Here is a 144,179-nt window from a genome sequence, read left to right as displayed (position 1 = left end):
ACAATTCACTCCCAAACAATCTGATTACAGAAAATATTTCTTAACAACTAAATGTATTGATTTGTGATAAATTTTACTTAAATATTAAAGGAAATGAGAGCATTTTAAAGTGTTTTTAAATATACTTGCTTCAAAATTGAAAAAATAAGAGCCTTTACATATATGCCAATAATTTTGTTTACCAATACCCAGACTCATGTAATTCAGAATGGCTCTGGGTCCACACACTGGGCCATGTCAGACTCTGCCTATTTAGTACTAGAAAAGACCTGAAGCTTCATACCAAGTACTGCTCAGGAGTCTCTGGGAGAAGAAGAATTGGAAAACAGAAGAGCTGGAAGGAAACTTATAGACAGTTTAATCTCACCTCATTGTATAAAGTGAGGGTGCTGAAGCTCAGAGACATTACATGACATTACCAGGTTATACACTACTAACCAGTAGCAGAGTTAGGATTCGAGCCCAGGCTTTCTGTCTGCATTCTTTCAGTTACAATAAGCAGCCTTCAAATCCTCATGAGAGAGAATTTTCCACTCCCCTTTCCAGTGTTTTAGGAAATATCAAAAGCTAATATTCATGTATTTAAATAAATTTATCTAAATTTATTTTTGCCTCAATTAGAAACACTGGTAAATGAAAATGTGTTTGGATTTCCCAAGAGTACTTGAATTTCATGAGTTTTACATTTCCTACAAAGGGGCCAGGTTCAGCAATTTAATTTTCGTGGGCTAAGAGCTCTGATCAAAGCCTTTATCTTGACAAATAATTGGTTTTGAGAATAGGGGCTAGAGATAATTTGGAGACATGATGAGCATTCATTCATGTACTCAGACTTGTACTGCATGCCTGTTTGTTTTAGGCACTGTTCTAGATACAAGTCAAACAAATATAATATACGTGACATACTTCTTCCCCTTTAGGAATCATTTTCCCCCTTTCTTTCCTATTAGCAAAGGATCTGATATAATTTTGCTGCACTTAAATTAGATTGATGCTTCCCAAGGTGTATTAAAGGTACCACTTCTGGTATGCTACATGATTTTAAATGGTAACAGACAAGCATTTAAAAAGGCAGCTATAAGGCCATCTCAGTATATTTTAGAAAAATGAAAACAGCTTACAAACCTATATTTAATGGATATGATGTCTTAGAACATGGCTAATTATGTTGGTGATCCACTTTTTGCAGACCATATGCACCACAGCATGATACTCAGGCTTACTCTGTAAGCCTTCTGTCAGAATATTTAGAAAGTTATGACGATATGGGTTTTTGAGAGTATAGATGGTATGGGTTAATAGCATGGATTTTGCAGGTAATGAATTTCTGTGTCCTTCACTGTGTTCTTTTAAAAGATATATCAAAACATCAACTCTGAAGGTTGACAGTCATTTAGTATGTGAAGTATAATATATAATTTTATTATGCTAATCACTCAGAGTGGCCATTCTCTTTAAAGAACTAATTTTTAGGTACCCATGTTAGAAATTGATTAGAGTTATTACATTTTTTGCTTTAAAATGTTGTACTTGCACAATATAATATTACTTTTTATTATAATTTTATAGTTACCTTCTAATTATGACAAGTAGTTATTCCTTTTAAAATCTTAATCCAAAGATATGCAACTGTGTATTACAGAGAATAGTTCTTAACAGCCAAATGTACAGACTTGTGAAAAAATTTACTTAAAATTTTAAAGGAAATGAGCATTTTAAAATTGCTTTCTAAATATACTTCCTGTAAAATTGAAAAACCAAAAGCCTTTGCTTATATGCCAATGATTTTGTTTGCCAGTACCTGGGCTCTTGTAATTCAACATGGCTCTGGGTCCACACACTGGACCATGCCAGACTTTGCCTACTCAGTACTGGAAAAGACCTGAAGCTTCATACCAAGCACTGCTCAGGAGCACTGCAATAGGCTTTCTCCTGTGTTAAAATCACCTCACACACCAACCTCACTGCCAAGTACTGGGCTGTGAAGTACGGGGCAATGTGCAAAGGTTATCACAGTCCAGGGGAACCTAGTATCTCAGTTAGCTGATACTACATATGATTTTTTAAAAAGAGAGTGAGAGAGAGGAGGAGGGAAACAATAGCAGACTTTCAGGCCCGGTCTCTAGAGAGTTTGATTTTAGAAGATCTGGACTGACAAATCTGCATTAAGAAGAAAAAAAAAAAAGAAAACTATTTATCATTAAAACATTCAAACTAAAAAAAATAGAAAAACTCTCTATATTCCATTACTTAGACTGAACAGTTATTAATATTTTACCATATTTGCTTCCTCTATTTTTTTATTTTTATTTTTTGGCCATGCCTTATGGCTTGTAGGATCTTCATTCCTGACTAGGGATTGAAACTGCACCCTTGGCAGTGAAACCATGGAGTCTTAACCACTGGACTGCCAGGGAATTCCCTGGGTTATTTTAAAGTAAATCCTAAATATCATGATATTCCACACTAAACTACTAAGCATATGTCTTTAGAGCACCAGATACCATTATCATGCTTAACACGATAATTGTAATTCCTTAGCCTTCAAACTTTGTACCCATCTCCCAAATATTTTCTTATCCTTGGTTTGTTAGAATCCAGATCCAGACAAGTCCCATGCACTGCATGTAGGTATTACATAAATTAGTTTTTGTTTGTTTGCTTTTTAGTTTTGTTTTTTAATGAAGAATTTCCTTTTCACATGAAACCACCATTAACCACTGCCTCAATCAAGCTGGCTCTTGGGTTTCAGAAGATAATTCAGATTTGGAAAGGATCATAGATACCATTCCTCTTTCAGTATCTTCCTATGCTCTATATGTTTACCAGTCTGGGTCCTTCCTGGAGATATTAGGCAGAAGGTAGGTGAAATGAAGAGTGGTCTGGATATGTGAACTTTGGATAAGACAAGGAAATATACCCCTGAAGCAATAGCAAATTTTCCATGTTATCTTTACCCCAAATGTTTTACATCTTGTTCCTGTGATTAAATGTTTGTCTTTTCAAGCAGCTCAGAAAATCCCATATGGTATCCCCCTTTTGAAGGCTGATAAAGCACATTTAATACATTAAAGTCTCTTTAGTGTTGCACAAATTCTACTCGGTGTTTCCCAAATATCTTTGATTATGGAGCTGGGTTTTCCCACCACCCCAGATCACCTATTAATATGTTTTGGAACGGAGATTGGGAAGTGGCATTGATCTGTGCTACTATTATTAGTGTTTTTATTGGGTACATCAATAAACATTTGTTCTGGCAAAGCACCTTGCTTTTGCTAGTTTTTTCTCTCACTCTGAGATCCTGTGGCGTACACTGGTATTTTTATTACCATTCAAAGATAAGAGCTATTAAGTACATATCGATAATAGGAGCTAAGTAACAAGTTGATGTCAGTGAGGATTTAATTTAAAGCCCTAAGATTTGAAGACTTTAACTGGCAAAAATCTAAATAATCCCCAAATACTAGACTGTATTGGCTGTTAGAGAAAAGGTAATTTCACAGAATATTGCTCATATTCACATCTCTCATCCTCCCTCTACATATCCCCAACCTAAGCATGATTGACCCCTAACCTGATGCTCTAAGGAACAGAAGGACTAAAGGAGGCAGTGCCATTTCCCTTGAAACTAGGCATCCTAAAGATGAGTTACCACTTTTCCTTTCATGATGATCATATAAATGTTTATGGAAAAAGATGGTATATGAGACACATACATCAACTATTCCTAAAGACAGAGATTAAGGAGGCCTCTCTGTAGAATCTGTAAATGTGATTCTTTGAGACATCTCCTCCAAGTAATCTCTTCTAAATGCTCCACCCATTTCTCCACTGCTCTGACCACCACCATGCAGGGATGCCAGGTGGTGGTGGGTGGTGATGACATCAGCAAAGATTCTGCTTATCCAAGGGAAGCAGAACTGTTACTCAAAAAAATGTACTAGTTTAATTCTGGAACCTCTCAGTTTCTCACCCTGGGTGATAAAAATGTCTCTGGATTTTCTCTGCACTATCTGGGCAAGTGCTCAGAATGAACAATCTTTCCTTAGCTGGGAGAAAATCAAATAAGGAGGGATACCATACCTCCCCATCCTTCCTAAAGCTTGATTCCTAGTCCCCAGGGTTTGAACTCTGTATATGTCATAGGCATCAAAGCATGGAAATAACAGAACCCCTGCACCACAAACCAATTGTTGGTTGTATAATTTAAACTGTTATAAATCTTGTTACATTCTCTCAGTAGTTAACATTTATATGAACTTTTTGCTTCCTATTCCTTAAAATTTTCCTTTCCTGTTTATTTATTGACAGTTGGCGTAATGAAATAAAATCAGCTCAGAACTAATGACCTGGGCTTAAAACCTAACTTCACTCACTGTGCAATCTTATGCAATTGACCTAATCTCTCTGTGCTTTCACTTCTTGACCATGAAATGGTGATTAATAAAATTATATCAAAGATTATGAGAATTTCATGATGTGAAAAATATGAAAAGGCTTATCTCATATTCAGTACATGGGCAACTGACAAATGTTTGGTTCTCTATTTTCTTCTCTTTGCTTCTGCTTGCATTATTTATCACCTAATTCCATCCTTATGGGAAGAAAATCAATAAATGACTTCCCTGAATTTTTTTGATTGTTTTCTTTGAAATAATACCATGGGGTATGAGAGGCTCAGCCTAAAGGGATCTGTTTCAATTTTATGAAGCAGAGGAGGAGTTGTATAGGAGAAGAAGCTGGCCTCTTGGGCGAGTGGAGAAGACAGTCAGCGCTGAGCCTCTACCTTTGTTCACATCAAGGGCTAGAGGGGTGTGTGTGTGTGTGTGCACACGCACACGCACACACACTTTTTCTAATTGTTTGACTAAAACAAGAAATAGCAAATAAGCATTCCATTTCTTCTTAAATGGACACCAAAGGACCTGTTTCAAGTTGATAAGTGATGTCTGGTCATTTTATGATGCTTACGATCCTACTGAATGGGTATAACTTAAAAGACAGACAATAGTAAGTGTTGCCAAGGATGTGGAGAAACTGGAACCCTCTTTCATTGCTAGTGGAAATGCAAAATTTGTTTTTTGCTTTGAAAAATCATTTGGCAGTTTCTTAGGAAGTTAAACCTACCATCTCAATCAGCAATTTTGCTGTTAGGAATCTACCCAAGAGAAATGAAAACATATATTTATACAAATACATATATGTAAATGTCCACAGCAGCATTATTTGTAGTATCAAAAGACTGGAAACAATTCACATGTCTGTCAGGTGTGCCTGGACAATGGAATACTCTTTAGCAAAAAAAAAACAAAAAAAAACTACTACTAGTGATGCATGATAAAAACAAGGATGAAACTCAAAGACATTATGCTAGATGAAAGATGCAAAAGACATATTTGATGACTTCATGTATATGTCTAGAAAAGGCAAATCTATAGAGACAGAAGGCATATTGGTGAACACCTGGTGTTAGGGGTAGGAATGAGGAATAACTGAAAACAAGCATAAGAGATATTTTGGGGAGTTGGAAATGTTCTCAAACTGGATTGTGGTAATGATTATACAACCCTATGACTTTATTTTAAAAAGTCGTTAAATTGTACATTTAAAATAGATTTTATGATATGTCAATTAAACTTCAATAAAGCTGTTTAAAAATAAGCAGCTTATTATTATATGCAATTCATGAGGTGATCTCCTTATCAAAAGTAGCATCCAGAGGTTGTGGAGAATATGATAATCAGGGTGTTTTCCTGGAATAGGCATGCATCTGCCTTTCAGCTCAAATATTCACTATGCTCTGACTCTAATGGTAAACAACTCCAATGCTCCAACTTTCCGGCTGGGTAAGGCATGGAGCTATGAGGGGAGGAGGGAAGCAGGATTGGGTGATGTCAGCCACAGAAGAGAGGACACAGAGGGCGGAGGAGCAGACTGGAGCTACTTCTGCTCATTGGCATCAGAAACAGAGGCGGCAGCACACATCTGCATGGACTGATCTTTTTCAAACCGATATGCCCATCCAGCCACTTCCTGTCTTGGCCAGCAGTCTCTCTTTGCGCCACCCTCTCCCAATCCTGCTTTTTCTCATTTCCAACTTCCTCTGGGCTATGCTTCTCCACCTGTTTGTCCCTCAGTCATCTGTGTACCAGCATGTACCATCTGCCTAGACTTTCTGAAGTGTCTTAACACCTGTAGGAAACAGTTCAAACCAAGGAAAACTGTATCTTTCAATCATCACTTTTCAGTTACTTATAAAGGTTCTTTCTAGGTCTCATTCACAAACATATACCTAAGAAGCTAAGATCATTAATTTGAAATTACGTTATTGAGAATGAATGTGGGTGAGAATCTCCAAAGAACAGTCAAGTTTGACTAGTTCAGGGCTTGATAATTTAATAATTTTCCCTTTTACTTCATCTAGGCCTAGTGGTTCACAGGGAAATCTTCACGAGGAGGGAGCAATGTTGTGCAGATGAATGTGACGCATAATCACATAATCCTGATGGTTGTAATTCTACAAGCATATAAAAAATAACCAGAAAATGTGTGAATTTCACATAGAAAATTGAGGTAATTTGGCATATAGTGCTCGTTGAAAGTGGAAGCCTATTTAAATCTACTGAAAACTGAAAATGCCTTCCCAAATCTATCTGCCAATTGAATACTTTGGGTTTTGAATTATATGGATTTTTTCTATAAGAAGCACAGAGTACTCTATAAATAATAGCTAATAATTATTGAGTTATTGTGATATTCCAGGCATATTATTTAATCTTCATAATGACCCTATGAGATAGGAACAATAACTACCCCAATTTTACAAACAACAAAAGTAAGGTATAAAGAGGTTTTCTGCTCAAAGTGACCACTGATAAGTAATAAATCAAGGATTTAAGTTCAGGTCTTTCCGACTCCAAGCCAGTGTCCTCAGTCACTATGCCACACATCTAAATAGACCTCATGATAATATCTCATAAAAACATCACCCTCATTCTTACAAATGGAGGAGCCACAAGGGGACAAGGGCATATGACTCACCCAAGAATAGGCATCAAATCAGTTCTTCATAGATTTCTGTCTTTGAGGCTTGCGGGCCTCCTCTTCAGTGTTTTATAAATTGTTCATCAGGTTATAAGACTCTCTTGAATAGGACTCTCTTCTTTCAGATGGTACTCACCTGACTTTCAGTTATAGGTTCTCTAGACAGCCAGAATGTTTCAGGCTCTTCATTTGCTGGAAATCACTGGAGTGGCTGAAAATAAAAGGACCATTTCTGTTCAGGCTACCAGGTCACTAGAGCTAATCAAATAGCAACTTCATTTGGTTTACAGTCAATGCACAGATTTTGGCATCTGTTCCACTGAGGAAAAGACAGGAGATTATGGATCAAGAACATTCTCACATGGTAATCTATGCACATATTTTAAGTAATTAAAACTATTCATTTGGCTAAAGAGAAATCATTATATACAAAACTCCTTTAAAATATTCCTTTGATATGTTTTAAAATTGTTTATCTTCTTAATCTGACATCAGGCAAGAGTAGCAGAGAAGCCTGACAAATCCTGAGAAGAGAGGGAAATGATTTGCAGAGGAATATGTTTTAAAACTTTTCATTCTGAAGATGTGACTGCTGGTATGTTCAGTGCAGAAAACCCCAGTTCTGAGCCTGATGTTGATAAGTGAAAAAACATTCACACAGCCCAAAATCTTTCCCATTTTCCTTCCACACTTCTCTAATCATGAGTTCAAATAATATTGCCAAATAATTTTTATTTTCCTTTGATGAGAGTAATCTCAAAACTCATCTGTTTGGGAAATGAATGCAAAATAAAATCATTTTTTTCCAGGTCTTATTATATAACCAATAAAAGCTTCCATTTATTAACAGCCTACTATACAGAGGACACTGTAATTGACATTTCACATTATTTCTAATCTGGACAACTTGGCAAGTTAGGTCTTCTTATTCCTATTTACAGCAAAAAAAAAAAAAAAAGAGAAAAAACTAGGACCAAAAGAGATTAAAAAATTCTGTCTGACTCAAAATTCATGTGCTTCCCATCATGCTCTCTCACTCTTCGTCAAGCTTTGGAGTACCACTAAGGATAAGATGATTCTGGGGGCTGTTTGAACAACCATTTGTAAGTTGTCTATTTAATGCCTAATGAATAGAGGGAAGGACAGTACTCCAAGTAAGGCATGGACCTTGTTCTCCAGGGGTTCACAGTTTAGTGAAGATAAAAAGAGAAGAGAATGAAGTTCTAAGAAGAATGATTTAGAGAGTAAGTGCTAGAGGAATTCAGAGAGGGGCCCAGTTATGAGCTGATGAGAAGGGGAGTACCCTTCCTAAATGAAGTGAGGCCTTGGTGAATCTGATAGAAGATACAGTTTAGATGAGCAGAGAAGAGAGGGAAGACCATTCCTGGAACAAGGAATGAGCAGGCCGAGTCCCAGAAGAGCAAGGACACCAGCCTGGTTGGTGTGATGGAATTTGTGCTAGGGAGCAAAAGGATTCTAACACTATAGTAATTTATCCTGTGGCAGCTTGTTATAAAACTGAAGTTACATTCTAGTCTGGGTCAAGGGAATAGTTATCCAAGGTACAGCTTTCTGCCATAAGTAGAAATATGTCTATTTTTTGCCCCCATTCAGGAAAAAAAAAAAAAAAAAAGTAAGGGGAATCCCAGAAGGGTTGTAGGACAAATATAGGTTTAGAAGTCAGAATTTCTGGGTTCTGTTTTCATTTTCAGTCATTTCTTCTCTGAAATGCAACAGTAGAAATTACTGAACCTCTTCTGAATCAGTTTCTGCTAAATGGGAAAAAAGTGTATCACCACTTCTCTCAACACACAAGCAAACTTACCCCATTCTAAGTATGTAGATTGTTGGAGATGAGATTTTCCTGTTACTGATTTTAGTAATGAAAGTGCCCCTAGACTGCCCTGCTTCACTGCTGCATTCCTATACCTATTTTACAGCTCATGTTATGCTGGACTTAGGGTGGGCAGTAAATAATGTAGTTTTAAAATTATGGCAATGTTGACATCTTTTAGTGTAACAGGAAGACATAGCATTAACTGTCTTTATAGTCTTCAAGCACAGTTTCTAGATACAATATAATTATTGCCATTATGATTTTCCTGCTACCTGGACAACTTGAAAACTTTCTAATGTGTTTAATTACACAGTTTTTAATTTGTGCAAGATTAGGGTGAACAATTCTGTAAGTGAGCTTTGACAAAGCAAGTTAGCCTTCCAGACAAATTTTCCCAAGCCCCCTGGGCTCTAAGCTGGACTTAAAAAATTCATTTTACTAACTTGTTGAGGATAAAATATTTGGTGCTAATGTTTAGCTATCTCAGTGCTACAGTTTAGAAGGGCAAGTAAAAAACATCCCTCTGGGCTCTTAGGGCTAGATGGAAGAGGCCTCGGACTCTGCTTGCACTCACTGGCTAAGCAGTGCCGAGCAGAGACTGTTTTAAAAACACAGAGCTCTTTATCTTTTTGCCATTTATTTTTCTAAATGTCTTATGGACACCCACTAACAACATATGAGATACAAAATTTTAAGTATATTTGTGTAGGATATGAGAATAATATAAATCAATGTAAATAGAAATCTACTATATTTAACTTATTAATGACATTATCCAAGATGCTCCTATTCTTATTTTTTCTGTACTTGATAAAATATTCTCAGAGAAATGTTAATATGTCTCACTATGATTATATATATATTTATTTTCCCTATGTTTCTTCTTTTTGCTTTATGTAATTTTGTTACTTTGTTGTTGGGTGTCTAATGGCTTATGATGTCTATCTTCTTTGTGAATTGTGCTTTTTATTATTAAAAAATCATTTTTGTTTTATTTAAAAACCAAAAAATTATCAACAAACAAAAGAATAAAAATGAATTATTTTGAAATTTTTGAAATTTTGAAATTTTTGAGAAATTAATCTCAAAAAGTAAAATAAATTAAAAGAGCATTGGGGGAGGGGAGAGAGAGAGAGAGAGAGAGAGAGAAAGAGACCATCAAGGGATAACATACCCATCCAAACTCACCCTACAGTTCCATCTTGCTTTTAGGAGGACAATACTATTAAAAACCAGAAATGAGAGTCCAATTTACTTGTTTATATATCATTCAGAGTCTCCCAGACCATTGAGATTTTATTTGAATCTGTGAATAGTTTGTCCTTATGTTGTTCCCAATAAGGGCTACATTCTCTAAAAGGGGAAAAAATCAAAGTAAGTTTCAAAGGAAATTCGTTGAATCTATTTCTGGAGCCACTAAGCCAGAGTTCATGTCTTATTGATGAGCTACAATACTTTCTTGCTTTCATTCACTGGTTCATTTCTTCAACATTTTTTCCTATTCAATACTATAGTGAACACAGTCCCATACTCTGATTGTTTCTAGTCCAGCGGAGGAGACAGATAACAGACAGTGCAGTCTGGTGATGTGATCAGGAACTAGGTGCTAATGGTGATGGGTGGAGAGCAGCAGTGCTCAGGAAAACTTTCTGGAAACTATGATAGCTGGGAAAACTATGAAGGATAACGAGGAGCGGTCCAAGTGGAGAAGATATAAAGAAGCATTCTAACTGGAGAAACAACATGTCCAGAGGCATGAGAAAACATGCATGATCTTCGCAAAAATATGAAAGACAGCAGAACTGGGAGAGATGTGAGGGATTTGCAGAATCATAGCTTTCAGGGTCACCAGCCAGTTTTCACAATCTAATCAATTTGAGTGTTTGGATCTATGGCATTCCCCAGACTGATTAAAAGGACATTTCCTTGACTGGCAGTCAGGAAACATGCTGGCAGCATGGCTAAAAATGCATAACTCCCTGAGGCAAAGATACTGCAAAGCATCCAGCTGGTGACAAAACAAGAGTATCTTACCTCATTTCTTGAAGTATGATCAGGAAGTCTGGCAAGACAATCACATATCCTTTTCTCATATTCCATGTACCTAAGGTGTTGCTTTAATGCATGAAGATCAGCTGATTTTAAATTTTGATCAATTTTTTTTTTCAAGGAGCTGCTGGCATTATTTATTTTCATTGCACATTCAAGAAAACTGAGGATTGTATGACAAATGACAAAGCCACAAAATGAGTCACTGCAGAGAAAGGATTAGATTGAAGGGTTCTCAAAACTTGGTTGGGGATGAATCTTAGGATAGAGTGTGTGTGTGCTTAGTCACTCAGTCATGTCCAACTCTGCGACCCCATGGGCTGCAGCCCAGGCTCTTCTGTGCATGGAATTCTCCAGGCAAGAATACTGGAGTGAGTTGCCATTTCCTTCTCCAGGGGCTTTTTCTGACCTAGGGATCGAACCTGGGTCTCCTGCATTAAGGTAGATTCTTTACTGGATGAACCACTAGAATACTATGAATATGAGCCAATACCCTGACAGGAACAGAGCTTGTTAGAGCGGAGGTTTGGGCAGCAGCAGCAGCTGGATCAGGGACTGATTCTGAGTGAAGCACTAACGCAGAAAGTAGCTCTATCAGAGGGACTACAGAAGGACTTGAAGCTCACAACCATACCATAAACCATTTTCTTCTGTATTTCTTCCTACAACTAAGGATTAGGAGTCAGGACTGCTACCCCTTTTCTGTCGTCTATGACCCTCAGCTCCAGCTGGGGGATTTGCTTCTCTTGAGCAGTCCTTAGTGGTCATTTTATCCTAATTTCATTGGTATAAACATGGTGAGAGTAAGAAACAGCCTGGGAATACATCTATAAGTAACAAAAACACTAATTCAAAAATATATCTACACCACCACGTTCATAGTAGCATGATTATAGCAGCTAAGACATGGAAACAAACCTAAGTATCCATTGATAGATGAACAGATAAAGAGGTTGTGGTGTGTGTATATATATATATATATATATATATATACACACACACAATGGAATATTATTCAGGGGATTGTACCCTGTGGGATGCTGTTGATCCCTACTTCTCTCTCAAGACTGCACCACCTTAGCAGGTTCCCTTGGCACTAAATATGAAACCTGAGGCTTAGATAACTTGGGTAGAGGTGATGGGTGGAAAGGAGGATACTCAGGAAGAAAAAAAATTATGCATGAAAGTCATTCAGTCGTGTCCAGCTCTTTGAGACCCCATGGACTATACAGTTCATGGAATTCTCCAGGCCAGAATACTGGAGTGAGTAGCTTTTCCCTTCTCCAGGGGATCTTCCCAACCCAGAGATCGAACCCAGGTTTCCTGCATTGCTGGCAGATTCTTTACCAGCTGATCCACATGGGAAGCCCAAGAATACTGGAGTGGGTAGCCTATCACTTCTCCTGTGGATCTTCCCAACCCAGGAATTGAACTGGCGTCCTGCATTGCAGGCAGATTCTTTACCAACTAAGCTATCAGGGAAGCCAAATATTAAATACAGAAATACATAATTATTTAGGAAAGAAAGCCTAATAGGTACCTGAAGCCTTGGGGATCTGGGACTTTTCCTAAAATATCTGAAGGAGAGTTACCAACATTGCTTCCACACAGATGCTTCCTGCTTGTGTTTGGCTTTCCCTTCAGCCTATAACACTGCAAGCCTGCTTTCCTCCAGAGCAAGCGAACAGCCTGAAACTTGGGCTTCATTGGATTCATGGTTCACCCAGATGCAGTACCACTGACAGAAGATGCCGGAGGATGATTTGGATGTATGTCCCGGTTTGCCAGAAAGTCCCAGGTTATGCCTGTTATTCTTGTTTAAGTATTTTTCCCAGTTTCATTGAGAAATAATTGACATACATTTCTGTATAAGGCTTACATGATAGTTTGATTTACATAAGTTGTGAAATGATTACCACAATAGGTTCAGCTAACATCCACCTTCTCCTCTAGCTACAATAAAAAGCAGTAAGAAAAGAATAAAGGAAAAAAAAAAACCTTCTTGTGATGAGAACTCTTAGGATCTTCTTATAACAACTGTCTTAAACATCGGGCAGCGGCGTTACTGATAGTCATGTTGTACATTACATCCTAAGTATTAAACTCTCTCATCTTATAAGTGGACCTTTGTATCTTTTGACCACCTTCCTCCAATTCCCCCTCTCCCGATCCCCCTCTTACCTTTAGTAACCACAAGTCTGATCTGTCTATGAGTCTGATTTGTTGTCATTGTTGCCATTTTCAGATTCGACATACAAGTGAGATCATACAGTGTTTGTCCTTCTCTGTATGACTTATTTCACTTAGCATAAGGCCTTCAAGGTCCTTCCATGTTGTCACAAGTGTTAGGTTTTCTTCAATTTTTATAGCTGAATAATATACCATTGTATATATATACATCACAACTTCTTTAGCTATTTATCTGTCAATGGACACTTGGGTTGCTTTCGTGTCTTGGCTACTATAAGCAATGCTGCTGTGAACATGGTGGTGCAGATACATTTTTGAGTTAGTGTTTTTGATACATTTAGATATATTCCCAGAAGGGAAACCAGGGACTCCTATATGGAAGCGGTGTTTCTCGTTTTTTCAGGACCCTCCATGCTGTTTTCCCTAGTGGCTATCCCAGTTCACACAGTGCACATCAGTGCACAAGGGTTTCCTTTTCTCCACATCCACACCAGCACTTGTTATGTCTTGTCTTGTTGATTATGATCATTCTAACAGATGTGAGGTGATGTTTCTGTGGTTTTAATTTGCATTTCCCTGATGACCACTGATGTTGAGCATCTTTTCATGCACCTGTTGACCTTTCATATATCTTCTTTGGAGAAAAGTTTAATCAGGTCCTTTCCCTGTTGTTTAATTGAGGTATTCAGGGTTTTGAGTTCTTTATATGCATTGGATATTAACCTTTTATCAGATATATGGTCTTCAAATATTTTCCCCATTTTTTAGGTTGTGTTTTCATTTTATTGATGGCTGTGCAGAAACTGTTTAGTTTGATGTGGTCCCATTTGTTTATTTTATATTTTATTGCTTATGTTTCAGGTGTCAAATCCAAAACATCATTATCAAGATACATGTCAAGGAGTTTTGCTCCTATGTTTCCTTCTAGGGAGTTTCCTGGTTTTAGATCTTACATTTAAGTTTTTAACCCATTTCAAGTTAATTTCTGTGAGTGGTATAAGACATGGGTCCATGTTTAAATTTTGATAACTTCCTTTTCATTCTGAAAAAAACAGTCCTGGTTTGCCTGATAAAGTGTATGGTCACCTGATTTATGTTGGGCACCTCTGTGGCCACATAAACTGGTCCCAGGTGGGGGCTTTCAATTCTAACTTTAGCATCTTCATCGCCTTTCTACCCCAAGTGGGTCTAGTAGAATCTGTTTCCCAATCTCAAAGTGGGGGTAATCACATTGACCTGGGCTTCCCAGGGCTCAGAGGTAAAGAACCTCCTGCAATGCAGCAGACGTTGGTTGGATCCCTGAATCAGGAAGATCCCCTGGAGAAGGAAATGACAACCCATTCCAGTATTCTTGCCTGGGAAATCCCATGGATATGGGATCCTGGTGGGCTACAGTCCATGGGGTTGCAAAAGGGTCAGACACAATTGCAAAATGGTCAGACACGACTTAGCAACTAAGCAACGACAATCACATTGACCTACTTATTGTGAGTTATAAGGAAGGTTCCTATTGTGTATTTTCTATCTTCTTAAAAGCCATTGCTTTGGTATTATATAAATTAAGACTTAAATTTGTCAAAGATGTGTAAGCCCTCTTTCATTTTGATATCCAACAATCTGTAAGTAATACTATCTAATCCAGTAGCTTTAGTTCTCTGTTATGCTTTCATGAAGATCCACCCGTGTTCAACAACCTACAGGGTGGAGCAGTAAGACAGTCAGGCCTAGCTAAGAAGACCAGCTGGGTGTCTGGCCTTTGGGTGAAACACTGCATCTGAATGTACTGGTGGAGTTGAGGAAGTGTTATCCGGAAATAGCTTGGCCTTGGTGGGTCGCGCTGTGTCAGTTTGTCGCTATTAGAGAAAGACAAGCAGGAAAGCCAGGCAGGAAAGCTCCACCCCCACATGGAGCTGGTTTGCAGGCTGAACTAGTGAGGACGACAGCACAGCTCTGTGGTGGGCAGGCTACTGGACCCAACACACCACTTCAGAGCCTCTGAATCAGATGCCAAGCACAAAAAGCCAGGCTTATTTTCCCTGCCAAAGTCACATGCAATGTCGAGGTAACAGCAAAAAGTGTCCTCTGAGTGCTGATTTGGGCACGTAAACAGTGGCGTGGTTAGATGCCACTCTGTGTTTAAAGTAATTATACTATAGCGCTGGAATGTGGCGATGTGAAAGCCCCATGGCAGCAAAGTTGATTCTATCAGCAAACTGGCAAGTCAGTTGGCCCAGATCCTGCTTCTCCCTGAATTTACTGCCTCTTACTTGGGAACTGTCTCTGGAAAAGTAAAAACCAACAACAATATGTCAGAGACACGGCTTGTGGACGTTGGCCGATAGCAGCTGTGGTCACTCATGTTCAGTGGGAGCCTTTGGAAAATAGCTGAGGCTGATGGGAGTGGAAGTGGCCTGAGTCTGTGTCTTACCTTGTCTTGTTGGATTCTGCTGAGGCTGCACAGTCACTGCTCAGCACATTGGAGAAATTCAGCCTGAGAAAGGCTGGTGATGTGGGCAACGCTTCCTGGGAAGGGTGACATCCCTGGAAGTAAAGATGACGGCTCTTTGCCGCTGGCTGCGGAAGCCCTGCCTTTAGGGGTCCAGGCAAATATCCGACTGCTGAAGTTTAACTGCATCCTAAATACAAGGACACAGGGCCTCTTTTATCCCTATCCTCTTTGGAATCGTGCCTTTCTCAGGGAAAAATGACCTAGTAATCACCCCTCTGCCCCACATACTGGCACCTGATCCCTACCCTTGTGCCAGATCAGTGGAACTTTCCTTGTGTCTGGGGAGAATCATTTCCCTTTATCCTCACAGAACTTCCTTCATAAGTTAGTGCTGGCAATGATATTCATTCTAATTAGCCGCCCTTGATGGATTTATTTCATCCAGTTGTAAATTTTAGAGGAGAAATTCCCAGGCCAACTTAAAACTAGAAGTCACAGGACAAGCTAAGTGGAAATAAGGTTTGGATGACCTCCACAGAGAAGTCAAGCCAATTCCCATGAGATTTAAACACAGTGCTCCCAGGAAGGCTAGTCAAAGTTGAAGGACAGACCTGGAAGAGATCTCATGGAGCCCATTTCATTCAGTCACTTTGTTTTACAACGATGGACCTGAGGCTCGTAAAGGTGAATTAATCTGCCTGATCACCAGTCACCCCTGAAAGTGAAAAGGGCATAGGCAACACTGTTGACTACAGGGAAAATACCTGCTTATCTTCTCGGGCAAATTAAGTACAGCTGTCATAAGCAGAAGCTTGGTCTATTTTTCTCAGCTTCATCTTTCTTTTCACCTTTTAACTTGTTTTCATGGAGTAATGTTACATCCCTGAAGAGAACATGTGGAATCCAGCTGATGAGATATTTCAGATATTCCGAAAAGTATACAAAGTCGATGGTGTAATGTTGGTAGGTAAGGGGACCAGCTGTTGGAAACTATAAACTCCCCAAACATCTGGACTGATCTGTGTCCTAAGTTCCAGTTATAAATTGTCCTTTAGCTGTAAACCTTTACGCTCTGAGTCTGGAATATTCTCTGACTCCCCATCTGTCATTGGTGCTTTAAGAGTAGTTACTGAAGGTGGTGGATGGTAGGGAGGTTTGTTTTATGGAGTATTGGGGAAGAAATCTTTCTTGTCATATTTATGACAACTCTTCCAAGTGGTATTTTTTTCCTTTATGTATTGGCCTTAGAGTCATTAGAAGTAAAAGTCGGGATTTCTCTTCTTTTTTTCATTCATTCCTTTCCCCCCTTCATTTTCTTTCCTTCCTTCATTCCTTCTTCCTCCTTCTCTCTCTCCTTACTTACTACCACCCTTCGTTTCTCCCTCTCCCTTCCCTCCTGCTTATCTTCCTTATTTTTCTCTTTCTTTTCTCTTCCTCCTCCTCCTTTTCCTCCTGGTACCTCAAAGCTCAACTGTGATTTAATAAACAGTCACCTACAGCCACAGCTTATGGAAGAGATACTGTTATCTGCTGTTCACTTGTTGAGCCTTGGACTCATGTGCATAGATGAAATTTAAGGGCTCCTTCATTTTGTCCAGCTTTCATATTGATATTATGAATATTCATCTTTTAATATAAATATAGGAAGACTCTTCATTTTCTAAATTATCAAGGTTAGGAGGTTTTAGTACAGAACTCCTGTCATGAGAAATTTTGGTTTTATTTGCAGAGCTATAATCGTTAAGTTTAAATGATACCAAAACAATAGTCAAGGGATACTAAGTCACCAGATGATTGATTCTGTTCTTCACCTCACAACTAATTGCTTGAAGTTCTTCATACAAATGGAGTCTCAGAATCATCCAGATTTCCTTAATATTACAACTTTATATACTAAAAGTTATAACATTTATATGACAACTTCTAAAACATAATAATTGTACTATAATAATTCTTTACTGATTGCAATGGATTAAAATAGTTTGCATTTCAATGAAATGATTTTGAAAACAAATGACATGTACTAATCGTATTCCTCACCAAACCTGTTCCTCCAGGAGACTTCCTCATTTCCGTTGCTGGCTGTACCATCTTCTCAACATCTCAGGGTAGAAATCTGATAGCCATTCTTAGCACGTCTCAGCCCTCACCCTTCATACTCAGTCTATCACCAAGTCCTGCCAATTTCACCTCCACAATATGTTTTGACTCTGCCTATGCTTACTCCTTGGAAGAAAAGTTATGACCAACCTAGATAGTATATTCGAATGCAGAGACATTGCTTTGCCGACTAAGGTCCGTCTAGTCAAGGCTATGGTTTTTCCAGTAGTCATGTATGGATGTGAGAGTTGGACTGTGAAGAAGGCTGAGCACCGAAGAATTGATGTTTTTGAACTGTGGTGTTGGAGAAGACTCTTGAGAGTCCCTTGGACTGCAAGGAGATCCAACCAGTCCATTCTGAAGGAGATCAGCCCTTTGGAAGGAATGATGCTAAAGCTGAAACTCCAGTACTTTGGCCACCTCATGCGAAGAGCTGACTCATTGGAAAAGACTGATGCTGGGAGGGATTGGGGGCAGGAGGAGAAGGGGACGACCGAGGATGAGATGGCTGGATGGCATCACGGACTCGATGGACGTGAGTCTGAGTGAACTCCGGGAGTTGGTGATGGACAGGGAGGCGTGGCGTGCTGCGATTCATGGGGTCGCAAAGAGTCGGACACGCCTGAGCGACTGAACTGAACTGAACTGGTGCTCCTCCTCATTTCCATCTACTCCAGCTTTCCCAGACCACCATCATTTCTTTTCCCCAACCTGGTTTCTCTCCTCCACCCTCTTCTCTCTCCAATCTATTCTCCTCAAAACAACCAGGGTGACCTTCGGAGAAAAGAAAAAACAGGAGCAAGTTGTACTCTTGTTTCAAATTCCTTAATGTAAGCCTAGATCTCTTGCTACTTGGCTCCTTAAACCCTAGCTGCCTTTGGTCCTTTTTTGGTGTGTAAACTGATTGGGACATTTCCTCCTCCTCCTCTCCATCCCCACCTCTATCTACTTTCTTTATCAAGCATGTCTTAACTAAATATCATACTAAGAAAAGTTTTATACCCAAACTAATGCAGTTCCTGTTATAATGCTCAAACAAAACAACTGGTTTTTCTTTCAAAACCTTATCACAATTATAAACTTTTACATTTATAATATAATATAATATAATACACATTTTATTATTCTATTGTATGTAAACTCTAGCTTCTCCTGCTGACTATAAGCCCTATGTGGGCAGACACCATGCATGTCTTGGGTCAGTGCAGGCATATAATAAATGTTTAATAACTACTTGTGGATAAATGGATTGTCATTGTAATGAATTTGTACATTGCATGTTTTATTTTAGTTTTAGGGGGATACATGTTCTAATCCCCTTAAGTTTATGTACCTGTTAACCAGATGATTTTCTCCCCCTTTTACAGATAGTAAAATAGATTTAAAGAAAAAAATAACTTACGAAGGGTAACAATGCCCTCAAGTTCAGAGCTGCCTAATACATAGAAAATCATAATAACAACAGCAATGATTGCGATTTTTTGCTCTTACAATGTTCCAGGACTGTTCCAATAATATTAACTAATTTAATCCCTATAACAACTGTGTTAGGTAGGTAACATTCTTTTTTTGAGAAACTAGATGTTAGGTAACTTGCCCAGGATCTTAAATATATACGTAAATGCTGTCTACATACATAATCATGTTGGTTATCTTGCTGACATTGAGTTTTACCCAGTCAGTGCGTTCCTATGGTGAGAAACACTGCAGGGAGCATGATTTCTGGTTTCTCTTGAAATTTCTTTCTTTCTATACCTCTTTCCCTGGCTCTCTCTACCCACCTCTTCCCTGTTCCTGGCTTCCTCTCTGGCTGTTTAGTAGGAAAACCTCTGACAGAGCCACTTTTCTGCCAGGCTATTATATACATGGTCAGTGTTCCCACATTCCAAAGGTGGGTAAAAATGTGTGTGGAGAGCGGGGAATTCTGCCAGAACAATGACTCACTGTGTACATGCAAAACGGTTCAATAATAGGTCACTGCCCTCGTGAGAGCAACGCTGCTCATCCCCAGGGGAAGTAAGGGGACTGGCACACAGCTCTCCTGTGACCTGGGATAAGCTTTCTATGACAAATGGGAGAGCCTTATCCACCAGCACCCACATCCTGACTTTTTATCTCATGGGCATGAAAGGTGATTTTCAAAGAATGATGGGCATGAAATGAGTTCCTGACATGCAATTGCATACATATTTATAGTCAGTGTGTACACTCACCTCTAGGTTATTCAGCAATTAGTTATATATGTGCTGGAGTGTCTGGTCCCCTGGCTTCTTCCAGTGGAGTTGTTTACTTGGTTTTTAATTTTTTGGTCCAAATTCCTGCTCATAAGAATGTCAACTAGTAGAAATAGAGGAGTATGGTGGAATTGGGCTGGGCTGTTCCCTGCCTCACTTTTCCCCAAGCCCATCCTAAACCACAGAAAATGACCTGATCCCTTTCTCTGTTGCCCGGAGCCTGTGTAAAGCCCACCTCAGGACCAGCCCCACAACCAGCCTAATTGGCTAGCATAACTCTGCCACTGGGGGAAGAAATCAGCCGGTGAAGAGTGGGACTCTCACAAGGTAAGGTATTAAGTTTCACCTGGCTTTAAGGTTGCCTCACAATTATTTTGCTTCTCCTCAACTCCCTTTTCCAGACATTAACACCTGTTCTAGAACTCTTCACTACATTCCTTGCGCCTTACTCTAATCTAAGCCAGGAGTTCTCAATTTTGGCAACCCATTAAAATCACCCCAGGACCTTTTAAATATCCTGGTGCCTATGCTGCATCTCAGGCCAATTATATTAGATTCTCTGGCAGGGGATTCAAGCATCAGTTTTGCTTGGTTTTGCTTTTAAAGCTCCCCAGATGATTCCAGCGTACAACCAAGGATTAGAACCATTGCTTTAAAGTAGAGAACTTTCCAATTTCATCAGAAAATTGAGGCAGTAAAGCACCAACATCTCAAATTCCTTATCTGCTCACAAGCTTTCCTACATGCATCTCCACCCTGCTGTCCTTCTCTCTGGTCTTAGTAGTTGAGCCACCCCTCTATTTCAGGACAACTTTGTCCTTTATACCCGTATCTTCCAAGAGCTTCCAAGACCTGCTTGTATCTCTAATCTCGTCCTCTCCACTGGATCTTCCCCTTTGGATTATAAGCAAGATTAAGTCCACCACATCTTTGAAAAGGTATCCATGGAGCTTGTCATCTCTGTTTTCAGCCTCACATCTATCTACTCTCCACTAAGTTCTTTGTAGTCTTTAATTAATTACTTTTTACTTGGAGGATGATTGCTTTATAATATTTTGTTGACTTCTGCCATATACGAACATGAATCAGCCATAGGTATACATATGTCTCCTCCCTCCTGAACCTCCCTCCCACCTCCCACCCCATCCTCTAGGTTATCACAGAGCACCAGATTTGAGCTCCCTGTGTCATACAGTGAATTTTCATTGGATACCTAATTTTGCATATGGCAATGTATATGTTTCAATGCTATTCTCTCAATTTGCCCCACCTTCTCCTCCCCTCCCTGCAAGTGTCAACAAGTCTGTTCCCTATGTGTGAGTCTCCATTGCTGCCCTGCAAATAGGTTCATCAGCACCATCTTTAGAGATTTCATATATATATATGTTAATGTATGATAGTTGTGTTTCTCTTTCTTATTTACTTCACTCCGTGTAATAATAGGCTCTAGGTTCATCCACCTTACTAGAACTGAGTCAAATTCATTTCTTTTTATGACTGAATAGTATTTCATTGTGTATATGTACCGCAACTTCTTTATCCATTCATTTGTGAATGGCCATCTAGGTTGCTTCCATGCCCTAGCTATTGTAAATAGTGCTACAGTGAACAGTGGGGACATGTCTCTTTCAATTATGGTTTCCTTAGGGTATATGCTCAGTGGTGGGATTATTAGATCATATGGTAGTTTTTTTTTTTTTTTTTGAAAAAATTTTATTTTATTTATTTTTTTTTTGTTTTTTTTTTTTTTTTTTTTTTTTTTTTTTTTAAATTTTAAAATCTTTTATTCTTACATGCATTCCCAAACATGAACCCCCCTCCCACCTCCCTCCCCATAACATCTTTCTGGGTCATCCCCATGCACCAGCCCCAAGCATGCTGCATCCTGCGTCAGACATAGACTGGCGATTCAATTCACATGATAGTATACATGTTAGAATGTCATTCTCCCAAATCATCCCACCCTCTCCCTCTCCCTCTGAGTCCAAAAGTCCGTTATACACATCTGTGTCTCTTTCCCTGTCTTGCATACAGGGTCGTCATTGCCATCTTCCTAAATTCCATTTAGATCATATGGTAGTTTTAATCCTCATTTTTTAAGGAATCTCCCTTCTGTTCTCCATAGTGGCTGTATTAATTTGCATTCCTACCAACAGTGCAAGAGGGTCTCCACACCCTCTCCAACATTTTTTGTTTGTAGATTTTTTGATGATGGCCACTCGGACCATTCTGGTATGAGGTGCGTTCTTTGTTTTATTGTAATATTCTCCCTGAATACCAAACTTTCTCAGCTGTACTCTTAATAATCTTTCATAATTGGACACAGTTGCTACACCCTCCCCAAAAGGGTCCCAGATTCGCTTGCTGGGTAAAGATTCTTCCATAGTATGTAATACATTCAATTTACCCTCTGAAACATTTTTCTCTCCTTTCCCCTCGAATGTAACTGCCTTGAGGACAGAAACCATGTCCTTTTCATCTTTGTTAACATCAGTATCTGGCTTTCCTAGCTTTTTTGTAGGAATTCACCTATGATTGTTGAAGTGAATTGCAAAACTACTTTCTATCTAGTTTCTTTGGCAGAATGATGAGTGGTCTGGCTGGCTGGAGACGAATTTCCTCTAATCAGGACCCCACACTTTTTTCCCATGAATGACTGTCATAGAAAGGACTTATAAAAATCACTGAGACATTCTTTTGGATTTCACATTATGCCACAGAATACTGTCATATTTACTTGTTCAGGATGAATTTCTAAACAAATACGATATAGGAATGCTCTGCTCAGAGTTTCCACACATTTCAAGGCCATTGCCCAAGCAATGGATCTTGGGTAACCAGAAGAAAGAAGAGTCAACACAGTGGCTTGTACTTTAGATACAGTTTTGAAAGTTAAAATTCACACCCTGACACAGTTGCTTTATTTTAGAAGCCAGCACCATTTCTTTGCAGAGGCAGAGCTGACCCTGCTGTGCAAAACTGCCAGAGCAGGGTGCGTTACCATGCTGAGCTCCTGCCGGGAGCCGCTTACTGAAGTTTTCCTATTTCCTTTTGTCTTCCTCTTAAACTCTCCTTCAAAAGTACAGGTTGCTCCTCAGTCGGACTCTGAACGCTTAGCTCCCTCAACAGAATAGCCAAATCCCTACCCTGCCTGATTAATTAGCTGAGTAAATCTAAGAAACTCCTTGGCTGCATGGCCCTTCCTTCGGCCAAGTTTTGTAAAATTCATAGACTGTGTGTATTCATAAGCACAGGAAAACACCTGTGAGCAATTAACCAAATACCCTCGATTTAGAGGCCTTGGAAATATGCTGATGGCCCTCAGACCGTTGGCACGGGTCTGTAATTATGTGAGACCACAACCAAATCATCCCAACAGGCCAATTACAGGAAGGGTCATTCTTTCAAATACAATGTGATGATTTCTCTAAAAATACTTCTGCCTGAGAAGAGACTCAGAAAGAAGTCTTCTTTATAAGAGTGCTGCTTAAAGCAATGGTACATAGGAGTTTAGAAAAGGAGCGATGCCTCAGGCCATTTCTCTGAGATATGTCTATAACCATGACGAGTGGAGAGGAAACCACCTAAACCAATTTTTTAAATTCACTGAATTAAAAAGTGCATTTAAAATGATCCACCTAGAAAATGTTGCATTTAACCTTTTGTTTCTGTCCAGCCTAGAAACAGTATCCACGGAGTTAATTAGTGAAGACTGTAACCAACAGTGTGTCCAGTGAAAATGAAAAGCCTACCTCTTAGAGTAGATAGTCCACTATAGAACTATAAAACAAAAAGCTTTGTCTAATCCTTTCTAATGTGCAAGAATGAATTCTTATCACTCTGTACTGGCTTCCCCTGTGGCTCAGTTGGTAAAGAATCTGCCTGCAATGCGGGAGACCTGGGTTCAGTCTTTGGGATGGGAAGATCCCCTGGAGAAGGGAAAGGCTACCCATTCCAGTATTCTGGCCTGGAGACTTCTATGGACTATATAGTCCATGAGGTCACAAAGAGTCAGACACTACTGAGTGACTTTCACTTTCACTTTTCACTGTACCTTTCTTTATATTCTATATGACTAGAATATTTAAAATCAACCCCACAATATTGAAGAAAACCATCTATTTTCAAAATCAGTCTCAAAAAGCCCAAAGACCTGGAAAACATGAGTTCTTAATCAAATATAAATATGCTTCAGGAGATATAAGCATCCTTAGAAATTCTGGAAAAATTTTGGGTGTATGTATTTTTTTCAGAGCAAAGGAGTGGGAGGTATTTTTAATTACAGTCTAATGTAGTAGCCACTACTGCATAGCTTTTGAGTCCCTGATATATTACAGCTTCAACTGAAATATGCTGTGTTCAGATCCCTACTGGAGGGCCTCCCTAGTGGCTCATTGGTAAAGAATCCACCTATCAATGCAGGAGACATAGGGTTGATCCCTGGGGGGGGAAGACCCCACACACCACAGAGCAACTAAGCCCATGCATCATAACTATCAAGCCTGTGCTCTAGAGCCTGGGAGCTAAACTACCGAGCCCACGTGCCACAACTACTGAAGCCGTTGTGCCCTAGAGCCCATGCTCAGCAACAAGAGAAGTCATCGCAATGAACAGCTTGCACACCACAACTACAGAGCAGCCCCTGCTCTGGCTGCAACTAGAGAAAAGTCTATGCAGCAGTGAAGACCCAGCACAGGCATAAAGAAAGAAATAAAGTAAATAACTCAAGAAAAATCTTTACTGGGTTTTGAAGAGGTAGAGTTATAAAAAGAATGTAAAATATTTCACCAATAACTATTTTATTGGTTAATGCTGAAATTATAATATTTGTATGTATCCCATTAAATAAAAATAATTAATCTTACCTGCTTATTTTTATAATTTTTAAGATAGTCACTAGAAAGACCAAGACTACCTACTAGCTCACTTTATATTTCTATTGGATGGTCCTGTGCTTATAGATTTCATCAGTTTTTAAAGAGCTCTTTTTCTTAGAGCAAAGAGAGACTTGTTGAGATATAAATGCTCATCTCTCATCCTGCAGATTCTGTCTCAGCAAACAGCCCAGCACTGGGTGCTCTGATGCTTGTGAGGGTGTCCTTGGCTCACACTGGAGACAGGCTGCTGTGGAAACCTCTAACACTGATGATGTTTCCAGAAACAAACATTGATGCACCCATCACATCACCATCGGCACACAGATTCTGTAATCTCTCTTCCTCCAGTCTTAGAGGGACACATATCCACAAATCTGCATTGTCTTCCTGGATTCTCCAACTAAAAATGTCTGTTGTAGCACTTTTTCACACCAACCTTGCCCTCTTGATTTTCTACCTGGGTCACAGGTATCTTTGAATTCTTCTCAACACGACTGAAGCGACTTAGCAGCAGCAGCCTGCCCACACCAGCACTGCAAGCAACTATTAAGGCCTGTCGATCTTTCTAAAACACCTTTCTGTGTTTTTTTTTGTCACCTTTGCCTGGATTATTGTCATAATCTCCCATCTGCCTCCATTTTTCAAGATCATCTTCCTCAATGCAGAGTTCATTTTAAAATCAGAAATCTGACTATATTACTTCCTGGTTCAAAGAGTAAGTCACAAAGTCATCACTGTAGCTAAAAGTGTGCTCTATAAACTGTCTTAATCCAGGTTTCATCTTTATATCCCAACCCCCACCCCACCCATATACACTCCAGCCACGCCAGACATACAATCTTCTGTCATGCCTCCAAGTCTTTGAACATGTGCTTCTCTCTGCTTGAATGCTTTTTCCTCCCTTGGCCTTTCAAGACCTACATTATCATCATCTTTTCTACATCCACTTTGAGATGCTCAAAGCACTTTGTACATGCCTCTGTTAGGGCATACATCATATTGTATTGAATCGTTTCACTGTGAGCTCCTCCAAGTTATTCACTTTTTGTCTGTGCTGCCTAGTACAGTGCTAAAAACTATAAGAACTTATTGGATATCCAGAGCAGTTCCAAGTAATCTTGTTTCTATAAATCTTCCAAAAGTAAAGTTCTCTACTCTCACAAGTCAGAGTTTGAGGAATCTTAGAGATTTTCTAGTCTACTCTCTCATCCCCTGATGAGCAAATCAAGACGCCTAGACAGGAGTCATCACTTACTGAGTGCCTGCTATCTCATTTCATCTTCATGATACTCCATGAAGTAGGTTTTTCTATTAATACCCATTTTACAAAAGAGAAAATGAAGCCTCACTGCATTTAAGCAATGTGCCCAGGGTCACATAGATAGCTAGTCACCTGGTGAGATTACACATAAATTTGTCCTTGTACTTTCCTGAGTCATTGTTCTCCTATCTCACATGACTACTTATAATTTGAGATGCTCTCTGAGTTATTCAACAGACATGAAGATGATATTTTCACTGAGAAACAGAATGTTTTAGTGGGAAGGACCACATTATGACAATGATGCAATTTTTATTTGTTTGACATATTTGCAAGCATATAAAATTTTAACCTGCCATAATTTTTTCATTTCCACTATGACAGAAACATTCCTTCATTATTACTATATAATCATAACTTTTCAAGGCTGCATAACAGTCCATCAACTAATTATACCATAATAATCAGAGTTGTTTGAGTCCTAACTGAGTGATATTTAAAAGCATGAAATCCGGCAACTTGGTAGAATAATAAGCTCAATAGGACCTCAGAGATCTCTAGTCCATCTTTCTCAAAGTATTGTCTTCAGACCAGCAACATCTATATCACCTGGGAGCTTGTTAGCAAAACAGACTCTTAAACCCTACCCCAGACCTAGTGAATTCAAATCTTCATTTAAACTAGAAACCCAGGTGATCTGTGTTTACATAATATGTATTAGATAGTAAGTGAAAACAGGAGTTCTCAACCTTGGCTGCACTTTATTATTTTTTTTTTTTTTAATTTTTAGTTTTTTATTTTTTAAATTTTAAAATCTTTAATTGTTACATGAATTCCCAAACATGAACCCCCCTCCCAACACCCTCCCCATAACATCTTTCTGGGTCATCCCCATGCACCAGCCCCAAGCATGCTGCATCCTGCGTCAGACATAGACTGGCGATTCAATTCACATGATAGTATACATGTTAGAATGTCATTCTCCCAAATCATCCCACCCTCTCCCTCTCCCTCTGAGTCCAAAAGTCCGTTATACACATCTGTGTCTCTTTCCCTGTCTTGCATACAGGGTCGTCATTGCCATCTTCCTAAATTCCATATATATGTGTTAGTATACTGTATTGGTGTTTGGCTGCACTTTAGATCATGCGGAAAGATCTTCAAGATACTGATGTCCTGGTCACACTCAAGCCTAAATCAGACTCTCTGGCAGGGGAACCAAAGCATCTGTCTTTTTTAATGCTACCCTGGTGATTTCAACCTGCTCAAAAGCCACAGAAGAAGGCACTGAGACCCCACCATAAATTGATGAGATGTTTCAGCAGCTCCCTCTCCCTAGTGCTGGAGTTCCTTTCACAGGGTCATCCTATACATTTGTATGGGAAATTCTGGTAAAACTAGACAAAGCAAAAAAGAGAGAGAGAAAGAACAACAATGGAAACAAAGACCTCACAATGCTTTTAAGAAAATTTAAATTTTAAAAGTTCTTTAAATTTCCCATTTAGGTTTTCTTTTCGGCCCTCCCTAGCCTCCTTCTTCCTCTTGGTCCTCTCCCAAGAGATTCCTGTCTATGACAGACTCTGGAGATCCTGCTCAGAGACCACAAAAAGCAAGTTTCCTATATCACAGAGCCAAGAAGCAGCAGAAAGAATACTCAAATTCTTCTCCTTAAGTTGATTTGTTCCGGTACCTTCTCCAACCTTCAATCCCCAAGTCCAATTTCTCCTATATGTCTGTATTTAGGCAAGCCAGAGGATTTGGGAACTTCTTCCTACACAATGGCACAAACTTCTTTTAGGTTAACAGGAAAGTCAAGGTCACAGCCATGAGCTGTTTTCCTCAGTTTTCTTTTCAATGACTTGACCACTAGAAAAACAAACACCTGAGCTAACTTGGAAGCCATTGGCCCTCTAGTCCTGCAGAGTGTTGAACCATCCTGAATACTGGGACCAGGAGGAGGAGGATACACTTTTTCAAAACTAGGACTCAGCACTTTTCCCCTTTTTACATAAACTAGAATCATAGCACATACTCTGAATATTTCGCCTTTAGTAGAGAATGTTATAATGGAACACTGGACACATGGCATTATTATTTGGTCAATGAAAAGTGATTTTTAAATGTTTTCATCTTTAATTCCAGTTTTATTGATTTTAGCCATTTTGGTTCTAATTAATTTCAATTTGTTGTTGTTAGCTGCTGGGTCATGTCCAACTCTTTTTCAGCCCCATGGGTCTATAGCATGCCAGGCTCCTCTGTCCATGGGATTTTCCAGGCAAGAATACTGAACTGGGTTGCCGTTTCCTTCTCCAGAATTTATTTCAATGTTTAACTTCAATTTGATATTTATTTTAAATTTAAACATTTATTTTAAAAGCTTATATTTTAAACTTTCTACTCTAAGTAGTACAAAATATTTTAAACAGATGTCTCATCAGTCGTTGCCAACTGAGTACAAGCACTTACTTCTTTTCCCTCTTGATAACCACAACACATTAAAGTATTTTTTTGAGGTATAAAGAGAATGGGATGGATGTATTAAATTAGCTTATGAAATACTCTGGAATTTTCTGGAAGACAGAAAGTGGTTGGAAGGATGGTGACCTGGACAAAGGGAAGCTGGGGCATTTATGCAAGGATACCCCTCTCCCCTAGGTCCCTAGGTCAAGATCTGCCTTGTATAGGTCACTGGGGGCACCACTGCCTCTGTGAGGATATGTCTGAGCTTGTACAGAACCATCCATCTCAACTGCTGCTGCAATTCGAGGTGGGCTGCAGGGATGGGCAGCTGGCACCAGAGATGACACAATAGCCACGGACACAGCTGGAAATGGAAGAGTCAGAACCCAAGCATGCATCTGAATAGGATATTCCTGCTTAAAATTGTCTGGGACTTCCCCACAGCCAAAGTTGAGGGATAGGAATGATTTTCAGATCCTTTAAGCTTGTGTGTGTGTGTGTGTGTGTGTGTGTGTGCGTGCGTGGGCGTGCACGTGCGTGTGCATTTTTCAGGGGTGAAAGTCTATAATTTTCATCATGTTTTCAAAAGGGTCCATGATAAGTGCTTAAGAACCACAAACAACAAGTTCCTTAACATGACAGGTGAGGGTCTGCATGTCCAGACCCAGCGACCTCTCCAGAGCCTCATCTCCTCCCAGTGTCCTCTCCCATCCATCCTCCTGCACTCACTGAACCCTGGGTTCCAGTCAGAGACCTTCTCACCAGTCTCAAGAGCCATAAGCTCTTAACTACAACTTTGATTTAATACACGCCTTTCTCTCTGCCAAGAATGCTATTCCCCCTTTGCCACTTCCTCAGGCCCTGCTCTAAATGGTGCATACTTCTTATCCTTTAAGACTCGCAATAAAATCATCTTTTCTGCTGTGCCCACTGCCCCCTTCGCTGGCCCAGTCTCCTCCATGTTTTCCTGATCAGTTCCATTCACCTGTGGACACAGCACTTAAGCTTTCGTGTTGCAACTCTTCCTGTGCTCTTCCATTCATCAGTGAACTCTTAAAGCACAGACCATGCCCTCACCACCCAAACCATAACCGGAACAGAAGACTATGATGACACTGGAGCGGTGAATTGACTGGGTGGAATGCATGGGAGGGAATGGCTGCATTTATCAACTTGGCCATTTGTCTCCTTGGATCTTACAGAGAACCTGACCTTGAGAGACTGGATCTTCATAAACAGGCTCCTTGCTCAGGTTATTAGAATCTGACCTGGTCCAACTGCACATTTCTGGCTGATTCCTACTCATTTTTAAAGAACAACTGTGAAAAAAAGAATAATCAGAACAAGGAAGGAGACTTGGAAATTAAAAATGTAATTGATAACAAAAAAAATTCAGTAGGAGATCTGGAAGGGAGAGTTAGAGGAACTCTTAGAAAGTGGAGAAGGCACCCAAGGCTGGTATGCATATCTTTCCCTGATGCATCCTGGACATGCCTTCCCACCAGAGCATGTATCTGTCACCCTGCATTGTAATGGCCAGTTGATGGATCTTTAACCCCCAGTAGGCTGGGCTTCCGTCAGAGCTGGGACTGTGTCTCTTTCCGCCCCATCACCTCTCACAGTGCTTGGCACAGAGTAGGTGCTAACACACACATATATTTAAAGAAAGAACAATGAACGCATGAGGGAGTGAAGACAAGCTTCAGCTGGGCTCGGGCTTGAGCGAGGTTCTGCAGTAACTAGATCTGGGGTTTGTAGAGAAGTGGAGTCACTGCAGATCCCGGGGGTACTCCTCTAGGGAAAGGGCCAGACTGGAGCAGCAGGCAGCTTCCCAGCTATTGTGAGCTTGCCTGAACAGGGAAAGGGTGATAAACAGGGCAGACACAAGTGGGTGGATCCACTGAGAAGAACCGGAAGAGAAGAAAGGGGAGGGGAGAGCTCAGCCAGCAGTTAATATTTTGTCAGGAATTACTATGTGCCAGGCCCTGCATTAAGGACTTGTCATGCATTCCCTCACTTACCCTTCGTAAGCCCCCCACAAAAATAGCTACACTTTTTACTGCATCCATTTTCTAAATGAAAAGATGAGGTGTCCACATAAGTATCTAACCCACAGTTCTAGAGCTAGTAAAATGGATTTGGGATCTGTGTGGCTCTAATCACTGGGTTAGTGTTCCTGGAAAAAAGTCCCATCTGCCAGAGGTTGGCTCTTGCTGGGTATCACAGCTAGGGGACCCCGCTGAAGATGCTGAGGCTTTCCCAAATGGCTGCAGTCTCCCTTTCCCAGAAAACGCTGTGTGGGAGAGTAAATAGCTGGGTTTGGGGCATAATGGTTTTCTTCTGTTTTGTGTTACTGGATTTGATGCACAGAAAACTGCCCAGAACCTCAAATAATTACAGTAAGACGACTCTGCTTCCTTCACGCGGCCACAGCAGACAGGCAGGAGCCCAGAGACGCTGCAAAGTGAGTGTTGTAACCATCTGATGGGAAAAAGCAGGAGCCCAGAATCGGGAATTTCAGACAGAACCGCAAGCACAGCGTGGCATTTGGCAGAGATGAGGATAGCCCCCACCCCTAGGAGTTCACTGACTTGTTTCATATAAAAATATCACTTAATAAAACACTTAATAAAAAGACCTTTAAGACATGTAATTAAGGGGGAGGAAGGCAAGTTGTAAGACAGTTTGTGCATTAGGTACCATTTGTGTCAGGAAAAAATGCCACCAGACAGTCTACAGTCTAGACAACCATACACTGTCTGCGAACTGTCTCAGAGGAGGGGGCCAGATACTGGAGAGATGTTGGCTTAACCCTTATTTTTTGGAAGTTTTCACAATACTATGATAATCATGTATTATTAGGTAATGAAAAATAAGCAAAACCAAGTCGGTTTAAAAAAGAGAAAAAGAAAGTGAGAGATGACCCCTGTTGTCTCTTTGTCAGTCAGAATTTGTGCTTCAGTGATACTGCCAATTCCTTCTTTGATTGTCATGACAAACATTCCAGCTGTCCCCTCAACTTTAAACAGGATGCATAGTACACCTCCCGTGCCTGCCGAACATTGACACTAAAGAGATCATTGGAGCCAACATTTCTATAGATAAATGAAGGGAAGACAGTGCCTTCCTCTGCCCTTGTGGTTTTTCTGACTTCCACCTTTTTGCTCTTCAGCTCTGGTTTCAGAGACTTAACCCTAGAGCTACAGAGTGAACCCAGGAGAGCCAGATCACTCGGATACTCGCTCAAGGGCAGTATATCATTAGAGCAGAGGTGGTGGGTGAAGGCTGGGAGTTAGAAATAGTTCTATGAAGAGGGTCTGCTCTGTACCCAGCTGGTGTCTGGATATGTGTGCATAAGCATGTATGCGTTTGAATGTTTGTGTGTGTGTTTATGTGGATAACTATGTATATGTGTGAGGGTGTGTGTATGTGTGTGTTTCTGAATGTTTATATATCTATTACTGAATATGTGAGTCCGTGTGTATATGTGTGAGTGTGTTTGTGAATGTTTATGTCTATTACTGAATACGTGAGTCTATGTGTATATGTGTGTGTGTTTGTGAATGTTTATATGGCCATTACTGAATGTATGAATCTATGTGTGTATGTGTAAGTGTGTGTGTGGAATGGAGGATCTCTCTCTGAGCCAGAAGCCTAAAGAGATGTGACAAGGTGCTTGAAGACCTCAACACATTCCTGACTCCTCTGCATAGGTCTCCCAGGTACCCAGCTGTGACTCAGCGATATGACTGACAATAGTCTTTACACTTGCCTCTGGTAACTGACCCATCATACTTCAGTATGACATACTTCATACTGTCAATATTTCATGAAGACACCACTTTCTCTGACCCTCTGGAGACAAAAGCACGAAAACGGTAATTTATAGTCACCCTGGAGGGGCTCAGATTATCCAGCTTCAGCAGCGGGAAGGACGCAAGTTCTGGGGCCAGATGGTCTAGCTCCTCCTGACACACCCACCTTCATCCCCTTTACAGATGGATTAACAGTTGTGACTCTAGGTACCTTTCTTTTCAACAGGTTTCTGAGTATCTAATACAATCTCTGTCTCATTACCAATTCTTGTAAGGTCTACATACCATCTCCAATCATAGAGGGGCCTGGCTATAGAAAGAGCCTTCTCCTGGATCCTGTAGAAAATAAGTAAAGCCTACAGTCTTGGTCTACTGGGTACCTTTCCTGCAGATGGGGGTATGGCACCTCACTGGGGTGCCTTTTGCAACATGATATATATTCTCTCTCTGCATCCTCAAGAGATACAGAGAGAGAATAAATATTTAAGAAGACCAAGCATCTTTTGGAGTAAGACATGAGCAACAGAGACTCTACTTCAGACATGAATGCATCAAGAGAAGATAATTTATTTCTCTTCTTTGATATAGCAAAGGCCTGCCTGACCCATCCTAAAATTAGAAAAATATCTATAAAGAAACACATTATTTACAAATATATGTAAAGAAACCTCCAGAGAAGTATATAGCATAGAAAAAAATGACTGAGTAATATATTATATGAGTGGCCATGCAGGGCAAGGAGAGGGAAAGTGAAGTTTATGAAAAATGGTTGTGTTTTTGCCTAGTTTTCTTTTGTTTCACCCCTCAGGTATCTCAAGATCACCACTCATACAGGCCAGTCATGTCAAGGATAGAATCTCAAGGACTGGGCCATATTCACATGTCAGTGATAAGAGTAAGCACCAGTCTAGGAGGTTGGGAACAAATGGATATGGAGAGGGCCCAGGAGAGAGGAAAGGTGGAAAGTGAGCTTTTCCCTGTGAAAGAAGACAGGGAAAATAAGAACATGGCACACCATAGTTTCCACTTGGCATTATCCCACCCAAGGGTTGCTCCTTGATGTTTTATCTTCTCTTCACCTTTTCCCATTCTCTTAAGCTCTTGACATCTAGCAGCCTAATTTATCTTTAGATTTTTTAGTGACTCTTTAATCCCTGACTCAATCACTTCCTCAAAACAAGGTTATTTTAAGAATATTGTATGACTCCCCTAGTGGTCTAGTGGCATGGTTGAGACTCTGAACTTCCACTGCAGGTGTCATGGGTCCAATCCCCAGTCAGGGGATGCCACATGTCACGTGGTGCAGCCATGTCATATATCTGTGTCTGTATCCATCTAATCTGTCTATTGTTGCAACAATCTTTGTTTTTGCTAAGCCTGAGTGTGAAAGCCCTCCTTGGAATGCCATTTACTTGAACTAGAAAATGTGGTGAATGCACAAGTGATCAATTGCCCAAAATCTCTCCCCAGAGTCCCTCTCTCAGTCCACCATGAGGGGCTGTAACTTGCTCTGAAGTCCAGGATGCCTGGCACTTTCCTTCTAATGGACATTCAAAACACTCAGGCTCCACGGTGAACTGTTGGAACAATTTTCCTCCAAGATCTGATCCATCACACACATGCCTACATTTTGCCCACATCCACCCTCTCTCCCCTCAGTGAGCTAGCTGTCCCCAACTCCTATAGGTGTAAATGGAAGCCTCCTGACCAAAGTACAAAACCCAGGGCTTTTCTGAACCACTCCATTTCCTTCATCCTCTGGAGAGTTGGCCTCCTCATACCCTTGCTGTCCTCCTGCCCATGCCTCCCTTTCCCCAGCCCCTTGATCTACATGCCTCACTTTAGGGACTTGCCACAAAGATGCTGCTGCAGAAGGAAGGACGTCTTTAGAGAAAATATTCTCCATAAAATATGCTGGAGACTGGCAGTTTTTTTTTTTAATGCTAATGTGCCTGTCACTGTATGAGTTGTTAGTTGTTTTGAAAGCATTGTCTTATTTAATGCTTGAAAAAGCTCCAAGAGGATTTCTACTTTTTTTTTTTTTTTTTTTTTACTGGAGGAAAACTAAGTTGCAGGGAGAGTTAGCAGTTCACTCCAGATTATAGAACTAGTGACCCACAAACTTGGTTTCTGAATCCCAGTGGGGATTTGATGCCAAGGCCCTTTCTTCAATGTCTCCCAGGGAAACTCAAAATTTTTCTCTTAGAGAAGGATGAAAAATACCTAATATATTATAATTTTGTTCTATTTGTCTATCCATCAGTGGACAAAGAGTTTTTCATTTATCGATATTTTTTCCTTTTTATAAAAGTAATATTTATTCACTGAAAATTGCATAGGAAATACAGAGACACAAAAGGAAGAAAAGAGTCAATTGTAATGCCACCACTCAGATATAGCAAGTCTACATTTTGGTATGGATCTTTGAACATAGTTTTGATTGGAACCATTTTTATGAGTTCATGCAGAGTTAATGTTGGACAAAGTTCTATGCCAATAAATGATTCCAGAACATTTGATTGTGTTTGATTGTACCACACTTAAACCAATACCAAATGGTCGGCCATGAAAACAAAGAAATATTATTTGCTTGTTTTATAAATGATAAAAGGCTGCCATTCAAAAGCATTAAAGCTAAAAAGAACCAATCATAAAGCTTTATCAAAGTCAAGAATTGACAGACTTTGCGTATGAAGGGGCAGGTAGTAAATATCTCAGATTTGTGGCCCATATGGTCTCTGTTGTAACTAATCAAGTCTGCCATTATAGCACAAAAGTAGCCACAGATAATACATAAATGTGTGTGCCTGTGTGTCAACCAAATTATTTACAGACTTTGAAATTTGAATTTTGCATGATTTTCATCTGTCATAAAATACTATTCTTTTTATTTTTTAAAAATTATTGAAAAATATAAAGACAACCCTTGACCTGTGAGCCATACAAAAACAGGTGATGGCCTGCAATTTGCCCACCCTTGCTACAAATCATCCATTCAGGCTTGGAGAACATCACCAGAGCCATGTTATAGAACCAACAAGAATTCTCCTTCTAACCTTTCCTTCTCCTCTTTTCCTGAATATTCTCTCTCTCTCTCTCTCACACACACACACACACACACATTTGGTTGCTCCAGAGTCCTTTCTTTACAGGCTGGCCACCTGCTCCCTGAGTTCTTCTATAAGTTCAAAATTTACTTCCATTTTCCTGAATTTTCTTTCTGGGAGCAGCTGATAATCTGACCAAAGTAGTTCACATTAAGAAGTGATTGGCAGGGAATTTTCCCAGAAAATCTGGGAATTTTCATTTAAAAGAAAACATACAGATATATATAGCTGGGTATTGGGGAAGACACTTTTGAGTAGCAGGATATCCAGTTCTTCATTCAGGTTATTGATTTTGGTTCTTATGAGGCTGCCCAAGAAGATTAAGACGTTCAGTCTACTGGGAACTTGCTATCTACAGTAGACCCTTGAGCAGCCCAGGTTTGAACTGTGAGGGTACACACACACATGGATTGTTTTTCATAGTGAATACTACAGTCCTACACAATCTGCAGCTAGCTGAATCTGAGGATGGAACCGTGAATATGGAGAAACCATAAATGCAATATGTGGATACAAAGGGCTGACTATAAGGGTTAAGGCCCCAATCCCCTTCTAACTCCCATTGCTCAAGGGTCAACTATAATTGGGGAAGCAGACAAAGAAAGTAAAAAATTCAAACCAGAGGCTATTAACTGTCAAGAACTGGTAAATAAATCAAATGGCTAAGCTCTGTTAGTGACTTAAATAATTGCCCAATAGTATCAAGCCCAGAAATTTGGGGACCTTTCTATGTATACTCTGTTCACTGTTAAGCCATAGGGCCTTACCCTTTGCCTTTCATGGATAATGAGTTCACAACATCCCCAGGGGCTCATGGCTTTTATCCAGTTAGAGTCCCTACTTTATCCTTTTACTGGTGTTATTGTATGAAACAGCAACCCAAGCTTGGAGGCAGTTTTTAAGTCTTTCCTTAAAATAGCCAGAGATTTGTAAAGCACCAAATGAAATGCCTTCAGAAGCCCTTTAGTTACCGAGCCGGGGAGTTTCACCACTAATTCTAAGGCAACCATTGGACAAGCAACTGGAAACAGGGCAACAGGGACTGATGTGAAAACATCTGCAAAGGTCTCCTCTCTCCAAAGAGGTGGAGGAAGGTAGGTTACCCAGAAGTCACAAGAAGTTACTAAAGTCACAAGAACCTTCTTTCCTGAAAGACACAGCCTAAACGTCAGGGCAGTGAAAGCTTTTTCACAGGTATCACAGAAAGGCAGAGCAAAAAGGTGGCCTTGAGAAACAAAACCAAGATTGGATCAAATGGCTAGACACTAGCGGTTTCCCTTGCAGTGATATTTGCCTGCCATCTGCCCAACCCCAGCCATGAGGTAGAGCTCAGCTACCCCAGTGCCAGGGAGGCTGGGAAGGGTCTGCCCAGGAATTGCCAGGGGAAGGAAGCCTCAGAGCCAGGAGAGGCAGCTTGAAGGTCAACATCTGAGCATCAGACTGCTTCTGAAAGCAAACAGTGAAAAATGCACTTTCCCTATATATTCTAAAAATCAACCAGATACCCTCATGTTTTTTAAATCACCCAATTTTCACTTCAATGACAAGTGTTAATGGGTCATTAAAATAATAGGTGTATTACTAACCCAGGCTATTGGCAATTGGGGTTCACTGCAAACTCTTGATGTTGTCTTCCTGTATCTCACTGTGGTTCCACTTCATCTGGCTCCCTGCCTTTGGCAATGGCTAGGGTTTGATGGTTTCAGTTCAGTTCAGTCGCTCACTGGTGTCCAACTCTTTGCAACCCCATGGACCGCAGCATGCCAGGCTTCCCTGTCCATCACCAACTCCTGGAGCTTACTCAAACTCATGTCCATCGAGTTGGTGATGCCATCCAACCATCTCATCCTCTGTCATCCCCTTCTCCTCCCAACTTAACTCTTTCCCAGCATCAGGGTCTTTCCAAATGAGTCAGTTCTTCGCATCAGGTGGCCAAAGTATTGGAGTTTCAGCTTCAGCATCAGTCCTTCCAATGAATATTCAGGACTGATTTCCTTTAGGATGGACTGGTTGGATCTTCTTGCAGTCCAAGGGACTCTCAAGAGTCTTCTCCAACACCATAGTTAAAATGCATCAGTTCTTCAGTGCTCAGCCTTCTTTATGATCCAACTCTCACATCCATACATGACTACTGGGAAAACCATAGCTTTGACTAGATGGACCTTTGTTGGCAAAGTAATGTCTCTGCTTTTTAATATGCTGTCTAGGTTGGTCAAACTTTTCTTCCAAGGAGCAATTGTCTTTTGATTTCATGGCTGCAGTCACCATCTGCAGTGGTTTTGGAGCCCAAAAATACAAAGTCTGTGATTGTTTCCATTGTTTCCCCATCTATTTCCCATGAAGTGATGGGACCAGATGCCATGATCTTAGTTTTCTGAATCTTGAGTTTTAAGCCAACTTTTTCACTCTCCTCTTTCACTTTTATTGAGAGGCTCTTTAGTTGTTCTTCGCTTTCTGCCATAAGGGTGGTGTCATCTGCATATCTGAGGTTATTGGTACTTCTCCTGGCAATCTTGATTCTAGCTTGTGCTTCATCCAGCCCAGCATTTCACATGATGTACTCTGCATAGAAATTAAATAAGCAAGGTGACAATATATAGCCATGACGTACTCCTTTCCCAATTTGGAACCAGTCTGTTTTTCCATGTCCAGTTCTAACTGTTGCTTCCTGACCTGCATACAGATTTCTCAGGAGGCAGTTCAGGTGGTCTGGTATTCCCATCTCTTTAAGAATTTTCCAGTTTGTTGTGATCTACACAAAGGCTTGAGGGTAGTCAATAAAGCAGAAGTAGATGTTTTCCTGGAACTTTCTTATTTTTTCAATGATCCAGTAGATGTTGGCAATTTGATCTCTGGTTCCTCTGTCTTTTCTAAAACCAGCTTGAACATCTGGAAGTTCATGGTTCATGTTCCAATGAAGCTTGGCTTGGAGAATTTTGAGCAATACTTTGCTAGCGTGTGAGATGAGTGCAATTGTGCAGTAGTTGGAACATTCCTGGCATTGCCTTTCTTTGGGATTGGAATGAAAACTGACCTTTTCCAGTCCTGTGGCCACTTCTGAGTTTTCCAAATTTGCTGGCATATTGAGTGCAGCACTTTCACAGCATCATCTTCCAGGATTTGAAATAGCTCAACTGGAATTCCATCACCTCCACTAGCTTTCTTCATAGTGATGCTTTGTAAGGCCAACTTGACTTCACATTCCAGGATGTTTGGCTCTAGGTGAGTGATCACACCATCATGGTTATCTGGGTCATGAACATCTTTTTTGTGTAGTTCTTCGGTGTATTCTTGCCACCTCTTCTTAGTATCTTTTGTTTCGGTGAAGTCCATACCATTTCTGTCCTTTATTGAGCCCATCTTTGCATGAAATGTTCCCTTGGTATCTCTAATTTTCTTGAAAAGATCGCTAGTCTTTCCCATTCTATTATTTTCCTCTATTTCTTTGCATTGACCACTGAGGAAGTCTTTCTTATCACTCCTTGCTATTCTTTGGAATTCTGAATTCAAATGGGTATATCTGTCCTTTTCTCCTTTGCCTTTTGCTTCTCTTCTTTTCAAAGCTATTTGTAAGGCCTCTTCAGACAAACATTTTGCATTTTTGCATTTGTTTTTCTTAGGTATGGTCTTGATCTCTGCCTCATGTATAATGTCATGAACCTCCCTCCATAGTTCTTCTGGCACTCTGTCTATCAGATCTAATCCCTTGAATCTATTTCTTACTTCCACTGTATAATAATATGGAATTTGATTTAGGTCATACCTGAATGGTCTAGCAGTTTTCCCTACTTTCTTCAATTTAAGTCTGAATTTTGCAATAAGGAGTTCATGATCTGAGCCACAGTCAGCTCCCGCTCTTGTTTTTGCTGACTATATAGAGATTCTCCATCTTTGGCTGCAAAGAATATAATCAATCTGATTTTGGTATTGAGCATCTGGTGATGCCCATGTGTATAGTCTTCTCTTGTGTTGTTGGAAGAGGGTGTTTGCTGTGACCAGTGGGTTCTCTTGGCAAAACTCTATTAGTCTTTGCCCTGCTCCATTCCGTATTCCAAGGCCAAATTTGCCTGTTACTCCAGGTGTTTCTTGACTTTCTACTTTTGCATTCCAGTCCCCTATAATGAAAAGGACATCTTTTTTGTGTTAGTTCTAGAAGGTCTTATTGGTCTTCATAGAACTGTTCAACTTCAGCTTCTTCAGCATTAACTGGTCGGGGCATAGACTTGGATTACTATGATATTGCATGGTTTGCCTTGGAAATGAACAGAGATCATTCTGTCATTTTTGATATTGCATCCAAGTATTGCATTTCAGACTCTTTTGTTGACCATGATTTCTACTCCATTTCTTCTAAGAGATTTTTGCACACAGTAGTAGATATAATGGTCATCTGAGTTAAATTCTCCCATTCCAGTCCATTTCAGTTCACTGATTCCTAAAATGTCAATCCTTACTCTTGCCATCTCCTGTTTGACCACTTCCTATTTGCCTTGATTCGTGGACCTAACATTCCAGGTTCCTATGCAATATTGCTTTTTACAGCATTGGACTTTACTTCCATCACTAGTCACATCCACAACTGGGTGCTGTTTTTGCTTTGGCTCTGTGTCTTCATTCTTTCTGGAGTTATTTCTCCACTGATCTACCATAGCATAGAGCATTGATGGTTTAGAGAAAGGCAAATTGCTGAGCTAATTAAACTCTATAGTTTTTAAAAACATATTCCTCTCATTTCAGGCAGTGTTAAATGGGTACAACTTTCTTTGAGAAAGCCAAAAATAAATTCTGGGCTTAGATATTGTAGATACAATTGCTGTCTTAAATTCTAAATTGCTGGAAAATAAAGGCTTACCATGGAAATGGTTATTTAGCTGTAACTGTGGGGGTGTAGGTATGATGCTATTATTAACCTGCTTTACAAATGGATGTGTCAGGAGCTGTGAAGAAAGACCCAGAGTTTGGTGGCCAGATGCCAGTGAAGATAAATATCCAGAGTGAACTCATCTCCCTTTGCTAATTGTAATTCTAGGTCTGTTTCTACCCTTTCTCACCTTGGTTATAGGACTCTGCAAGAGCCAAATGTATTTCAGAGTCAACTACAAGGGAGTAATCCAGATCCCTGTTGATAAATAAATTATGTTCCAATCACTGCTGCTCTTTTGAAATATGTTACTGAATGAAGCAAAAAATTAAGCCCTTGAGCTTTAGCATATCTTATTTTGCTATCCACTATAATAACTCTGTCTATGCTCAAGTAACCCATTCCCCTTGGCAATTTAAAGGAGTGCTTGAGGTTAGATAGGGGCAAAAATACAAACCAAATTTGTCTTCCTGTTTATAGCTTTTTCTGGAAAAAATGCTGAGAGTGCTGTAATTAAAATTAGAATGGTAACAATGTCAACTGTAGTTATAAAGTGTAGGGGTTTTCAGACTGGGGCCTTCTTGTCTTCTGACAGCTTTTTTTTTTTTTTTTTTGCATGTGAGTATAGTCGGGAATCTGTGTGATGGTGACCAGAAGGGCCATGGGAGCAGAAATGGAGACCAGGACTCTGGGCTTCCTCTCCGAAGCCTGAGGGCCTGGCAGTCACTCAGACGGGAGAGCAGATTCCAAAGGGATCATGCCCAGTGAACTAGGAGGGTCTCGGTGGTGTTTCTTTCAGCATTTAACAAAGAGAATTTTACCTGGGAGCTCATTTATCATTTAAAACCTGACTCCCAAGCCTGAAGTAAAAAGGCCAAAGGGGACTGAGAAAGCCCATACCTGCCTTGGAGAGGCAGAGAGCTGCAACAACAAGTGACAACAAGTGAGGGAGAGGGGATAGCCTCACACCCAGCACCAGACAACCTGCCTCATTGGTTCTCTGTTGCTCTTCTTGAGGTTCTGCCATGGGCATGAAAGGAATGGATGGAGCTTTGGCTCTTGGGGCCACTTTATGTGTCTGTGACTATAGACTATAATGATGATTTCTGTGGGTTTTTCTTTTTCATTTTAGTTTGGTTGTTTTTCTTATTTATTTTTTATTATTTATCCACAGAAAAACTGTTTCTCTCTCTCTCTCTAATCCTTTATTTGCCAAAGAAGACACAAAAGAAGAGCCAAAGGAAATTTAAAATAGGAAATTTTCCACTAGGAGAAAGGGGGATGACCTAACAGGGCTCCTTTCCTTTTCTTTCAACTCCAGTTGGGTGCAGCAGCCCTGTGTTTTCAGAGCCTTCTTTGTCCCCAGGCCTCTGTTTCTTCTCACATTGTTCTCCAAAACTGTCCCCAGGTTTGGTGGTGCAATAGCTTTGGGAAGCTGGCATCCTCCTTCAGGAGGTCACTCAAAACTCTTAGTGGGTTTGCATGTTGAGTCCTTAGAGATAGAAGGAACTTACAGCTATCTGGTCTTGGAATCTCTTTGCCCTTCTCATTAATAATAACACAGGTCTAACATTTTAACTCTGTAACATTTATAGGACATTGTGTACCAAAGGATGTTCTAAATACATTACATACATTAACTCATTTGTTTCTCACATACCCTCCGAAGGAGGAGCTATTTTCATCTCCCTCTTACAGATAAGGAAACTGCACAGAGAGCTTCAGTACCCAAGACGGCCCTCTAGAAGATTCGGAAGTGCCTCTTTACACATTTCATATTCTGGCCAAATTTGCTGTATATGCCCTAGATCTTCTGTCTTATGCCTGGAAAACTGCCCGGCTGTACCTCCCCTAAGCCCAGTGTTGTCCAAATCACCCCCACCCTCATGGTCCAGGGATTCCTTCTCCAGACAGCCTCTCCTGATTGCCTTCGGTGAGAGTCAATCTCCTTATTCTGAAACAGCAAAGAACTTTAACTGTGCTGTGTAGCATGTGCCATGTTCTGCCCTATATAAGCATTTATCTTTAAAGTCTTAGGCTAAGCACTCTGATCTGATGCATATCTGATTTATTTCTGTGCTTGCTCATTTCCTAGCTTGTGACTTGAGCTTATACCTGTGTTGCAGTATTTATCACATGTCAGAGAAAATTTCTGAATGAATATGCACACTGTATATTATGTTACTTCATGGACTGATGACTTTTTTTACTTAATAGAATTAAGCTCATTGGAAGTATTAAATACATATTCCCAAAAGGGATTTTTACAATACCTGTCAAATGATATGCAATTTTTCCAGTGGGGGAAAGCATTTGTATAGGGTATAAACCTGTATTAACACAGCAAGAAATCTGAGGACCCCCGTGTATATTAATTAATATACCCTCATGTATATTAACATGCAGAGCACTGTCTACCCAGATGAACCAGGAGTTGCATTGCTTCTCTGGATTCCCTTGTATGAAAGAAAGCATTTCTGTCTGGCCTCTACTCTACCACCACCCTTTCTGGGCCCATGAACTTTTGAACCAGGGCAGTGAGGCTCCGCTCCGGGCGACTCTCTCATCCACCAATGTGTCCACACAGTGAGCTATATTCACAGGCCACAGAAACGTCACTGCTTAACCATAAGGCTTGGGGCTCAGCCACAGCCCAGACCAACACTCACAAAACAATTTCTCCCTTGTATAAAGTAATGCATTTAAAAAGTCATTCCTGATGATACTTTGCAGCTTCAGCTACACAGGTGACCTATAAAGGAGGTTACCTCTCCCACTTTTGTGGAAGCAACAGGAGAAACAACCAGGCAGAGAGGAGCACACACAAAGTATTTTGATCTGATTATTTGGCAGGATCCCTGCATAGTAAGGATCTGTTCAAAATAGAGGTTGAAATCAACTCCTGACCCCAGAATTAAACTGTTTGCAAATATTCACTGACGTCAATAAAGTGAGAGTTCTTGATTCTCTGTGCATAAGATTCCCTGTGGAATTTAACACACACACACACACACACACACACACACACACACACACACAAGGCAGGCTCTCCCCTTGAAAATATTACAATTTTAAAAAGCTACATAGTTTAATCTGATGTGAAGCCTAGGTTGAGAATTACTCTGACAAGAGAAGACATAAAAATAATGGGCAATTCTCAGTCTCAGGCCCTGTCGCTTGCTGTTGCTGTTTTTTAATCAAAATGGTGAGGAAGGAAAATCAGTAAGAACATTAGTTTTGCAAGCAGCAAGACACAATATTTCATAGCTACAGGAAACAGCGGGTGGCTATGATTTCATCACTAGTGGAAGTAAAACATTTTTCACAAGAACAAATCAAACCAAAACACATACAAAATCCTGTGAAGTCTAAAAAAAAACCTATAAACTTAAGATTGAGAACTTAGACTTCATTCACATTCAAATACCATTAATTAATTATTGGCAACATTTTAGTATTAAACTCAGAATGTTTCTAGAAATGTACAATCTTCCAAGACTGAGCCAGGAAGAAATTGAAATATGAATAGAACAATTACCTGTAGTGAAATTGAATCAGTAGCTCAAAAACTCCCAATAAACAAAAGTCCAGGGTCAGATAACTTCACAGGTAAATACTACCAAAATTTACCCTTACCAAAATATTCCAGTAATTACAGAGGAAGAAATGCTTCTGAACTCCTTCTATGAGGTCAGCATCATTTGGTTTTAAAACCAGACAAAGATATCACACAAAAAAAGAAACTTACAGGCCCAAATCTTTGATAAACATAGATGCAAAAATCCTCAACAAAATAATAGCAAACTGAATCCAACAATGCATCAAAAGATCCTATTCCATGCCAGAAAAATACATCAAAAGATCCTTTACCATGGAATTTATTCTTGAGATGGAAGGATGATTCAATCTCTGAAAGTTAATCAACATGATATACCATATTAACAAAGAATAAAAATCATAAATCATCTCAAAAGATGCTGGAAAAGTTTTTGATAAAATTCAACATCAGTTCATGATAAAAACTTTCAATAAAGTGGATATAGAGGGAGCATAGTGTATTAGTGTTAGTCGCTCAGTCATGTCCAACTCTTTGCAACGTCATGGACTGTAGCCCACCAGGCTACTCTGTTCATTCTCCAGGCAAGAATACTGGGGTGGGTAGCCATTCCCTTCTCCAGAGAATCTTCCCAATTCAGGGATTAAACCTGGTCGCCTGCATTGCAGGCAGATTCTTTACCATCTGAGCCACCAGGGAAGCCTGTAGAGGGAACATACTTTAACATAGTAAAGAAAGTTCTTGCCACATCAACCAGATGAGAAAAGTAAATAAAAGGAATCCAAATTAGAAAGGGAGAAGTAAAATTGTCACTGTTTGCAGATGACATAATACTATACATAGAAAATTCTAAAGATATCATCAAAAAACTACTAAAACTCATCTATGAATTTTTAAAAATTGCAGGGTATAAAATTAATATACAGAAATTGGTTGCATTTCTATCAGCCAGTTCAGTCGTTCATTTGTGTCCAACTCCTCGCGACCCCATGAATTGCAGCACGCCAGGCCTCCCTGTCCATCACCCAACGCCTCTCAAACTCATGTCCATCAAGTCGGTGATGCCATCCAGCCATCTCATCCTCTGTCGTCCCCTTCTCCTCCTGCCCCCAATCCCTCCAGGCATCAGAGTCTTTTCCAATGAGTCAACTCTTCATATGGGGTGGCCAAAGTATTGGAGTTTCAGCCTCAGCAGCAGTCCTTCCAATGAACATCCAGGACTGATCTCCTTTAGGATGGACTGGTTGGATCTCCTTGCAGTCCAAGGGACTTGCAAGAGTCTTCTCCAACACCACAGTTCAAAAGCATCAATTCTTCGGCACTCAGCTGTCTTCACAGTCCAACTCTCACATCCATACATGACAATTGGAAAAACCATAGCCTTGACTAGATGGACCTTAGTCGGCAAAGTAATATCTCTGCTTTTTAATATGCTATCTAGGTTGGTCATAACTTTACTTCCAAGGAGTAAGCGTCTTTTAATTTCATGGCTGCAGTCACCATCTGCAGTGATTTTGGAGCCCCCAAAATTAAAGTCTGACACTGTTTCCACTGTTTCTCCATCTATTTCCCATGAAGTGATGGGACCAGATGCCATGATCTTCGTTTTCTGAATGTTGAGCTTTAAGCCAACTGTTCCACTCTCCTCTTTCACTTTCATCAAGAAGCTTTTTAGTTCCTCTTCACTTTCTGCCATAAGGGTGGGGTCATCTGCATATCTGAGGTTATTGATATTTCTCCTGGCAATCTTGATTCCAGCTTGTGCTTCTTCCAGCCCAGCGTTTTTTATGATGTACTCTGCATATAAGTTAAATAAGCATGGTGACAATATACAGCCTTGACGTACTCCTTTTCCTATTTGGAACCAGTCTGTTGTTCCATGTCCAGTTCTAACTGTTGCTTCCTGACCTGCATATAGGTTTCTCAAGAGGCAGGTCAAGTGGTCTGGTGTTCCCATCTCTTTCAGAATTTTCCACAGTTTATTGTGATCCACACATTTCTATACACTAACAATAAACTATTAGAAAGTGAAAAATAAAATAATCTCACTTATTATCACATCAAAAAGAATAAAATAACTAGGAATAATCTGAAGGAAGTAAAAGATTTATACTTGGAAAATTATAAGATACTGATGAGAGAAATTAAAGACAACACAAACAGATGGAAAGATATACTATCATCCTGGACTGGAAGAATTAATATCGTTAAAATGACCATACTAGCCAAGGCAATCTACAGACTCAGTGCAATCTCTATCAAAATACTAACAACATTTTTTTTAATAGAACTGGAACAAATAATTCCAAAATCTATATGGGAACACAAACGACCCCAGATAGCTAAAACAATCTTGAAAAAGAAGAACAAAACTAGAGGCATTGCCTGCCCTGATTTCAAACTGTAATACAAAGTTATAGTCATCAAAACAGTATGAGAGTGGCATAAAAACAGATGCATAAATGAATGGAACATAATAGAGAGGAAAATGAACCTGCATTCATGTGGGCAATTAGTCTATGACAAAGACGTTAAGAATATACAAGGGGAATGACAGATTCTTCAACAATGTTGCTGGGAAAACTGGACAGCTACATGCCAAAACAAAACAAAGCAAAACTTGACTACTCTTCAAACCATGCATAAAAATAAATTTAAAATGGATTAATACATGTAAGAACTGAAGCAACAGAAATTCTATGCAGGAAGTATGCTTTTTTAACACCAGTTATATATATATATATATATATATATATCAGAGAAAGCAATGGCAACCCACTCCAGTACTCTTGCCTGGAAAATCCTATGGGTGGAGGAGTCTGGTGGGCTGTAGTCCATGGGGTCGTTAAGAGTCGGACACGACTGAGCGACTTCCCTTTCACTTTTTACTTTCATGCCCTGGAGAAAGAAATGGCAACCCACTCCAGTGTTCTTGCCTGGAGAATCCCAGGAACAGGGGAGTCTGGTGGGCTGCCATCTATGGGGTCGCACAGAGTTGGACACGACTGAAGTGACTTAGCAGTAGCAGCATATATATATATTTTTTTTAGACTTCCCTGGTGGCTCAGATGGTAAAGCGTCTGCCTACAATGTGTGAAGACCCGGGTTCAATCCCTGGGTCAGGAAGATCTCTTGGAAAAGGAAATGGCAACCCACTCCAGTACTCTTGCCTGGAAAATCCCATGGATGTAGGAGCCTGGTGAGCTACAGTCCAAGGGGTCGCAAAGAGTTGGACACAACTGAGCAACTTCACTTATATTTATTTAGATATGTCTCCTCAGGCAAGGAAAAGAAAAGCAAAAGTAAACAAATGGGACTACATTAAACCGAAAAGTTTTTGCACAGGAAAGGAAACTATCAGCAAAATGAAAAGACTGCCTAGTGAATGGGAGAAAATATTTGCAAAGGATATATCCAATAAGGGCTTAATATCCAAAATATGGGCTTCCCTGGTGGCTCAGCTGGTAAAGAATCTGCCTGCAATTTGGGAGACCTGGGTTCCATCACTGGATTGAGAAGATCCCCTGGAGAAGGGAATGGCTACCCACTCCAGTGTTCTTGCCTGGAGAATTCCACAGGCTTCATAGTCCATGGGGTCGCAAAGAGTCAGACACGACTGACAGACTTTCACTTTCAGACCCAAAGTATACGAAAAGGTAATACAAGCCAACACGAGAAAAACAAACCCAATTAAAAAGTGGGCAGAGGATCTGAATAGACATTTTCCTGAAGAGGACATACAGTTGGCCAATATGTACATGAAAGGAGGCTCAAATCACTAATCATCAGGAAAATGCAAATCAAAATTACAATGAGATATCACCACACACCTGTCAGAATGGCTATCATCAAAATGACAATAAATAACAAACATTACCTTCAGTTCATTCTGGTCAATTGCCTTTTCTATGAAAACAGCAGGTTCCCCTTGCCTGCTTTGATTTGGCAGATACAGCTGGATTGGATGCTGTCAGGCTTCACCCTTGCCTCTCCTCTCTAAATATTCTTTTTCTTTCTGACACTTTACTCCAGGGGCAAAACTTCACACTGTCAAAGATACTTTCATATTTCTGTTCACTCTGGAAACAGGTTTTCTTCTCATCCTTTCTAATGGAATAAAAATTTACCATTCTCCTGTCCCATTATTCCGTAGTGCTTTTTTCCCCAGTCTCTGTAAAAGGGAAGTTCAAATGTTTCATAAGCTAATTTGGAGAAATGGGAGATAATAATATACATTATGTTCTCAGCAACAAATTTGAGTTCAAAAGGATCTTCTGGTAATGATCCTTGAGCCTAAAACTGGAACTCTAGAAGGTAGAATTTCAGGCTCTCAGAGTGAGGGGACTGATGTAGCTTTGGCAAGATAGGTCTATCAGAAATTCTCAAGTCATATTTTATAGGCATCTGTCTAGTGCTGTCTATTTTAAGAATCTTGGCTCCAGGGATAATATGAGGATGGGGATACTAAGGCTGCAAGAACACCCCAAAACTCCCTCTTTCCACTTCTAACACAGTTTCAGACTCTCTCTTCTATTGAGACTAGATTATCCAGAATCAACCCAATGGGGCATCACTCAGCTCTTTCTCTTCCATACATGTTCTGGCAGTTTTTCTTACAGTACCTTCTTCAATTGAAGAAATGAAAATTCAAAGCAGTTTTTACTTACCAGCTCTGATTCAAGTCCTGCCACCTCTAAAACACAAAGTCCTTCCCCACCCTAATTTCCCATTTCCAAGTGTAATGGTGAGTTGGGTTCCTATTGTGGAAGAGGGTTACATCATGTACTCACTTCTTGTTCTTATTAAGTCCCTGGAAGAGGTATAAGAAATGTCCTGAGTTCATCTAGGCTCCATCAATTATGCAGTCTGGTATTTCCACTTCGCACACCCTGTGTTGCTGTCCCCAAATGTACATGTGTGAATGCCAACCTCTTTGGACCTATCTTTGGTTCAGAAAGTATGGGATTCTATTCCTGGGACAGAAGAATGGAAATTTCATAAAGGTGCAAAGGTGGGCTTCATAAATATATGTTAAACACATTTCAAATTGTCATCTTCAGTTTTTTACTTAAAATATCAAACAAGTATTCTGGTATCCAGAAGTGGGAGTCAGGGTTTATGTAGATTATTCTCTCTAGGAATGAAACTCACAAACTCCAGCAGGGCAGACAGAATCAACTGAATTTGCCACTGGAAAGCAGGAGTTCACTCTGTCTGATACATTTGTGTGCTGCCTCCCAAGGCTGAGGGCAGGGACCTGAAGAAAGACCCCTGAGATGTACTGGAATTTACATGCAGCGGCCAAATACTGGCTGGTATGGACACAACTCTGCAAACAGTCATTTATTTCCATATTGTGACAGGTATGATTTAGTAAGCTTGTGAGAAGGGGGCTGCTATTCATTAAAAAGGTTGGGGGTAGGGGGAGCTAAAAATTCCAGATACATTCTGAAATCAGAATTTGTTTGCCTTTGCTTTCACTTGTTCCCATTCTTTAGGAAAAGGTAAATGAGAAAGTCTCTGATGGAAGATAGAGTTTCTTTGGCTGGGTTAGAAACTATACTACAAAAACCCCTTTGTCAAAAGGGAAAATCTGGAGTGCTTTTCTGGCAGCACATGAGGGCCCCTCTGCCTGTTCTTCCTCTGCCCAATTCACCCCCTTCTGGAGGCAGAATGTGATGACACAGGCCTCAGCCATGTTCCTCTAAGTCGAGGGAGAGGTAGTGAAATGCAGCTTATCAGGCTACCATGGAAAATGAACAGGGGTTTCAAGTAGAAGCTACGAGATGCATTCTCTACTAAATCGAGTGACAGAAATGGCGTTATACACCTGCCACTTCTGCCTACCTCCGTCAGCTCCCACGCCTGAACTGACTTGGAGAGTGAAATCTGCAAAAAGAAGTCAGGTGTCTTAACCAGGAAGACAGAAATTTTGTCTTTCATTGCACTTCATCTATTTTTAACAAAGGACATACATTTAAAAAGTCATTTGTGAGATAGTTTGTTAGTTTTTAATGAATGACATTTAAGAAATAGAAGTTGTGGTTTCTGTAACAATCATAATTTTTCTTTTTCTATGTATATGTGGATAAAGAATTTAACTCCATTTCTTGCAATCCAAAGAAATGTGGCAAGACTCCGAGACTGAATTAAAGTAACTATGGAAACCAAAAATGTAGCCATCAGGATACAGGGTCCTCTAGACTCTCAACCATTGTGTTGTTTGTAGAAGAAAAAATTTAATTCTTAATTAGATGACAATATCTAACAACTTTTATATGAAATTTCTTAACGTGTTTAAATATCATTTAATTGTTCCTTGCTGCTTTGGGGTTAATTTTCCCCCAGCAACTGCTGGCAGGTTTTGAGAGCTGGGCTAGAAATATTATTGAGCACCTATTATGTATTCAGAACACTGTTCAGGGCTCTAGGAAAAGAGAAGATAACACCTCCTATATACTGTCTCTATACATAAGAAATGTCTATCTTGTTGAGATCACTAAAAAATCAGACAATAACCCAAAGGCCTTTAAAGTACTAGTCAGCAACAAGGTTTCTTATGTATATTTTGAGAGGTCCTGAGCCAGGAGCAGAGAGGGCCAACCAAGGGCGGCTTATACCAATCTTTCGGTAAATAACAATTTCTTCTCTGATTATAAGTAATATATGCTAATTAAAGAATAATTTGAATAGACTGAAAATTTCAAAGGAGAAAATTATATCAGTTATAGTTCTAATACCAACGTTTACTTTTTGGTGTACTTTCATCTGGTCATTTTTTTTTAATATAGAGATATAAGTACAGATAGCTTTTTCATGTAGGTATCTGACCATAAAAGTGACTATGCAAGCTAAAATCATGCAAGGTCATTTTAATCATCAATGGGAAAAATCCAAGTGTTCTGTGACTTTTAGCATTTTGGGTCAAAACATTGAAAACTCTCTTACTGCTGGTTAAAAATGTACAGGAAAATAGAAAATAGAAATTTAAAATATTTAATACTCTGTAATTTAAAATATTAGAAACACTGAGAATTACATTGTTTTATTTCTTTGCGGTTTGAATAATGCTTGCCTATTTTTCATTGTAAAGCTATGATACAGATCAATCATTTTTTCTATGCCTTGGCAAATTGTCATACTCCCTTCTAAGCTTAGATCAGCTTCCAACATTTTATCCTTTGCACTTTCAATGATGGAAAATATCTCTTAGAATTATTCTTGTAAAGTGTCGTTATTGTTATCATATTTTATTTTATTTTCTTGCCATCATCACTTTCTCTGGGACATTTCTATCTTTTTTCTCCAACTTCTGCATTTTTGAAGTTTTACATTCCCTAAGGTGCTCTGGCTGTGGCCATATCTAGAGTCTCTAAAGCAGCAGCAGGGTCAACATCCCATGGTTAGATAGTTTTCCTATAACTCCGGTTACACGGATTCAAATTTTACTGCTATCGCTTTTCATTTATGTAGGCACTTGCATCACTCTTGACCAACTTCCTCTTCAATTATTCAGTTTTTAAAAAATGCTGTGTGAGTTTGTTGCTGGGAGACAAGGAGGCAAAGCAACCATACACTTTGCCGTCTGTACATGAACTGAATACCGGAAGCACAGTGGCCAATGACGGACAGACATGGAAGGCAGTGATATGACTAGCTACCGATCATGGAATGTATCTGCCATTTACACAAGGATTTGTGGACTAAAGTGCTAGCAGTGAATTTTTAAAGAATTACAGTTGATATGCTCGAGTAACTGAAATTTGAACTGAGTTGTTGAAAGATCACTGCTATTTACCTAGCCCATGGTAACTGAAATTTATGTATATTAAGCTGTGTAAAGCATGGACTGCCTGTGTATATATATTTTTTCAGTTATTTTTTTTAAACAAAATTGAGGTCATGAAAATACAATTTTATACCTTGCTTTTTCAAATGTAGTATTATAAGTTATTTGCTACTCTCTAGTAATATTGAAGAATAATGTACGTGATTGGGAAAATACCAAGGGAATGATAAAAGAGAGCTCTGGACTGGCAGAGTGACTTGCTTCCCATTAAGAAGCAGCACGTTTTGGAAGGGTGCAAACTGCCTGGTGTACGTTGTTATGTCAAGAAGAAGGAGAAGATTTGGCTAGAATGTAGGATCTATGTTGGAATAAAAATGTCCCAAAGTCCATTTTTCTAAGCTTTAAGAACTAATAATAGTAATAACTGGCATTTATTAAGTGCTCACTACATATTCCGGGTTCTTTTCAAGCCTGATCTCTATCTCCAGCTCTTAGATGCTATCATTCCCATTCCTACACACAAGGACACTGGAGCTCAAAGAAGTCCCTGAGTTTGCCTGTCACACAGCTGTTGTGGCATAGCCAGCAATGAACCCAGATCTCTGGGTCCTGCCACTGACCACTCTATAAAACTGCCTGATGAAAGCATTTTTCAGTTTATGTAATTCTTTTTTATCTATTGATAATAGATATGCAATTAGGTGGGTGGTACAAGATTTCCAAGGTATGTGGGACTGAAATCTAGTCTATGCCACTAGCTGAGCCTGAGCCAGAAGGCTGCATAATTCCAGAAAGGGCACTTTTTTTCTAACTAGCACAAAGGCTCAGTATAGGCTAGTGTTGGTCCCAATCAACATGACTGATTCTCAACACAACCTCAGAACTGATGGTTGGCAGAGCAGTTAGGATTATTCCAATTTTATACTAAAAAAAAAAAAAAAAGCCTTGAGGCTTGCATTAGGTAAGTGATTTATCTAAGGTAAAAATGAATCGCTGAGATAAAGATGTGGCTGAGGAAGGGATTAGATACCAGGCTGAGCAGGTTTCATCTGAAGCAAAAGGCAATAGGGGACTGTAGACATTGATAAATCAGGCTACACATTTGACTTCAACAGGGTCAAATGATAACTCATGGATGTAATAGATTGCCCTGGGCAGCTCAATGCCTCCCACCTGGCTAAATCATTTCTTTTCTAGAATTTTGGTCCTTTCTTGCATTTGAATTAGACCTTTACAGACACCTCCACGTCCTTTGAAGGATAATCACCAGGATTAAAAAGAGTGAATCTGAAAGCAAATTTCCCTTCACCTCACGTTTCATAACTGCACTTTACAGACTTCTTTAATTAGCAAGTTGTAATATTGCTGTTACTATCTTGAGAGTATCCAGGCCTAAGATTTTCTGAGTGTTTCCTAGCTACTGTCTATACCCTTACCTTATAGAGAAACGCTCCTACCTAAACCAGGTCCTTCAGATATAAGGGCACAATAAATAAATTCACTTTCCTGAGTGAATTTAGCAATTCCTCTGGGATTTACAAGTTTTATAAGAATTCTTGTAAGAAAAATGGCTGCATAAGAACCAACTCATCCTGCTTCTAAAAATAGCCAAATGGTTAGTAGGCATTAAAAAGTACAAGTAAACCCCAAAATTCCAGAGACTGGCTCTAAGAAATGCAGTAGGTTTCTGATCAAATGTTTGGAAAATTCCAGACACTATACCTCTTATTTGGGGTGTCACAACACTGAGAGTCCTTCCTTATGGGTAAGCAATTTTTTAATTTTTACAAAACTATTGTTTTTCATAAACTTGGCCAAGGTGAGAGATCCAATGAAACATTTTTATTCTTCTCAGTTATTTTTTATTAATATCCTGATGAACAAGTGTTCTATGGAACATGTTTTGAGAAATGCTGGACCACAGCCATGGACAAATTTGGGTATGAACAGTTACTTCTCTATTTAAACTCAGAGCTATTTCCTGTCCCTGAGTCCAGGGCTGGAGGGGCAGTGACAGGAAATGGACTAGGGATGGCCGACCTCTCTTACTGAGTGAAACAAGAGCAGTTTTCATACCTCTATGTGCTTTGCGTGTTTGAAATAAGGATTGTCCCCACTGGGGGCTTTAATGTTGGAGTGAGTGACACAGAGAAGCCTGGAAAGTTTTGGGCCCCTTCTGATCAGTGGCAGTGGTACCAGCCGTGGTGTGTAGTCCCTAGTGATGGTAGTGAAAGCCAAGCTGCTTATGTGATGTGCCAGTTAGGTTGTGAGCTTCCTGTGTCCCCTATCTGGGTTCTGAGCAGATTGTCTTCTGTGCTCTTTTACTCTTCAACCCAAGCAGCTCTGCTTTTGTTTACCTAAGAAATTGAGATGTCTCATAAATTTCACTAGAAAAATTTTCAAAGGTTCCACTGGCAAAACAAAAACAGAATATCTTTTTTAAAGCAACAATAAAAGACAAAGCAAAGTAGTGTTTTAAAGTTCATACATGTAGCAACAATCTAGAAGTGATAGGTACTGTCTGTCCCTGATAGCTCAGCTGGTGAAGAATCCATGCGCAATGCAGGAGATCCCAGTTTGATTCTTGGGTCAGGAAGATCCCCTGGAGAAGGGCTAAGCTAGCCACTCTAGTACTTTTGGGCTTTCCTGGTGGCTCAGATGGTAAAGAATCCATCTGCAATGCAGGAGACCTTGGTTTGATCCCTGGGTTGGGAATATCCCCTGGAGAAAGGAACAGCTACCCACTCCAGTATTCTTGCCTGGAGAATTCCATGGACAGAGGAGCCTGGCAGGCTACAGTCCATGGGGGGTCACAAAGAGTCAGACTCAACTGAATGACTTTCACTTTCACTTTTCATGAACTTCTACAGTCACTTAACCTCTTTGGGGCTTAGTACTATGAACTGAATGTTTATGTTCTCCTAAAATCCAAAACAACCAAACCAAAAACCATATATGAAGCACTAATCCCCAATGTGATGCTATTTGGGGGTAGATCCTTTGGGAGGTGTTTAAGTTTAGATGCGGTCATGAGGGTGGAGCCCCTTGGAATCAGTGCCATTATAAGAAGATGAAGGAACCAGAGCTCTCTCTGCCTTGTGAGTATACAGCAAGAAGACGGGCATCTATAAACCAGAAAGTGTCCTCACTAGACAGCAAATCTTCTGGCACCTTGATCCTACACGTGCCAGCCTCCAAAATTGTGAGAAATAAATGCTTTTTGTTTAAGCCACCCAGTTTATGGCATTTTGTTATGGAAGTCCGAATTAAGATGCTTGTGTTTCCTATCTGTGAAACAGGAAAAATAAGGATTAAAAAAAAAAAAGATTTTATGAAAAAAAAAGAAGCTTTGTACTAAATTTAAGGTAGAATGGGAGCAGGTAGAGGAAGACAGAAGAGAAAGGGGACATCGTGTTTTTGGCTGCCCGTCCTCTGAATCTCTTTTCTGTGTTTGAGGACATCACTACTGTGTGTCTGGTAGGAGGCCAATTGGGTGTCCCCACAGGGGGGCTTTAATACTGGAGTGGTGCACAGAGAAGCCTGGAAAGCTTGGGGCTCCTTCTGATCAATGGTAGTGGTGCCAGCCACGGCGTACAGTCCCTAGTGGTAGCAGTGGTAGAGTCAAGCTGCTTACGTGATGGGAGAGCTGGGCTGTGTGCTCCCTTTGTTCCTTATCTGGATTCTGAGTCTCGTTCTGTAGCTTTTCAGTAGAGCCTGTGAATTTCTTTATACCCTTCCATTTAGTTCCTTACAGCTTAGCTTAGTCAGAGCCCAAACAAGTGAGAATTGTGACAGGCACAGATTGACAGATCGGGGTTGGGAGGGGATGGGGCGTGCTGGGGCAACAGTAGCTTTAGAAGGTCTGAGGCTCTCAATTGAAATTTGACTCAAAGAGAGTAGAACTAGAATACTTGTCTGGGTTCTATTCTCATAGAATCCAGAAAATATTTCATCAGAGGGCAGCTTTTCTGCCCACTGTATTTATAATTTATATTTTTTGTTACATAACTGAGTAGAAACCTGTAGACCATCTTTATTTTAAACTTTGCCCAGTGCTTAGTTTTCATCTTTTAATTTCATCTTTTAAAATGTCTAAGATCAAATTAGATGAGAACAGAGTAATACAGATGGTAAAAATGCCAGAGAACATAATAAAGAAGAAAGATGCTCTGCATGAAGAATAGTAGGCTAGAATTCTAACCCAAACAACCCTTGACTAGTGGGGACCAGGGGAGTTAATTGCCATTCTGCTGCAAACCTAAGCCTAGCTTTTTTCTGTTGACTGTACAGAGGAGGAATGAGAACGCTACTGCAGTTCAGACTAGTTATCTTCATACACTGGGAAAGGCGTCACTTGCACAGGCCAGTTAGGGATTTAGGGGTGTCACTGCCACCTCATGTGTTTGTCTAGAGAGGTCACCTCACTCTACTTCTAAAATTCAATGGCAGATGAAACCAAAAAGCTATAAATCCTCTCTAGCTTGTTTATGCACCTCAAGAAGCTCTTGAAAAGGCCTGAAACTACTGTGTGATCTGTGATATCTTTATAAAGACTATAGAAAAATGAAGCAGGCAGTAGTATCACCATATTGACTTGAGACCTTAGAGTAGTTGTTAGTCTTCTTAAACTCCTCTTTGTGCTTTAGCTCAGCACCCCATGGCATTAAAATTCTCTGGCCTTACAAAGAAGCCTGAAATTCTTGGTCCCGGCACTGGCGCCTCTAGCTTAAGGAGCCAACACTGAAGATGAAATCAAAATGATGAGATTACGGTTTGGCTGCCACTCTACTCTGATGGCTTCTGATGTTGGATGTTGCCTGTCATCACCAGCCACAAATTCGCTGAGTTATTAAAGCCAAAAACAAGATCTCACTTTGCTGAAAGATGTTTCCATTTTCAAATATTGGGTATACTCATAACTGGGGGATGATGGAATCATGGCAGTAATGATGATGATAATAAGAAAAAGAAGAATAGCAAGAGTCAGAGTTTGTTGAAGATTTACTATGTGTCAGGTACTACATGCTCACATCCTTACCACAGGAAAATCAGTATTAATATTCCTATTTTCACAAGTGAGGAAACCAAGACTCAGACATACTACATGATCCAAAGTCACATAGCTAGTAAGTGTGAAGCCTGGATTTGAATCTCAGTTAGGGGCCTCTCTGCTTTCAATTCCTTTTCAGTCCTGCTTCAGAGGCAAAGAATTTACTTTTGAACCTTTAGCTAGATGAACTCCAACACAGGGTGATCTGCCAAATATGAGAGCCCTTTGGTGAAAGCTGGGTGGCCTAATCACAATTTTATATTGTGAGATTGCATGACTATGGAGAAAGGGTCATTCCCCTTCCCAGAACAAAGCTGAGTTGCCTATTTGTGAAGGGGAAAGGTGGTTCACTGGGTGAGGAACTCAGATGTCCTAAGGATCCAGGGGGCCTAGGGTGACCTTTGCTGGAGAAGCAGAGGGGGACTCCTGCAGTGAATGGAACACACTAAGGTTACAACAGCAGCTGCAGGGAATGGGTACCTGATAGGAAGGAAATGTTCTAGCACTCCAGGCTGTTGTAAAGAAAAAAAAAAGAAAACCCTCCAGAACTGTAATAAAGCAGAGAGGAATCATGGAATTGCCACAGTCAGAGCTGCTGGTTATTGAGTGTTTGCTGTGCTTTACATGTATTACTTCATTTAATACAGTGCTAGAAGGTAAGTACTGATCACAGTGCCATTTTAGGGATAAGGAGAGAGAGAGTTACCAAGAAGTTAAGAAGTTTGCCCAAATCACACAAGGAAGAGTTGTAGGGTAGGGTGCAATCTCAGTCCATTTGCCTTCAGAGCTGACCCTCTTTGCCGCTCTGCTGTTCAGCCTCTGGGGGAGGTGAACACACAGGAGGCTGGCATTAGAAGAAACCACCAACAATACCTAGGGTAGGGCAGACAATGGTTATCAAAGCAAAACGGAGTTCAGTGTCATCTCACGGTCTTGGCAAGGACTTGCTCACATGCTAATGATGGTGGTAAGTGCTTAATGGAGAAACTGCAGAGGGCCCTGGAATCTGAGCATCATGTTACAGAAGGTCCCACATGGACTGGGTGTAGTATGTCACCTCTTTCTCACGGGCACTAAGTCTGAACTGATGACCTCCATGCCCAAGCGACATCTCTGTCCAAATTCCCCATTTCTGCCAAAGCTATGCCAGTGTGGAGGCACCTTGGTGCTTTCCATCTCTTTATTAATGTTACTCATCAAATTCCCTCAATTCTTTCTCAAGAAGTTTACCATCTCCACTAAGCCTCTTATGTTTTACCTGAATTTTGCAATAATGGCTCACAGGTCTCCCAGCCTCTTTTTCTCCCTTGAGTTGAACCAAATGCCTCTTCCAGGTGAGCTTCCCAGAGTGGCCATTGGAAATGACCTTAAATGAGGAATCAGGACAGCTGCGCACTGTTCTAGTTCTGCTGCTCGGTAGGCGACACTGGAAGTGGCCTCTGGGTCTTTAGACTCTATGATCATAAAAGGAGGAGTTGGAATGGATGCTATCCAAGGTCCCTTCCAGTGCTGTAATTATATGAATGCATGAATGAGTCAATTCTTTGCTTTTATACTTGTCTGTGGGGTTTTGTTTGAACTTTTCAGCCTGGTGCTCAAGGCCGCTTATAAAAGTTTTCTCACACTATTGCGTAAGACAGTCATTCCTCCTATCATGATATCTATATTCATTTCCAAATCCCGGCTTTTCTTCCTGCTATTCTTGCTTTCTAAAAATTCCAATACCACTTCTTCATAGCCTGAACCTTAGACCATCAGTGAGGTTCTGCTCATATCTTCCGCTCTTGGCTTCCCAGAGTGACCTCAGGCTGCAACAGTTTCATTCTATATAAAATGTATGAGCATGGTTCTCCCTAAATAAAAATATGACTTATACTTTTACAGTCATGAACTGTAAGAACAGAGGCAAAAGGAAATAAGTAAAACTGCAATGACTTGATTTGTATAAATTTTATATAGATCCTGAGTATTTTGTATTTTATCATTTTTCCCACAAATGTTAATCACAATCAAATCAGAAAACAGTCTAATCTAGAAGCTTAAAAGGTAAACATTTATGAGTAACACATTTATTGATACATCCTTTAGGCTTAATTTTAAAATATAATCAATGCCTCTCTGTTGATGATTCAGGAAAGTGTTTCAAAAATGATTGTTGTTCCTAATTCAAAGACAAAAATATGCATGGTAGGCAGTGGCCAAAGAGCCTGAACTCTGGAACCAGATTAAATTGTGGATTCAAATCCTCACTCTGCTACTAACTGCTAGTTAGTTAACTTCTCTAGGCCTCAGTTTCAACTCATGTAAAATGAAATCACAACAGAAGCTACTTGGCAAGGTTGTTGGCAAGATTAATATCTATAAAACCCAAAGAGTTTCAGGCACACAGTAAACACTATATAAGTGTCATCTATTATTATTTTTACAATTAAATTTTACATATTTTAAATAAATCTTAAATTGTTTCATGAATGTAGATATTGTCTCCCCAAAGAAATAGCAAGGACTGTCACTCTTTTCTATTTTTTTTTCATGTTCTAGCAAACAACTGATTCCTAGTTAGTACTTTGAATGAAGGTATGAATTAAGTAAATAAGTGAAAAAAATGAATGAGTTACTATCCATACCTAATAGGAAGGAGAAGCAGGTATAAAGATCAGTTTTATATGATTCTGCAAGAATGAGCCCCAATAACACGTGATCTCTTTCATGTACCACATGCCAGTTTGCTTTGTTTCTGTCTTACTGTTACTGGTTTTGCAGGAAGACATAAAGAATCTGGGTTCCATTCCTGGGTCAGAAAGATCTCCTGGAGAAGGAAATGGCAACCAACTCCAGTATTCTTGCCTGGGAAATCCCACAGACAGAGGAGCCTACTGCTGCTGCTGCTGCTAACTTGCTTCAGTCATGTCCAACTCTGTGCCACCCCATAGATGGCAGCCCACCAGGCTCCGCTGACCCTGGGATTCTCAAGGCAAGAACACTGGAGTGGGTTGCCATTGCCTTCTCCAACACCAGCACTGCAGGATCAAGAAAAATGAAAAGAGAACAAAAATCAATCCAATATCAATTCTATATTTATGAGTATTCTTTACTTTTAGGAAGAGTTGGCTTGTAGGAGCCATCTAACCATGACTCTCTGAAAATCATGTTTAATCCTTATGATGGATCAAAAAATAGGAAAACAATACTGTGTAAGCAGGAACTAAAAAACTACAACTCTTGAGTATCTGGCATACATCTTAACACATATTTCTTTTTTAAAAAATAAATACTTCTATTTTACCATCACTTGCCTAATTTTAAAATTAAAAAATTTGTTTCAGATCAATAAGGCCCCTTTGTCACTGTGCTTTTAGAAGGGCATTGGCAGGGAGTTGGTGCAGCATCCCCCAGCTGCCCTGGTAGATAACAGGGTAGAGTTCAGAGGATGTGTTGCTGGGGTGAGTTGGAGAAGGGAACTCAGAGCACGGCCACCACAGCTGCTCTTCCAAACACACACCTGAAGGCAGTCATCAAGGACCAGCATGATATGCCACAATTTTAAACCATTTTGGTTTCTCAGAATAAGTTTACGACATAAACAAATGTTAAGATCCTGCAGCTGTAGCCACTGGTTTCTCCATAATCTCTTGGTTTCTTTTTGAATCTTTATAGCCAAATCATAAGAGTTGGGAAGAGAATTTCTTATAGATTTACTGGCAGTGTGTAATTCAATACTTAATAAAATGAAAATCCTCTGAAAATGTATATAAGTGCCATTATGTTAAGAAGTTGGTGGTTTAGTCACTAAGTCATGTCCAACTGTGACCCCATGGACTGCAGTCTGCCTGGCTTATCTGTCCATGGGATTCTCCAGGCAAGAATACTGGAGCAGGTTGCCATTTCCTTCTCCAGGAGATCTTCCTGACATAGGGATCAAAAAGGCGTCTCCTGCATTGGCCCGTGGATTCTTTATCACTGAACCACCTGGGAAATCCATGTTAAGTTATTACAGTAAAAAAGTGAAAGTGAATAATATGTTGGAATATGAAGATAAAATTTCATCAACTTATCTTTTTACTCCTTTTTATTGTGGGTTCTAAATATGGTCAAGATGAAATGTGTTTATTTTGCCCTGAATCTTCTCATTAGTGGACAGAAGGGACATTTCACGAATATTGTGCAATAGGAATTTCTTGTAAAGCAACCAAGTTCCCTTAAGAAGTGCTCTGGAAGGAAAACTTCACATGGTTTTGTTACATTTCTCATCACCATTCCAAACAAAATGCCAGTGCCAAGCTGGACAGGAAGAGGGTTGTGACATTAAATATTACATTCTGTTGAAGGTGAGATGACATATATATTGTGTTTTTCAGACCAAGCACAGCTTCTTAAGCCACTTCCTGTTTGCACATGGATTTCCTGGGGAATCTAGGCCAGGGCATACTGCTGGGATAGCATGGGGTAGAAGAAGGCTCATAGCTTTTGCACAGCCTTTAGAAGAGATGTGAAGTCTAGAGTCATAGAAGGGGTTGGTTGCAATTCCTGAGTTGAAAATGCAGCAAAACTTTAAGGTAATAAGGCAAGAGAGGATGAGATGGTTAGATGGCATCATCAACACACTTGACATGAGTTTGAGCAAACTCCCAGAGACAGTGAAGGACAGGGAAGCCTGGCACGCTGCAGTCCACAGGGTTGCAAAGAGTTGGACACGACTTAGTGACTGAAAAACAATATGTGTACTAAAGTCTGAGATACAATTATTTTCTTGAGTGCTGATCACAGGGCGGATAAGATCATTTAATAGCCCTACTTATCAATGGAATAATCAGTGGTCAATATCTAAGCTATCTTGAAAGACAAGGTCACTGATTTCATCCTGGCCTCTACTGGATTATGACATATCTCGAAAAGAAAACATTGACAGATGAATGAATAAAGAAGATGTAGTATACATATATATGATGGGATACTACTCACTCATAAAAAGAATGAAATTTGCAGCAACATGGATGGATCTAGAGATTATCATCCTAAGTGAGGTCAGACAGAGAAAATACAAATATCATATGACATCACTTGCATGTGGAATCTAAAAATATGATACAAATGAACTTAATTACAAAACAGACATAGACTCACAGACACTAAGTAAACAAACCTACAGTTACCAAAGGGGAAAACAGTAGGAGAGGGATAAATTAGGAGTTTGGGATTAACAGATACACACTGTTGCGTATATAAAATAAACAACAAGGTCCAACTATACAGCACAGGGAACTATTGGGGTGGCCAAAAGATTCATTCAGGTTTTTCCATGATATTTCACAAAAAAACTCGAATGAACTTTTTGACCAATCCAATATATTCACTATCTTGTAATAATCTATAATGGAAAAGAATATGAAAAAGAATACACATGTATATATATGTGCATATATGTGTGTATGACTGACTCATTTTGATGCACATCTGAAACTAACACATTGTAAATCAACTATATTTCAATTAAAATAAAGCAAAACAATCCCCCTTATGCTCACCGATGCCCCCGCAAAAAGCCCAAACAGAAAAACTCTAAAGCCACTCTCTCCAGAATATTAGGGAGTCTGACAAGGCATCAGAGAATGACACAGACTTCTGCTTTTATCAGTAGTATAAAATATTCACAAATACTTACTGAGCCCTGAGCTGAATGCCTGGGCTAGACAAATAAATAAGACATAGCTTCTGCTCTAAAGGAGTTTACTATAGTCTACTAAGATAAGGCTTCAAGTCTCAGTGGAACATGCATGGCCAGCTGGGATTTTATATTCATAACAAATAATTTTTTTTTAAGTCTTTCACCTGCGGTTGTTCCAGTAGGTAATTTGTTACTTTATGTCTTTGGGGATGAAATTATTTTCGCACTATGTATAGCTGTCTGGTTCAAGCCTCACACATTTAATGAAAAAATAGAAATCATTCCCAGGGTAGGAGGAGGTATCAGTTACTTTTGCTCAGCTGACTCCTTGAATCCTGGAAACAGTAGCATGTGATATCAAGAATTTGGCAAGTATCGGGAGAAGATCAATTGAGCTTTAACTTAGCATTTCATTGCCTCCTCACAAAATGAACCCAGAAGAGATACAGACACATAAACTTACTGATTTACAGCTTTCACAATATTTTCTCTGTTTCTCTGCAATGTATTTTTCTGCTCTAAGTGTTTCAAATTGTTGCTTAATCTATAAGGATATGCACTGTAAATGCTTCCAAAACATGAGAATTCCTCTAGCTGGGGAATAAAGAGATGGTTATAAAACTTCCTGGAGAGAATTTTCTTTATTTGTTTAACTCCTGTTCTAAACTGGGTGCAGTTTGATGGTGAGGATGCCTTCCCCATCTGTGTTACTCTGCCTCTACTTCAGGACCCAGGGTATGTTAGGTGCACCAAAAATGTTGGCTGAATGAATGCAGGCATGATGGATGGATGCATGTCTGGGTCTTCAAAAAGGAGGTAGTGGGTAAAGATGGGAGAGAGGCTGAGGAGGAAGGACAATCATTTTTACAGTCTGGGTAGTATGGGAGGACGTGTGTGGAGCACAGTGGCAGGTTAAGGGACACTGGAACATTGGTATAGTGGCTGAATGGGAAAGTGTGGTGTCAGAGAGTCTGCAGCCACATTGGGATAGATGTCTGCTTTCCATGGCCCTGTGACAGTCAGTTTATCATTTCAACACTTTCTTTTACTTAGTTTTTTAAGGCCACACTAACTCAAGCCTCACAATAGGCTTCCATTTGGCCCCTGTATTAATTTACAGGCATAAAGAAGCCTGCTTTGGGGGCCCACCATGTAAGGATGAGTAGTCTGTGCACTGCACAATTCCAGGGGATGCCCACATGCAGGACAACTGTGGCAGCCCTGAGCTCCATGGTTCTCCCTATATGCATAATGGAATACATTTACACATTTATAAACATGCTGAGAAGTACAGCTTTTTGTGAGGTACTTTTAACTATTTTTTCTCTACTCATTACATATTCTTTAAGATCTAATGAGCTTTCCATCTTCTTCAGCTGTGAGAGTTTCATTGTAAAAACAAATTGCACTTGTGTGCATGCGTACTTTGCTTCCACACACTGTAACTCTCAGTGATCATGGGCATCTGCTTTGAACTGTTTCATACTGTGTGGAGTTCTGATGTTGGAATGTTTGGGTTCAAATCCTGGCTCTATCACTTGCTGTGTGATCCTGAGGAGGCTACTTAACTTCTCTATGCCTCAGTTTCTTCACCTATAAAACAGGAGTAATAAGCGCTTCCACCTTGTTGGAATGATGTGAGAAATAATTGAACTAATCTCTGTGAAGAACTTAGCACAGTGATTAGAACAGAGGGAGTATACAGAGGCAAAGGCAATTAGGCTGCTAAAATTATTATTGCTAGTACTAGACCATCAGGTTTGGTCTGCTGGGTAGAATTCCTGAGCCCCTACAGCCAGGACTGCCCATCTAGGGCCTGTCCCTTTCCAATGGGCAGGCAGATATATCCAGGCTATTCATTCCTTGAGACTTAACCAGACCATTCCCAGCTGTGGGTAGCTATATCACAAACATACACATACTTTAAGCACACACACCTATCCCCTCTATTCCAGGAGCTGCCAACAACTACATATAACATCAAGATGCTGTTAGGGTTCCTTTCCCTGTCTCTTTTTCCAGTCAATTCCATGGAAACATAATTGTTGGATTTAAGAGGGAAATGAAAAAAAACCAAAAAACAAAAAACAGAGGGAAATGAGAACTGGGAGGCCTCGGACTTGTGTGTGGGTAACAGAACTCTGACAGGTAACAATGAGTTTTGGCAAAGGATGACCACTAGAAAGGAGACAGAAGACAAGTTTCCTTGTCGTTCTTGGTGGTAGTGAGTCTGGACATGTGCCAGATTGTAAATGGGGTGGGGAATACATAAATACGGAGAGTGACATGGAAATTCATGACCAAGTTGGTGGTGGGGGTCTAGGGACAGGTAGACAATCAGAGAGGGGAGCTCCCTAGCAGGTTGAAGACCAAGGTCCAACAATGAATAAGGACGAGGGGATTAGAACACATTGTCTCATTTACTCATTCATTGACAAACTGTTGTTGAGCATTGACTGTGTGCTTGCATGTGTTTGTTAGAGGCCGAAATCAGGAGAGAACAGGGTCCCTACCGTAAGAGAGCGTATGGTCTAATGTAGACAAAAACCATATTCCCAGTGAGAAATCATACCCTAGAAGTACTGTAAAGCATTATGGAGGTTAGGGCATAGTATGTGGTCTGATAAAGATTTTTTTTTGCAGAAAATTTGGTGCAGTAGGATCAGTGTGGTTGGGGTACAACATGGGAGTGAAGAGGGATGAGAGAGGAAAGGTAATTTGGAACAACATTATGAAGATTTTCTTAGAATCAAAGGTTATGTGTTCTTGATTTTGAGGGCACTTGGCAGCACAAAGCTTAAGCATCAGAGGTCAAGGACTGGAATCCAGGGAAGGAAGTTGGGTGGTCAGTTTTAAAAAATGATATAAATATATGAAGAAAACTCAACTGAGAATACTTATTAGAAGGTCCCACCTCCCTTAGGTTTTTTTAAGAGGTGAAGGACTACCCCTGCCTGTAATGGGACATTTTCCAAAGAGACCTGACCATCTTCAGGCCTTCCTGGCACCCCTTTCACTTCAGAGTGAACCATGTGGCAGCCTATATATTTGTTGTGGGTGAGTTTTCATAAAGCTGTAAAGAAAAGGAAACCTATCATTTATTAGCTTCCTGTAGCCACATTCAAATTCCTGAGCCTAGCATTCATGGTCATCCAATCGCTTCCGCCTAAACTCATACCAGTCCCCTACGTGGATCCTCCTTTCCAGCCAAACGAGTCTCAGAACAAGTCCTGCACTTTCCTGCTTCAATGCTTCTGGTCCTGTTCTTCTTTAAAGGCTTAACCTCTCTTACCCTCAGTTTCCTCACCCATGGACTCATTTAGGATATTATGTGGGTCATATGTCTGTAAGCACCTAGCACAGAGCCTGGCATGAAAACATTATTCAACAAATGTAAGCAACTGCCAAACTCAAGTTCCAGATCCTCGTCTGCATGTCACAAACTTCAGTACACAAATGTTTTCAGGGCTGGGCATGAGATGAGAGGTGAGAAGGGAAGCAGACTATGAAGGATATGCCCTGCTTAGCAGCAGTGAACATAGAAAGAAACAAGAAAAACTACAAAATGAAAATGAAAATAAACACAAAACCATGCAAGGGATCTCATTTGGCTTAAGCCCATCAATCAAAAGTCCCTTTGACTTTTGCCCCCTCGTGTTGGATTGTAAATATCCCTCCTTATATAATTCTCTTTCATCCACCCTTTGTGAACCTATTTTTCATTTACTTCATATTCTTTATGGTGTCATTGATATTTCAGTATAAAGTTTTTGAGTCTCAAGTTTATTATATTAATTAAGTCAAGCTACATGTATAAACTATCTAGGACATGGCATATAAATGTTCACTTTGTTATTAATAATGATCTTATAAATCTCATAAATTAAGAGACTAAGTCTCTAAGAGCTTCAGGAATCTCTTTCCTGCTTGTTCACTTAGTGAAGAACAAATAATAATGATAACAATGGCTATTACTCATTGAGTAATTAACTATATGGCAGAATCTGCTCTGAGTGCTCCCTATACCTTACCTCATTTCTGCCCACGAGAGCCCTTCAGTTAGGCTCTATTAGTATCATACCTATTGTAGAGGTGAAGAAACTGAGGCATCAAAAGATAAGTCCCTAAGCTAAGTTACAGAGTTGGGAAGTGGCGGAGTCAGGATCTGAATCAGTTGGCCTGGCCCCACAGCCCCTGTACTCAACTACTGCACTGTACTCATTCCAGACAATTTCCATGCAACCTGGACGCCATGGTGCATTAACTCCTCTGCAACTTTCCCTACAGTTAGTTGAGTTGCTCCCTCTTCTCTACTCCCATAGCACTTGAATATATCTCCCCTATAGCAAAGATCACCGTAAACCTTCATTTTTTATGTATGTGCTTAACTGTATGTGAGTTTTTCAAGGAAGAGTCTGTAAATTACTCATCATTATACACTTAGCATAGGGCTTGGCACATATTTGACGGGTGAAAATGTGTGTTAAAATGTAATCAAACTGACAGGACCTCAGTTAAATTTGATGTTCATGATGATGGTGGCTATGAGAGACAGAACATGGATGAATGGAAATTTCAAATGATAAGAACCACAGTGCTAGGCTATTGGCAGTTTATACTCTGGGTTTTATAATAATCACTGTTGTTATTCTTTTCTGGGTTGAAGAAGCCAAAATTACTCTTAAGGTGTCTCATTTAATCAGAGGCCTCAGTTTGTTTTTTTTTTAGCTACATGCCTTTCTACCCCATCCCTTCATAGAAGTATCAGTTCACAGCAGATGGGACTGCCCTGTGAAAGCCACAAAAGAAAGAAAGGATGTGCTGAAACCTATGCCACTTAGTGACAATGATTATCATTTCACCAGAGGTTATACAAACCAGCCAAGAAAATGATTACAGGAGGCTCAGCTCTACCCCAATATGGGCCAAGTATCTATATTTTATTCTAAGAATGCCTTCTGAGGTGCTTTACATTTTATAATCCTTCCCCTTCCATTATTTTGCTTGATTCTTACAACAGCTCACAGGATTAGGCAGGAGAAGCTCAGGAAAAGGAGGGACTTGCCTCATGCATATGGCCAATGAAAGGTGAAATCAGGACCAGGCCTTATTTTCCATACGATATTTACACAACATGCCAGACAAGAAGGTCAGAGTAATTAATTTGCTTTGGAGAGGTTCCTGCCCACAGTGTGCCCAGATCTGGACTGTGAAGACAGGGAGGTTTTTACACATGATGGAAGAGGAAACCCCAAGGACTAGGCCAAGGGACAACATGCTGAGGTCAAAGAAAAGATGGAGGACATGAGCTCAGGGCTAGAAGGACATTCTCGGTGATGCTTACTCTTATGGAGACCACAAAACCTCTGTCACAGAAGGAGGTCATATATTGAATTTTATAGGATCAAAAAATTTTTGAACGCTTTCTACATCAAAAACAGAGATGAGATAGGCATGTGTGAGGCTAGAAGACAGAGGAATTTTCAGTTGACATGAATTCCCTTGGCAAACTATGTTAATGTTCTGGTTGTGATTTTAAAGACCTCTTCTCTGCGATGTCACTAGGAGACGCATCTGGTGCCTTGTGCCTCTGAACCCCATCCTGGCACCCCATGCTCGCCTATACTGGGTTTTCTGTCCACACTACGGGAAGGAGGAGAAATCCTGAAGCAGGAAATGATTAGAATGCCTTCTTCAGTGTTGGCGTGTAAGCTTGCTTTGTGCTTCTTCCTGCTTTGTCCCTCTGGTTCCTGCAGACTATGTGGGCCCTCATCTTGGATACTCTTCCCATGGACCATTCTCCTGGGTCTTGGGTGCCAGGCTTGCTCGGACCTTTGGCTCATTCTGACTCCCCTTGGTCTCCAGTCTGTGGGCTATTCCTCTCCCCACTGCTGACCACAGGGCTCAAGCTGGACTTGCTCTGGCTCCTGACTACACCCACTTGCTGCCAGCTGCCCGGAGCTGACAGAGGTCTCCAGTGGACATCTACTTTCTTACAGAATGTGGGGGCGGACCAGACCAAACTGCCTGAAATAAAGTGGCATTTGCTCCATCTGAGAATACATACTGATAGTCCATGTTCACAAAGATACATTCATGTTCCTGAGCTTTCGCTGGGTATGATAGAGAGAGGGAGAGAGAGAGACGGAGAGTTAGTTAGTTCTTGGCATCTGCAAATGAAATATGAGGCAGAGTCCTAGCAGAAGGCACTGCAGTTTGGGCAGCTGTATCCTATTAAAAAATCATGAGAAAGCTCTGTATTCCTGCCATTGTGTTGAAGAAGGAAAGCAAATCCCTTAGCGTTTCCCAAAGAAAACATTTTTGTGACCTAAAGTTCTGTAAAATCTTTTAAGTTCTGTAAATCTGGTAAACGTGGGAACAGTTTGGTAGGTACCCTGCAAGTCCCCGGAGGACACTTTCTTACAGCCCTCACCTCAGGAGGCCCCGGAAGGGGAAGCGAAATTCCACCCCCTTCTGCTAGGGAGCACCTGTGGGGGAAGTGAAAGCCACCCCAACCGAGGTAATGCAAAAAAGTCCTGATGCTCAAGGAGTGCAGATAAAGCCACCTTTATAGTCACAGCCTGTCTTTCAAAAAAAATTATCTCATTAGGTAAGGTAGAATCACATATTGGCTTTAATTCTTTTCCTCCAAATTTTTAGACTGTCTCTGGACACTAAAATTAAAATGTAAGCCATATTTTAAAATTAAAATAATAAATCTTCTTAAAATTACAATTTAAACAATTCTCAGCAATGAAGTAGGACTCATAAACCTGTTCCTGGTAGCCATTTTGGGTCACTGATGGGGCATTACTTCTCTAGGCATAAAGAAGTTATTTTTATATGCACTGTACCATGATGAAAAAAATCCAAATTGGTCTTACATAAAAGAATAGGTTTACATTTTATTTTAGTAATACAAAATGCATATAGATCTAAAAAGGGAGGCCTTTTTTTCTAGGGTATTTTTAAAGGCTCTGTGAATATTTATATTCTACTTCTGCATATACTCTGTTCTATGCTTGGAATACTTTGGGCAATAAACTCCAGGGCAGGTCCAGAAGTGGGAACTCCATAGTTGCTGTGGTGAGGGAGAGCTTGTTGCACCTTTCAGTCTGAAAAGTGAAGGTTGAAGGCATAGAAGATTGATGTTTACAAAATTATAAAGAACAGGGCAGGGTGAACACAGCATGGACCTTCCCCAAAGATTAGTCAGAGGTAGCTTTTGCATAAAAGAAAAAATCATGAGTTCACACGGTGGGTAGTAATTCTGCTACCCATTGGAACAAGAGATGTTCCCATTAGAAAAAAATAAGTTGAAGGGAATACGAATTTAACAATAACTAAGTATTGTGGGATTCTGGGAGTGCCTCATAGAAAGCAAACTTATCTTCCCCTATCTCTCAACCAACTGTCCTGCGTAGTCATTTTAGAATCAGGCTACTTAGCTAGAGAAACAGCCAGGCCTGTGGTCTGATCCACATATGGCAATTCTTTGATTCTTTTATGAGAATGATGGTCTTGGTAAGTGGTCATCTGCCCTCCTCCTTGCCTCCTGTAAAGTAAGGGCTCCATACTGCTGAATTTAATAACTTGAGTATAAAAAACAGGAGACATGGGGACCGTCTTTATTACTGTAACTTGAATACAAAGACCAGCACGAGGTTTGCTCAGCAGCAGCATGCTGGGAATTTAACACACCACCAGAATTTCGTTATCCCAGTTTGTGATGCCAAATGTACAATTCCATCCTACGGCCTCGCTGAGATCTGGCTCCTTCCGACATTTCCTTTTTTTGTGAAGTATTTGAGGAGAGTAGCAAATCAATGAGGAAGGAGAGTATTCCTGGAATATCTATGTCACCTCAAAACATTTCCTTTTTCCCTTTTCACCTTACCTCCTCCCACTCTCTCCCTCACTTCATATGGGCAGAAGGGGTGATAAAAGGCATGGCAGGGCATCAGCAGGAAATAATTCTTAGAGGTGGCCCCCTCTAAATATCAACACAAGATCACCTCATTGGCCTGGAAACCTGCTTTTCTTATAGCGAGTGACTAGTTCCAGGCCCAGCAAGGGTACGTGAGAATGTCAACTGGGAACCCAGGGGGGTTAACCCATAACCCATTGCTGTGCTCCTTGGTCTGTCCTGGCTTGAAGGCTCAGAACTAATCTGTCCACAGAACTAATCTTCAGAAACCAAAGAGGAAAACAACCTCAATTGTAAATCCCAGCTGTGCCTATAATAAAATAAGGGCTAGCATCTAGTAGATCCCCTTTTCCTTAGACAATTATTTGTGTGTGTGTGGAAGGGACAGGATTGGTTAAGGACAAATCATATAACTTAAGCATATGAAGAAAATGAGTCCCCTTTCTCTCTTCAAAAATTTGCTATTAAATTAAAATGGTCTGTAAGCTTTTGACTCTTCAAGTGTGTATTGAAATGGAACAAAAGGACTCCTTTGAGGAGACAGCATTAAGCTGAGTTGATGGAAAGTAAAAACTCTTTAAAATGAAAGCCTTCCCTTTAAGGACTTTGCGTTCCAAATTCAACTACATTCTCTTCTCAGTCACCTTAGGCATTTGTTTTTAATAAGTCTTTACAAAGTCAACAGTTCAACAAAGGACCTCAAAACCATGCTTCTGACCAGAAAAATAAGTACCGATTCCAGATGTTTCTCATTTCTCCATGTCACTAATTCAAACTCAGAAGTCTCTTGTTTATTGGACATGTATATAAGCTTAATGCTTTACATAACCTCTCTTCTAAGAATCTCCTCTCCTATCTCTGCATCCTTTCTCTTGCCAAAGCCATCTATTTCTCATAGATGGAACTGGATCTTGCTAGCATATCCTATAGTCTAAGAAATATTTAAACTTATGCCAAAATGAGATTTCATAATGATTTCATTATGTGATTTCATAATCATATATAACTTTTATCTATTTCTATTAGCATTTAATGAAAGGTTAGGGAAATTCTCTTCTCCAGAAATCCTTAAAAATTGGATACATGCTTTGCTTTGTACGTTGAATAGAGGCTGGGAGGTAAATCACCTTTCAAGGTGTTCTTTAGGTCTTTTGACCTTCTGCTGCCTGCACATGAACTTTTGTATTCTGCTCCAAAGGGCAAAACTAATATCAGGCACTATTCCATGATCTCCTAGCCATACAGGTGGGCTGTGAATGACGATTTCCACACTTAACTCGTGTCCTTAATTCTACCTGGTGCCATGCTAGAATCCCAGCACTGGCCAAGGGACTAGAAGAGCAGAGAGCAAGGAGCTGACAATAACAACAACAAATCTGCATAGAAAATACAATGTACTTGTGGTAGAATCACGCAAGGGAGATACACTTTGTCTCTCTCTGATGTGCTTGTTTTTAATAGGATGAAGTCTAAAGTGACATTTTTTTGCATGAAAATTTTGAACTATAATTCTGTGAATAAAATGATCTTTAATCATGGCTAAATATTTATTGAGTCAGGCACTGTGCTAAGTGCTCCTGAATTACATCCATTATTTCTTACAATACTAACAAGTAGATTATATTATTTCCACTTTACAAATGAGGGAACTGAGTTTTAGAGACTCTGCTGCCTACTTGCTAAAGAAATATGCATGGCATAGAGAATAAATCACATATATATTTACAAATGAGGGGTATCTCCAGCAAAGGTATTATAGGGGGCAGCATTTAGCAGTTATTTCAGAATGACAGCATCCTCATGCACGTTCATTTTAGATTTAGCAGATAATTCATAAGTATTGCCAGTTACATGCTAACTAGTGGCTCAGTCATATCTGACTCTTTGTGACCCCATGGACTGTAGCCTGCCAGGCTTCTGTGTCCATGGAATTCTCCAAGCACGAATATTGGAGTGGGTTGCCATTTCCTTCTCCAGGGGATCTTCCCAACCCAGGGATCGAACCCAGGTCACCTGCATTGTAAGCAGATGCTTTACCATCTGAGCCACCAGGTGGCTCAAGTATTCCCAGGGTTACATCAAATTATAGTAAGGCTGGACATGAAATGGCTGCTGGAGAGCTATCTAGACTGGCCACTGGAATTGGAGATAATGGATAGTGTATAGACCTCAAACATATTTTAAATACAAAAAAACATGAGCTCCCTTTGAAAACGCAATCCTTTGCAAATGACTCTTGAGGTAACAATTCAAAGCTTTCACCCCACAGAAAAATAACAACTTCCCTTATAGACAGCATGTCTCATGGATACCAAGTATTAAAGGCAACCATCTTAGAAGACAGGCACCTGTTTATAACTGTGCCTTCTGTAACTTACAGAAGCTTTCCTCAAAGCTAAACAAGGGTTTACATCAGTTAATTAGTTGACAACGTCTACTGAATGCTTAGTTTTGATGGAGTCCCATGTTAGATAGCATTTACATGGTCATAAAGACAGTGTGTTTGTAATGCAGTACGATTCTATGAAGCCAATTTTGGTTGCTAAATGAGGAATGATAAACCTGCAGGAAGGAAGAAAAGACAGAGGAGGAAAGAAAGGAAGAAGAGATATCAAATCCACCAAATTCCATCAATCCAGAGGATTTCTGTTCCTTTGGTCCATGAAGCCTGTCTTGGACAGTGGTTCTCAAACTCACGTGTACATCAGAATCACCTCGCAGGTTTGTTAAAGGCACAAGAAAGGGCCTGAGAGTTCGCACATCTAACAAGTTTCCCAGGTGCTGCTGATACTGAATGTTGGTCTAGAGACCACACTTAGAACCACTGCTCTAAAATGATTGGGGGTCCTGGTGGATCTTTCCCAGTTTACATTCTAGATATTTGTCCAAGACTGACACCATCACTGGATTTCCTAAACCTGAGTTCTTTTGAAATATGTTACAGGTTCACACTTAGTACTTCTTACCTGATGAAATTTAATGTTTCCAACCAGAAGAAGCTTCATGAGAAAAGAAATGGATGGAAAGGCTGTTGAGAGAAGGATAAGAGGCAATCAAGAGAGGAATATAAATTACTCTATCATTATAATTAATATTCACTGTGGACTGAGTAAATGAGATTATCCCAAGGATAAATGAATTATATTTTCTACCTCGCTTTTTATTAGCAACTTAAATTTGCTGATGAAGAAGACGCAACTGGATCAACATAGTGGCTAGCACAAAAGGAAATTAGATGATTTAGCAATAAATTTTACTGAATAGAAAGTGACAATATCAAAGTTACAACTAACATTCTGAAAAACATTAATTAATGTTTATTTTGACTTAAGTACTGTTTGTCCAAGTGGAGGTGCTTATTTTAGTAACCAAAGTATTACAATTTTTTTTTGCATCCCCAAACCTGCTTCCTAGTGCAATGATATGATCTATTTATTTGATGATTTATTTCTTTTTCTAGATTTCAAATAATATGGATAAATAATAAGAACTGCAAAGAAATGTCTGAGAGGCACATGTGCATGGTGCTTGTGAGTCTAAGGAAAATGGAGGCTGGGATTTTTTAGTAAAAGCACTTTTAAAGTATTTTATCATTATTTACAAGTAAGGGAGAGAATACAATTTCTTTTTTGGCCAGGGAGTCAGTTCTCATCAGGGTTGGTCTCTTCACCTTTTCCTTTGTAATCCCCATCATATCAAATTCAAGGAACTTAGGGATCCACAGGGGATCTACACTTCTTCCAGCTTCTTCGCTTTTAGATAGTTTTGGTCAATTCAAACCAAATGCTAGGCTCACTCTCAGATACATTCACAGGCCTCCTGGCACACATGTGTACCTGATCTGGCTTTGTAGCCTGCTCTTGGCAGTATAGAGATAACTTTGATGTCTAGAACACTGCAAAAAGTGGCTTGCAGTACGTGCTGTATCTCAGCCACCCCATCCTCCTTCCATGAGGATACAAAGGGAGTTCAATGCTAGCTCCACTTCTCCCCCCACCACACCCATTTCTGGATTAAGGCTGATTACAGCTCATGCCTCTGCTCCACAAAGTCACTCTAAAATGGCCCAGAGTTCTGACTTGTGAAGGTGGAATATGAGTTTGGCCTTCTTTAATTGAGCCTACCATTCTCTGACTGCCTAAACTGAGAGGCTTCCTACAGATAAGAGCTGGCTCAGAAAATTTTACACTTAAAGTTGCACTTGTAAAAGATGGGGTCACCTCCATTGGACTAAATACATCCTACAATACTATTATTCTAGAAGAGCCATGGTGAATTCACACCTATTTTACAGAGCGCTTTCTTTTAAAAAACTTACGGCAAGTCAGCTCAGCAGGGCAAGGTGCCCACAGATTTGAACTTGTTAGCCTGCCTAGGCTAGAAATTCAGGAACTTCAAGACACTAAGCTCGTTTCTAGTATTGTGCGTCAGCAAAGACTATTCTCTTTTTCCCTTAATGAAAAAAGTATCAGCTGCAAACATTTATTGAGCTTTCAGGTTGGCACAAAAGAAGTATTAGATGTGATTTTTGCCCTGAAAGTGTTTACAATGAAGTTTAAATGAGAGAATTAAGTCTGCACATGTGAAATCAGAAACAATGAAAGAATGCCTAGCATTAAACATGCACTGTGCAGTGCAGACAGTACAGATGTATGATGTCAGAGGGCTGGGAAGAGCTTTAGGAAACAAGTGAATAGGTAAAGATTAAAGGATGCATATGATTTGTATAAAAAGATGGGTGGTCTTTCTCTGTGTTTTATTTATAATGCAAAAGTTTACACAATTTAATACCACTCACTAAATCTCATTGCAAGGGTCTGGAAGTCTCAAACTGGAAACCAGTGGGCCAAAGGACTTTTTTCTTCTACCAACATTTGGAATGTTTTAAAACAAATTTGTATTAGCTGTCAACATTAAGTTGAAAGATTTTACATTGAAATGTATAATTTCTGTTTTCTCTTAAACAAAGTGGAGAGTCTACCAAAACCCAGCCCACATTTCTAAATGGTAACAGTGAACTCCAGTACTCTTGCCTGGAAAATCCCATGGATGGAGGAGCCTGGTAGGCTGCAGTTCATGGGGTTGCTAACAGTCAGACATGACTGAGCGACTTCACTTTCGCTTTTCACTTTCATGCATTGGAGACGGAAATGGCAACCCACTCCAGTGTTCTTGCCTGGAGAATCCCAGGGACGGGGGAGCCTGGTGGGCTGCTGTTTATGGGGTTGCACAGAGTCGGACACGACTGAAGCGACTTAGCAGCAGCAGCAGCAGCAACAATGAACTAGAGTTGAGTAAAATCTACCCCCATTACCTGGAACACTAGCTCTCCAGTCTCCACAGCACATACCAATCCCTAAGCTTCCACCACTTCACCTGCTTCACTTTTGAGTATTACCTGCATGCGTGTTAATTCATTTCAGTCATGTATCGGACTCTTTGGGACCCTATGGACTGTAGTCAACCAGGCTCCTCTGTCCATGGGACTCTCCAGGCAAGAATACTGGAGTGGGTTGCCATTTCCTCCTCCAGGGGATCTTCCCACCCAGGGATCATTGGCAAACAGGTTCTTTACTACTAGCGCCACCTGGGAATATCACCTACTTGGACCCTGTGGGCAGCTGAGCTCACAAACCCTGCTATATGTTAGCAGGGCCTCCTGCGTGGGGTGGGGTGGAGGAGGCTGTCGCAAATGTTCCACTCCAACCAATTCAATCAAAATGACAAGTGATCCTGTCCTCTCAGCCTAAAAAGGGAAAGTGACTTTCACACAGAAGGATATTTTATAAAATATTATGCTCAGTCTACAGAGGAAAATATCATGGACAACACATACAGAGAGTTGAGCTTTGATTTTTCAAGTGCACTGGCAATTGCCACTCAAAATGTATATTCTACAGTGGGGGTTTGGGGGCTCTGTTTGCACAGGAAGGATGGGTGCTTTATTAACTCTTTCAGTTCACTTAGTGTAGGAAGACCCATGTGAGCAAATTTTATTATGAAAATTTGGAGTGGTATAGCAGATAAATTGGATTATACTTTTTTTTCAGAAAATTTACTTTTTTTTTTTAAAGATTTGTTCATATATATTTGAAATCTAGTCAAATCTATATGTAAAGTAGCCTTGCATGTCCTAGAAAGTGGGGCCCTTCTGAGTGAATATTTACTGTGGACAATCAGTTCCTTAGTGTATGACTGAGGAAAAGTATGGAGCATCCAAATGCTCAGCAGGTCAGATTTGGAACTAGTTTCACGCTGGTGTTGGAACAGTCATTCATTTGTTCATTAGGCCATCCCAAATGTATTTATTTGGCCCAGTGGGACTTGTCTCAGCCCTTCTATTAATCAGCTCTATGAACTTGGGCAGATCCCTTAATCTCGGCTGGTTTTGGTTCTTCAAATGAGGACATCATATTAAACGATCTTGAAGTTCCCTAAAGACGAAACATGCCAATTTTTCACCTGAGGTGCCTAGAATAAAAGGAGAATAATTTGTTCTGAGTTCGCGGTTGACCTGCAGTGCTTTGACTTTGAACACCTCTGTCCATCGTGGTCAGTGTGCAGCAGGCGGTAGGGCTGATTGATGCTCAACTTGCAGCCACTAGGAAGACTACTCTGGTTTTCCACATTCAATTTCCATTTTCCTTCTGTTTGGCCCTATAATCCACTGATAAATTACCAGGGGTTTCTGGTTGTGAAATACTTTGTCATCTCTCAAATTAAAAGTACAACTCATGTACATTTCTATACGCTTCTCCCTCATACTCCTTCCTTATGGCCATTTTCTCTTCAATAAAATCATATAAAGTTTCATTTGGTGATCCATTCACATTGTATGAACTTCAAAATTTATAAGAGCATATGGAGTACACAGTAAAATATGACTACTCAAGCCTCAGACACGATGATACAAACTATGGCAGAAAATGAAGAGGAACTGAAGTGTCTGTTGACCTTGAAGAGGGTGAAAGAGGAGAGTGAAAAAGCTGGCTTAACATTCAACATTCAAAAAATGAAGATTGTGGCATCCAGTCTCATCACTTCATGCAAATTCTGGATTCAGTTGGATATATCCTTGGCTTTCTCCCTTGCCTTTTTTCTTCTCTTCTTTTCTCAGCTATTTGTAAAGCCTTCTCATACAACCACTTTGCTTTCTTGTATTTCTTTTTCTTTGGGATGGTTTTAGTCACTGCCTCCTATACGATGTTATGAATCTCTGTCCATAGTTCTTCAGGCACTTTTTCTGTTGGATCAAATCTGTTGAATCTATTCGTCACTTCCACTGTATAATCACAAGGAATTTGATTTAGGTCATAAAGGCTATAACAGTGTGAAAGTTCATAAAGGTCATAACAGCCTGAAAGAATGAGTGGTTTTCCCTACTTTCTTCAATTTAAGCCTGAATTTTCCAATAAGGAGCTCATGATCTGAGCCACATTCAGCTCCAGGTCTTGTTTTTGCTGGCTGTATAGAGTTTTTCCATCTTCAGCTGCAAAGAATATAATCAATCTGATTTTGGTATTGACCATCTGGTTATGTCCAAGTATAGAATCATCCCTTGTGTTGTTGGAAGAGGTTGTTTTCTATGACCAGTGTGTTCTCTTGACAAAACTCTGTTAGCCTTTGCCCTGCTTCATTTTTTACTCCAACTCCAAACTTGCCTGTTACTCCAGGTATCTCTTGACTTCCTACTTTTGCACTCCAGTCTCCTATGATGAAAAGGACATCTTTTTTTGGTGTTAGTTCTAAAAAGTCTTCTTGGTCTTCACAGTACCTTTCAACTTCAGTTTCTTCAGCATTACTTATTGGGGCATAGACTCGGATTCCTATGATGTTGAATGGTTTGTCTTGGAAACAAACTGAGATCATTTTGTTGTTTTTGAGATTGCACTCGATTTTTTACTCTTTTCCAGCCAAATTGATGTGATAAATCTGATAATGTCTATTTAATTTTAACTTGTATTTTCTTATAAGTGAATATGGCATATTTAAAAGACCATCAATTCACATTCATTTGTTCTATTTGGTCTATATCAGATTACTGTTTCTTTGGCTTTTCCCAGGTGATGCAGTGGTAAGGAATCTGCCTGCCAATGCAGGAGATGTGGGTTCAATCCCTGGGTCAGGAAGGTCCCCTGGAGGAGGAAATGGCAACCACTCTATATTCTTGTGTGGAAAATCTCAAGGGCAGAGAAGTCAGGTGGGCTACAGTCCATGGGGTCGCAAAGAGTTGGACATAACTGAGTGACTGAGCACATTCTTTCTTTCCTTTCTATTTACAGAAGTCCCTTCCATATTACAGAAATTAGCCCTTTTACTTCACAGAGTGTAGCAAATATTTTTCCTGGCTTGCTTTTGCATTTTAACATTGTTTTAACATTCACTCAGGTAGAAAGTTTTATTTTTGAGTGGTTGAATTTACTGACTTTTTCTTTTATGACTTCTTTTTATTGTTTTGGTGTTTTGAGGGGAGGGGCAATATTTTTACCCTTCAAAAATCTTTATGCAAAAAGTCCTTTTCATATTTTCTTCCAGCACATTTATGGTTTCACCTTTCGCCCTGACATTTTTGGATCCATTTGGAATTATTTCGGTATACTATTCTCCTCCTCTATTTCCCTTCTCATTTTTTAAACCTTAGGCGAGTCACCAGGCAATTGTAACAGGCTAGGCAAAGCCCTTCCCTACCTGGCAGGCTTCTCGCTTCTTGAGAATCTCAAACAAAGAACGAGCTACTCTGAGCTTGGTTTGAAAGGCGATGAGGGACGTGGAAACCAGAAGCAACTGAAATTAGGAAGGGAATAGTGCCAGGAATCTCCAAGTAGTTCTTCGCAGAAACATTCACAGTTGTTGGTTTAAAATGTGAGGGTAAAATATCTGGATTTCTGGGCTTATTCTTCAAGCTCTATTGCTTATCCAATAACCAGAAGACTTGATGATAAAGTCAGTTTGGCAAATACTAGAGACTGTCCAGACCAACAAGTACCTAACAAAGAGAATTTAATTGTGACCCTTAGAAAGACATAAATTTTGCATTGTAATCCAGAATCCACTTTGATATCTATACATGAAAATAAAATTAGAGTTACATGTAACAGTATTCACATCTATTACATGCATTCTGGCATTTTCTACCTTATTATGTTCCATGCCATTCCATCCTATTTTGTTTCTCTTTTTAAAACTATTGATCAAAACACGCTAAACAAATTAGTCACGCTTTGACCTTTAGTATGAAGAATATAGGCTAAAGGAGAATGAACATTTACTTTCTCTGACAGAAATTTAGGTATGTAAACATCATACATTATTCCCTCATAATTCATGTAAATAGGTTTATAAATGTCATATATTTTTTGGCTACATTTAAAAGGAATACAGTGTATTTGGGAGCACTTCAATTGTACAATCCAAATAATAATTTAAAATAAGTTAAAACTCAGAACCTATGAAAAACATAAAATCCGTATATGATTAACTCACAGCGGTAGCTGTTATAACTTAGGAATGAGTGATTTTCAGACCAACTGGATGACAAATAAATTCAACCAACTAGAACTCAACAATATTTCCATCATTTGATGATCACAAGTCATTGTTCATACATGGAACTAAAACTCAGGAACTAAACTTTTAACAGTAAAGGAGATCAACTGAAAAGTTGATTTTGCCTGGTTGCTGTTTAAACATAAGCTAAGATTTTGCTTATTTTGAAAAAGCCTGTCATAAAAGAGAATAAGATCTAGAAAAAAATCAATCACATTAGATGTAATACTAACATGGGCCTTGCTCATGACTTCCATATAAGGCCTCACTACTTCCAGAGCTGCTGCTACTTCCGAGGTGTCTCTCCCTTCATTGTGAACATATGGGGTTGGGCTAGGACTGCAGGGTGCCCTCCTGCCATGACACTCTCTGGTTCTTGGTGATTTGCCCAAATGAAACAAGGACAACCATCCCACAAAGATCCCTACCACCACTATCAAGAAAATCTGCCCATTTCTGAAGACAAAAAGCAAGAAAGACTGTTTCTAAGTATCTAAAAATAAACCTCTAACTTTCCTTGAGCAGGAAGCCTATCAGAGTATCCCTCACCTCACACCATCCGTTTTGGAACCTAGTGGGCTAATACTATCCAGCACCACCTGGAAACCTAATAAGAGCTCAACTACAGCTGTCCTCCAGTTGATTACAGTGGTGTGCGTTCATACCAAATACAACCACTTCTAGTGAAGAAGTCATTTCAGTTTGGGAAAAATGAGTAATTTGGCCATTTAATTTGCATTGTTCTGAAAGTTGCCAGACTTGTCCTGCTAGGCATTAGTGTCAGAAACTTTCATTTCCCTTGGCTCCATCTCCTCTCTCCGTGTGCAGAGCAGAGCAGAGGGAGGAGGCCCCACAATAGTGTCATCCAAGAAGCCAAAGCAAGGTCTGGGTTTTGAATGAATGATGACTTTTGAATTATAAAAGCTTTTCCATGGAAACTTTCACTCAAGACTTTTACTGACTTTACAAACAGGAATGAATCCAAGCTGGGGAATACACCATCAAGAAGTTCAGTGACAAGAACAGGTCTGGGATTATTCTTCTTATGAAAGATAACTTCCCTGTGTTTCTTATTCTCTACAAACCTGACTCAGAGGGGACATAGACACATATCTTCCCCTATATTCTTAATTTGAAGACTATTACACATGCTGATTGTTTCTGTAAATGATGTGGTACCTGATTTTAGCAAATACAAGCTCCTACATGTAAGTGAAGTCACTCTGTAACTAGGAGGTAAACTGCTTATTTAAACATTTGCTTTCTCTTATGCTTGGAAGAAGGCTAGTGACCTGGGGCCTTTTAAAAAGGACCCTTGACCCTTCTCTCTAAGGCTGTTGTTCTGCTCTTTAGAGTAAGGTTGTTAATTACACCCTTTAAACCACCTATTATTCTGAGCTGCTGTAGTCCATAATCTCTCTGTCAGAGTTGTCCTCAGTCAGCTCTGCTCAGACCCCAGAGCTCCATGCTCAAAATGGAGACTGCTTAATATCCCTGGGTTCCTGCAGGTCACTCGATTTTACCTCCTCTCTTTTCAAAGGAGCCAATTTCTTTTTTATTTCATCATTTGAAAACCATAAGAAAGAGATTTTTGTCTAAAACAAGGTTATACAGGTTTCTTCCCAAATTCATTATTGTAGAGAGGAAATTGAGGACCTGAGACAAACTCGATTCATGTAGTGCCTCAAAGATCAAAGACACCAACACAAATGCATGTTCTCTTGCTCTGATGAGAAGTCTATGCAGGTTTAGGAATGTAAATGTTTAAAAGTGATGGCAAACATGAATATGGTGCAGAGACTCAATAAAATAGAGTGTAAACCTTGAACGTGACCAAATACGGCTTGTAAAGAAATGAGGGCCTTTCTGTGGAGTGTGAGGTAATATTGAGTATGTAGTACAAATAGTTACCAGAGCTATAATAATGCAATTGGTACATAGGGACATTCCAAGGAGAAATTTTCTGAAATCAAAAGTTTAAAAATCAGTTATGAAACAGTGGTTTTCAAGAGATATAGGGAATTAGAACCTAGAAAGTTTATGACTTGTAATTGTAAGTTATTTATCTTATAGGAATCCTGAAAATCGAGCTCTTTTAAAACACCTCTAAGTGTACTTTAATAATAATAATTTAGTAATACTTTAATATTGGTGAGCAAGCCTAGACTTTCCCAAACTTGATTTATCAAGCATTTCCAATGGTTGTCAGTATTACAGATCTTCATCTTCCTCATCACCAAATGTTACTGAGATACATTTTTAATCAAAGTTGTATTGCAATCACTGTAGCTTTTTTCCCTCCTATGACTCTAGCTGTTGACTATTATTATTTACACAAATGAAATGATTTTTTAAAATATTAAAACATATCTAAATTTCTTTGACATGTTGAGAGGTAGGATGTTTGACTCCACCCCTTGAGTCTGGGCTGTAAGCAATTATCCCACGACTATGGAATAGATGTTTCACAAGGCTGCCTTGGAAAAGACCATGCAGTTTCCTCCTGTTGCTCCTGGTATACTCACTCTTGAAGAGCTCACTCTTGGAGAGCTCACCACCATGCTGGAAGTCTGGCTATTGTGAGACTGTCATGCTGGAGGGGCTACTTGTTGGCACCTCAATCAGCAGCCCTATTGAGCTCCCAGCCTGCAGTCTTCCAGCCCACAGTCAGCATCAACACATCAACCAGATGTGTCAGAAAGAAGCCTCAGGATCATTTCAGCCTGTAGTCATTGAGTCCAGATCCTGAGTCTCCCAGGCTGGGGTCCCGGACATTGTGGAAAGAGACCTGCTGTGTCCTATATGAATTCTGATCCATGGGCTCTGAGAGAGCAATGCATGGTTGTTTCGCGCTGCCGAGTTTTGGGGTTGTTTGTGATGTAGCAATAGTATCTAGACAATTCATAATGACTATAATGTATGTTGTGTTTCTTAATCCTTTGTGTTTCATTCAATTCAGGCTATAAAATCTTATGCTGGAGAAAACCTGTAGTGACTCCAGTCTATGTAGTATGCTTTCCCAATCCAGCGTGATTTAGCCACTACAGATAAATTGCATTTTGGTTGGGGGGAAAGAAGGAAACTGATTTGGATGATCTTTTCTAAGACATAAAATGGAGAAGCTTCAACTAGGCTAACACTTCGGGGCGGGAGGGGGGGTGTCTCACACCACGCACAGCTGACTTACATTCCTACTGATTCTGAACTACTTTGGAACCAGGGTTTTAATGAAATTATGTCTCCAGAGTGTATATATCTAGACCACCTTGAAGATCCCATGTGGCCATCCTTCTTTATCTGATAAATGACATCATGCATGAGTCCTGGCCTGGATGAGACCTAGATTCAACCTCCTGACCTATTCCATAAGTCCTCAGATCCAGACAATCCCTGTTTAATACTTACATTCTGATCAAGAAAGCAAGATATTCATTTTTAGATCATAGAATCTGAGGATGTGGGGATTGGGCAGGATAGAGATATGGAGGTATGTGATGACTATTTACTTTGCAGTGGTCTATACTTCTCAATTTGTCATTTCTCTGCTCATCTTGAAAGTGAAGGAGAAATTGGTACCAAACTTGGACCCTGGCCAATAAAGTAGACTAAAGGGGAAATCTTTAGATGCGGTCAAATTCTATAGAATAGGAAAGTAAAGTGAATTGGCAATGCTTGAAACATCGTTTTGTAAAATGGTTTAACACCAGAATCTTTCTACAAGATCAGATTTTCCAGGAAAGATGAACTAAGTATTGTAATTTTTTTCAATTAGGATAGGTTAAAAATGAATCTATGCTGGTTTCTTCCTTTTTCAATGAATCATATTTTGGAAAACTCAATTAAAAGAGCCTGAAAGTGCCATAGGTATCATTCAGAAGCCTTTGGCCTTCATTTTCACTAAATGAAGTTGGCATATCCATTAACATGGAGACCTTCCCTCCTGGGAAGTAAGTGCTCTTTGGTTCAAGACTATTCTTCTGAAGCTCATCAGGTCAATCTTAGGTTGAAGTCATTAAAAAGCCACCTAAGCCTATTGTTAAATTCAACATTATCTTTCCTTACAAGGCTACTGCTGCTTGCCCACAGCTCTGTTACTCAAATGCATGATTCATAGCTTTAGACTCTGCAGTCTACAGAAGGTAATTTTTTCCTGTGCTCTACACACTGGTGGTTTACAACACATCCCTAGCTCTGGGCCACAGCAAGCTCTAGTACAAAGGAGTCCCTTCTAATGTTGAAGGGTTCTTCAAATGGCATTGTTTGTTTTCACTAAAATTTTGTAATGTAATCCCCAATGATTAAATATATCTTCTTTGTAACAGGATTAGGGTTAGAGGCTACAAGAGAACGACCATATTGATAGCCTGAGAAATTGATGCTATCATTTCTATAAAGGAATCACAGTTACATTAATTTCTTTCCTCTGTAATTGTGAATGGCAAGCTAGATTCATCTGAGTCCTCATACTCATCTTTGGAAGGCAGCTGGTATAAATGGCTCTTGCAGAAGGACTTCAGGTGAAAAAAAATTATCTAGATTCAGCAGACAAATATCTGTACCCAGAATTTATCTCAATCTTCCCCCAAACTAATATTTTGGGATGGCAAGTTGCTGACCTGTAGTCTTCTGACAGTGGGAAAAGGGGCTCAAGAATATGACAATCCAAAATGTCATTCAATAAACTTTGTTGTTTAAAGTGAAAGCATCTGATTACTTTCTCCCTAACACCAACCTGATGGATTGGAGTTTATAAAGGAGGCACCAAGAGTATTTGGAGTTTGGAGAAATTCACAGAAGGACAAGTCAGGGTAGAGATATGGAAAGGACTCCTTTTGGAGGACTTTGGATACTTAAAGAGGGGTCAAGGCAAAGAAGTAGGATTCATCAGAGATCACCTGCCCACTTGGCCATTATATTAACACCAAATCCATCAGGGTTGAACTTTTTCCCAGGCTCCTCCTAACACACTGTTACCTGCCTCCATGGATATTACTGCACTTCTGACTATGATCGCTCCATTCAGTATGCAGTTTGCTATGCAAATATGTAGGATGCTGATATGAAAGTTTTAAGAGTTTCTTATCAGAGAACACTTAAATAAGTACAGAATTACACTAGTTTTGTGTTGGGTAAGAGTTGACTCATTGGAAAAGACTCTGATGCTGGGAGGGATTGGGGGCAGGAGGAGAAGGGGACGACAGAGGATGAGATGGCTGGATGGCATCACTGACTCGATGGACGTGAGTCTGAGTGAACTCCGGGAGTTGGTGATGGACAGGGAGGCCTGGCGTGCTGCGATTCGTGGGGTTGCAAAGAGTCGGACACGACTGAGCGACTGAACTGAACTGATGCCCATTTCATCGTAATAGCTGAGTCTGCTTTCTCATATTTGGATTAGCATATAGAAAACAATGATGCAAAATGTAAATCTGCACAATTACCCCAGTAAGTATATAGCAGATTGCTAGCATCCACTGAAATGTGAGATACAAAAGGATTATAAAACATAGTCCTAAGATAAAAGGAACTTCAAAATGTAAAGACAGACTAGCAGAAATGTCACAAAGGGGAGAGGACAAAAAATAATAAATCAGTATTTACAATGAGAAGACTATAACTATGTCTGGTTCTTTCTACTTATGAACATGAAGATGCTTCAACTCACTTGGTGTTTCCAACAACCCATTTATACGTGCAGGCTCAGCAAAGTGGTCAAGAAGACGGCAGGAATTCTATGTGTAGGAAGAAAATGGTTATCACATTTATTCTTCATCAGATTAATGAAGGAGATAAAGAATGTTCAAAGGAAGATACTTGAGGGTACTGAAAGTGGAGGGTCTGGAGAAAATTCAAGATAAAGTGAACAAGCAAAATGTATAATACAGGAAAAGAAAGCTTAGAGACAAGAGGAAGTTTGGTGTGGGAGAATTGCGAAACGTGGAGTAGACAAGAGCTCGGCATGTAAACTCTAATATGTCTGAGAATCAATCACCAGGGGAAATTGTTTTGCTCTCTCTCTTTTTTTTAAAGCAAATACTTGGAATTCACTACTGAATGATTCTGAATGGATTGGCTGGGACCAAAAATCACCAAAATAACATGCACTCTGAATCTTTCTGATGCAGTTGGTCCAAAGGACCATGCTTGGAGAGATACTGAAAAAAATGATTGCTGAGGTTTTGCAGAGGAAGGCAAAAATCATAACCTTTAAACAAACAAACAAACAAAAAAAGATAGGAGGAATAAATAATATTATCTTGGAGAATTTACAGATCTTATTTCTTTTCTGAGTGAGGGTTAATATATGGATAACCTCATTATATATATAGTATAACCTATAACCTAATGAGTATAGTTATATAGTAACCTCATTCATCTAGAACACAGCTAAGCTAAGAAGTGGGGCCAAAAAAAATGCTGTAAAGTGGACAAAACTGACTTAAGCAAATCCACACTGTTCTGATAAAATAAATCCTCGGGGCCCTGCTTCAAAGTTGTTTAGTTTTGTTTGAGAAATGTCTAAAAACTTAACTATTGGGTTTCTTAACTCATAGCAGTTTAAATCATAAAATGTGGCAAGGAGAGGTGCAGTAGGAGGTCAAGGGGTGGGGGACAGATGCTGGGGGCACAGATACAGGAGGCAGCAAGAGATGATGGCTAACATCCTAACATTAAAGAATATGAGAGGCGGCAGAAGGATTCACTTAAAGGAAGGGCAAATTGTCTCTAATGATTAATAACACCTATGGGCAACTGTGGTTCTGGGTGTTATAGCAACTGATATTCATAATTATGATCTCTAAGCTTAAAAAATGGTTAAATTATTTTTAGTGTATTTTACTGAACAGGACATGGAATTATGACATTTTTGAAGGCTTCTGATATTAAATGGCTTAAATTTTTAGCAGAGGAGAAACTCAGCTTTGGTTTTCCCTATTATATATTCATTTATACATTTGCCTATTTATTCTTTTCCTTATAGCATGCAAGGCATCATGCTAAGTTTCAGGAGAAAATAATACAGTTCTTCCAAAAGCAAAATGTGAGAATCTAGAAATGCAAGCACCTGGAGTTTAGAAAAAAGTTCAGAGATCTAGATTTGAATTTGGGAGCCTCTTGTGTAGATGTTTCAGTTGAAGCTATGTGAGTACAGTGAAGAGGGTAGAGGAGGGGATAGGGCAGCTCAGGACAGAACTAAGGAGTGGCCTCACGCACTAATGATAAAATAAGGCATTACTGTGTTATATACGAGATCCACATTAATCCTCGTAACAACTAGGATGAATTATGAACTGGGAAATTTGGACATAATTAGGGACTAACTTTCCTTTGGAACAGAAGTCTTGCCCACCCAAGACTTGGTCTAATTGTATAATAGAATAAAAAAATAAGCATTGCTTAGAAAGACAAGCTTGACTGAGCTTCCATCTGGTAAAGTAATCAAGCAAATATTACCACAGCAGATTACAGCACTTTGGGTTTGACTCTGACCATTAAGATCACCTATTCACGATGTAAAATTTTGCAGAATAAACTGGTACTATGAAATGTTTTGATACTTATTAAGAAAAGGAAATACCTTTTAATTATTCAGTGATTGATATGAAAAATGAATAAAGTACATTAAAAGACATAATGTAGAGTACATTAAGATACGTCAATCTGTTAAGCAAATAAAAACTCTAAATTTTACCATTGATGTTTGTGAGTGAGAAGTGGTGATCAAGATGGTGTATTTATTCTGAGTGTGCTGTGACTTCCCATCAAGTCATCTGCTAAGTCATAGGAGCAAAAGAGCTAAACTCTTCAATTCATTCATCGAAATGTATGAAATATATACTTTACACAAGACCCTTCAGTAGATACGTAGGAGATACAAAGGTGGCTAATGTTTAGTCCCAGCTTGGAAGAGCTATGACAGCTGTGTCTGTGAGTGCTAAGTCACTTCGGTCGTGTTTGCCTCTTTGCGACCCTATGGACTGTAGCCAGTCAGGCTCTTCTGTCCTTTGGACTTCACAGGCAAGAATACTGGAGTGGGTTGCCATTCCCTTCTCCCAACCCAGGGATTGAACCCATGTCTCTTATGTTTCTGCCACTGGAAAGCAGGTTCTTTACCACTAGCACCACCGGGGAAACCCTATGAGTAGCTGAGGTAGTGGCTAAATCAGAAGTGGCTAAATCAGAAGGGGGTGATTATAAAGTATCTTCGCACATTTCTTGTTCCAAACTTCCAACAAATCATCCAATGAATTTCAGACCTTCCACAGGAAGTAATCTGAGCCTAGCATGCGCTTAAGTAAACAGCAACTTCAACAATATTTTCTCTTCTTTACATCACTATTATTTATCAGTTGTCTTTGTAACCAGGAACAAACCACATCAATTTCTGACTAAAGCTACAAATTTATAAGAGCATGGAATTATCGGTTCCAAAGCCAATTTCTACATGACCTAGTTGTAAGAAACACAGACATATTATTTATATGTATTTCTATATAATAAGTTATAAAATAAATAAAATTGATAATGATTCAATATAATTATCCATTCATATAATTATCTGTTTTATCTATATATAAATATAATTATATTTATATATAACTATATCTGTTTATATCATTATATATAAATATAATGTATATTTATAATTATATATTTATATACATTAATATTGCTTATTAGTTGAATTGTTTAATAGTAGGCACATTGATTATCTGTTGAATGAAAAATAGAACATAAAACTTGCTTTAAATTTGCTATGAGCTATCTGAGTTGTATATTTATGATATGTACTAACTTGTCACTTAAAGCTGTTAAAATTCTCACATTATTAAATAGACATAAGCAGTAGAACTTTTCTTTAGAGCCCTGATGGCTCAGCTGGTAAAGAATCTGTCTCCAATGCAGGAGACCTGGGTTAGATCCCTGGGTTGGGAAGAACCCCTGGCGAAGGGAACAGCTACCCACTCCAGTATTCTGGCCTGAAGAATTCGTGGACTGTATAGTCCATGGGGTTGCAACGAGTCGGACGTGACTGAGCGATTTTCACTTTGGAGGTTAACCACTCCTTGACATGTATCTAAAGATCATCTAATTCAACTAGAAAGTCACGGTGCTATGCCTTTGCCAGATTCCAGCCCCCTGGCAGTCCTCAGGTAAATGATGCTTAAGTTTTCACATTATTGCCCTTTTAACCAAGAAGTTACTTGAGATATCCTGCGCTGGAGAGAAAAGTCCACAGGACATGAACTATTAAGTGTTAGTGTTTTCTAGTTCAACCCAGGATGCTTTTTAACAACTTTTATTTTTAAGAATAAGTTCGATTTACAGAAAAATTGTGAAAATAATACAGAGAATTCCTATATGTGCCATTTCCAGTTTCTCTATTGTTAACATCTTACATGAGCATGGTATATTTATCATAATTAACAAGTTAATACTGATACATTATTACTAACTGATGTTCATACTTCATTCAGAGTTCCTTAATTTTTTACTTGATGTTCATTTTCTATTCCAGGATTCCTTCCTAGATACCACGTTACATTTGGTTGTCCGGTCTCTTTCAGCTCCTCTTCCCTGCGGCAGTTTCTTAGACTTTCCTTGTTTCTAGCAACCTTGACAGCCATTTTGTAGAATCCCCCTTTATTGGATTTTGCCTGTTTTCCTCATGAACAGACTATGGTCACGGGTTTTGGGGAAGAATACCATAAATGTGGTACCATTTTCATCGCCTCATATCAAGGGTACATAATATCAAGATGACATCACTGTTGATGTTGATCTTAATCACCCAGTTGAGGTAGTGTTTGCAAGCTTTCATAGTAAAGTTATCCTTTTTCCCTCTCGTCATACTGTTCTCTTAGGAAAGAAGTCTCTATGCAGAGTCTCCACTTAAAGAATGGGGAGTTACGCTGCACCTCCTTGAGGCTGGAATATTTATGAACTTCATGGAATTTTTCAGGATGGGAAGTTGTTTCTTCTCTCCTACTTATGTTTTATTCAATCATATATTTATATCGGTATGGATTCATGGATATTTATTTTATATTTTGTGTTATAATTTAAATACTACCTTACTTATTTTGTTGTCAGATTGTTCCAGCTTTGGTCATTGGAACTCTTCTAATTGGCTCCTTTGTTTGCTGTTTGATGCCCTTGGAGTCCTACATCTCCTTTCCTACTCTCTAAACTCACTGCCTGTCCTTCTTCCTCCTAGTAAACTTCATTCCTTTTCTTCTCTTAGCTGTTCATGAACAGCAGCTCTTTCAGGGACAAAGCAGCATTAGAGTCACCAGAAGAACAGTGCCCTTCAGAGAATTTTGTATCTCTTAGAAGTAGTTAGTAATTACACCTAGAGAAAATACGACCCATTCTTCTACCATTCAGTAAGTGTTCCAGTTCCGATTCTTTTGGCAGCAGTATCAGTACCTACCACCTCCTAGGTAAGGTAGTCTTTTCTTGCTACCTGAAAAGTCAGCTTTAAATAGCTGAAACAATAAGGAAATACTTCTTGCCTTCAGAGTATGAGAAAAATTTTCTAGAATCCTCCCGAAGACTTCTTATGTCTTGCAATAAGAAGATACAAGCCCCAGATGGGTCACAGGTTCACCTCTAGATCAGTCATTGGTAATTTAAATGGGGTCAATGGCACTCCACTCCAGTACTCTTGCCTAGAGAATCCCATGGATGGAGGAGCCTGCTAGGCTGCAGTCCATGGGGTCGCTAGAGTGGGACACGACTGAGCGACTTCACTTTCACTTTTCACTTTCCGGCATTGGAGAAGGAAATGGCAATCCACTCCAGTGTTCTTTCCTGGAGAATCCCAGGGACAGGGAAGCCTGGTGGGCTGCTGTCTATGGGGTCGCACAGAGTTGGACACGACTGAAGCGACTTAGCAGCAGCGGCAGCATAATTGGTTTAGACCAAATAGATTATATCTCTGAGCTTCCCTGGGTGCTGGTGGGGGAAGGGGTGATAGCTGAATACAATCAAGATTCTACTAGCAGGGAAGGAGATGACTATTAGGTAGGCAACAAAAATGTGCAGGAGTAGAGCAAGGAAAGCATTATTATATTCTTTTATAATCCAGATTAAATTAGGTTCCCCTGCATATGCACACATACACAAACACATACTCTCAGTGTCATTATACTTCTTCATAGTGTGTTTTAACCTTAAAAGCAGAGCCCAAGAAAGGCCTTCATGAAGGTAGTTTAATTGGGTACTGACCTTAGAAAGTAGAAATTTAGGGATTAGGAGAATGAAATAGGGAGGGAGGAAAGCCAGTACAAGGATATGTCAATAGTATTGATTTGGCCACTGCTATGGGCAACTGAAACTTAATACTGCTTGAACATTTTGAGGAGTTTTATGAAAAACATCTCCAAACTGCCCATTGATGGGATTAAAAGGGAAGGCATTAATTTATTAGCCTTAGTCTCCCACTGATTAAAGGTGTCCCCATGAGTGTTAACTTACCCTCACCCTAGGCTGGATAATTGTGAACTCGGAGCGGGTTCTCACAGTTTAGCATTAGAGAAGCCGTAGGCAAAGAGCAAGAAGTAGCCATTGGCCTAGGGAGACACTGTCAAATTGTACCTCTGTAAAGTTAGCCAAAGGGTGTTTGGAATGTGTTGTCACAGCAATGGTTGGATAAGAGGTGTGGCTGAAAGGATGTTAAGGAGAGATGCAAAAGAGGTGTCAGAGGCATAGCATTTATCCTGATTATAATTACTCACCACTTGTGGGAATATTTAATACGTCTCCACTAGACTGTAAACACTACAAGGACAGGAACTGCATGTGTCCAGATCACTTTTTCTACCCTGTCACCTAGCACATTGCCTGGCACATTGTAGTCAAATCACGGAAAGTATATTGAAAGAATACACAGATAGAGGAATGCCACAAAATGAAGAAAAAAGGAATTCAACCATCAGATCCATCACTTCTAAAACAAAGTGTCCAATAATAAACTAAAAATCAGCCCAACCTCCCCAAGTACAGGACCAAATCATTTGGGACTCCCTAGGTTCCTGAAGCATTTGAGTGGTTGGTTTAGGAAAAGGCTGGGTCAAAAGGAATACATTATACGCTCTAACTAGTGCTTGGTTTGGAGAATACCTAAGGGAAGGCAACCCTTCCTGCCTCATTCAGCATGTAGTTGGTGTGGTTCTGGAAGCTCCACAGGAATTCTCATTCAGGCACATTCTCTGTGGAGTAACTCCCAGCATCTTTCATAAATCGGAAAGGTCCGTTCCTAAAGTTTCTCCAGTCTTGTGGGATCAGCCTAGCTATGAACCAACCTCAATGAGGAGCCATGGATTATGGTGCATGAACTGGCCACCTGATCAGGCTTGAACCCAATAGTTTAGACAGTACGCCTGCCACTTCAGGACTGGGAGCAGAGTCAGGTGTACCCATTGCCCCAAAGTGGCTGCTCCATTGAGTATCACTTACTTGGGGGTGCACCTTTGTTAAGATTCTTTTCTTATAGTTGTGGATTGATGATCCTTGTCCCTTGAAATTAAATTCAAAGTTTCCAGGAGAGAGACCTGTCAACTTCCATTCTTCAATTAACTCTAATACTTGCAGATGCTGAATAATAATGATAACTATCCATTTCCTTCATAAAACATTTTAACTCTAAAAGAAAATGTTCTGGGTTCCTTTCCCATGTTGATCAGGCAGCACATAATCCTCTGCTTGTATCTTGACATAACTTGATCTAAGAACCTGTTTGATTAAAGCCATGTCTCCATCCTACAGAGTTAAGGCCATTTATAGGAAAGAATATATTTTAATGACCATTGTGCAAATGCTATTAAGGCTATTACCCCAAAATGGCATTTCCCATCACTTGGCTGTAATCTGTCTGTTTTTGACATTTGCTTTCCTTTTAAAATGCTGTAGACAGACTCAACTATAGCAGACCTCCAAGAGAAGGTAAATCGGAAGGTTTTTATGATGTCTTCCCAGGAATCTTTTTTGAAATAAGAAGAGCTTATTCACAATATATAAAGACTTCTCTCTGATCCACTTGCCAATTGACTGAGCCAGGTCAAGAATGTTGGCAGTCTCCTCCGTTTGGACTGACATTACCTATGGTAATTGGCTAGCAGAACTGGTGTCTATGGATTCCTTCCATCCACCTAACCTAGCCCTGCAAGAGCCACTGTAAACCAGGGCTGGTTTACAAGAATGACATGTTGTACCTTCGATGTTGGCAGGTACAGCAAGTCTTTTGAAGCAGTCTTGCACCTGGCATTCACATTTCTGGTTATTTAAACAGCTCTCTAACCTAATCTGAAAGCTTAAAGTTCCCAGGTGGATGCTGTTTGACTTTTATCTGTTAAGTGTTTTATTATAAATAATAGAAGTAGTAGTAATAACTATATATATATTGTTATTAAGAATAGTAATAACAGTACTAATAATAAATTAAGAGGATGGGAACAAAATCTTGGAGGTATGGATATGTTTATGGTACAGACCATACTGATGGTTTCATGGAAACATATTATCTCCAAATTCATTAAGCTGTACACAGTAAATTTGTACAGCTTTTTGTATGTCAATCATACTCTAATGAAGTAGTTTAAAAAATAAATGCAAATGAAATGAGTTTCCATTATTTTAGCAATAGGAACTTTACATGAACATTCAAAGTTTTGGTTCCCTTTGGAAAAAAATCAGAAGCTCTGGGACCACTGGGGCCCCATAAGTGGGGTTCAGCAGTGTCTGTCCTTTGGAAGGAAGTAGACATATTTTGGCAGAGTGACTATAGTGGGTTTACATCTGCATCACATCCAGTCCAATTCTGGTGTAAAATCCCTGCCTGGTCTCTAGAGGCACCAGAGTTTATGCCTGTTGGCAGGGAATCTACGTATTACTTGTTACTTCTGTAACTGCCCAGTCCCTGAAAACATAAATCCCCTTGCACTTAAAACCCCCAAATTTCAGACAAAATCCTTTTTACATTTACAGTGCTGAGTTAGTCTAAACAGGATACCAATTCTAAATCTGTGTGCAGTTCTGGGAGGAAAAGTTATGACAGATAGCAGTCTATCATCTCACATTAGTAAAGACCCATTTTTATTGGTGGTTCATCTTAGTGAAGAATGAGGCTTTTTCTTTCATGTAAAACTTTTCTTGACAATTTCCCCCACTTAATGATAATCCAACATAGAAAACTCAAAACAAAAATACATTAGGGTATGTTTGCTCATTTATCACATATGTATTTATATGCACTTACTGCTGCAGGCTAAGAAATGTTCTAAGCTTGGACTTACTTGTTTAAGCTATCATTTATATTCAATAGCACCGTGAACAAAAAATCAAGTGAAAAAAAGGTCATAAAATCCTAAGTACATTCAGATCATGTGTGTATGCTTTTTGAGATAAATCACAGCAATATTTTTTTGGATCTGTCTCCTGAATTAAAGGAAATAAAAGCAAAAATGAACAAATGGGGTGTAATTAAACTTAAAATCATTTGTACAGCAAAGAAAACTATCGACAAAATGAAAAAACAATCTACTGAAGGGGAGAAAATATTTGCAAATGATATGACTGATAAGAAATGAATATCCAACATGTTAAACAGTTTATACAACTCAACATCTAAACTCCAAACAACTCAACTGAAAAGTGGGCAGAACACTTGAATAGACATTTTTCCAAAGAGGAAAGGCACAGTCAACAAGCACAGGAAAAGATGTTCAACGTTGCTAATCTTCAGGGAAATGTAAATCAAAACCTCAGTGAGATATCACCTAATATCTCTCAGAATGGCTATTATCAAAAAGAACACAAACAACAAATGTTGGCAAGGATGTGGAGAAAAGGGAACAATCCTATACCGATGGTGGGAATATATATTGGTATAGCCACTGTGGAAAACAGTATGGAAGTTTCTCAAAAGAATTAAAAAAAAAAAAAAGTGCCATATGACCCAGAAATCCAAATCCTGGGTATATATTCAAAAAAGAGAAAAACTCACCAACTAGAAAAGATACATACCCCACAATAGTATGCATTCATAGTAGCATTTTACAATTGCCAAGATATAGAAGCAACCTGGACTTCCCAGGTGGCACTAGTGATAAAGAACCCACTAAGGCGACTTAGCAGCAGCAGCAGCAGCCAGTGCAGGAGATATAAGAGATGTGGGTTCAGTCCCTGGGTTGGGAAGATCCCCTGGAGGAGAGCACGGGAACCCACCGCATATTCTTGCCTGGAGAATCCCATGGGCAGAGGAGCCTGGTGGGCTATGGTAAATAGGGTTGCAAAGAGTCAGACATGGCTGAAGTGACTTAGCAGAGCATATAGTACAGACACAACCCAAGTGTGTTCATCAACAAACTAAAGGCTACAAGAAGATGTGATACACATGCACACACTCACACACACGCACACATATTGTTGTCCTGCTTATTTAACTCCTATGCAAAGTACATCATGTGAAATGCTGGGATGGAGTCAAGATTCCAGTAACTGAAATCAAGATTGCCAGGAGAAATATCAACAGCCTCAGATATTCAGATGATACCACCCTAATGGCAGAAAGGGAAGAGGAACTAAAGAGCTTCTTGATGAAAGTGAAAGAGGAGAGTGAAAAAGCTGGCTTAAAGCTCAACATTCAGAAAACTAACATCATGGCATCCAGTCCCATCATATCACGGCAAATAGATGGGAAAAAAGTGGAGACAGTGGCAGATTTTATTTTCTTGGGCTTCAAAATCACTTCTGATGGTGACTGAAGTCATGAAATTAAAAGATGCTCGCTCCTTGGAAGAATATCTATGACAAACCTAGACAGCATATGAAAAAGCAGAGATATTACCTTGCTGACAAAGGTCCATACAGTTAAAGCTATGGTTTTTCCAGTAGTCATGTATGGATTGTGAGAGCTGGACCATAAAGAAGGCTGGGCACTGAAGAACTGATACTTTTGAACTATGGTCCTGGAGAAGACTCTTGATAGTCCCTTGGACAGCAAGGAGATCAAACTAGTCAATCCTAAAGGAAATAGGGGATATTCAACCCTGAATATTCATTGGAAGGACTGATGCTAAAACTGAAGCTCCAATACTTTGGCCACCCGATGCAAAGAGCCGACTCATTAGAAAAGACCCTACAGGCCAATATCACTGATAAACATAGATGCATAAATCCTCAACAAAATTCTAGCAATCAGAATCCAACAACACATTAAAAAGATCATACACCATGACCAAGTGGGCTTTATCCCAGGGATGCAAGGATTCTTCAATATCCGCAAATCAATCAATGTAATACACCACATTAACAAACTGAAAAAAGAAAAGACCCTAATGCTGGGAAAGATTGAGGGCAGGAGGAGAAGGGGACGACAGAGAATGAGATGGCTGGATGGTATGACCAACTCAAAGGACATGAGTTTGAGCAAACTCTGGGAGACAGTGAAAGACAGGGAAGCCTGGAGCACTGCAGTCTATGGGGTTGCAAAGTGTCAGACATGACTTAGCAACTGAACAAAACAATAATACACACACACACACACACATATGTTGTTGTTGTGTGTATATACACACACAATGGAATACTACTCAGCCATAAAAAGAACAATATTTTACCAGTTGCAGCAACATGGGTATACTTGAAGGGCAGTATTCTAAGTGAATTGTTAGAAAAAGACAAATATATTGTATGATACACTTCTATGTAGAATCTTAAAGATACAACAAACTAGTGAATATATAAGAAAAAAAAAAGCAGACCCATAGATACAGAGAACAAACCAGTGGTTACCAGTTGGGGGTGGGGTGAAATACCGAGGTGGGAGAGTGGGAGGTACTAAGTTTGGTGAAAGATAGGCTCAGGGATGTATGTACAGCATGGGGAATATAGCCAATATTTTATAATAACTAAAAATGGAGAGCAACCTTTAAAATAGATGTGTGTGTTTGTGTGTGTGTGTAGTTTCTGATAGTTTTATGGAACAGTTGGTGGCAAATGGAACAAATACATACATATATAATCAAAGTACATTCACATATTTACATGATATTTGTTAATATATCTATATTACATAAACTTGTTTGTAAATTTATTCATATAAAGTGGATTTATTTGTGTATTATGTATTTATTTGTATGTGTTCATGAACATATATTTCAAAGCTTATTCAATATCGCTAAGGTGCCAGTAACAGTTCCTTATGTATGATAGAACCACAATTGGTCCTTTTTTTCCTTTTGATGATCTGAATTTTTAAAAACTTTTCTTCTATAATGAACTCATATATTGGTTTGAGTTATTTTTGAAGAAATATATTTATAAACATATTTGCTTCAAGAATGCCAAAAATATTGAAGTTTGGAGAAAAAAGTACCCCAAGAATAAAGCCTTCTGGTTCTGATATTTGTCTCCAAGTCACTTAACTGTGGCAAATGAGACAAGTTACTTACTTGAGAATAAGCAAGTTCTGAATCTAGATACAGGTCCCGGGGTAAACCAGGGAGATGGTGGTGCTCCAGGTTGGGCAGAAACTATTGTAGATGTTGGAAGAAAGTCTGCTTGAGAGACAGACCATGATTTCAGACCATTTCAATGAGGGTCAAATGGAAATTATCCAGTAGATCACATGACTCCAAGGAGGTCCAGCACAAGGGGTGTCAAATAGTGTGGGTGGCACCAGGGACCAGCCAACTGGGAGGGAATGCATAACATCCATGATGCATGTTCAATGTGCCAAGTACTAAAGAATCAAATGTTCATCACGGTGAGGAAACTGAGACTCAGACAGGCAGAGAAAACTAGCATTTGGTGAGCACGGCCTATGTGCCAGGCATTGTACCCTGTGCTTTCATAAACATTATGAGAGCTGCCCAAGGTCATATAGGTAGTAAGTTCAGAGAGTTGAAATTCAAACCCAAGCTTTCTGATTTCATGCCTAGTGCTTTTCGCACTCACTCTACTGCCCCGTTTGTAGCTCTACATCATGAAATATTGTCTCAGGAATCCATTCTAGCTGGAGTCATGGATTGCCTCCTTCTTGGCTATTCTTTGCTGAAGCCAGCACTGGCAATGATGCTCAGACAGACACTTTCCTGAGGGCAGCATCAACACACAGGCATAAGTGCTATTTTCTCCCATGCCAGAGAAGCAGACAACATTTCTATCATTCTCCCTATTTCTACCATTTTTCTGGCTCTAACTTCCAATAATTTTTTGAAAGAAACAAAATGAACCAGTTTAAAAGAACATTATTTATACTTTCAGAGGACATGATAACAGTGAGCAGGCGAATTTAAGGATGACAAAGGAAGGACACAGATTGTTCTTTGAGTGAATGAAGAACACTGGTTGATGAAGGCCTAGAACCGGGCAGCTCCTAAGATGTTTTTCAGCCAGACATTTTATATTATACTGTTTGCAATCCCATGGACTTTAACCAACCAGGCTCCTCTGTCCCTGGAATTTTCCCATCAAGAATACTGAAGCGCGTTGCCATGGCCTCCTCCAGGGTATCTTCCCCAGGGATCAAACCCATGTCTCTTATGTCTCCCGCACTGGCAGGCAGGCTCTTTACCACTAGCACCACCTGGGAGGCCCAAGCAATTATTAAGTAATAACAAAAGCCAAATGTTTGACTTTATTTTTTATACTCACTTTTTCAAGATTTATTAGTTAGTTCAGTCTCTCAGTCATGTGCAACTCTTTGCGACCCTGTGAAATGCACCACGCCAGGCCTCCCTGTCCTATACCAACTCCTGGAGCCTACTCAAACTCATGTCCATTGAGTCAATGATGCCATCTAACCATCTCATCCTCCGTCATCCCCTTCTCCTCCTGCCCTCAATATTTCCCAGCATCAGGGTCTTTTCAAGTGAGTCAGTTCTTCACATCAGGTGGACAAAGTATTGGAGTTTCAGCTTTAACATCAGTCCTTACAATGAATATTCAGGACTGATTTCCTTTAGGATGGACTGGTTTGATTTCCTTTCAGTCCAAAGGACTCTCCAGAATCTTCTCCAACACCACAGTTCAAAAGCATCAATTCTTCGGCACTCAGCTGTCTTCACAGTCCAACTCTCACATCCATACATGACTACTGGAAAAACCATAGCCTTGACTAGATGGACCTTTGTTGGCGAAGTAATGTCTTTGCTTTTTAATATGCTGTCTAGGTTGGTCATAGCTTTTCTCCCAAGGAGTAAGTGTCTTTTAATTTCATGGCTGCAGTCACCATCTGCAGCAATTTGGAGCCCCCAAAAATAAAGTCTGACACTGTTTCCACTGTTTCCCCATCTATTTCCCATGAAGTGATGGGACCAGATGCCGTGATCTTAGTTTTCTGAATGTTGAGCTTTAAGCCAACTTTTTTACTCTCCTCTTTCACTTTCATCAAGAGGCTTTTTAGTTCTTCACTTTCTGCCATAAAAGTGGTGCCATCTGCATATCATTGATATTTCTCCCGGCAATCTTGATTCCAGCTTGTGCTTCATCCAGCCCAGTATTTCACATGATGTACTCTGCATATGTTTAATAAGTAGGGTGACAATATACAGCCTTGACGTACTCCTTTCCCTCTTTGGAACCAGTCTGTTGTTCCATGTTCAGTTGTAACTGCTGCTTCCTGACCTGCATACAGGTTTCTCAAGAGGCGGGTCAGGTGGTCTGGTATTCCCATCTCTTTCAGAATTTTCCACAGTTTATTGTGATCCACACAGTCAAAGGCTTTGGCATAGTCAATAAAGCAGAAATAGATATTTTTCTGGAACTCTCGTCCTTTTTCCATGATCCAGCAGATGCTGGCAATTTAATCTCTGGTTCCTCTGCCTTTTCTAAAACCAGCTTGAACATCTGGAAGTTCATGGTTCACGTATTGCTGATGCTTGGCTTGGAGAATTTTAAGCATTACTTTACTAGCGTGTGAGATGAATGCAATTGTGCAGTAGTTTGAGCATTCTTTGGCCTTGCCTTTCTTTGGGATTGGAATGAAAACTGACCTTTTCCAGTCCTGTGGCCACTGCTGAGTTTTCCAAATTTGCTGGCATATTGAGTGCAGCACTTTCACAGCATCATCTTTCAGGATTTGAAATAGCTCAACTGGAATTCCATCACCTTCACTAGCTTTCTTCATTGTGATGCTTCTAAGGCCCACTTGATTTCACATCCCAGGATGTGAGTGATCACATCATCGTGATTATCTGGGTCGTGAAGATCTTTTTTATATTGTTCTTCTGTGTATTCTTGCCACCACTTCTTAGTATCTTCTGCTTCTGTCAGGTCCATACCATTTCTGTCCTTTATCAAGCCCATCTTTGCATGAAATGTTCCCTTGGTATCTCTAATTTTCTTGAAGAGATCTCTAGTCTTTCCCATTCTATTGTTTTCCTCTATTTCTTTGCATTGATCACTGAGGAAGGCTTTCTTATCTCTCCTTGCTATTCTTTGGAACTCTGCGTTCATATGGGTATATCTTTCCTTTTCTCCTTTGCTTTTTGATCCTCTTCTTTTCAAGATTAGGAATGGGTATTATGGTTTTCATCCATCCAGTCTGCCATCTGTCCACCCATTCATGCATCCTTTTATCCATTTTTCTATCCATCCACTAACCCATCCATTTGATCAACCATCCACCTCAATATGTCATATACTGAGCTATGTGCCAGAAATCCAAAGACCATGGGGCATGGCCCCTGCCTTCAGAGCACCTACTTCCATCTGGATCTACTTGGCAATCATTCCTGGAATATAAGCACCTCTAGACATAATGATAACCTCTTTAAATGATTAAATATTACAAGTATGAATACATCATGGGTTCTAAGATGTTACATCAATACAAGTCACCTGGAGTTCTTGTTAAACTGCCCCATGGTGGGCCACTGCCCCTATTCGTCCCCCTTCTACGTGTGGCACCTACAGTCTATTTTCAACACAACATCCTGACTGATCCTTTTAAAAGCCTGGAGAAAAGGAGGGGGGGCGGTGGTGAGAAATGCAGATAAATCCTGTCATCACTCTGCTCAAAGCCAAGTGGGTGCTGCCCAAATGGCTGCAGATCCGGGCAGTCAGGTCCCCTGTTTCTAATTAGCTCCTGGGGCTTCCCTGGTGACTCAGACTTTAAAGAAGCTGCCTGCAATGCAGGTCAGGAAGATCCCCTGAGTAGGGAATGGCTACCCATACCAGTATTCTTGCCTGGAGAATTTCATGGACAAAAGAGCCTGGAGGGCTTCCGTCTGTGGGCTTCAAAGAGTTGGACATGACTGAGCAACTAACACTAACCTAAACACTAATGCTTATATCATCAGTCCTTGGACCACGCTTTGAAAGCCAAGTTTTATTTTACAGTATATAGAAGTGACATTAAATTCTAGATTTTTGTACACCAGAAAGAGCCAGTCTTCACAAATTCAAGGGCAGATATACCACCACCAAATTTACTTTTCTTATCCTGCTTCAGGGAAACATCTTCAAAGAAGTGGTTTGGGCTTTAACTTATATATAATCCCTACCTTCCTCCACACTTTCCCTTCCAAAAATTAAGAGTTCAGTTGAATTTTTTTTTTCTATTTAATAGAGTTTCTTCAAGTTCCTCTCAAGAAAGGCAGAGTGTGGCTTCAGAAATCCACTGAGAAGTAGAAGCACTTCAGAACAAGGGGTAGGGATCCAGAGCTAATCACCCTAAGCCTGCAGGTTGTGTTAGGAATCCATCAAGATCATGTTTGTCTTGTACTGCATACCCGCAGAGCCACCTGCAATTCATTCTGATGGCTACAAGCCACCAGGTACCTAACAGCTTGTGGGTGATTAAGAATGAATTATGGATCTTTCATTAAAAAGGTCCCAGGAAAAAAATGGGGACAGATGCCAGATATGTTTATATTACTTACAGGGCTTAGCAATCATGAGCACTCACAGTTATTTTCTGGCAATGCCTCTTTTTAATTTTTCCATATTTTTAAGTGGCACTTGTCCTTTGCTGCCATAGTTGCACTGCCTTCATGCAACTTCTGCAAATAAGAGGAATTCCTTTCTTTCTAAGATCCAGAAATCTTTGGGTGTCATTCTTTCCTAGGATAAAATAAATTGGCAACGATCTTCACCAACTGACGTTGGACACACATTTTTTTAGTAAAAGATGATTTCAGAGCAATACCTCATTAACATTCTGCATACTTTAAAGAGAATATTCTATGATACTGTTTACAAAGCCTGTATTGGTATACAGTTTCTAGTTCAATTACAGAAGACTCAAGTTATTTTTTCAGGGCCTCAGAGAGTGCAATTCAATCTCAAAATCTTTGGGAAATATGCCCACACTCCAAAATGCACAGATATACTTTTTAGTAAAATAAACCCTTCTTTTATTTGTTGTTTCTGTGACACCATCACAAGATTATTACATCATTTTTAATGGCGAATACATGTATATTCGATGGAATACTACTCAGCCATAAAAAGGATGAAATAATGCCATTTGAAGCAACACAGAAGGACCTAGAGATTATCATACTAAGTGAGGTAAGCCAGACAAAGACATATATATGTGTGTCCCAAACTCCTAGTTTATCCTTCTTCCCCTTTCCCCTTTGGTAACCGTAAATTTGTTTTCTATGTTTGTGGGTCTGTTTCTGTTTTATATATAAGCTCATTTGTATCATTTTTTTTTAATTCCACATATATTGTTTTTGGCTTATATACGTAAAATATATATATATATATATACACATATATACATGTGGAGTTCAAAGTGTGTATGTATATACATATACACACTTATATATTGGGCTTCCCTGATAGCTCAGTTGGTAAGGAATCTGCCTGCAATGCAGGAGACCCCAGTTTGATTCCTGGGTCGGGAAGATCCCCTGGAGAAGGGAAAGGCTACCCACTCCAGTATTCTTGCCTGGAGAATTCCATGGACAGTACAGTCCATGGGGTCATAGAGTCAGACACAACTGAGCAACTTTCACTTCATATACATATATACATATATGATAACCAACAAGGACCTGCTATATAGCACAGGGAACAATGCTCAATATTTTGCAATAACCTATAAGGAGAAAGAAGAATATGAAGAAGAATATATATATATATATATATACATCTGAATAACTTTGCTGTATATCTGCAACTAATACATTATAAGTCAACCATACTTCAATAAACATTTGTTAATTTAATGGTGAAGATAAAGGTGAGCACCACAGTGATTAAAAACAAATCACATTTAAGTAGGGCACCATAAGATAGAAAGTTCTCAGAGGATAGAAAAATGGTTTACTTAAATGGCAACCCACTCCAGTACTCTTGCCTGGAGAATCCCAGGGATGGCGGAGCCTGGTGGGCTGCCGTTTATGCGGTCGCACAGAGTTGGACACGACTGAAGCAACTTAGCAGCAGCAGCAATAAGTCTCAACATCCATTGCCAGAAAATGCATCTGGTTAGGGCACACCAGGCTAGGACATGCCTCATGGAATGCCACTCCAAGACTATTACAGAATATGCCTATGATATAAACCAGAAAAGGCTACATTTTAACCTCTGTGACTCAAGCATTACCGACTGTGGTTTCAAGAAAGGGTTAGGAGTCAGGATGCCGTTTGGGTACAGGCTGAACAAACTTGTAGCCAAGAGAACTAGAAGCATCGACTTCCCAGAAGAGACCATGAAACAGAGCCCCATGTTTTGTTGTTTAGTTGCTAAGTCATGTCCAACTCTTTGCGATCCCATGGACTATAGCCTGCCAGGTTCCTCTGTCCATGGAAGTCTCCAGGCAAGAATACTGGAATGGGTTGCCGTTTCTTCCTCCAGGAACGTTCCCCAACCCAGTGACTAAACCCATGTCTCCTGAATTGCAGGTAGATTCTTTACCACTGAGCCACTGGAGAAGCTGTCAGAGCCCTATGCTGCTACTGCTGCTGCTGCTAAGTCACTTCAGTCATATTCAACTCTGTGCGACCCCATAGATGGCAGCACACCAAGCTCCCCCGTCCCTGGTATTCTCCAAGCAAGAACACTGGAGTGGGTTGCCATTTAGCCCTATACGTTACCTTAAATACTAGAAATCTTTAACCTGTCAGTGGTGGATCCTCTGTGGGTAGAGGGTTTTATGCTTTCCTTTTTTTTTTTTCCCCCCTGATGTAGATATTTAAATTTCTCCATAACATTAGAGTTACAGCTTCCTTTCCTGGAATGGAAACTCTAAAACTAACTGACAGTCAAACACTCTGTGGGATTTCTACAAAGCAACAGGTTTGTTTCCATTACAGAACACCCAGAGTTTTTACCTCTTTCAATTTACCTATGTTACTGCTTCCCAAACCTCTAAGAACGGAGGGGCTCTGGTTCTTAATTAAAAAGGAAGGCACCAAGAATGTACTAGGAAGACTCACCTATCTGAACTGTCAATTTGAAATCTGCCTGACAGGCAGTGTTATAAACGTTTTTGCTAGCATTTGCTTTTGAACACTTTTACCTGGGGTTCTCAAAATACAGTTCCCTATAGAGATACTATCTCTATTTATGCTTCTTCACAATTAAAGTTTTAATGGCTTCAAAAGTACTCAAGCCAGAAACCCAGCCTGAGATGGAGATTGTGAAGCAGTGTACTTAGGCTGTACAAGTGGACAAAAGTTATTATCAGTATCTGTTCAATTATAGTGAAGATGATTTACCGTGGACAATTGGGTTTTGGTTGCCTAATACATTTCTGTTGCCTCCATCTCATCTTTCTAGTGTAATAATACCCCATGGATGAATTATCTCTACCCTATTAGGTACAGTCTATTAGGGCTCTCAAACTGGATCAGGCATGTGGTAGTTCAAACAGAATGAACTTCAGGAGCTTCGAAGGAAGTATTAAAAAAGCCATGTTCTCTTTCCTGGTGGGCATAATTTCAGAAAGATCTTTCTACTTTAAAGGTAGAGTTTGAAACTGCTGGGGATGCCTCATGAAGACTAGGAATGGTGCCCACAGAGTAGAAGGCAAAGAAATTCAGCATCACAAGCTGGTAAGTGCCCTGCAGTAAGCTGTGTTCAAAACCAGATATCTATCCCTGGATTTTTACTTCTGGAAATAATAATTCACTTTTTGACCTTAGATATTTTGGATCAGGAATTCAGGGATTTGTTACAGAAATCCAGAATTTTCAGATTTTTCTACTAGGTATTAAAAATTGTTATTTTGTTCCTTGTTACTTATAATGAAATTTCAATGAGCTGTCTCAAGGAAGACAAAAGAGCGGGGGTGGGGGAGGTAAATATTTTCAATTTAGATATAATCTTGTTTTCCCTTTTTCAAAACTTTCATCCTTTTCTTTCTCATCAAATATTTTGTCAGGATTAAGATGCTAATAAGCCCTTCAATCTGTCTAGTCAAGGCTATGGTTTTTCCAGTGGTCATGTATGGATGTGAGAGTTAGATTGTGAAGAAAGCTGAGCACCGAAGAATTGATGCGTTTGAACTGTGATGTTGGAGAAGACTCTGGAGAGTCCCTTGGACTGCAAGGAGATCCAACCAGTCCATTCTAAAGGAGATCAGCCATGAGTGTTCTTTGGAAGGGATGATGCTAAAGCTGAAACTCCAGTACTTTGGCCACCTCATGCGAAGAGTTGACTCATTGGAAAAGACTCTGATGCTGGGAGGGATTGGGGGCAGGAGGAGAAGGGGACGACAGAGGATGAGAAGGCTGGATGGCATCACCAACTCAATGGACGTGAGTTTAAGTGAACTCTGGGAGTTGGTGATGGACAGGGAGGCCTGGCGTGTTGCGATTCATGGGGTCACAAAGAGTCAGACAGGACTGAACTACAGAAATGAACTGAACTGAACTGAACTGAACTGAAGCACTTCAATCAGTTGATTAGATTTTCACTGCCTTTTTTCTTTTTTAACTGTGTCTAAGCATATTTCCTGGTGTGCTGTTAGTAAAATTGTTAAATTGGGGCAAAAGAAAAAGAACACAGTTGATTTACCATTTTGATAAATAAACAATTAAGAGTTGGTTGCATTTGTTTTTAATAGAATGATTATGATGATGATAAGTAGCCTTTCTTGAAAATTTTCAAGAAAATGCAAAATGCTTGGCATTAACTCATTTTACCCTTAAACCTACTTAGGAGGCAGTGGTGTGCTGGCAAGCCAATTCCAGGGGACAGAGTGTGATACTTCGATTTATGATATGAAATACATATTTGGTCTTTGTCCTTGTTTCTAGCACAGAGCTCCCTTGGAATTTTTTAAGTGCTGAGAGTGATGAAGGTGTCTTTTGTTATGTTAATGAGGTGACTTTTGGAATTACTTTATGTTAATGAGGATGAGGACTCATCTGCAGAGGAACCAGCCACTTGATTAGAGAGTTGGAACTTTCAGTTCCATCCGCTGACCTCTGGGGATGAGGGAGAGGCCAGAAGTTGAATCAATCACAAAAGCGCCAACAATTTAATCAACATGGCTGTGTAATGAAGCTTCTGTAAAAATCTGAATGGACTGGGTTCACAGGGCTTCCAAGTTGGTGAACACTTAAGGATTTGGGGAGAAAGGAACACTCCAAGAGGGCAGGGAAGTTCCATGTCCCTTCCCACATACCTTACCATCTGCATCAATTCTGTTCTGCTGTTACTGAGTGATACCCATTTGTAAAAAACCAGTAATCCAGTAAGAAAATGTTTCTCTGGGTTCTGTAAACCACTCTAGAAAATTATTCAAAACTGAGGAAAGTGTCTTGGGAACCCCCTGATTAAGTCAGTCTGTCAAAAGTAGGTGGGGCTAAGGGGCAGTCTTGTAGGATTAAACCCTTAATTTGTGGAATCTGATGTTATTTCTGATAGATAGAATCAAGCTGAATTGTAGGACACCCAACTGGTGTCCCAAGTATTGCTTATTGGTATGAGGGAAACCAGACTTCCCAGGCGGTACAGTAATAAAGAACCTGCCTGCCAATGCAGGAGATGCAAGAGACAGAGGTTCGATCTCTGGGTGGAGAAGCTCCTCTGGAATAGGAATGGTTACCCTCTCCAGTATTCTTGCCTGGAAAATCCCAAGGACAGAGGAGCCTGGTGAGCTACCAATCCCGGGGATTGTAGAGTCTGACATAACTGAGCACACACGTGCTCATGAGGGAAACCACCCCCATCCCACCAATACACATATTAGAATTAGGTCCAGGGACCTAATTTAGGGGGAAAACCCTGATTTACAGAGTTTGCCAATTTCTGTGGTATAAATTCTCCCACTATAGCTGATTTTAAGCAGCCAATGGTTTAAACAGTGGCTTGAAAAATTCTTGCATACTTAACGATTAGCCCTTAGGCAACCAGTCAAATAGTCTAATACAACACTGGAGTAACTGGAATCCCAGAGACTATGCAGTTTACCCAAACCCAGCAATGTGTAAACCCTGGCCTGTGTTACTCCAGCGCTCAATCTCTACAGCCCTTTCAAATCATGGGGCAGGTTTTCATTGTTTATTTGAGAAAAGCATATGAGATTGCAAAATATTTCAAATATCCTTTGCATTTAGATAAATTATATTTAGAGGGGCTATTTAAAGAGCATTCGAGTCTTCTATATTTTACCAATAAAGAGCCAAGAATCTACAATAAATAAAGCATTTGTATTAACAACTGTGAGTAACAGTCACCAAGCTCTTCTGCTACAGAGTGTTTTGAAGATAATCTTTCTCTGTCTAGTATGTCTGGGAATGTTAATGAAAATTGAAGAAATGATTAAAAAGAATGAAGCACCAATCAAGGATGATTTATCAGCATGTTTCAGGGCTAAACCCTGTCCCAATTCAAGTGTTCCATGTGTCTTAATTTTACCACAAACCTTTCCAAGAGGTTTCCAGGAAATTTATGTGTGGGTTTTGAGCCCATGAAAAATACTGAGTTAAAACTATGGATTTAAAGTCATTGCACTTGTGTGTATGTGTGTGTGTGTGTGTGTGTGTGTGTGTGTGTGTATGCATGCATGCACCCACTTTAGTACCAAATATTCCCATACTATGGAAAATTCAGTCAATTATAACTGATAAGATATAACCCACAGTGCTTCCCTTTCATCATGCATGCAGGACTGACTACAGCCTTTCTTGACTCAGAAGTAAAGGATTTTGCATATGTTGTTTATTATTTCAATCTAAGTCTAAAAGCCACAGCAAAGTAAAATTGATAACAATTATACACATTAGATAATTGACATCTTTGCACAGCAGAGCTATTAGTGTTCACTAGATAACAGGCATAAACGCACTTCAGAAGATTCAAGGCACTGCACAAATGTGAGGAATTAGCATTGAGCAAAAAAAAAAAATCTCAAAGATTATTTCTCTGCAACTCAATTTATACACATTATTTTCAAACAGTAAATTATAACAAAGTAGAAACTTCCCCACTAAACACATGTAATAGAACTAGTAACTAAAAGTGGCTCTAGGAGTTATATATTTTGTGTATATATTAAGAAGCATCATTTTTAGTGTTGACTGAAAAAATACAGTGTGAGAGTTGTGCGTTAATTACTGGGGGCAAAATAAGGACTACAGCCCATGAGCCAGCATTTCAAATAGCTTGAGAAGCTGCTCCAAAGAGGTAGGGTCAGTGTATATGTGATTTTCGTGAAGGGGGTAGTACATACAATGAAGCATATATTTTTGTAAAAATTTACTGCTAGTCATGAGGAGCAGACGTCACCATGAAGGATTTTACTGCTTTTCCAGAGATGAGAAAATGCAAGATTTGGGCTCATAAAACCTTCTCCTGAAAATATCTAACTATCTGAAGGCCTGTTCTGCCAGTTTTTCCCAGAGCACAGAGTGCCTCACTCCTGATCTCCACCCTGAACTTCTTTCAGAGGGTATTGAAGGTCAGTGGTCATAGCAGCTTGTGATTTAATCCTTATAAAGGCAGATGGCAAGTGTCAATTTTTAGCTGGCCATTATTTTTCGGGAAACTTGATCATACCCCTATCCATTACTAAAGGTACTAGTTCTCTATAGGAAATAGGATGCAATTTTATATGTGAATATTTACATTAATTGTTTACTTTTTAAAACTGAATACCATTAAGAAATTAAGTTTACTTAGGTAGGATAATCATACTGAGGGAAATCAACCCTGAATATTCATTGGAAGGACTGATGCTAAAGCCGAACGAAGCTCCAGTATTTTGGTCATCCGATGCAAATAGCTGACTCATTGGAAAAGTCCCTGATGCCTGAAAAGATTGAGGGCAGAAGGAGAAGAGGGCATCAGAAGATGAGATGGTTGGATGGCATCACCAATGCAATGGACATGAACTTGGGCAAACTTCAGGAGATGGTGAGGGACAGGGAGACCTGGCATGCTGCAGTCCATGGGATCACTGAGTCAGACATGACTGGGCAGCTGAACAACAGCAGCAAATCATATTGAGATTGTATTGTTTAAAAGAGTGCTTATCTGTTGGAGTCACATAATAAAGTATTTACAGATGAAATAATATGGTGTCTAGGATTTGCCTTAAAATATCTGGGAAGGGAGATGTTGGTAGAGGACATGGATAAAATGAGATTGGCCATGGGTGGATAAAAGTTGAATCTGTGCTGATAGGTACACGGAATCTGTTTACTAGTCAGAGTTTTCAGATGTTTGAAGTTTTCCATAATGAAAGTTTAAGAAAACACACCTCATACCAATATTTCAAACAGTGTAGAACATTCCTAAGGGATGAATAAAAAGATATGGGAAGGGCTTCCCTGGTGATTCTGTGGTTAAGAATCTGCCTTGCAATGCAAGGAATACCAGTTCAATCCCTGGCCCGGGAAAATCTGATATACTGCAGGGCAACTGACCTGTGTGCCACAACTACTGAAGCCTGCGTGCCTGGAAGGTGTGCTCCACAACAAGAGAAGCCACCTCAATGAGAAGCCTGTGTACCACAGTGAAGAGTAGCTCCCACTCACCGCAACTTGAGAAAGCCGGTGTGCAGCAACGAACACCTGGCACAGCCATAAATAAATAAATAAATAAAATAAAATAAAATTTAAAAAGGATATGGGAAGAATTATTGCCAAAATACCCATTTTTACTGATCTTACTGACCAATTTTTGTCTGATCTAGTCCAATTCACTCTCACATGCTGCCAAAGTTATATTTCTAAAAATTAAGTTTATTTGTGGAATTCCCTTGCTTAGAAAACGTCTCTGAGACCCCACTGCCTTAATGATATCATTAGTGTTTCTTCTGTAACCCCACAACAGTTCAGTTCAGTCACTCAGTTGTATCCGACTCTTTGAGCTCCATGAACTGCAGCACGCCAGGCCTCCCTGTCCATCACCAGTTCAGTTCAGTTCAGTTCAGTCGCTCAGTCGTGTCCAACTCGTTGCGACCCCATGAATGGCAGCACGCCACGCCTCCCTGTCCATCACCATCTCCCGGAGTTCACTCAGACTCACGTCCATCGAGTTCATGATGCCATCAAGCCATCTCATCCTGGGTCATCCCCTTCTCCTCCTGCCCCCAATCCCTCCCAGCATCAGAGTTTTTCCAATGAATCAACTCTTCGCATGAGGTGGCCAAAGTACTGGAGCTTCAGCTTTAGCATCATTCCTTCCAAAGAAATCTCAGGGTTGATCTCCTTCAGAATGGACTGGTTGGATCTCCTTGCAGTCCAAAGGACTCTCCAGAGTCTTCTCCAACACCACAGTTCAAACGCATCAATTCTTCAGCACTCAGCCTTCTTCACAGTCCAACTCTCACATCCATACATGACCACTGGAAAAACCATAGCCTTGACTAGACGGACCTTAGTCGGCAAAGTAATGTCTCTGCTTTTGAATATGCTATCTAGGTTGGTCATAACTTTTCTTCCAAGGAGTAAGTGTCTTTTAATTTCATGGCTGCAGTCACCATCTGCAGTGATTTTGGAGCCCCCCAAAATAAAGTCTGACACTGTTTCTACTGTTTCCTCACTATTTGCCATGAAGTGATGGGACCAGATGCCATGATCTTCACTCCCGGAGTTCACCCAAACCCATGTCCAACGAGTTGGTGACGCCATCCAACCATCTCATCTTCTGTCATCCCCTTTTCCTCCTGCCCTCAATCTTTCCCAGCATCAGGGTCCTTTCAAGTGAGTCAGCTCTTCGCATGAGGTGGCCAAAATATTGGAGTTTCAGCTTCAACATCAGTCTTTCCAATGAACACCCAGGACTGATCTCCTTTAGGATGGACTGGTTGATCTCTTTGCATTCCAAGGGACTCTCAACAGTCTTCTCCAACACCACAGTTCAAAAGCATCAATTCTTCAGTGCCCAGCTTTCTTTATAGTCCAACTCTCACATCCATACATGACTACTGGAAAAACCATAGCCTTGACTAGATGGACCTTTGTTGGCAAAGTAATGTCTCTGCTTTTCAATATGCTATCTAGGTTAGTCATAACTTTCCTTCCAAGGAGTAAGCATCTTTTAATTTCATAGCTGCAATCAGCATCTGCAGTGATTTTGGAGCCCAGAAAAATAAAGTCAGCCACTGTTTCCCCATCTATTTCCCATGAAGTGATGGGATTAGATGCCATGATGTTAGTTTTCTGAATGTTGAGCTTTAAGCCAATTTTTTCACTCTCCTCTTTCACTTTCATCAAGAGGCTCTTTAGTTCTTCTTCTCTTTCTACCATGAGGGTGATGTCATCTGCATATCTGAGGTTATTGATATTTCTCCTGGCAATCTTGATTCCAGCTTGTGCTTCCTCCAGCCCAGCGTTTCTCAGGATGTACTCTACATATAAGTTAAATAAGCAGGGTGACAATATACAGCCTTGACGTACTCCTTTTCCTATTTGGAACCAGTCTGTTGTTCCATGTCCAGTTTTAACTATTGCTTCCTGACCTGCATACAGGTTTCTCAAGAGGCAGGTCAGGTGGTCTGGTATTCCCATCTCTTCCAGAATTTTCAAGTTTATTGTCATCCACACAGTCAAAGGCTTTGGCATAGTCAATAAAGCAGAAATAGATGTTTTTCTGGAACTCTCTTCCTTTTTCCATGATCCAGCAGATGTTGGCAATTTGATCTCTGATTCCTCTGCCTTTTCTAAAACCAGCTTGAACATCTGGAATTTCACTGCTCATGTATTGCCTGGCTTGGAGAATTTTAAGCATTACTTTACTAGCATGTGAGATGAGTGCAATTGTGTGGTAGTTTGAGCATTTTTTTGGCATTGCCTTTCTTTGGGATTGGAATGAAAACTGACCTTTTCCAGTCCTGTGTCCCACTGCTGAGTTTTCCAAATTTGCTGGCATATTGAGTGCAGCACTTTCACAGCATCATCTTTCAGGATTTGAAATAGTTCAACTGGAATTCCATCACCTCCACTAGCTTTGTTCGTAGTGATGCTTCCTAAGGCCCACATGACTTCACATTCCCGGATGTCTGGCTCTAGGTGAGTGATCACACCATCATGATTATCTGGGTCGTGAAAATCTTTTTTTGTACAGTTCTTCTGTGTATTCTTGCCACCTCTTCTTAATATCTTCTGCTTCTGTCAGGTCCATACCGTTTCTGTCCTTTATTGAGCCCATCTTTGCATGAAATGTTCCATTGGTGTCTCTAATTTTCTTGAAGAGATCTCTAGTCTTTCCCATTCTATTGTTTTCCTCTATTTCTTTGCATTGATCGCTGAAGAAGGCTTTCTTGTCTCTCCTTGCTATTGTTTGGAACTCTGCATTCAAATGGGTATATCTTTCCTTTTCTCCTTTGCTTTTCACGTCTCTTCTTTTCACAGCTCTTTGTAAGGCCTCCTCAGATAGCCATTTTGCTTTTTTGCATTTCTTTTTCTTGGGGATGGTCTTGATTCCTGTCTCCTGTACAATGTCACAAAACACCATCCATAGTTCATCAGGCACTTTGTCTATCAGATCTAGTCCCTTAAATCTATTTCTCACTTCCACTGTATATTCATAAGGGATTTGATCTAGGTCATACCTGAACGGTCTAGTGGTTTTCTCCACTCTCTTCAATTTCAGTCTGAATTTGGCAATAAGGAGTTCATGATCCGAGTGACAGTCAGCTCCCAGTCTTGTTTTTGCTGACTGTATAGAGCTCTACAACACTTTGGTCTTAATTCCCTTTTAGAAACTGCCATGATCTTTTTATCCTCACATTTTTATCTCCTCAAGACTCTCAAATCCACAGGAAAAACCTGAAAGAACTTTTTGGCCAATCCAATATATACACATCTAAAAAAATCTGACTATTAGGAATATACTAACCCATTCCTATATTCCTGCTTGGGTAATCCCATGGACAGAGGAACCTGGTAGGCTACAGCCCATGGGCTTGCAGAGAGTTGTACGTGACTTAGCAACTGAGCACTAGTATGACCCTTAACAGAGAGTAATAATATCTGATAATTCTCCCAGTACAAGATTGTATTGTGTTAATGTACAACCATAATAAAAAAATCAACTTGGGTGCTTTCCCACAAGCAAGGATAGAAATAAGTAGATAAATTGGTTTTCATTAAAATTAGTTTTATTAAAGGATACTATCAAGAGAGTAAAAAGACAGTTCACCACCTGGGATAAACTGTTTGCAAATCGTATTTTGGACAAGAGTCTAGTATGCAGAAAATATAAAGAACTTTTACAACTCAACAACAAAAAGGCAAACAATGGAACTGAAAAAAATCAGCATAGGGCCTGAATAGATTTTTCTCCAAAGAAGATGAATGAATGGACAGCAAAGCAAATATATGAGAAGATGCTCAACATCATTAGTCATTAGGGGAATGCAAAGCAAAACTCCAAGAAAATATCACTTTCCATTCACTGCATGGCTATAATAAAAACAATGACAACATAACAAGGGTTGATGACGATGTGGAGAAATTAGAACATGATATATTGCCAATAGGAACGTAGAATGGTGCAACCACTGTGCACAGTAGTTTGGCAGCTCCTTAATAAGTTAACACAGAATTACCACATGACCCAGTAATTCCAGTTTTAGGTATATAACCAAAAGAATTGTAAAAAGTGTTCAAATAAAAACTGGTACACAAATATTCATAGAGACACTTTTCACAATAGCCAAGGGAGGAAACACCCAAATGTCTATCAGCTAATGCTAATGACTGGATTAAAAAAAAAAAGTGGTATATTATACAATGGAACGTTATTCAGTCATGAAAAAGGAACAAAGCACTGATACATTCTACAAAATGGGTGAACCTTGAACATGTGCTAAGTGAAAGAAGCCAGACACAAAAGGCCACATATTGCATGATTCCATTTCTAGGAAATATCCAGAATAGTCAAATTCACAGAAACAGAAAGCAAATCAGTGGTTGTCAGAAGCCCGGGGAATGTGCAGGGACTGCTTAATGGGTGTGGGGTTTCCTTCTGGGGTGGTAGAAACATTTTGGAAATAGTGATGGTTACACTACATGGTGAATGTACTGTTACTAAATTTACACTTTTAAATGGTAAAAATAGTAACATTTGTTATGCATATTAATAATTTACCAGAATAAAAAAATGATGTTTTCCAAGTCCAACTTGGGGACCTTCCCAACCCAGGGATTGAACCTTTGTCCCTTATGTCACCTGCATTGGCAGGCGGGTTCTTTACCTCTAGCACCACCTGGGTATGTCCCCTGACACCCTTTTCCTCTCTCATGCTTTCATCCTCTTTCCTACTGTTTCCTTCTGCGCAGCCTAAAACCAGGTACATGTTTCTGCATTCCAGTAAAGGACCTTCCTTAACCTCCGCTCAAATCTGTATAGAGCCAAGATCCTTGAAAAGCCACTGGGTGGCTTCTCTCTCCACTTCCCTCTGCCTTCCACGCACCTACCCTATCCTAATTTGGTGCTCAGAACACCTCTAGGAGACTGAACTATTTTTATTCCACATTACTACAACGAAAATGAGTCTTAGAATTGTTAAGAATTGTTAAGTGACTTACTCAAGGTCATACAGGCAGCAAATGTTCAAGAAAAAAATCAAACACAACCTCTAGATCCCAGGCTCTTAACCAGATCAGGATTATAATAAACTCTATCAGGATATAAGCTCCATGATAACAGGAATTTTGTGCCTTAAATTAAAAGGCAAAATGAAGTAAATATTATTCTTTCCCTTGAATCTAGAAGAGCACCATAATCAATGTTCAGTGAATAGCTATGGACTCCCAACAGCATATAAATGATAAGCAATGCTTTGAGAGTAGAGGAATTCTAAGGAAGAAAATCTGCATTCAGTGATCTTGATCCATTTAGAGATGTAACAGTTTGCAAACTGTAAAACTCAAGTAAAATCATCCTGATTTGGGGTCTGACACCATTTTTGTCTCAGAGAATTTTTTTGGGTCTGGAAACTTTCCCGTGAATATTCAAAAACTTCTGGTCTGAGACACTTGCATCTATATTATTGACAGAGATTTTAAAAGTTCAGAAGAAAGGACTCTAATTGTGACTTAGTTCTCTAATTAGAGAGGTGATTTGAAATAGGAACATAAAAGAGGGTAGCTTTTACATGGTGTTGGCCTTAACCTATGGCCTTAACCTCTATGAAAGTACATAAACACATTTGAGTATAGTGCTTTCACAAACTTCTTCTTTCATCTTGTTTCAATGCAAATGCCTAGTACTGTAAAATTTACTTTGACAAGGTAAAACCACAGCTAGTAAGATATATTTTTCACTTCTGAATTGCTGTCTTTTAAATATTATTTTGGGCTTCCCAGGTGGCGCTAGTGGTAAAGAACCCACCTGCCAATGCAGGAGACTCAAGAGATGAAGGTTTGATCCCTGGGTTGAGAAGACCCCCTAGAGGAGGGCATGGCAACGCACTCGAGTATTCTTGCCTGGAGAATCCCGTGGACAGAGGAGATTAGCGGGAGCTTAGCGGGCTACAGTTCATAGGTTTGCACAGAGTCAGACATGACTGAAGCGACTTGGTAGGCAGGCATACAAATATTATTTTATTGACAGTAAAACAATGATTTGACTTCTTTACCTATGGAATTTATCTATAATTAGTTATCTATTCTAAACAACTAAAATTAAATTTTATAAATATTTTCACCCTGTGATATAGGAGACAGAATGGAGGCATGAGCAACAGGATGAAATAAAAAACATGTAGGGACTTCCCTGGAGGTCCAGTGGCTAAGAATCTACCTCCCAAAGGAGGGGGCCCAGGTTTGTTCCCTGCTCAGGGAACTAGATCCCACACGCAACTAAAAAATCCTGCATGCTGCAAAGAAGATCAGAGTTCCCAAGTGTCACAGGTAAGACCTGTGCAGCCATACAAATATTTTTTTAAAATGGGAAAGGAGCTTAGTTCACTGGACTGTAAAATCTAATTTGCAAAATTGATTTTGCTTGCATTGTCTTATTTAACATGGCCTAATTTTCTCTGGCCTTTGACTGTGTGGATCACAATAAGCTGTGGAAAATTCTGAGAGATGGGAATACCAGACCACCTGACCGGCCTCTTGAGAAACCTATATGCAGGTCAGGAAGCAACAGTTAGAACTGGATATGGAGCAACAGACTGGTTCCAAAGAGGGAAAGGCTGTATATTGTCACCCTGCTTATTTAACTTATATGCAGAGTACATCATGAGAAACACTGGGCTGGAGGAAGCACAAGCTGGAATCAAGATTATCCAATATCTTGATTGGGAGAAATATCAATAACCTCAGATATGCAGATGACACCACCCTTATGGCAGAAAGAGAAGAAGAACTAAACAGCCTCTTGATGAAAGTGAAAGAGGAGAGTGAAAAAGTTGACTTAAAGCTCAACATTCAGAAAACTAACATCATGGCATCTGGTCCCATCACTTCATGACAAATAGATGGGGAAACAGTGACAGACTTTATATTTTTGGGCTCCAAAATCACTGTAGATGGTGACTGCAGCCATGAAATTAAAAGACACTTACTCCTTGGGAGAAAAGTTATGACCAACCTAGACAGCATATTTAAAAGCAGAGATGTTACTTTGCCAACAAAGGTCCATCTAGTCAAGGCTATGGTTTTTCCAGTGGTCATGTATGGATGTGAGAGTTGGACTATAAAGAAACCTGAGTGTCAAAGAATTGATGCTTTTGAACTGTGGTGTTGGAGAAGACTCTTGAGAGCCCCTTGGACTACAAGGAGGTCCAACCAATCCATCCTAAAGGAGATCAGTCCTGGTTGTTCATTGGAAGGACTGATGTTAAAACTGAAACTCCAATACCTTAGCCACCTGATACAAAGAGCTGACTCATTTGAAAAGACCCTGATGCTGGGAAAGATTGAAGGCAGGAGGAGAAGGGGATGACAGAGGATGAGATGGTTGGATGGCATCACCAACTTAATGGACATGAGTTTGAGTAAACTCCAGGAGTCGGTGATGGACAGGGAGGCCCGGCGTGCTGCCGTCCATGGGGTTGCAAAGAATCAGAGAGGACTGAGCGACTGAACTGAACTGAATTTTCCCTGAGCCCCATACTCCGAGCCAGGCATTGTGCTAGATGTCATCGATAAAAAGACGAAGCAGAGTGTTCCCCACCATGACGGTCCTGCAGCTTCATAAGGTAATGTTTCACTATATCTAAAAGATTCAAAACTCCAGGAAAAAAATCTGATTTCAGATGTGTGAGAATCATCCAAAATACAGCTCAAAGTGAGGAATCGCTACTTTCCAACCTTCTTTCACAACATGCAAATATTTTCCTTCTGTGTGGCCTGACAACTGGGATATCGGTTTCAAGAATAGGACAGGAAGGTCATCACACTCCAACAGAACTGCAGGCCCTCCTCATCTTTGCTTCATTTTTCAGGTCCCTTAGCTACTCTGTCCTCTGTTATTCGTAACTTAATACTTCCATCTGAAGCACCAGAGTTGAGTCCAGGCTTTGAAGAGAATTCCAACTAAGGAACAAAACCATGTTCTAACTATTGTCAGTGATAGCTATGAAGCACTCAGAATGGGCAGTGAATTGGAAGGCTCCAGAGCGCTGTCTCAGGAGATCAGCACACAAAGTGTGTTTTCTGTTGCAGTGTTCCAAGGAAATATTTTTCTCACTAGTCACTAGAACAGTTGTTTGGGGATTTCCCTAATTTTGTTAGACTGAATTAATTTGGCAAGTAAATAGATGAATCTTTAAAACTCTCCCCTCCCCAACAAGTCAACTGTACCTCTGGAAAGGTAAAAAACAAATAAGAAGTCAGACTGTGGTTATTCATCTACAAATGACTCAAATGACTGGGTATTTCTTTCTGGGTTTCCCATCACCATGCAAGGAGATTAAGTGGGGAAAAGAAGAAAGCAAAACCCATGCTACCAGCTATACATTCAATGGCTCTGCTCTCCAAAGACAATGAAAACTCCATGCCAGAACTCAATTCCCCAGGAGAACAGATTGGATATACAGTTGGTATGTGCCCCACCTTCAATCTGTTCTTCTGCCCACTGCCCCCTACACCCCACCCAAAGTTCTTAATTATGGCCATATTTCTCCAAGGTTAACTATTCAATCATTTTTTCATTCGACAAGTAGTTTAGTTGTTAACATCCACTATGTGCCAGGCACAGTGATGAGAATTATAATAGTGAGAAAAATCAATCAGAGGCTTATGGTCTGTTGAATAATAGCAGTGGTCAGTGTATAACACAAATGACAGCATCAACTGTGTCGGTTGAGGAAAAATACAGTGTCGTGATGACTTGTATAAAAGGACCAGATATGGACTGAGGTGGGGGCAGCTCAAGGAGACAGCGTAAGGATGAAGTCAACCAGGTAGAAACACAGAGGAGAAGGATGAGATCTAGGCAGATAGATTAGTATGTATTAAGATCCTGTGACAAGAGGGACGCCAACAAGTTAGAGAAAGTGAAATATCGGAGAGGGTAGAATTCAGATGGGGAGAATGGTGCAAAATGAGACCTACCAAAACAGAGATCTATCAGAACTGATGGGTGAGTTCAGCCAGGTTTCAGAATATAAGATGTATAAAATCCAATTGTATTTCTACACACCAGCAATGAACAATCTGAAAATGAAATTAGGAGAACAATTTCATTTACAATAACACTCGAGAGAATAAGATACTCTGGAATAATTTTAACAAAAGACGTGTAAGACTTGTATGTGGAAAACTATGAAACGTTGTTGAAATAAAAAAGACCCAAGTAAATGGAAAGGCAGCCTATGTTCTTGAATTGGAAGACTTAATATTAAGATGGCTATATTCTTCAAACTGTCCTATAGGTTCAACACAATCCCTATCACTATCCTAGATGATTCTATGGAGAGATTGACAAACTGTTACTGAGATTCCTATGGAAAATCAAGGAACTCAGAATAGCCAAAACAATGGAAAAGAAAAACAAGTTGTGAGACATGTACTTTCCAATTTCAAAACTTACAACAACAACAAAAACAGTTAAAAAAGAAAAAAACAGTAATCAAGACAGTGTGGTACTGATATGAAGACAGACATAGATCAAGGAAATAGAATTGAATGTCTGGAAATAAATCCTTTTACCTTTAAGGTTAATTGATTTTTAACAATTAATAGGTAATTAATAGGAAAGGATAGTCTTTTCAATAAATTGCACCATAGCAATAGGATATGCACATGCAAAAGAAAGAAGCTGGATTTCTACTTTATACCATATACAAAAATCAAATTTATCATCAACCTAAACAAAGAGTTAAAACTGTAAACTATGAGGGAAAAACATGGGAGTAAATCTTTTTAACCTTAAATCAGGCAATGGTTTCTTAGATATGACACCGAATTCACAAAGTACAAGAGAAAAAATAGATAAATTGGACTTCATCAAAATTATAAAGTTTTGTGCTGAAAAACAGAGCATTAGGAAAGTAAAAAGGCAACTTTCAGAATGAGAAGAAATATTCTCAAATTGTGTTATCAGATGAGGGACATATCTAAATATACAAAATACTCTTACAATTCAACAATTAAAAAAAAGACCAATAATCCAATTAAAAACAGGCAGAGTAGACCAAAAAAAAAAAAACCCCAAAAAACTAGACACAGATTATTCACCATTTATAAAATTTAACTCAAAATGGATCATATGCCTAAATGTAAATGCAAAAGTATAAAACTTTTGGGAAATAACATAGAAGAAATCCCTAGGCATGGCAATGACTTTTTATATACAACAACAAAAGCGTACTCTGTGAAACAACTGATAAGCTAAACTCCATTAAAATTTAAAACTTCTGCTCTGCAAAAGGCAGTGCCAAGAAAATGAAAAGACAAACCACAGATTGGGAGAAAATATTTGCAAATGATACATCCAATAAGATCTATTCTTTAAAATATACAATAAACTATTAAAACTAAAAAACAAAACAAAACTCATTTAGAAACTAGATTTAAAAACCTGAACAGACACCTCACCAAAGAAGATATACAAATGGCAATTAAGCATATGAAAAGTTGCTCATCATCATAAGTCATTAGGGAATGGTGAATTAAAACAAGACATCACTGTACATCTAATAGAATGGCCGAAGTCCAGAACTCTGAAACACCAAATGATGGCAATGTTTTGGAGCAACCAGAACTCTTCCCTTCTCCAGGGAATCTCCCCATATTATATGACTCTATTTACATGAAACGTCCAGAGTAAGCAAATCTACAGATACAGAAAGTAGATTGGTGGCTGCTTACGGGGGTGGGTGGAGGGGGGAAAGGGTTGTGATAGCTAAACTCTGTAGAATTTTTTTCAGTTCGTATTATTTTATTTATTGATGTATTCTAAATCACCTTATTTTGCACAAAGTTTAAATCATTCTTCATGAGGCTTTTTTTCATGCTGTAGGTCCTTTACACATTTGTGTGTGTGTGTGTGTGTGTGTGTGTGTACATACATATTCTTTATATTCTTAAAAAATATTTGATTAAATCTGGTAATCCATAAAATATAAAAGTAGTTTAGGATAAAATGAAGGTGTATTCAAGAACAGGAGTAGTGCTGTTTGAAAACTTTGGTTAATATCTTCTTTTTTTTTCAATTTTTAAATCTTTTTAAAATTGAGATACTTACACACAGGAAAATACATGAATCTTAAGAATATAGTTCAATGACAGATTCACATATCTATATAACTCAGATTATACAGATATTATTATTATTCTTTTTGAGGTGATGAAAATGTTCTAAAATTAAGTGTGGTGATAGTTGCACCTATCTGCAAATATATTAAAAACCACTCTACTGAATATTTTAAAGGGATGAATTGTAAACCCTAATCCTAACCCTTATGGCAGAAAGTGAAGAGGAACTAAAAAGCCTCTTGATTAAAGTGAAAGAGGAGAGTGAAGTTGCCTTAAAGCTCAACATTCAGAAAACGAAGATCATGGCATCTGGTCCCATCACCATGCGAAATAGATGGGGAAACAGGGGAAACAGTGTCAGACTTTATTTTTTTGGGCTCCAAAATCACTGCAGATGGCGGCTGCAGCCATGAAGTTAAAAGACGCTTACTCCTTGGAAGGAAAGTTATGACCAACGTAGATAGCATATTGAAAAGCAGAGACATTACTTTACCAACAAAGGTCCATCTAGTCAAGGCTATGGTTTTTCTAGTGGTCATGTATGGATGTGAGAGTTGGACTGTGAAGAAAGCTGAGCGCCGAAGAATTAATGCTTTTGAACTGTGGTGTTGGAGAAGACTCTCGAGAGTCCCTTGAACTGCAAGGAGATCCAACCAGTCCATCCTAAAGGAGATCAGTTCTGGGTGTTCACTGGAAGGACTGATGCTAAAGCTGAAACTCTTAATACTTTGGCCACCTCATGCGAAGAGTTGACTCATTGGAAAAGACCTTGATGCTGGGAGGGATTAGGGGCAGAAGGAGAAGGGGATGACAGAGGATGAGATGGCTTGATGGCATCACCGACTCGATGGACATGAGTTTGAGTGGACTCTGGGAGTTGGTGATAGACAGAGGGGCCTAGTGTGCTGCAATTCATGGGGTCGCAAAGAGTCAGACATGACTGAGTGACTGAACTGAACTGAACTGATGCATGTAAATCATAATAAATAAAAAATAGTAGAAATAAAATAATAAATAAACATTTATTTTTTTATAATAAAATAAATAAATTTAAACGTATCTCAACTTTTTTTTAAGTGGGGTTTGAAATGTGGGTATACTAGACCTTTTCAGGCTCTGCAAGGCCAGAAGGTACTGTGTTTCCCTGCTTTAATCAAAAATGACAGAACAAGCTCAAAATGTCCTTGCAGCTCCCTGAGCCTCGGAAGAGAGAACTGCCCAGAATGTCTAAAAACTGTTCAGTTCATGTAGGGTGGGGAAAGGCTGGGTTTCGACAGCCTGTGGATGGACTGTCCACTGCGCTTCCCTTCCCCGAAGTGGGGACTTCATTTCCTCAGGAGGCTCCCCCTGGATCGGCAGGACTGCATCCAGCCGAGTGGCTGCTCCCAGGGCCGTGCTCTCCACTGGAGAGTACCTGGCACACACTTCTTGTCTTATCTGGGCTCCTGTTCCTCTGCCCAGTTCATTAGTTTTTTGTAAAACAAGCAGGAAAGCATAACCTTTCGGGTCATGTAAGTGACCCTGCTACTCAGCTGAAGAGCAGGGCTTTGTCCAGTTGCTCCCTGCCCTGCTTCCTGTGGCGGCAGATATTGATTTTTCTCATGACAAAGCAAGTATTCACCCGTTCTGGAAGGCTGAGAATTTTAATCCCCAGTTTCTGGGGAAGCATAGTGATACTGACAACCCCTTTAAGTAAAATATTTTAGAAGGAAAAGCTAAGTAAAGTGACTGCTGTCTGGGCAGAGAAGAGAGAGATGGTGATATTTACATAGATCTGACAGGTATTCAAAATGGGAACAGTAGGAAGAAGGTTTCAAAAAGCAAGCATCTCAATGGTCCCCCAGGGAAGGAACTCCCTGTAGTCAGGCTCTGGGTACTTTTCCAATGAAAGTCCAACCATCACAAGAAACAGCTCACCGTCCAACCATCTGGCACTGTTGTGACTGACATTTATGTACTGATGACTGAATCACACACTGCTGGTGGGTAGGAGAAAATCCCCCCTTCCTTCAGTTGTGATATTAAATGTGTAATGGCTGTTTATGTGGAGGAAGTTGGTTTAAGCATGTGGTTCAGGGGAAAAATAACAGTAGCCTTCAGGATGAACTGATCTACAGCCATTCGAACTGTGTGAACAAGTCTGTGCAGGCAGACAGGAATGGGGTGAGTTCTCTGTGTGCCCCCACCCTCCACTGACTGCCTCCTTGGTTGTGCAAGGAGCTAGCAGTGTTGCCTCACCCGAGCACACCAACAGTCAATCCAAGACTTCAAATTAAGTTCTCTCCCCACCCTCCCAGGAGCAGCAATTCTGTTGGTCCTCAGAATGCCCTCCTCCTGTGGGTCTCACTGCCACTGAGAGAGATCAAGGGATCTGCACTGAGGAAAGTCTCCTGCAGTGAACATTGGAAATGGGGGGAGCCGATCAGTGTACAGCGACATGAGGCACAGCCTCTGCTAGGACCCAGAAGATGTTTTCTGGACATGGCACAGAGGAGATGCATGGCAGCCTAGGAAAGAGCAGGAACCCTGGGCCTGAGAACCTGGCAACGTCCTCATTTTGAGACCGTGACATTTACAGATATAGCTCAAGAGGATGTTCTTTTTTTTTTTTTTTAAAGATGGGCGTAGTAGGTACGACAAAAAGGGTAGAAATATCTGAAGATGATTACTTCAAGGTTTCCACTGTGGTGAATGGGTTGAAGATCACCAGCATGTGGTGAGACTGAGCAGGAGGTCAGGCAGTATGCAGACAGAGGCAGCCATGAGCTCCCTGCATTTGGCTCCCATAAAATCCCAGTGTGTTACTCAGGCTCTGAGCTAACAGCCTCAGGAAAAATAAGTTTATGGCATTCAGGGCAACTCATACAAATGCAATGTGGAGCGTGTTTTTACCCAGCATTTTTTTTTAAGACAACTTTTCTGTAAGTCAAACCACCTTGAGAAATAAATCCTGTAACCCTGCTAAGTAATTGCCAAAGATTCTTAAGTAGAGCAATTCCCCACCACCAACCTGCCCTTTCCCAGAACAAATTCCTGCGCTTCTTGAAGCCCAATAGAAACTGAAGTGGGGCTTGGCTTTGGTCACGTGGCATTGCAATTCCTCTGAAGGGTACTCTCTTCATCACTGGGTTACAATGAGGAAAAATCGAGAGAGCTGCTAAAAGGTGTGGAACCCAAGTATAGGCAAACATGAGAAAGGAGACATAGTCACTGTTTGTAGGACATACCACTTCCCAAACAGTTCTAGGCAAGCATTCTTCAGTGACCTCAACGGGCTAAATTTTACAACATTTACTGAAGGCCTACTAAGAGCCAGCCAGTGTGCTCAGCACTGGGTTGACAAAGATTTACAAAAGGTGGTTGAGTGGGCTTTAGGATCACCTAAGGCTGAGCTCTGTCTTCTTACTGCCATCACCATTTGAAGGTTAATTGTGGCTTTTAGAACTGAAACCAGTGGATGGCAAGTCCTACATAAATATGGTATAATGATGTTGATCCTTCTATCTGAAAGGCTTAGATGTAAAAAGTTCCTAAAGACAAGTAATTTGCTTAAAGATTAAAGTTTAACATGGAAGGAAGTAATAAAACCTAGGACTTCAATGGTGGTGGCTGTTATTTGTTTTTAAAAGTGGTCAACAAATATTTACTGAATACATACTGAGTTTCTGGCATGATTTATGGAAGCAAAGGAAGCAGTTAGTCTCTGCAATTAGAGACTTAAAGTCACGTTGGAGGATTTCACATAAACACACACAAACACAGTCTAACAATCTAAAACATCATGTAATCTCCAAATGAATGGTATTGTAGGAAATAACTGTACAGGAAGTAACACAGGAGTTGCAGGAAGGAGAACTGCAGAGACCATCATGGAGAGCAGAGAAAGAAAGAATGGGCATGGTACCTGGTAAAGGGACAGGATTAACCTGAGCAGGGACAAAGGGAGAAGTTATTCCAGGAAGGAGAGGAGTGATGGCCAGGTGTAAAAGGCAGGAAGGTAAAAAGTGGGTCCAGACGACGTGGTAGCACTTACACCTGGAAAAGTAGCGTGGGTCAGACTGAAGACATCAAGCAGTACACAATAACCGTATATCTTGTATATCTTATTACTGGTTATATTAATCTTATCAAAGGGTCAGATTAAGGTTAAGCTAGTGTCTACCAGATCTCTACATTGTAAGGTTACAAAACTTGATAAGTATTTTGTGGTAGATGTAACATGTTTTTAAGTTTAATCTGCATTAGTATTTTCCCATTACTAACTCTATATAATCTACAAAACAAGTCAAATTACGATTTGTAGCATATGCCAGTTTCTATGATGTAAATACTCACCACAGAAACCACCATGGCTCGTATTAAGCTTCCAGTGTGATGCCACTGAAAGGGGAGGTGGGCAGGGATACACAGAGGCACATCATTGTATAGTATGGCTGCCAATAACCTCCAATGCATAGATAGCAGTAAAATGTATACAGTAAGTAGGAAGTGATGAGTATTTACTACTTTTGTTTAGAATAAAATTTGAGTTTATAAAATTTAATTTTTAATAGTGGCTGTGATAACAACTGCCTCACAGAATTCCCAAAAATGTCATAGTCGGCTTTCATGACCCAGCAGGAGCGACTCCAGACACCACTGCAGGCGCTGTTGTCTGTAACCAGGTGGCCCTTCCAGGGCATCTTGTCACATAGTTGAGAGGGAGCAGCAAAATCTCTCTCAGATCCTTGTGGTCTGGCATTTGTTCCAACCACAGAAAATGGATGCTTTAATGAGAAGAGGAGTATAAATGGTTGCGTTGGTTCTTCATTCTAAGATAGGCTGCCAGGTGCCTCTGCCAGGCAAGATGTTTAAGATGTGTCTCTCAGCAGAGAGGGATCTGTGTGAGATGCTGGAGCTAGGAAACAAAATCCTAATTTTATACTTACCACTTGCTTGGGGAGAAAGTTTGTTTCTTTTACCTCATCCATAACGGTGGGATGATTGCTAGTGGATATATAATACATACACAGACATGAGCAATATTGATAAAATGCCCAGCCTAGTATCTGAACAAAGTAGTGGGCACCCTTTTATATTTATCTATTGACTGATCGATTGATATAGATACAGGATATGTATATGTATGCATATGTATATAGGCATTTGTATTTGCTAAATTAGCAAACACATCTGTAACTCTAACTGAATGGCAGTATTTTACATCCATTGAAACATATTAACTTATTTAATTGTCTTAACAATCCCAAAGGTATCTAGGTGTTACTGTTATTGTTGTTACTATTATCCTTATTTTTTATAGGGGTGTCAACTAAGGCCTAGGCCAGTTGTGTAACTTGCCCAGGGCCAAAAAGCTACTAGGAAGTATAGTAGCCAGGATTAACCCCAAGATGTCTAGCACCATAATTAGTACATGTTTTCAGACACTATAAAATGTCACTTTTCTTCCTCATTCATTCAGAGAAAAGGCATGAAAAAGAAATACAAATCACCGTGTTCCTAGGTCTATGGCTATTTTGCCAGCACATTCCACAAAGCAGACTATTGAAAGACTGCTTATGATGGTTTCAGTGGGTTTCTGAGTAGGAGGCCTGGGGGCTGTGGCCCAGGAGGGCCCTCACAGTGAAGCTGGCAGAGGAGGAAGTGGCACCCTTTGCTGGGAAAGCTCTGCTGAGCCCTCATGGCAGGTGGGGACTAGTGGCCGTGGGAGGGTTAACTCGACCAAGCTTCCTGGTCGCTCCTCCACTGACTGACCAGTTTTGCTGGCAGGTCTGTCCGCCCCGACATGACTCAGTTCCATTCTGTGTGTGTGCTTAGTTACACAGTCGTGTTCGACTCTTTGTGACCCCGTATGGGCTGTAGCCAGGCAAGCTCCTCTGTCCATGGGATTTCCCAGGCAAGAATTCTGGAGTGGGTTGCCATTCCCTTCTGCAGGGGATCTTCCCAACCCAGGGACTGAACCCCCGTCTCCTGCATTGAAGGTGGATTCTCTACCATCTGATCCATTACTCTGATACAAAGGAATCATAGGATAGCAGAACAATCAAATGACTGACTTCCTTAATGTTCTCAAAATTAGGAAAAACAGATATCGGAAGCAGCGGTTTTCAAACTTTTTGAGGGGGAGCAAGAAGATTTTTTCTGTTCTGGCCTTTGGTGGTGCTCTGCCTTTGGGAACCTCTTCAGTGGCTCCTGAAAAAGCTAAAATGCTGGGGTTTCGTGGTACAGATGGAAAATTACAGTTCTGTTTTAAATGCCTCATCATATGCCTGAGGACCTGAAAAACAGAAGGGTAAAGTGATTTTCCCAAAGCCACACAGCAGGCATAAGCAGGTGGAGAATCTGCCATTCCCTAGTGCTCCCAGCTCTCTGTGACTCATATCCCGGGGTTACTGACTTTGATGCTCTCTGGGGACCAGTGTGGAACAGATAACACAGTGTCTGTGAGTCATGGGGTCCCTCACACTTCTCAACTGGTAGCCTGCTGGCCAAAGTGGGAATTCACCTGCCAATCCCAGGGCTCAAGCAGGAGCAACCAGCAATTGCTGGCCATTGGCGTCAGCAATTGCCGGTGTTGATGAGAGGTTCCCACTCTGGGGAACAGATGCTGAGACAGAGTGATCATATTTTACTGTAATGGAGCCGTTTTAATGTATGCCTTGCCCATCTGTCTTCTATAAAGGTGCAGCAGCCTTCCCTCTTTATCTGGCTGGAAGGTACAGTTATTTTTATTGTCAGGCGCATAAAATATATGGAGTCACTTGAAAGAGCTTCTTTGGAATGCACAGAGAGTAGCTGCTTGGCACAAAGCAACTGTTAAATATTTTGTAAGGTTTTCATAATTCATGAAACCTGTTATTCGTGAAGCTTTTTCTTGAGACCCAATCAGGAATTCCTGATTACTCCTACGAAGAGCAGAGAAAGAAGACAGTGCTACTTTCCTTCTGGGTCTGCCTATCTGATCTATTTGTCTCATCCACTCAAATATTTACACAGGGCTCTCTCTTGATTACTAACTCGTATAGTGGTAACCAGTTTCTTGCCCCCAAATCTGGATGTTTTGGAACAAGCTGTTTAACTATCTCAGGCCTTGGTTTATCAATTCATGGCAAGGACCAGTCTAGGGGTTTTCATGAGGGTCACATTGAGTTAATGTTTATAAACCATGGTGATGTTCTCAGATGAAAGATGTTCAGTGAATATAAAAATACTCAGCTGTGATGATTAATGCCTGGTCTTTGCCAATGAGATTATTTAAATGATGGAACAGTGGCTACTATTTTGATCATATAGAATCTCACTGAAGTTTCAAAGCACTTTTCTGACAATAAGTCATGGCAAGTGTTATTTAATCCTCACTTTAGAGACCAACAAGTTTAAATATCATAATGTGCATGCTTTACCCACAGGGCAAGAGTTAAATTTACCTGTGGAAAAGTTATCAGTGTTGCTTCTCTTCCAGGACACTGGCCCCCAAATTCATCTACCTTGTCTCTCTTGTTGGGAATTTTGTAAAATATTCTGAGCTATGCATCATTCCTCGAGGAGGATGGCAGAGCCCAGAGGAAATCCACTTAGCAAGCGTGTATTGAGTCCTAGAGATACAAAGATGAGAGACATAATGCATGTTCTCAAAGCCCTTAGGATTCAGAGAGACTTGGGGGAACGAGCACACATGATCAGGCTTCAGGATACCTGGTAAACTTTGCCATACAGCAGAAACGACAAGAACATTGTAAAGCAACTATACTCCAGTAATTTTTTTTTAAGATAGAGCCACACATGTGAGTGGAGAGGAGTCAAATGGACAGTAAAGGGAGTGTAGGGACAATATTGAAAGTGATGCTTTAGTTGTTTGTAAATGTGCTTTTTTGCTCATGAGTCTTCATGTAGGTTCCCTCAGAAGCAGATGCTGGGGCAAGGATTTGAGGTTTATAAAGAGATTTATTTGGAAGATAAAGAAAGCATCACGGGTGACAAGAAAGGGAGACAGGGAAGGGAGTGAAGCTATCATTGTGGCCAACCAGGATCATTTCTGGGGAAACACACACTTCAGAGCCATTACCGGAAGGGACAAGGTTGAGCTGCTGAAGGAGACTGCTCCTGGGGGCAGTAATTCTTGCCTGTGGAGTGTGTGGCAAGGTGGGCTGCAGACACCAGAAGAAGTCTTTGAATAAAGAGGGCACAGTAACTGCTCCACTTTTAAAGAAAATCACTTTGGAATGCAAAGTACTATATTCTCTAGTGCATCCCCTTGACTCTCTGGTTTATAGGCACCATTTACCTGTAGATTTCAGTCAGTAGAGAACAGCCACTATTAAGAGCAGGGACAGCCCTGGTGGGGGACTGGTTAAGAAGGAAAGATCAAATTATAACTGATTGTTCATACTTTGACAAAAGATCCAGCAATCTCCTCTTGCCCTTCATGGCTCAGAAAAGGAGTCTCCTCCTTGGCCTTCATCCTGACCCTCCCAGGTCTCTTGCAGGACTCAGAGCTCACTGCTTTCACGATGGTTATAGCATCTACTTGGACTTTTTATTTACTCATCCTTCTCCTTCAAAAGACTCGACTTCCAAAGGCAGAGTCTGAGCCCAATAGAGAATTTTTCAAGTGACGCATGTGACCTTCTTTTAAAGGAACAAAAATAAGAAATCTTTTCTATTTTATGAATTTTCCTTTAGAGAAAATGTATGGGAGAATGTGAATGTGTACCCTGCTCCAGAGGAAGTGTAAGAACAGTTGAAAATCATCAGTCAAAGATTATGCAGTGAGCACAAAAAGAGACATCAGGAAGGGAAGGGAGGTCCACCAGATAGATACGTACTAGGGGTTAACAATCAAGCAGCAAAAAGTATGACATCAGGGCTTCCTCGGTGGTCTGAAGGTTAAGAATCCACCTGCCAATATAGGGGACACAGGTTTGATCCCTGCTCTGGGCAGATCCCACATGTCACATGGCAACTAAGCTGGTGAGCCACAATTACTGAGTCTGTGTGCTCCACAACAAGAAAAACCACCACAATAAGGCGGCCTCGTTCAGCAATTAGAGAATAGTTCCCGCTCGCCACAACTAGAGAAAGTCTGCACCCAGCGACGAAGACCCAGAACAGCCTAAACAAATAAATAAGAAATATTTACTTAAAAAAATACAATATCATGTGAAGAAAGATGGGCCCTTAAACTCAAGCCTAAGACTCATTTCTTCTTCCATTTGTACTTTTAGAAATCTGTATTTATATGTCATCTATCTAACTATGTATTTATTGATCTATCCATCCCACATTGTGTGTTTTTATTTTTTGTTTCGTTTTTTCTTACATTTTATGTCATTGTTTTATTGATAGAAAAGGAGCTAAAATGCTCATCCCCCTCTCCCTGACCTTAGGCTGCATTGAGCAAGTGTGTATTAACAGCATCCTTGATTGTGTGTTCTTTAATAGAGAGGTATAGAGAAGAAAAAGTAAAACTTTCCCTGTACCAAAACCTCTGCTCTCATTAAAAATAAAAGTAATCCATCTAAAAGATCAGCAAATCCAATGGTAGAGAATAGTACAGAATGGAAAGGACTCCTCCAGACCCACAGCAGACCCTCTCCCCCAGGAAACACCTAGCAAAGTTCTATATAATTCCTTCCAGAACATAGCATGATATGATGATAAAATGACAATAGATAATATTTATTGGGTGGCTACTATGTGTCTGGCACTATTCTAAAACCTTGATAGATACTAAATTCTTTAATCTACAAGATAAATAGTTATACTTTCATCCACAGTTTACAGAAGAAAAAACCGAGGCACTGAAAAGTAAATTCACTTGCCCGAAGTGACATACGTGCCCAGGTAGAAGGAGAGGCAAGAGGTGAACTCAAGGATTCTGAATCGAGAATCAGCCTTTTAACAGCCAATGCACTGTTTCCAAACCACATGTGTGAATTTGTGTATTTTAGTACACAAATGCTAATGTGTGTGTGCATGTGTATATGAAAATGGACAACTCTAAAACTGGCAAGAAGCATGCTTGATCTAAGCAGCTGGGCCCTTTCCCCAATGCCACATCTTTCTGGAGGCTTTATCCCTGACCTTGCCAGCACAGAATAATTTCCAAAGTACGTTTACATCATTTTTGTAACAGTCACCTGCTTCTCACCATATACATTTTATTGTGCACAATTCTATCAACAGCATTGTCTTTAATACACTTCCAGACAACAAGCACTGAATACAGGCAATTTTAGTTAGTCTGCTTTTACAATTAGGTAAAGCCTAAATCACAGGTGTGCACCAATGGTCCACTTGGCAAGAGAGATGTGAGGCTCTACATGCCTCCTTGATCCTCTCAGGAGTTATCAGGTGTTGGGTGGAAAGGGTCCAAGGCAAACAATTTGTGAAGGACCTTGAAATTTTTACCATACTATTCTGTATCACAAAGACCAGATGGCCAATGGAAATAAGCTAACCAGGTAACTCAGTCAGTCACTCAGTTCAGTCACTCAGTCGTGTCCGATTCTTTGCAACCCCATGAACTGCAGCACGCCAGGCCTCCCTGTCCATCACCAACTCCCGGAGTTCACTCAGACTCACAGCCATCGAGTCGGTGATGCCATCCAGCCATCTCATCCTCGGTCATCCCCTTCTCCTCCTGCCCCCAATCCCTCCCAGCATCAGAGTCTTTTCCAATGAGTCAACTCTTTGCATGAGGTGGCCAAAGTACTGGAGTTTCAGCTTCAGCATCATTCCCTCCAAAGAAATCCCAGAGCTGATCTCCTTCAGAATGGACTGGTTGGATCTCTTTGCAGTCCAAAGGAATCTCGAGTCTTCTCCAACACCACACTTCAAAAGCATCAATTCTTTGGCGCTCAGCCTTCTTCACAGTCCAACTCTCACATCCATACATGACCACAGGAAAAACCATAGCCTTGACTAGACAGACCTTAGTTGGCAAAGTAATGTCTCTGCTTTTGAATATGCTATCTAGGTTGGTCATAACTTTCCTTCCAAGGAGTAAGCGTCTTTTAATTTCATGGCTGCAATCAATAGTGAAGACCAATCATATCAAGAGCACTGTGTTAGGTGCCAGAGATATCAACTATATGTGTTCTGTCTTAAGAGTTAACTGCCTAGTTCACAAGCCATGGCCGTAGCCACTGGTTTCCCAGGTGCTTTCCGAGCATCCCAGGTTTGGTGCAGTTGCCTTCCAGGGGAATGGGAGGCTGGAAGAAGAGATGGCTCAGCTCGTCCTCGATTTCTACTCTATCCCTCCAGAGCAACTCCTCTCTTCTCTGTTTTGTGTGCTGGGCATCAGCATACCATTTTATATTTACAAAAGCTTTCAGTACTCAAAATAACTTGAAAATCATTTCCCTGAGGTATTGGTTTAAAGTAAAAAAAAATTTAATTCACTTTTGGTCAATTCTGTTTTTATCTTTAGGTAGTCAAATAGCTTGAATGAACTTATCTTTTTATATCTAAATGCTTTTTCCTGATTATGTATTTATATATCCTTACTGTTTAAAATGTTTAAAAATACAGAGAGGTTGTAGTCCTCATTCCCCAGGGTAATTACTTGTTTACATTGTGCTGTATCTCCATATAGCTTTTATCCTATGCAGATCACATTTTTAGCTTACATTTTTATACAATGAGAAGCACTTACAAGGATATGCAGGTCGTCTTATGGGTACCATGCTAATGTCCCCATATTGTTCTAATCTGAGTACACGTGCTGCTAAAATAATGTAGGTTAAATTTTATATTATGTATTGCATTTTCAATTTCTATTATATTTTAACTTTGCTCACAGCAGGATATTTTTTGGTCTGAGTCCTCCAGGCCAAATCTAATTTGTTCTAGTTGCTGGAGAAATTTCTGGCATAGGAAGTATTTTCAGTCTAGGAGGACATGTAGCATTCTCTTTCCAAATCCCCAAAGGGGTGCACTTGTGCAAATTTGTCAAATCCATGGTTTTATGACGATGCTGAGATGCAAATCCATGTGACTGAATTTTAACTGCATGCTCCATTTCCTAGAGCCCTTTCTGAAAATGTAGAGGGGAAAAACAGGCATTCTCATTATGGTGCTATGACCCCTGAAACATAGTGCTGCAGGATTTTATAACAGCAATATGATGGACAGACACCTGAACAGCAAAGCTAACTGAAACACGTCAACCTGTTTGAAAAGGCTAATTCGGATTGTTCATCAGCTTGTTATTTGACTCCTGTCCCTCCTTTGTGGATTTATGTGGAAATATAGCCACACATAAAATATGCAACTAAGATTATATTGTTTGCATGTCATTCATAACCTAAAATTTTCTAGGTTAAGACCAGATTATTTTCTGACATTTAGAAAACAGACGTTTTATGTAAGATTCCAGTTTTGATTTGATGAGTGGTCTTGGATAAACAGTATGTGGTGTATTTAAGTCACTTTCAAAATTCTGCTAAAGAATAAATCTAAGAAACAGCTAAATTAAGAATGTCATCTTTTCAGTTTATATTTTCACAGATGATTCACTTAAATGACCTTTAATATTAGAACATTTAAAGCGATTACTACAATTAAAAGTATTCATTCTATACACTACATTTTCAATTGTGCATTGAGTTCTCAATACTGTTCAGAAGAAGGTCTATATAAGCCTTTAAGTAGGCTTAAACCAGATGTGGCCAAAAATATGATTTGTCCAAAGATAAACTCTTACACTATATAAATATCTCTTCTGCTCTTAACAAATTTGTCTCGGTGAATTAAAGAAAAGTAGGGAAACAGAACTTTAGGGATGAAATAAGACCTGATCATTTTAGAATATGTATTAAACTCACCACATGCCACTTCCAATGCCAAGATTCCACTGAGAAAGGTGAGTAGACTGTGGGTCTCTATCTTAGACTGGCTCATGTCTGAGCAGAATTTCATGGTCTTCCATAGAACAGATATGAGACTTAGACCCAAGATGTATTCCAGGGAGAAGATAAGGAATAGATGGGACCAAGACTGAAATCTGTGTCTACAAAGTACACAGAGCAACTCAATGAATTTGGCAGCCCTGGGAGACTAATCTATCATATCACAGCATCTCTTTAGTGGAAATTTATCATTTTCAAAACACTTGGCCACTGCAAGTCTCTTTTGTTTCTTCTTCGTTTGGTTGAGGCTAAGACCTACTTTTGGCTAGGGTTTTTGCACTTAAGTTTCTTAACCTGCCCACCTCTTATCAACAAATCAATGCTTTTCTGCCATGAATTTAAATAAGAATGATGCCAGTCTCTGTTTTTAAGGCTGTATATTCTGTATTGGAAGATAAAAGACATAAATCTGTAAATTTTTCCTGAAGATTCAAGTGCCTTGTGTGTCATATTCTCTGAGACGTATCACACTATGGTTGTTGAAAGACTATGAAGATAACACTTCTTTCAATCATGTACTCTGATTCCCTGGTGGCTCAGGCAGTAAAGAATCCACCTGCAATGTGGGAGACCTGGATTTGATTCCTGGGTTGGGAAGATCCCCTGGAGGAGGAAATGGCAACCCACTCCAGTATTCTTGCCTGGAGAAACCCCATGGACAGAGGAGTCTGGCAGCTACAGTCCGTGAGGTCGCAAAGAAAATTTGGACACAATTGAGCGACTAAACACAGCACAGCACATTCTCTTTTGGGAGACAAAAGACATAAATATATAAATGTTTCCTGAAGACTCAAGTGCCTTGTGTTTCATATTCTCTGAGACATATCACACTATGGTTGTTGAAAGAATGTGGAGGTAACATTTCTTTCAAATTATATACTCTGATCTTATTTTAGCTCTTTATATTCAACTATACCAAAAATACTTACTTTACTAAAAATTATACATAATGAAAATATTGACTCTTAGTCCTACTTTAATACATTTATGTATGTCCTTCCATAATATCAATTTTTAAAAAACCTTATGGAACCCTAGCTTACATATAACAAAATGCCCCTATACTAATGTACAGTTTCACCAATAGTCTGTGTAACCACCTCCACAGTCAAGATACAGAACACTTTCATCACTTCAGAAAGTTCCTCAAATCCCTGTGAGCTAACATGCTCCTCAACACCAACCCCAGGCAGCCATTTACCTGCTATCTATAATAATGATAATTATACTATAATTAGATGTATCTTTTTTAGGCATCATGAAATGCATATTCTTTTGTGTTTATCTTTTTTGATCAGCATAATTTTTAAGATTTATCCACACTGTTGCACAGATGAATAGTTTATTCCTTTTAAATGCTGAGTTTAAGTCCATTATGTGACTCTATCACGCTTTGTATATTCCTTTACCAAGATGGACATTGGGTTGTTTCTAGCTCTTGCCTATTAATGAAAAGGCTGCTGTAAACACTCATGTACAAATATTTGTGTACATATATATTTTCACTTACACTGAGTCAAATGCCTAAGAGTGGAATTGTTGGGTTATAGAGTACTATGTGATTGACTTTATTATAAACTGCCGGACTTTTCCAAAATGGTTGCACCATTTTTTCTTTCCATCAGTTGTGTATAACAGCACTAGTTGCTCCATATTTTTTCTAATTTAAGCCATTCCAGTGGGTGTATAATCGTGTTTCATAGTGGCATATAATTTGTATTTCCCTGATGACTAAAGAAAGCTGAGCACCAAAGAATTGATGCTTTTGAACGGTTGTATTGGAGAAGACTCTAGAGAGTCCCTTGGATTGCAAGGAGATCAAACCAGTTAATCCTAAAGTAAATCAGTCCTGAATATTCATTGGAAAAACTATGCTGAAACTGAAGCTCCAAAACTTTGGCTACCTGATGCAAAGAACTGACTCATTGGAAAAGACCCTGATGCTGGGAAAGATTTAAGACAGGAGGAGAAGGGGACGACAGAGGATGAGATGGTTGGATGACATCATTGACTCAATGGACAGGAGTTTGAGCAAGCTCCAGGAGTTGATGATGGACAGGAAGCCTGGTGTGCTGCAGTCCATGGGGTTGCAAAGAGTCGGACACAACTGAGTGACTGAACAGATGACTAATGAGGCTGAATATTTTTGCATGTATTTATTGGCTAGTCATATATCTCTTCAATAATGTATTTGTTCAAATCTCTTGCCCATTTTAAAAATAGGTTGTTTGTCCTTTTGTTATTTAGTTATAGAAATTCTTTATGTATCTGGAGAAAAATTATTTGACAGATACACATATTGTGGGGTTTTTTTCCCCATCTCGTGGTTTACTTATTAATTTTCTTAATGCTTAATTCATTACTTAATTCATTCATACTTAATTCATTTTCTTAAAGAGCAGAAGTGTTTGACAATAACATTCCATAGGATATAATGGGCACCTATGTTTACAAACAAGCTTTGCTAACAAGTGTAGGGAGTATCTCTTATGATACTGTGCCAAGGCAAATTATGTTGCCTCTTTCACAATTATTCATAATATATCTGTGGCAAAGAGTCCCAGTTTATCAAGCCCCAACTCACAAGCAATATATCACCCCAAATTTGTGCTACCAGGAGTTTCTCTCTCAACAACCCCGTCATTCTTTTCTTTCCTTTCTCTCCGATACATCTCAATGGAAAGTCTTCTTCATAAAAAAGGATGAGTTGGCAGTGAGTACAAGCACCTTTTCATTGCAATGCAAGGGTCACCATGACCTCCTTGTTGCATTGGAAAAGTAACTTAAAAGCTTGGTTTTGTTCTAGATTTCAGGAAGAGAAATCTCTGATACACTGACTCAGAAAACACAAACTTTCTGTTGACTCTCAAAACTGGAACTCAGTGACTTCATCCTTTCTTCTAAGAAAACTAGTGGCCTGTGTTTTATTCATTTCTTTCAGTAAGTATTTGTTAAAATGCACTATATCCCAAGCACTGGTACTAGAAAAGCCTGAAATGTCTAGAGTAGTGTGTATCATGTCTTTTAGTTTATTGTTAATGAAACAGTGAGCATCTTACGAACAGAAATGTTATTCATTCTTCTGTGCTCAGTATTGGCATATGAGTACTTACTAAATGTAGTTAATGTCTGAATGATTGTATGTATGTGTGCATGAGCAAAGTGTCAGAGAGAGTTGCCTTGCTTGAGTTTTCTATGTTTTCTATGATGGAAGTTTTTTTAATGATGGGAAAGTAATAACCAAATAGCTACAGCTACTCCAGGAAAATGATAATCCAGCTCTCTTCCAACATCCCAGTGAGGGTCAATACTAATACTAATAACTAATACTCTGAGTAGGGCTTGTATCATTTTGATTCCTAATGGTTAAAATTTCCCAAGTGGAAGATAAGGTACCAGACCTTGGACATGAAGAGGGTCACAAGAAAATCATTTCTTCTTAGATTAAATCTGAGGTAAATTCAATAATGAAAAGAATATTGACTACCACTATAACCAATAGTATTTAGCATACTTTATAAAACAGTTTCATATACAGTTTCCCACTGGATCTTTCCAATATCTCTGAGAGATAGCCACAAGTAGTATTGGTATGCCTACCCCCACTATATACTGCTGGAAATGGAGGTTCAGCAGCAAAATGGAGTAGCTGGGCTCTAGTACTCTTTTTTACTGTCCTTCTAGGATAACCCCCTAGAGTGTCATGATGGTAGTCTCTGTTCCCATGATTTTTAAATATCATCCCTTTGTTGTGTGCCAAGAAATGAGATAAATTATCCTTACTACAGTGTATATTTATGGGAGGTAGACGGTGCACAGTAGTAAAGAACACTCAATTGTTAAGCAAAGTTTTGATACCGAATTCCATGAAGATGAGCCCCACAGAAGTCATGACTCTGTGAACCCTCAAATTCCTTTTTCTAAACAAACTCTATTTCTTAAGGTGTTAACAGGAACTTGCTGAGATGACTGTTTTCTCTTCAGTTCAGTCACTCAGTCATGTCTGACTCTTTGCAACCCCATGGACTGCAGCAGGGCAGGCTTCCCTGTCCCAGAGCTTGCTCAAATTCATGTCCGTCGAGTCAGTGACGCCATCCAACCATCTCATCCTCTGTCATTCCCTTCTCTTCCTGCCTTCAATCTTTCCCAGCATCAGGGTCTTTTCCAATGAGTCATCAGGTGACCAAAGTATTGGAGTTTTAGCTTCAGCATTAGCCCTTCCAATGAATATTCAGGATTGATTTCCTTTAGGATTGAGTGGTTTGATCTCCTTGCTGTCCTAAAATTGTCTTTATGTTATACCTGTCCAGGAGGAATTCCTTAATTTAGACACATCTATTAAGGAATTTTATTGCCTTGGCTTGTTAGCTGTAGACAGGAGCTTGGGAGGAAGGATCTTTGAGCTACTCACCACGCCAGTTCAATCCTCCAAGGAGCAAAATGAGGCAGCACTATGTGTGAGTTATCACATCAGGATATACTAGAGAACTGCTCACATTTGGAAAACAGTCTTCAATTGCAAGCACAGCCATCAGTGAAATAGCTGTAGCTTGACATTAATCTTGCAGCAGGATTACATTTCAGGCCACTGCTTTGCAGAAGATGAAGTGCGTTTGCCTCTGCTTCAGTGACAATGGTGTGACTGTATGCTTTGTAATTGGGTCCTAAGGAAGGAAAACTCAACTTTGTTCAGGATCAGGACTGGGTGATTGAACAACATTTGAGTTTCTGTTATTCCCACCAATAGCTGAGAGCTGTGACTGAGAAAAATTCAATTAATCCCTCTTTCTCAAACAGCTATATTTCTACATTCTTATTGGCCTCTAAAATAGCTCATGAAGGGTAAGTAGCTCTCTTTATTAATGCTTCATTAAGAATTTTTATATCTATGTGAAAAGTGGTGCATTCTTTGCACAGAATGAAGTACTTGGAGCCTTGATTCCAGCTGGTCTGGATTGGAAAACTCATTACTGTTCTTAGCCTGACTGCCAGGAAACTCCTCAGGGGAGAAATATAGCCTTGTATATATGGAAACATTCAAACTGGATTGGTCAACTTTTATAAATAAACCATTGGAAAATGTAATTTAGAGGGAGAAGTATATCAATTGCAGATTGTTTTCTTAATTGTCCCTGTTATTTCCCAGTTTCAAATTTTAGGTATTTTTCATAACAAAATAATTAAAAGTAGGAAACAAAGCTCATCATTCAGTCTTTTAAAACAACATCTTTCTGTAATGACAAAGGGAATTATAAATTACTTTACAGTTTGGAGGTAAAATTACAAGATCCTTTATAGTTAGGCAATTGATAGTCATCTCGACCAAGTTCTAGACTCAACTCTCCAACTCTTGACTCAAAAATTGGCAAAACCAGGTTAGAAGAGACAAGCAATTGTTTCCAGTGGAGAGGATTAAAACACAATTATGAATACATTCATCTTCCTTGGCCCAGGGACTCTATCCCATAATACCATTTGCATAACGGGTTACTTTGTTCCCTTTTAAATGTTAAATTTGGAACATTTTATTCCAAGAGCCATCAAAAAATAAACAAGCGGAGTTCTAAGCCCACAGATTTTCATATGTATCTGAGGCTAAAAACCAGTCCACTTTGCCTGTATTTAGGGAAGGATAAGCACTTTCTCATTTGTTTACACACCCAACATGATGTGGCTCTAAAGAGTTGTAAATATAGACAAATGGAAGTTAGCATCTCACTTCATCTACCACACACTCAACAAGACACACCACCCCCCCCACACACACACCCTCTGTTCCTTTCTGAAGGAAACTGGAGATGGCATTTTGCTTGTTCATTGGCTTCTGACTGTCCAGCTCCCTCCCTGTCTCTAATGTCTTCTACTCCTGAGCTGTACACCTCAATCAATGCATGCCTGCACTCTTTCCTCCCCTGGGTCCCCAGTGCAAATGAACCTGACCTATGTCTAATTGCCTGGATGGCAAAGTGGTAACTTAAAAACCAGTCACTACACACTGAGGATCTATTATTCAACTCAAGTGGAACACATTTAGGTTTTTAAGAGGGTGTCTTGGGATACACAGGCTCCCCAGGTGACAGGTCGCAAAGAGTCGGATATGACTAAGCAACTGAGCATGCATCCTGGGGATATATAATAGCTGAGTTTAGTCTTTAGTGGACGGAATTCAAGGTACAAGGTTGACCAGCAGATAGATCTTTGGCAGGGGGAGAAAATTCTATGTTCTCCTATGCATACACCTTGTAGAGGTACTTTCTCCTGTCCCCAGTTCAGCCCGGCACAGGGCTCAGTTCAGAGAGGAAGTTAAAAAGCACTGCAGCCAACCTGTCCTGATGTTTGGGAGTAGTGATCAGTGCAACAATTGTCCAGAGGATTAGAAAGTGCCCCCTTCCAGCCTGCCATCCCTCTGAGTTACTGCAGAAACTACTCTGCAGCATCTCAGCCTCCTAGAGCTTAAAGTTCTGCTTTTCTAAAGCTTTTCACATTCTATTTGTATTAGTACTGGCTTTTTGGGGGGTGGGAGATTCAAACTTTGTTGGCAAGGCTCTAGGTAAAGAGATTTTATGCTTTTTAATGGTAAAAATTCAGCCTCCCTGATGGGTTTTCCCCAACACAGCTATTCACATAGCCAGTGGATGGGTCTCCTTGGAAACAGCAGCAGCTCAGTTTCTGCATCTCCTGATGACAATCTCTCTGTACCCTTGGCTGCCTATTCCCAGCAGTTGACGCTCTGACTAGAGCAGGACACTGAGGACTGCGAGTGATAAGCATCAAATTTGTGATTAAACTGGTGGGAGGTGGGCCTAGGTGACAGTGGAGTTTCTGCCAAACCAAGATACTGTCCAGGGAGCATGGGTAGCTCTGTACAAGGTTGCAGCAAAGGAGGGCACCAGTTGTTCTCAAAGTAAGGGCCCAACAGTAGGCTGAGCCCAACAGTGAGAACTTTGACAATAAATGTTGAAGTTCAGGCGGTTAGGCAGGGCTGTATCACCATACAGAGGACACGGGCTCTGCCACTGGGCAAAGAGACTTGTTAGCAATGGGCAGCCCTGAGTGATAGAAAGGGGACTAAGGGATGTTCCAGAACCAGCACTCAGATACAGGGAGTACAGCTGTATCTGAGTAATCTGTACTGGGATACTCAGTACTCAGCTGTACAGATACAGCTAAGATCCGGGTTTGGGGAATACAGGTGCGGTGGAGTGCCTGGGCGTTTGGGAGTAAGGGGCAGAGTTTTGTTGTCAGAGCCGGACCATTGAAGGAAGAGGCTGAATGAGAGAGAATGTGTGGTGTGGGTCTATTTCTATCTTATAGCACAATCGAAGAAAAGAGGCACAACAAGCCTCTAGAATAAGGGTGGAGGCAACACCATGGTTGAACCAGAGGATCAGGAACTCAGAGTATGTGTGAATATTCTGCCATTGGTTGGTTGATGGGAGAGAAAACAGGTTAAAAAAAAACAACAATATCCACAGTTGCCTTCTTTATCTGTCTTGTGTCTTCTATTTACCCCTCTCTCTCCTTATTACCAGTCTTAATAACTGCTTTTACTATTTTACTAATATCTTAAAGATCTTTGAGAGGGATTACTTTTAAAGGACATGTTAGGGTAGGGGAAAGCTTGGAGAATTATTCCTTTCTCTCTGTGCAACTACACCATGTTTCGGAGTCTGCTGCCCAGTATTGGCTGCATCCAGGATTCAACAAGCAGGCAGAGACACATGGGGGAGGCAATCCAAACGCCCATAGATGATAAAAGGGAACTTATATCACGTATTGAGCCCTTTCCCTGTTCCAGGTACAACAGATCTGGGCACCTTGAGAAAATGCAGAGTCCCAAGCCCCCAGATTCAGAGTGCTTTGCATGCTCTGATTCAATAGGGTCCTGTAGAGACACTTTAGGGAAGTCTAGCATAGACTCCCCTACCCCAACCCACCACTACTATCACTGTGCCTGTCTGGGTGGGATTGATATTGGGCATTCCTCATTTTGAGAGGGTGCAGGGAGAAAGCCTCCCCATCAAACTTCAGATAGCCGCTTTTCCTACACACACCAATGTCCAGTGCGGGGAAGGGGAAGGGGCTCCAGGTGCCCAGTGGTCAGTGCTCTGAGGTCAAACCCAAGAGACACTGAGGCAGCAGGAGAGGAACTTTCTCAGGGCAGCTACAGTTGTCTCACCACTGAGCCCTGAGCCTTATTTTTCTTTCATTCTAATCACATGAGCAGAGCTAAGTGGGTTCCAGAAACGAGGAACAAAGGAGGGAACCTACAGCCTGTTCTTTCTTCCCGTTGCTCTCCTCCACAGCTACTAGAACCCACCAATTAGTTCTGCTTCCTGAAGACTAGTTTTTTATATCCATCCTGAAAAAGAAATGGATTCATGAGACCCATCATCAGAAGGAGGCTGTGACTTCTTAGTATGAGCCAGTTTTAAGTACAAGCAGTTGTTGAGGCAGAAAATTCCCCAGTGGCAGGCTTGATGGATGATATGACATTGTCTCCTGGGGACATGGTGATTTGCTGCAGCATTGCGGCAACTTAAAATAAATGATCACTCTGCACAAGGGCTGACAAGCTTCGTGTCTATGCTTCTCATCACAATTCTAGTAGTGGAGCTTCCCAGCCTCTAGGTTAACCCCTTTCACTTTGGACCAAACATCTGGAGCAGGAACATGGGTGGGATCATAAGATAATTTTTCTTTGGATAAGCAACTTTCATCTAAGGATCTCCAAGTACTTTAAAATAGTAATTAAATTGCCAAAACACCTTCACATGGATAATTATTATCCATCTACCATCCCTAGCTCTGTGCCAACACTTAAAGATGAGAAACTTGAAGGACAGCCTGGCTAGACTTCAATGGCTGAGCTTATCATAGAGATAAACCCCAAATTCAATGTCCCTCATTTCTCGTCTAGTACTGCTGCTGCTGCTGCTGCTGCTGAGTTGCTTCAGTCGTGTCCGACTCTGTGCGGCCCCATAGATGGCAGCCCACCAGGCTCCCCAACCCCTGGGATTCTCCAGGCAAGAACACTGGAATGGGTTGCCATTTCCTTCTCCAATGCAGGAAAGTGAAAAGTGAAAGCGAAGTCACTCAGTCGTGTCCAACTCTTTGTGACCCCATGGACTGCAGTCCACCAGGCTCCTCTGCCCATGGGACTACAGAGGGCTAAAAAAGATGATCATATGATGCTTACGCATATATACAAAGTGAAGTACTATTAGTAGAAAAGAAGAATAAAATACGTATATTGAATTTACAACTTAATTAAACTACTATATCAATCCTACCTTTTAACCAATTTTTCCCTCTCAAGAAACTTAGCTCCATTCTGTTTCAGTTTTTCTGTCTTTAATGAGGTTCCCTAATTACCTGCATTGGGCTTTCCTGGCGGCTCAGACAGTAAAGAATCCACCTGCAATGAGGGAGACCTGGGTTCAGTCCCTGGGTTGGGAAGATCCCCTGGAAGAGGGCTTGGCGATCCACTCCAGTATTCCTGCCTGGAGAATCCCCGTGGACAGAGAACCCTGGTGGGCTACAGCTCACGGGGTTGCAAAGAGTTGGACATGACTGACCAATTGAGCAAACACACAGTTGTTTATGTTACTTCATCAGAAGTGCTGACGACTTGTCAGGTGGAATGTTCTACAGCCTCCAAAAAGGATTCGTGTTTCTCTGTGAGACAGCATCACCTCATAATTTGAAATAGATTATCCTAATATGGGACTTAACTTTAAAGAATTTTTATCATCAAAGCTGTTATTCACTTTATCAGAATTTCCTTCCTCTTCATTTTAGTTCATGGCCACTGGCTTGTATGATACTATCTTATCTGAGCCAGTCACAATTCTTCTTTTTTTTTGGAAAACTGGCACTAAAACCACCACCAAGTTTAGAAACAAGAAACTATAGTTAAGACCTAAAATTGTTGGTGGTCCTAAAATTGATCTCCGCCTCTACTCTGACGAACATCAGTTTCTCATTTAATATGTGGAATTAGAAGTAGCTACCTGGGGATAGGTTAGAAAGTAGTAGGGCTTCTTAGAGGAACTTGGGACAGAGTTGCAGACGAATAAAGCAGCTAACAGCTAAATTAGCAGTCTTTGCCAAGCAGTCCTCTAGGCTCACTCTGAGCTGTGGGCCACAGAGACCAAGACAAAGAGAAGAGCCTTTCTAAAGATGGCAATGACGACCCTGTATGCAAGACAGCAAAAAAGACACAGATGTGTATAGCGGACTTTTGGACTCAGAGGGAGAGGGAGAGGGTGGGATGATTTGGGAGAATGGCATTGAAACATGTACACTACCATGTAAGAATCGAATCACCAGTCTGTGTCTGATGCAGGATACAGCATGCTTGGGGCTGGTGCACGGG

The sequence above is a fragment of the Ovis canadensis genome, chromosome 7 (genome assembly GCF_042477335.2).
Source record: "Ovis canadensis isolate MfBH-ARS-UI-01 breed Bighorn chromosome 7, ARS-UI_OviCan_v2, whole genome shotgun sequence".
Classification (NCBI taxonomy): Eukaryota; Metazoa; Chordata; class Mammalia; order Artiodactyla; family Bovidae; genus Ovis; species Ovis canadensis.
The sequence above is the reverse complement of the archived record's forward strand: the minus strand, read 5'-3'. Positions refer to the sequence as shown.